The sequence below is a fragment of the Ammospiza nelsoni genome, chromosome 9 (genome assembly GCF_027579445.1).
Source record: "Ammospiza nelsoni isolate bAmmNel1 chromosome 9, bAmmNel1.pri, whole genome shotgun sequence".
NCBI classification, from domain to species: Eukaryota; Metazoa; Chordata; class Aves; order Passeriformes; family Passerellidae; genus Ammospiza; species Ammospiza nelsoni.
In genome coordinates this window covers 5860082-5998533 of record NC_080641.1, presented here as the reverse complement: position 1 = coordinate 5998533, position 138452 = coordinate 5860082, and the positions used below count along the sequence as shown (strand labels likewise).

The following is a 138452-nucleotide window of genomic DNA, read 5'->3' as shown; positions in this document are numbered from 1 at the left end:
TCTGCACAAGGAATTATGGCACTGGAATCATGGGTGCATTAAACACAGCATTTAACCTTAGTGAGTGATTTTTTGACATTCATAGAGGTCTTGAACATTGTAGGATTTCATCCCGTTATGTTAATTTTCTTGGTTTTGATTAATATTGAATCAGCATCCCCAAAAAAAGGAATCAACACGTCCTCTCCTTCCTCTTGTTTACACATGAGCTTAATTTCTTCCTCTCTACGCTGCTTGGAAGGGCAGTGCTGAGAAATGCCACGAGGAGCAGAGCTGCTCCTGCTGCATCTTCCCAAGGGGATTTGCAGCCTCTCTTCCTTCTTTCCTTCTCACTTGGCCATTTTCTCAAGGCAGAATGTAGCACCAGAGCAAAGAGCCCCTGTAGGGCTGGCACAAAGAGCCCCCTGCCCCTGCCACCCTCTGGGCTGGGCCAGCTGTGTCCCCATGTCAGGGACAGCAAGCTGCTGTCACACTGGGCTGGTGCCATGTGTGTGAGCAGAGCCTTTATAACCATGTACTCTGTGCACGCTAGGGATGTGAAATGCAGGAATTAGGAGGTAGACAGGGTTTTTCCATCAAGCATTTATAGCACCTTCCTTACCATGTGTCTAGACATAGCTATAAATGAGGGAGAGTGCTATTACCTGGGAATAAAACTACTGAAACCAGCCCTGGAGAGCTTGATGCTGTATTTCCAAGGAACTGGGAGATTCCTTATGATGAATGTAACAGTATCAAAGGCTATAAACTCACCACAGCTGGGTACTGAGTCAGGGGACACACTTAAAATGTACCTGCCACCTGCAGCTTAGGCTCAGCATTAACTGCGGTCTCCTGCCAGTCCTTGGTCATTCCAGGGGCTGCCCTTGCTCACAGATCAAGGTTCAGCCCTGCTGGCTCCACCAGCTCCAGTGGCATCATAAAACATTCCAGTGGTCACCACAATCTGGTTTTTCATTGCAGTGTGGAGCAGTGGTGGTGTGGAGGAGAGGAGAGGTCATCGGTGGAGCCCAGGCTGTGCAGCTCACTGGGAAACTGCCTTCACACCTGAAAACTTGAGGCAGGAGCTCTGCTGAGTGCCTGGCAGTGCTTGTGTGGGTGGGAAATGCCTGGGAACTCATCCCAGAATGCCCAGTCTCCATCCCAGTCCTTTTGATAATGGTGGGAGAAGTTATACTGCAGAGATCCAATTTTTTTGGATGCAAATTCTGTTCTCTGATCATTCCTTCTGCCACGTCCAGCACAGCAGGGTCTAAGTCTGCCTAAGGCTTTGCCACACTGTGATAGCATCAGCAAAAGTAATAAAGAAGAGAATGGACTCCCTGGAAAAATACTGTGGAGCAAACCCCTGACACACTCCTGACAGTGTCCGCAGCGAAAGCCCAGGGAATGATTTCGTTCAGCTGAGAGTAACCAACCTACACTCGTCTGAGTGGCTGAGTGGAGTGCCAGGGGATGTCTCTTCTGATCCTTTGCTTGAATTAGAGGATGAAAAAGGGAAGCGAAAGGGTCACACTGGTGGCTGGGACCTTTTGGGACCTGCTGGCCCATGGCTGACCTGCCTTGTGAGGGAGGAGGGATGAGAAACAGCAGCATGGCAAGGGGTAGGGGCAGGATGCAGGCGGTGGGGAATTCGGGTCAGCACCTTTGTGGCTGCAGGAGGTGCTCCCCAAGCTGGGTTTCCTCCTCCAGATTAGCTTTCCTCTGCAGATGTGCACTGTGTCCAGGCCTTGTAAAACCCCTGCAGAGTTTTCTCAGGAGGGCTTTTCAGGATTAGGAGGCACTTGGGTAACATGGTCCTCTGAGTGCTTAAGACCTGTTAAAAATTGCTCTCATTTGACTCCACAAACAGTGCCACTGGGAATGCAGCAATGCTTCTGGGATGTGAGTAAATACTGGCCTTGAATGAAGTCGTGGATAATGGGAGATAAGTTATCAACAGCTGTTTAACTCAATATTACATCCATGCAAGATAACACCAAGCTTTTGCAAGAGGTTAATAACCAGATGCAGAATCCATCACTGCAAACACAGGCACCTGGCAAAGTGCATCCATAATTTTTCCACTGGAGTGTTATTACAGCTGAAGGAGTGTGGTGGCAAGGAAATGTGCCAGTGGGCCTGGCTCCAGTGGCACCCCAGGTGATGCTGTTGTGGCTCTGTGCAGTGACTGAGGGACAAGGGTGCTTCACTGTGGGTCCAGCTCCTCCAGACTGAAGGCATGGCATTATAGAGCTGTAATAACAAAGCTTTGCTGCTGCTAATCAGGCTGGAATGCCTGTGCTGGGCAGTGCCTGCACTGCACATCCAAGCACAGGGACCATGGAGCAAAGAGTGAAGGAGCACAGGGAGGCATTAATACAGATATTGAGAAGGTGGTGGTGAAACATGAAGCGTGCATCCGTTGTGGAGCACAGGATCACCACAAAAAGGAATGCAGCTGATGCTAATCAAGATTTTAACCCAGAGTTATGGGTCTGCATCACCTTAGGTGGCTCCTGCTCTCTGCTATGGCTGCTCCAGCCCGATGCTGGACCTGTAATTCCGTGGAATTGTAATTCCAAGAACGGGCTGGCAAAGGCCAGAAGCACTCAGGGAGATTGGAAAGGCTCTGCAATGGCTCTGCAGCCACCAGGCCTCTCTGCAGAAGGACTCCTCCCCAGGCCTGTCCCAAAACGTAGAGCTGGGGCAGAGGAGATATCTCAGCCACCTGCCTGTTGCCACAGTGTAGGCCTGCCCTGGCTGTTTTAATTCCATTCCTCTCACTTGATCCTGGCCATGGATGCTGTAGGCTTCCAGCATTGAGCCTCACCAGCCCAGGGAAGGGCTGGGGTGGGAGAATGGACCCTGCCTGCTCTCCTCTGCCTGCTGCATCCCCAGTGCTGTCCCTGGTGATCAGGACACAAGGTCACCGTGTCGGTGCCCGGCTGGCACAGGCCTGGCATGGCTCTGAGGACACTGATCAGCCTGACTGAGCCCTCAGTGGAGGCTCCTGGCACTGCTGGGCTGGCTCTCCGTGCCCCTGGCTGCCAGCCCCTGCTCTATCCAGCAGACCACAGTGCTGCTCAGCAGAGCTGGCTGCAGGTGCCAGGACAGCAGCTGCAGTCCTATTGATCCCTGTGGGCATGATAAGCCCAAATGGAGACCCTTGGGAAATCAGCACAGAATACAAAAATCTGGCTGCAGAGCAGAGTCTGAGACTGTGGCAGCTCTGCAGACAAACCCATGTGAGAGTCCAGCTGGGCAGACCATCCACAGAGAGCCTGCTTGGAATGTGGATTTGGTGCTTGGGATACATAAGGAAATCTTTGTTGGTTTGCATGAGCCCATCACACCTTTTCCTTCTCCCAGAGGAGGCATCTGGAAGCAGATCCAGGTCCTTGCAGACATGGAGGCAACAAATCCTCAGCTTCCCTGGGTTCCTCACGTGGGCTCCTCAGGTCATGAGGCTGGAGTGAACAAACAGATGAGCACACTGGAAGCATCCAGACTTCTCATGGTCTCAGGGCTAGAAGGGTCAGAGGAACACCCTGGCCTCCCAAAAGAAAGAAGCCCCTCCATGTGCCACTGCTGCTCTGGCTGTTGCACAGGTAGATGGGTGTAGCCATGATATTTTCTGAAAAATCCTTTCTTTAGGGTTTTTTCTCCTGAGAAGCTGAGAGGCCTCAGGAACAAAATGTAAACATTGATTATCTGCTGCTGTGGAATGCAACAGGTGCATCTGTGATTGGTCTCATGTGGTTGTTTCTAATTAATGGCCAATCACAGTGAACTGGCCGGACTGTCTCAGTCACAGGATTTTGTTATCATTATTTTTCTATTCTTAGCTAGCCTTCTGATGAAATAATTTCTTCTATTCTTTTAGTATAGTTGTAGTATAATATATATCATAAAATAATAAATCAAGCCCTCTGAAACATGGAGTCAGATCATCATCTCTTCCCTCACCCTGAGACCCCTGTGAACACCACCACAGATGGGGAGGTGTGTGTTTTCAGGCCATGCCACACTCCTGGTGTTCATTCCCTTCTGGAGCAGGGCTCAGTGTGCTGGGGCACTCTGGCCTCGCTCTCTGCCCACGTGTTACAGCCCCCAGAGCTGCTTTGGGCCAGCACCATTGAATGGCTCAGAGCATCCCCTGCTTAGGCAAGCACATCTCTGGAGCCTCCAGTAGCTGCAGTTAAGAAGAAAGCTGTTTTACTAATCCTCATATGTAGCTGCTTTTTTCCAGCTCAGGCATTCCAGCTGAACTTTTCCCCCTGTGCTGTTTGCAAACCAGGCAGAGTGCGAGCGTGCCCTCACCCTTCCCACACACACACACAGCAAATGGCAGGTCCCTGCTTGTCCTCAGCAATTAGCAAAGAGCTCCAGCTGCCACTGCTGCTGCCCTGGGATGACTTTTCTGTTTCCCATGGGCTCATGGCTGCAGCAGCAGCAGAGCCAGGCCGTGCGGGTTCGCTCCTTTACAACCGCGCCTTGCCCTCACCTGTCACTCCCAAAGTGAGGCCCAACTGTAGTCTGAAATGAACTTTGTCATTAAAGCTCCTGAGTTATTAGAGGTGGGACAGCATGGGCTGACCCTTGTGGGCGTGCATGCCCGCATTTAAAAGCAAAGGAAATTCCTGTAGACGTGTGTGCTGAGGCTGGTCACGGTCTGTGTCCGAGCAAGTGCTCCCTGCTGTGGGTTGGAACCTTGTGGTTCTCCTCTAGAGGTGGGGTTTCAGCTCCTGCTGAAGTTTGCCTCTGTGAGCAAGGTCCTGGCTGGCAGCAGCTTCCCTGTTCTTTCCAGGAGAGCCTGCTGCATGGTGGCTCTGGGAGCAGCACCTCCCCTTGCCCTCAGAATCCTGGCACGAGGGGTGCCACTGGAGTTTGTGCTGCTGCCACACATCCTTTTCCTGGGGGGCTTCCACATGATTCACTCACCTGTGCAGCTAGGAGCTCCTGTGTTAAAGCTTTCTTTTAATCCGTTTGCTAAACACCCAGCTTCTTGTTTACTCTTGTGTGAGTTCCCCTTATTTATCTTAAATTTCAGGAGCATGACTGCTGGTTTTCAGTGTGCAGCACAGCAGCAAACCACCCTGGGCTCCCTGGGAATGGGAGCCTCTTCCTTCCACTCCTCCCCATCCGTCTGCAAGGTACAGCAATAAAATCACTGGTTTGTTCACTTCTTATTTCCCTGACAGAAATCAATCTTGTGTTGTCTTTGCTTCCTCTTTGATTTCTTGGCTTTTTTGATCTTCCCACATTTTCTGCAGCCACACAACTCATCCAAACCAATAACCAGCGCACTTTTCCCCCTCAGGTAGTACTGTGTGCCCTCAGACCTCGGGCAATGCTTGTGCCTCCCTCGCTCAGGGGAGAGGTCATGGTGGGGCTCATAACCTCATAAATAATTCTGTCCTCTTGATAAACAGGCTTTGGCAATGAATCCTTGCAGTCCTACACAGATCTTGTGTCAAATTCAGGGGAGTTTCATGAGATTAGCATTGCTTTGAACTCCTTCTTCACGCCCAAGTCTGGCAGGGGGAGTATAGGAAATTTATAGTTGCAAAAGAACTTTGCAAAGTTGCACTACACTCCATTTCCTTGGCAAAGGCAAATAAAACTACGCAGGGAGAAGGGAATAAAGAGTGGAGAAAAATGCTGCAGACATGAAGGGAGAAAATGCTGAATGGGAGGGGAGAACTGACAGCCTTAATGTGGATTTGGGGGGAATTTATAAACCTGGAGCCAAGTAATCACAGAGCGTGGGTGGTTTAGGTGACTGTGGGGACTCATCGCTCTTCATTAACCTTGCAGCCACCTGGGTTCAGGTGTCAACTCAACACCAAACCACAGCTGATCAAAACTTCCTCTGTTTGAAAAATTGTGGGGAAATTGGGTTTTCAAGTGGCTGAATGGGATTTCATGAGGCCCCTGCCTTCCTCAATATTGCTAAATCATTTAATATCAAAAATCTAAAAATGGATGTTTGGGCTCCAGCCAATAAGAGCTGAAAAATGCTGCTGTGTTTGTTTGTGAGTGAGGAACCTGCATTTTCCTGTATTTTCCCCCTTGTGCCATGGGGGTTTTGTTGCCCCTGCCTCACAGAGGGCTCAGGCAGGATCCAGAGAGCAACACAGAAAGCAACTTCAGTAATTCCTACAGTGAATAACCCCTTTTTTCCACCTGTATCTGTGGGAATGCTGTCCCCTGACCCAGAAGTACAGTGGTGTACATGAGAAAGATGCTATCATGGGAAAATGGTCAGGCTGGGGTAGCTCTGGGATGAGGGCTGTTTATTTGTTTGGGCCAGAAAATGGAAGCGGGTCTGGAGAGTGAAAGAGGCTTTCCCAGGATAGCTGTGACTTGTCAGGGGCTGGGAGAGATGTGCCATGCAAGCCCTGGCTCTTCTGTTTTATATCTGGAATACAGAAATTACTGGAATCTGGATCTGGAATATAGATCTGGAATACAGGAATTACTGCTGGGATGGCAGAGTGTCAGGTGAAGGGGCCAAGTGAAACATTGCTTTTGGTGGTTGCTGGGTTGTCGGTTTCTTCGGCTGTTTAGGTGACCTGGAAAGGCCCGGGGTGGCCTTGGACAGCCCACGCTTCAAAGGACGAGAAGAGGCTTCAGATCTTTTCTCTTTCTCGGTGTTTATTAATTGTTTATCTAAAAGATTTTCTCTTGGCCCGACAGAGGTCTGCTCAGCAGCCAGCCATGAGCACACTGCGAGCCCCCGGGGCGGTCACCTATCTTTATACTCAAAGTTACGTATACAATATTTATCATTTTTCCCCAATGCCTTTTACCCTTATTAACCAGTGCACTTTTAGTAATAACCAATCCCAAAGTGCCAACATCACCACAGAAGATGGAGGCCAAAAAGAAGAAGAAGGACAGGACATGCCCCAATTCCTCCATCTTACTTCTTTAGACCCCCCTGTACAGAAATCCTAAACCCTGTGTCTTACATTCTAATTAACTTATCCCTTCACCATTTACCCCAGTGAAATCCTCCTATCCTCATACAGGTGTCGTCTCCTGTGCAGGATCAAAGTCCAGCCACCAGACACTTCTGGCAACATTCCAGGACTCCCGAGCCCCCCAAGGGTGGTCTCGGTCACTCTGCACATCAGTCCTGAGGTGCTGAGATCCCACACTGGGTGAGGAGTGCCCATGCTGAAGAAGTGGTGGAAGCCTGGATGAGCAGCCTGGCTGCAGGGGAAATGCCTGAGTTTGGTGCACAGTGTGTGCAGATGCCACCAAAGCACCCCTGAGTGAGGGCTTTTGGTTCCATTCACACAAAATTCATGGCTGCTGTCCTGCACAGGGGAGCCCAGCACATTTTGCATTCCATTGGCAGCACAGTGACCTGCTCAGGTCGAGCTGCAGACCAAACTGGGAGCAGCCAGGCTGCAGGGTTCTTATAGCACCCTAGAAACTCAGCGGGACCCTTGCCCTGAGCTAAAGAACCCTCCTGAACTTCCAGCCTGGTGAGCTCTGCCCATCTCCTCCCCTGGGGTATTCTCCAGTGTAGAGCTTGTAGGGTAATACAAAATCACACCAGTAGCTTCCACTGGTCTCCTGCATCCTTTTATTTGGTTTAGAACCAAGTGTTTGCGAGTCGTCACTGGGAATTCATCGTCAGCCGTCTGTCACGCTTAATTGGGTTGTCCTGTAAAATATCTTGCATATAAGTAAATCAAAAAGAGTGGGGCTCATAAAAGGGCCAGTGTGTGGCACACTGATGTTATTTATAGGCTCCTCTGTGGTGCTCATTGCCATGGCAGCTGTGAAGGTCGATGCTGACACTTGGGAGGGAACGCCAGGGATGTTTTTAAACAGCCACGTGTATGGAATGGAGCGGTGCTGGTGTGTCCCAGGGCAGTGGGAGCAGGGCTGCAGTGTCCTGCAGGGAGCCCCCGGCCCCAGGACAGTAGCAGGAGGGCAGGGAGCCATGGCAGGGGACAGCAGCTCTGTGGGCTGAGGCTGCTGGGGTTGTAGAGCCCACAGCTCCTGTGCCCCGGGTGCTGCAGCCTGGCATCTCCTTGGAAAAGGGGCAGCAAGGCAAAGGGGAGAAAAGTGCTCACATGGAAGAGGCTGGAGATCCCTTCATCGCTTTTCTCCTCTTTAGGATGAAGCCCTCACTACCAGCCTGTTTTTCATACCTTTCTGTTGAATTACACTGAAGCCCGTGGTGATTGCTCCATGAGCATCCAACAGAAGCTTATTCTCTACAGCTGGCTTTTTTGGATAACATTCTTTCTTCTTAAAAAGCAAACAAAAGCAGCATGTCCTCATGTCAGTTCTGTAACTGGCACATGAAAAGCCTTCTTCAGCCACATCCAGGCAGAGCTGGTTTGAGCATCTGCACCTCAGCTTCCACCTGGAAAGAAGCCTCCTGCAAACCCTTCACTGTCCCAGCAGCATTGCTGTCTCTAGCAGCAGTGCTCCAAAATGACTCTCAGGGGGATGCATAGCAAACCCTCAGTGTGTCCTTTTATGACAAAACTGGAAGGCCCCAGTTCCTGCAAAGCCCTGGCCAGGCTCTCTCAGTGAGTTCACCTTCATCTTTTCACTTGCATCAGGCTGTCACAGCTCAGCTCTGACCTGAGGAACCCAGGGCTTAGCCAGTCCTCTGTGAATCTCTCTGCCCATCTGAGAAAGGCTTTCTATAAACCTACACCATCCTCCTACTGCACTAACTGTGACTCTCCCACCTGCAGGCGGGCATTTTTTCTCTGCAGGATGAGCAGGGGTCTCTGGAAGGGACCTGGTGCCTTTCCTGTCACCCTGCTCCTCTGCAGCACAAACCAAACTGTGCCTGTTTCCCCTTCTGTGCAGATAAGCAGGTGCTTCTTCCCACCTTGTTCTCATCCCCTCTCCTTGCTCCCCAGGGCAGCCTCAGTTCCCTGGCTGCTGTTAGTGATGGATTTTTTTTGTTCCCATGAGATAAACGCTGTGTCCCCACCACCCCTGCTCCCCCACAGCAAGGGGAGGTTCCTCAGAAAAGCCCCAGGGGCCATAAAAGTCATTATTTAACGTTATTTACCTGTTGATGGGAGCTATTTCTATGGCTGTGGGAGCACAGGGCCCTCATGCCCACGTCTGTAAGCATTCAATTCATGCTTTCTTCACAACAGCAAACTGCCAAAGCCACTTGGTTAAACAGTTGAAGTAAACAAAACTACTGGATTTTTTTTTCTGGGGCTGTCCTGGAGTTTATGCAAGCACTGCACTAACATTTGCTGTCCTGGCATCCACTGTTAGTCCCACAGACACCTGCTTGGGAAATGAGTCCACATGGGCAGTGGGAGTGAGGGAGTTGGTGTGATGCTTTCCCTGCCTCCTACAACTCCATTCAAGAGCTCTTCTTGCAGAGCAAATACATGGGGTCTCTTTTTGCTCTGAGACTGATACGGTTATTGAGCTTTCTGCAGTGGAAAAAAGATTGCAAGGCAATTCAGCTGGCTGGGTCATGAATCCACGTAGATGTTGTGAATGGAAACGATATGCATGTGCCCTGGGCTTTGCCCAATCATACCAAGCAGTAATGTAAGTCAGGATGAAAATAAATCTTAATACCAACATGCCCTACATGAAGCAAATACTTATTTTACATAAAACCTAATTTTAGCACGTCAAGACTGTAGCCAATCCACTTTGTCTCACCATGATTTAGCATAATGGCATACATATAGGTATGAATATATAGATTTGTAAACACGCTCTTTCCCCTTCCCTATTTTTTGCTGAATTGAGTGCCCCAAGAGGCAGAAGTTGCTATCTCAGTGAGGAATCTCTGCACACTCCCAGCCCTTCTCTCCCTTGCCTGGGCATGGGGAAGGCAGCACGGGCACCCGTGTTATGCACAGAGTGATTTCTTTGAGCAGCAGCAGCTAAGAAATGCCAAAGCACGGCTGTAATGCTGACTGGGATCAGCTGGGTAGAAGGAAATGCTGATGGGTGTCAGGCCCTGGGGATGCTGGCAGGGGATGGATGCTGCCTGCAGCCCTGCCTCCCACAGCTGGCCCCACTGTAGTGATCTCAGTGCTGGCAAAAGAGCAGCATCAAAATGCTCTTCAGCATGGGATTCATCAGTGTGCATGCCCTTTGTCTAGTACCCGTGGAGAGAATGCCAGAGGTCGTGAGGGAATGCCCTGAGGGAGTCATGATATGCTCAGGTTTTCCAAGAGCTTTGGAAAAAGGAGTGGTGAGCTTTGCTTTTCAGAAAAAGCCCAGAAGTCCTTTCTGGCATTACGCTTTCCTGCGTCCTCCCCGTGCGGTGTCAGAGCTGGTTTATGCAGCTGTATTAACTTTCACTTCACCTTTCTGTGCTGCTTCCCTCCCCTGCACACTTTGTCCTAGGAAGAGCCCAGACTGCTCCAGCAGGGCTGGTTCCTCACAAGAGTTTGGATGTGCAGCAGCAGGGCAGTGCCAGGGGGGGCCTGTCCTTCCCTCCCCACCACGCAGTGATTGCCAGAGCTCTGTGCCAGCCTGAGGGCACACACAGCTGTGCTGGGGCTCACTCAGCTGCTCCCCGTGGTGCTGCTGCCTGCCCAGCTGCTGTGGGACGTGGGGCTGCAGCAGGAGCCCTGTGATCCCTTCTCCTGGGGAGGCACAGGCTGCAGCGGCCGCGGGAGGATTTTGGCTTGCGCTGGCAGCCAGCGAGGAGTGTCTGGCACTGGTGGCTGGAGACAGGCTCTGCCTGTGAGCCAAGCCAGGCTGGCAGCTGGGGAGCCAAAAGCAGAGTGATAGACATGGCTTTGGATCCCTTTGTAGACTCCTGCCTTGATGGTGAAGCCGCTCATGGCACGCCTGTCGTGGGGAGCACAGAGTTTGGTTGGTTTGGAAGGGATCTTAAAGACCATCTGCTTCCAGCTCCCTGCCATGGTTTCTCTCTTTTTCTCCTTTCTTGCTCCCCTGTTCCCCCTGCCCCAGGAACAGGGATGTTTCTGGTCAGCTGCAGCCCAGGGGATGCAGGGAATAGCCAGAGAAATCCAGCTGAGTCACAAAAAGAAGCGCTGCTGCTGCTGATTTAGCCCATTTCTGATCTTTTGGACAAATTTCACAGCATTTCATCAAGGAATAGGAATCTGCAGGGACAGCCCCACACAGACTATCAGGGCTTTTCCACATTTTGCTTACACTTCCTGCCTAGAGCACAAAAGAACACATCCACATCTCCATTGCCCACAGCATTCCCTACAGACACTTAAGAGTTATTTTACCCTCTTTCTTAAATTTAATTTTTAACAACCCCTCCTTAGCTGTACCTTGTAGGGAACAGTGATGTTTTCCTGCTTGGGAGCAGCCACTGGTGCTTTTGGGGGGCCGTGGTGGTGAAGAGCAGCTCTGGAGAAGCAAACACCCCCAGGAATGGGTAGGGGGCTGTGGATCCTCACAAGCTGCAGGGCTGGGATGCTGCTGCCTTCCTGGTGAGGGGAAAGGGAGTCCCAGCCACCCTGAAAGGAGAAGAGAGGTGCTGGTGGGGGAAGGTGCAGCCCTGCCTCCCCAGAAGAGGAGCAGAGCAGGTACAGCAGATGAAATGACCTGCTGCTCTCTCCTTATTAAAAGAAAATAGTGTTTGCTGGCAGCACTACAGATCTGACACCTTGATCCATTGAAATGTTCTCAAAATATACATCAGGAAGTGATCCAAGCCCCCTGTGCAGGGAGGGTTTCTCCTCCTGCTGCTGCTCTCTCCCAGGGCAGGAGAGCCCTGGCACCCCATGGCAGGTGGGTGTGGATGGGGGCTCCCACCACAGCGCCAGTTTGTGGGCAGGTTTGACTGGGTGATGCATCACCGAGCCCATCCCTTCTGGCTCAGCCCCAGCAGTTCTGGAAGCAGAAACTGATTGTGATTTAAAGGTGTCGGAATCAGGAAATCCATCATGTCCTCGCTAATCTGCTGCTGTGATTGATTACCCTCACCATTAACTGCCCGTTACAGACACACACCTTATTTCCAGCCTGAATTGGTCCCTGGGCAGGGCAGGATGGCACAGTCATGCATGGAGGAGTGTGCAGGGGCTGAGTGGCCCTGGGCCAGCCCAGGCTGAAGGCACAGACACCTACTGCCAGCACCCAGAGGAACAGGTGAAAAGGAGTCCCCATGATGGATCCCCCAGAGCAGCTGGGGTCAGGATCCCTGCCCAAGGGCTTGGGGACATTGCAGAGGGGGTGGCATGAGGGCTGGCACCCTGCCCTGGCATCCCCAGGACCAGATCACAGCACAGTACATGGTGTACTGGTCCCCTTCCCCTGCAGAAGGATCGTCCAGCAAAGGAGTGGGAAGAGTCTCACTTTGCTCTGAGCTAAATTGTGCAGTAAATTAAGCCTGATCTGCATGAAATTTCCTCTGCATGTATGTTCCAGGGTGAGCCTTGGAAGAGGTTTTATCCAAATTCTCCTGCCTTTTGTCTTTAATTTAAAAAGTTAGAATCTGCTGTAATTGCCTCTGTGCTCGTGGAGAATTGGGTAATACTAAGAAACCCTCTGGTGGCTAATTGAATGCCTTATAAATGTTCTGACTGTAAGCAAAGTTCTCTGTCTTACATTATAAAGATATTTAGGTCCCATTCTGTAGTAGGGTGATAATTTTATGAGGGATTTTCATATCTTTTGGATGCAATATGGGATGGATCATTACCTTTTTTTACACTTAATTGCTTTTATCATCCAGAAATATTCAGTGCTTAATGATAATAAAGAGCCTCTGCTAAGGAGGCCAAACACCAAGTGTGTTATTGCCAGAGCACAACTCCTCAGTGTGGCATCTCATGTGCCACCCACCCTTGGGGAGAGAGGGCTGCTCACCCAAACCCCCCAGCAGGGAAGAGCAAGGCCAGAGCCCTGTGAACCAGGAATTGTCTTGTTTTCCATGCATCCATGTCCCCTGCCTTTCTGGTACCTTACCCATGGCAGCCAGAGCACGGAGGATGCTCCTGCAGCAGGTGGGGATGGGGAGGCTGAGCTCCCTGCTGCAGGCTCCAGGCTCCAAGAGGGCACTGGGAACAGGCCCTGCTTCTCTGGAATCTGCCTGAGAGAGGGAAATGTGCTGCTCCTCAGGCAGCCAGGCTGCCTGCTGGGCCAGGCTGGCACCTCACTGCCAGCTTTGCTCCTCAGAGGTAGGGTTACAAAACCAGGCCCAGATGTTTGCTTGCTGTGTTGCCTGTGGCTCTTCCAGGAATGCATTTTTCAATGGCCTTCTACAGCTCTTAATTAAAAGAGCACTCACATAATTTATTAATTACTTATTAACCCTTTATAGCCACTACAAGCCCATCACAGATGTCGGTGGTGTCCTACTGATGCTCATAAGCTCATCAGCAGCTGTTGTAATTGATGGATTTAAGCAATCTGCTGACCTGTTGGGCCCGGCAACAATTGATTAACTATTCATTAAAACATCTAGAAATTATTTATGAACCTTTTATAAACTATTTATAAGTGAGCAGGGACAGATTTATTCATTACTTTGCTTGCAGCAAAGGCATGGAAGGAGCTCCAAGCTGAGATTCCTGCAGCGCAGCTCCAGGCAGCAGGGAACATGCCCAATGCCACAGGAAAGCCTTTGTCACTCCACATATTTCTCCAAATTATACTGGCTTCCTGCAGGCCCCATGGGGGGTCAAGTTCCCTGATGGATGTGGGTCATTCTCCCAAGGATCAGAAATAACACAGAATGGAGAATTTTCTGCTTTTCTGCAGAGTCAGGTAGTTTAGCTAAGTAGGGGCTGGCGAGAATCCAGTAGCAGCTTTTTAATACACTGTTGGGCTAAACTTAGAGGAGAGGATGAGCAGGCTTGTGTGATGCTTTGCTTCTAGTGGCATAGGATTAAATTACCATCCCATTTTACTTCATATTAGTATGCAGGGATAGAGAGAGAGAAAGGCAGCAGCTGCCAGCAAAACCCTGCTGGCTGCTGGGTGCTCTCAGGCAATGAGCTGGTTCCTGGCTAAATTGGGGATGCAGTGTAAGAGTCAGGTTCAGAGCCCACAGCTGATTGTTTCATTTTTGGGTTTTTTTCCAGCTTGATAATGAAAAACCAAAAATCTGTTTTCTGTTACTTTCGGTGCAGTAGAGGAAGGGAAGGTGGAGCGGCCTTGCTCAGCTTAGACTTCATGAATCATTCCCATGTTCCTGATCCGTAGTGTTTGTACCAAAAATGGAGACTTTTCCAAGGACTGCCCAAAATGAGTAATGCTGCTCCTTGCTGCAGGATCCCAAAACAGTCCCTGCTGCTGGGGGTTGCTGCAGCCCACAGAAACGTGCATGGCTTGGCACCAAGGAGCCTCCCTGCCTCTGGAGCTCACCATCACAAAGAGAAGCTGCAGGGGTCAGCTCTGCACGTGCTGACACAAGCAATGACACCTGTGCTGGGATCTCACTGGGGTATTTTCAGTGTCCCTGGATGGAGGAGGAAGGGATGGATCTGACTCCATGTTCTAGGAAGGGTAATTTATTATTTTGTGATGTTATATTAAATAATGCTATGCTAAAACTGTACTAAAGAATAGAGAAAGGATACAGACAGAAGGCTTAACAAGACACTAATTAAAAACCCCTGACTCTCCAGAGTCCTGATGCAGCTGGACCATGATTGGTCATTAAGCAAAAACAATTCACATGTTGGATAAACAATGTCCAACCACATTCCAGAGCAGCAAAACACAGGAGAAGCAATCAGATAATTACTGTTTTCCTTTTTCTCTGAGGCTTCTCAGCTTCCCAGGAGAGGAATCCTGGCAAAGGGATTTTTCAGAAAATACGATGGTGACATGTCACCATGTAGGATCCCTTCCTACAGGCTGTCCCCAACCCTGCCTGCAGCAGATGCTGTCCAGCAGGACACAGGGATGACTGATGGCTCATTCCCAGGAGCTGGGGTTGGTGTTGCAGGTCTGGCACTGGCAGGGAGGGACAGATATGCCCCGTGTTTCCTGCACAAGGTTCCTTCTCTCCCTCCTGCTTCTCTGCATTGTCCTCCTTGGTGGTGCTCAGCTGGCTGCTGAAGGCCAGGCTGTGTAGGAGCCACAGGAGGGGAATCCCAGCACCAGCAGCCATCTCCAGTGGCAGATTTGTGTGGTGATGAATGGTTAGCTGTGTTTCAAGCCCTTGTTTGGATTTACAGAAGGGGTGTGTTTACACACGTGTAATTCATTCAAAAAAGCTGTATCGAGTTATTATTTAAGCATAAACTGGAGTCAATCAGCATTGCACTGTGTGTATCCTAATCAGTTTAAAGCTGAGCTGAGATCAAATCAGTGCAAGGCTGACTCTGGCTGTGCTCTCACCATCCTGCCATAGCCCAGGCCCCGAGGCTTACAGGGGTCCTGCAGGGCACAGCTCACACAAACATCATGCAGAATTTCCCTTGTGTTCCCCCTCAGAGGAGAGAAAAGCCAGCTCTCTGTGGTCTCTCCTGCAAGTGTACTCGAGCTGTGTTGGAGTGCAGCACAAAGAAATAGGCTTTCCGTGGGAAGAGAATACAAAGGTGTGCCCAAAGAGCCATAGGTGGCTCAGTATTCTCATAGGAACGCTCACACCAGTGTGCTCCTCATTCCCCCAGGACCAGGGAGCTCTGGAGGCTCAGGGGACCCCCTGCCCCAGGCACAAGGCAGGGCTGAGCACTGCAGAGGGGCTGTACCCCCCAGCTCTCACTGCAAGCTGCAGCTGGCCTCACTTCTTGTGGGCAAGCCAGTCCAGGAGGTGGAAAGGATGTCCTGCCTGGGCCAGCTCACCTGGCTCACCTGTGCCTCTGGCAGGACATCAGGGGTTGCTGATGTGCTTACAAACCCCCAGGTGGCCCCACAGGCAAGGGGCCCATCCCACAGGAGCAGGGGGATACTGTGACACACAATGGGGCCAGCAAGAGGTGTTTGGCTAGAAGGGATTCAGGGGGCTCTGCAGGACACAGCACAAGGTGAAAGCAGGGTCCCACCACCCCTACAGGGCTTTGTTTGGCTGGGGAGTGGAGCAGCTCCATCCCAAAAGCAGAGCTTCCCCTGGCAGGGCTTCCCCTGCACAGCATCCCAGCCATGCTGAGGAGCCCCACAAGAGGAGCACTGTCCCCCCCAGACTGGGGCACCCCCAGACAAGCCAGGAACAAACCACCCAGCTTGCATTCTCCATCCACTTGGTTCAGCAAAGCTGAAATAACAGAAATCACACTGGGACCAGTCCTTGGGGGCCCAGAGATGCGCTGGGTCTGGAGAGAGCAGAGAGCTGCTGGTGCTTGCCCTGGAAGAGCTGTTCCAGCTGCACAGCCCTCAGCTCTGTTTCCAAGGTGGGAACACCTGGCACTGGGTTTGTGGGGAGCTCAGTCCTTGGCCAGTGCCTGCCCCAGCCCCAGGCAGCCCAGGGGGGTCAGCCAGGCGCTGGGGCAGGACCAGGGCTGGAGGATTCCCCTCTCAGCTGCACAATTCCCGCTGCACCCCACAGACCACAGAAATGCATGATTTTCTGTCCCTCATTTGGCCTCTGTGCTCATTCCCAGCCCCTCTGGGCTCGCAGAGGACATGGGGATGCCCCTGCAGGGAGGAGCTGAGCCTGCTGGTGGTGCAGGCATGATGTGGCACTGTGACAGACCTTGGCTAGCTAATTACAGAGCAATTAACCACCCAGAGCGGGGCCATCCTTAATGAGGCAGATCTGTAAATACAGGGAAGAGCTGCAATGCACAGGGACACTGCAGAGCCCCCCTGGAGGAGTGGTGGTGAGGATCCCCCGGGTCTCACCTCTTCCAGGGGCACCTGGGCTTCCAGGAACCCTGAGCAGAAATGGTTGTTGCCTCATGAGGCCACGGGGATCCACGGGAGGGATCCCAGCCAGAGGGTGGGAAAGGCTGGGGCTGAGCAGGGCTGGGAGAGGGAAATGATGGTGCAAAAATCAGTGCAAGATGTTGGCGTGGTGTTTGGGGAGGGCTGCCAGAAGCAGCTTCAGAATGCAAATTGAAATAGCAGCTAATGGCAGCTGCACTCACTGTGCCTCTGCAGCCAGGTGAGGTTTTGCCAGCCCAGCAGTGGCCCTGGTGTCCCCCTGGTCCCCCCAGCCTCCCCAAATCTCACCACATCCTTAGCTGGGATTCAGCACTGCCTGTTTTGTACACGAGGGATGCTCTGCAAACATCAGCTCTCCTCTACCTCATGCAGTTGAAAATTCAGTGAGAAACACCTGCCATTTACCACATTTCATGTTTGCCACCATCATATTTTCTGAAAAATCCTCTTTGCCCAGGATTCTTCTCCTGGGAAGCTGAGAAGCCTCAGAGGAAAAGGAAACAACAATTTTCTGATTTGCTTCTCCTGTGTTTTGCTGCTTTGGAATGTGGTTTGGACATTGGGTGTCCATCAGGTGGTTGTTTGATTGGTTTCATGTGAATTATTTTTACTTAATGACCAATCATAGCCAGCTGTGTTGGACTCTGGAGAGTCACAGGTTTTTCATTATTATCTTGTTTAGCCTTCTGTCTGTATCCTTTCTGTATAATATAATATAATATAATATAATATAATATAATATAATATAATATAATATAATATAATATAATATAATATAATATAATATAATATAATATAATATAATATAATATAATATAATATAATATAATATAATATAATATAATATAATATAATATAATATAATATAATATAATATAATATAATCAGCCTTCTAAGAACATGGAGTCGGATTCATCATTTCCTTCCCTCATCTGGAGACCCCAAAAATCCCACACATGTTCTCTCTGGAAAACTGGGAAATGTCTCCACTCCACACTTCATCCCCCTTTCCCAGGCAAGAGATTCCCTCCCAGTGAGGGAGAATATGTGTGATGACTTTGTGGCCATTAGTGGATAGAAAGGAGTTTTATAGCTCTTGCCTTTGTTTGGCATCAGTTGGGAGTGAGGTTTGAATCCTCTCCCCCTGGATCTGTGTTTTCTAGCAAACCACCTTCATTGTTCCTGAAAAGTCCAAGCCATCTGCTATTTCAAATGCAATCTAAAGTTATCAGCAGAGGGGAGGGAAGGAGGAGGGTAAAATGACCCCAGAGAGAAAGGAAATATTTCTGAGGCTGAACAAAGCATCCCAGGATTGCTCCTAGCCACTCTTTCTAGTTGTTTTATTTTGCTCCAAACCCCAAGTGCAAATAATTAAATGAGTGCCAAACAGAAATAATTTATATTGGATTTTCAGCCTCTCTGCCAGACCAAAACTAACTTGTCATTCTGACACCCCCAAGCAGTGCCAGGGAGGGGAGATGCTCCCTGTGCTGCCCTGGGGACACCCCAAACCCCACCTGTGATGCACTCACAGCCCCGTGGCTGTCCCCTGGAGCTGGGGGTGCCCTCACTGCCATGGCCTGACTGCCTGGCTGGGATCAGCAGCAGGACAGCTTCCCATGCACATTTTGATTTCAGATGCTGGAAAAGAGAATGAAAAATTAGTCCATTCTGAGCATGTTAGAAAGGAATGACTTCAAAAATTAACAGTTCAGGGCAAGTCTCATTTTTAAAAGATGCTTCTAAATTAGCCATTTTGGGTCAGTCTCCATCTCTCATCCTCTGAATATCCCTTGTCCCTCCCATTTCATGGAGAGGAGGAAAACAGCAGCTCCTCACTCTCAAACAGCATCTTTCAGCAGCTGGCTAAGCTGCAAAATGGATTAGCTTTGCCTTACAGCTCTGTACACAGAAATTTCAGGCTTGCACAGGAGCTGCATAGCCTTTCCAAGCAAAACATTCCCTGTGAAGCCCCTTCTGGGGATGCCAGGAGATGGAAATGAGCCTGTGGGGCAGCAGCATGCTGGGGAGCAAAGATGGAGGTGGGAGATCTGCTCCCACATACAGAGCCAGCACTGCATGGGCGCAGGGAACATCTTCCTGCCATCAGGAATGAGGAGGGAAGGAGCCAGCCCTGAGCCTGGTGGGGGCCCTGCAGCTGGAGCCTGGATCTGGGGCTGAGGAGAAGGGCAGAGCCCTTGGGTCAGCATCTCCTCAGCCCCAGGCAGCTGTGGGGACAGGGGTGTTGGAGGGCTGGTGGCAGGTCCCCACAGCTGTGACACTGGCACAGGGCTGTTCCAGCCCTGCAGAGGGTGAGGGCTGCTGTGCCTGATCACCTCATCCTGCTTCCTCCCTTGTCCAAGCACCAGCTTTGAGCTTGCCAGCCCCCCCTTGTGCAGGGGACCTCACCCAGCCACGTCCTTCTGGCAGGAGCTAAATTGCTCTTTTTGTGGCAGGAATGAGGTCCTGCTCTGGCTGCACTGCCCCACGCACAGCCTGGCTGCAGTGGGAGCCCTGGGGCTGTGCTGGCCAGGAGAAAGCTTGGAGACACTGGGAGGCAGCCTGTGCCCTCCAGGGCCAGCCAGGGAGCCCCTGTGTGAGCAGCAGAGATAACCCCAGCCCGGGGCCTCGGTGCCAGTGCACATGGCAGCCAGAGACTCCATGGGCAAAGCACATTCATCGTGCCAGAGACTCCATGGGCAAAGCACATTCATCGTGCCACAGACTCCATGGGCAAAGCACATTTATTTTGCCAAAGATTCCATGGGCAAAGCACATTTATCGTGCCAGAGATTCCATGGGCAAAGCACATTTATTGTGCCAGAGACTCCATGGGCAAAGCACATTCATCGTGCCAGAGACTCCATGGGCAAAGCACATTTATTGTGCCACAGACTCCATGGGCAAAGCACATTTATTTTGCCAAAGATTCCATGGGCAAAGCACATTTATCGTGCCAGAGATTCCATGGGCAAAGCACATTTATTGTGCCAGAGACTCCATGGGCAAAGCACATTTATTTTGCCAAAGATTCCATGGGCAAAGCACATTTATCGTGCCAGAGATTCCATGGGCAAAGCACATTTATTGTGTTAGAGACTCCATGGGCAAAGCACATTTATTGTGCCAGAGATTCCATGGGCAAAGCACATTCATCGTGAGCCCTCTCCCCACCTCCCCTCCTCCCTCCCTCCCTCCACAGAGAGACCCGAATAGCAAGAGCCTGCTTTTGAGGTTGGAAGTCAGGTTTAGAATTTTAATGATATCCTGTATCCCACAGCCTTTTATTTGGGGAGAAACCGCTGTAAATGACCCATTTTTCTTCATATAATGATAATCATTACCAAGAGGAAAATGAGCACTGAAGCTGGGCACAAACGCAGTCACATACTGGATGGGGTGGCTGATTCTGACTGGCAAAATGCTACATGGAGAAATATACCTTTTATACTTAGGAGGAACATAAAGATGTCTTTAAGCATGCATGTAAATTTGTAACAAATAAGTCACTGTGGCTTGAAATGGGAAGCTGGAGAGAGCAGCTGTAAATATTTGATCTGTTTGGCAGAAAGCTCCAGCACAGCAAAGTGTCACATCCTCCTGCCACATCCTCCTGGGGACAGGACCTGCCTGTGCTGTCAGGTGGGGAGCCCATCTCCCATCATCTCCCATCTCCCATCTGAGCTCCTCCTCACCCAGGACCTGGCAAGGAGCAATCTGGGAGCTTCCCACACCTCGGGCATGGCCCCTGCTCCTGGGTTGTTTAAAGGAGGGAAAGAGTTTCATTAGCAAGGAAAGCCTGAACAGCCAAGTTTGTGCAAACAAAAGCCTTAGTCCCAAAAGCAGCACTCCCCTCTGGGGTGCTGTCTGACCCACAGCTCACACCCCTGCAGGGGCACTTGTGCAGGTCTGAGCTGCTCTGGTGGAATCGTCCCCACCTGGCTGGGGATGGATGTCATTGAGAGGGAATACTGGAATACACAAGTTATTGCTTCAAATCCCCCAGGCCATGCTTGTCTCAGCCCCCCAGCCCCTTCCTGCTGCATGCTGCTGGCTGGCACATGTTCAAGGGGCTGTGGCAGCTCCCAGCACTGCTCCTGCCTGGCTCCCAGGGATGGGCAAGATGTGCTGGGGTGGCTTTCCTTTCAGGTGGCACTCAAGGCACCTCATTTAGTTCCCAGATTTCAGCCTAGAAGTCACCAGCTGCCTCTGAGCACAGTGTTCAAGCAGCGAAAAGTTCAATTAGGTGTGACCCAAGGAAAACCTGTAAACGTGTAATTGTTTGGGAGAGTGAGTCCTGAGCCCAGGTGATTGCTCTCTTCTGGAGTGGCCTGCAGCAGCCCCTTGGCCTGGCTCATATGCCAGGGAGGGAGCTGGTTAGGTCTGTGAGTGATAGAAGGGGCCTGGTCTCTGGCTGCTGGAATTGAATTAGACATCAACAAGACAGATTTTATTAGATTTATTAGATGGCTGGTAGAGAGAAGGCTAGAAACCAGAGGAAGAGAAGTGTCTTCCCAGTGACCCCAGGGCTGTCATTATTTTTTCTTGCACTGTGTCAGATGGGTGCAGTGTCATCTCCCAGGTGATGGCAGAGCAGCAGATGCCAGCACTGCCCCATCCCAGAGGCTGAGGCAGGGTGAGGAGCATGACCTTGAGCTTAGTGCCAGAGAGCCTGTTCCAGAGGGAGCTGGCACTGGCATGGACTTCATGATGAAGAACAAGCGCAGAGCAGAGCACCCTGAGGCCCATGTGCAGCCTGTGGCACCAGCAGCCCCAGCTGTGATTTCACACAGGTTCCCAGCTGTCTGCTGGGGGTGCACCACCAGCAGTTCTCAAGCTGCTCAGGCTTCCTGACAACCAGCGTCGAGCTGCTCACATCAATAATTAACATTGCACCAGCCTTGCCAAAATAAATTCAGCAGCTGTATGGCAAGGCAAAGGTCCTTTGATTTCACAAGCTGCCCATCACTTCTGTCTTGTGTGCTGTCCCTGTATTACAAAGGTTTGAGGTGAGCTTTCCACTCAGAAAAATGCCATGATGTTAATGGTGGAGCTTTTACTGGGATACACCCTGCTTCTGCTCAAGAGTCAGTGCCCTGGGGAGCAGAAGAAGCTGAGATGCCTTCTCATCTCCTGGGGAGCTGGCTCAGCTGTCAGCGTGGCAGGCTGAGCAGCAGCATGGCTGCTCCCAGGGCAGATGGCTGCCTTAGGCCTGGGGGAGCAGCAGGATGCCACATGTCACCAGAGGACGAGAGCTGCTGTCACAAGAGGGTCTCTGAGGGGCAGACTGGGAAACAAACCCTGTGGAACCAGGCAGGCATCACCAGCAGTTCCACCTCAGGGTGGCCTGGGAGCACAGAGAGCAGCAAAATCACCCCAAGGATCATCTGGCTGCCCACATCTGCTGCTCCTGCAGAGGCTGAGCCCTGGCAGTGCTGAGTCCCTGCCAGGGACATGTCCCACAGCCCAGGTGTGTGGCTGGGCAGAGGATGGCCATGCCAGGCTCAGTGGGAGCCAGCAGACACAATCTCCTTTCATCACAGCCCCTGCTCTGCTTCTCCATTCCACCAGAACAGCCAGCAGCTGCCTCCTGTTAATTAGGAGCAGAACAATCACTCTTAATCAAAGGCCAGACTGGTGGCAGCAGCAGCAGCCTGCCAAGCTCATCCCACCTCCACTAACCCTGTGCTGGGGGCAGAGGCAATTACAGGGGCACAGTTGTTTCTGTGCCACCACAGCAGGGACAAGCTGGATGCCACTCCCAGGGCAGAGGGCAGAGGTGCCACCTGCTTTGTATAGCAGCTGCTGGAGAGGAGAGGAGAGGGAGAGGGAGAGGGAGAGGGAGAGGGAGAGGGAGAGGGAGAGGATCCTTCCAGCCTGTCCTGCAGAGTCATCCTGGCTGAGCACCCTCTCACACAGGCAGGAGGTGCCAGCAGAGCTCAGATGCATCTTCCCTGGTAGATCTCCAGAGTTCTGCCCTAGAGCTTCCAGCATCTCCTTCCCCACAAGCATGTTTTTAGCACCAGGAAACTCCCAGTGCTCTCCTATTTATAGCTTCACACTCCAGTTTTCATTTTATTTTAATTAGCTGATTCCCTCTCCCACCTGCTCTCAGGCACCCAGTGCATTGGGTGAGGGTGCTGGGAGCAGCACTCAGCAAAGTTTGTACCTCTCTGCCAGCACCCAGGAGAGTGAGGACAAGATGAGCAAGAGCAGGAAGCTTTCCATCCTCCATCTGCAGGGATTTCCAGCAGGCAGTGGGGGAAGGCATCTGTGTGAGGACTCTGCTCTGGCTCCATGATTTCCTTTCCCCCAGCACTGACAGTGGGAGGTTATCTGAGGACATGGCTGTGAGTCACACACCAAAGTACATCCTCAGGCTACTGAAATCGGATCCAAGCTTTGTGCTCCGCTCCTGGTGTTTGCATTCATGCCTACTGATGGCACAGGAAAAATCCAAGCTGTGGTCTTTGTGTGCAGGTGACACTTGTTGACCACTTGAGGAGGGCCTGGACAGAAAGAGACAGAGACCTTTGTATCCAGCAGGGGTCAGAGCTGGGGGTGTGCTGCTGGGTTTTAGTGAGGTGATTTGTCCAACTGCGAGTTGCAGGTGCACTCTCAGCCCTGCCACGCCTGGGGCAGGAAGTCCTTTTGTTCCTTTTTGATAGCACAGCTCCTTCAGAGTAAAGCCAAACAGTTTCCTGGGCAGGGACAGGAGCAGTGAGAGTGTTGGTTTGAGCTGCAGACAGCTCCCTCTGGGGTGAGCTGGGAGTGTGCTGGAGGAAACACGTAAAATCCAACAGCATCTCCCAAAAAAGGGGGAGAAGCCTGGAAAACAGAAAACCCCAAACCAAGGAAACAAAAAGAGAGTTTAGTTGGGTCAAATTCCCCCAGCAAGGGCAAATCCTGCATTTGCAGGAGCACTGGCACTGGAGGGCAGCGGTACAGGGAGATGCTGATGATCTGGCAGAGGAGCAGCAAGGCCAGGAGGATTCCCGAGGTAGCAGAGAGGGAAATGCCCCAGGACCAGTGGGCAAAGCTCTGCTGGAGAGGGATAAAGGAGCCTGCAGGAGGGTGGGGATAACTCAGTGAGCATAATCTGCACTCCCTGAACTCCACGTGCATCTCTCACTCTGGCAAACACGCATTCAGACAGATGTTTGCCAAATGTGCCCTTTTTGGCAACAAAACAATGAACTGTGGGGGATTTAGATACTTTTATATCTGGGGTTTGGTCCAGATTAGATCAAAATCTTGAAAATGCACCCAACTTGGAAATGCCAAGAAATTCCTCTGCAGAAGCATTTTTGCTGGGAAAATGGTAAATTGTGTTGGTAAAACCAAAATGTAGTGTTACAATTTCACAATTTATGTACAAGTCAAAATGAATCATTTACCTTTAACTATTTTTAAACACCCAGAACATGTAAAAAGGCACTTTTTTTTTGACATGTCTGTCAAATATCATCAAACTCAGCATGGTTGTGAATGGGGAGATGTTCCCAGCAGCTGCAGCTGCCTGTGTCAGCAGAAGAGCCAGGATGGCTGTGAGGGACAAAACTGGGAACAAAAAGACCATCTGTCCATCCATCATCTGTCCATACAGCTAGCCTGTGCAAGGGCAAGCTTTGGGCAAGCAGCATTTCCCACCCTGTCACCAAAGCAATGTGATTGAGAGGGTAGTTTTATTTTTTTCCTATTCAGGCAACAGTTGTGGTACCTTCTGCTTGTGTTTGTTTTTGGGAAAGGGGGCTGAAATGAAGCCCAAGGGGACTGAGGGTGTTTGCAGCGGGAGAGCACAGTTGATGCACTCACTGCTATAAGCAGGAGCTGGCTTTGTCTGACATGGCATTGTTGATTTTGAGCAGGTTCTAGGAACAGTTTGCAGCTCTCTCTCCATCTCTTGATGGGCCTACACAGTAAATTATCTGCAGTCATTAGCAAGTGGGCTGCTTCCTCCTTCAGACACAATTAGTGGGCAGGGTCCGGAAAAATCTTCCTCAATCTCATTTCCTTCACAGGATGCGCTGGAGAGCCCGGTGCTGCCTTGGAGGAGGCGGGGCACAGCCGCTGCCCACAGCGACCTTCCCTTGCAATATTTAGTGCAATACCACATTCCCTGTTCCTCAGGGTAGCAGCATCCTCCCTCCCTGCCTCTGATGGTCCCCAGGGACTGCCCGGGGTGGCCGAGGTGGAACCTCAGCTCCAGGTCAGTGAGGCTGAACCGAAGAGGCTCGAGGAAAAGCTGGTTTAGAGTTTCATCTTGGTCAACACAGAGCTTGCCCTGCCTGCAAGCGCCATCCTTACGTGGTGCACGGTCACAGGAGGTTCAGGGGGTCACAAATGGTGGAAGCAATGAGCAGCAGCTCCCTGTGCCCAGCCCCTGCCAAGAGCAGGGCCCTGGCTGCAGCTCCCTGAGGCACAGCCCGCTGCCAGGGAGCGGTGCCATCGCTTGGTGCCCCTGCCACAGCTGCCAGGGAGCAGTGCCATTGCTTGGTGCCTCTGCCACAGCTGCCCTGGAGTCCTGAGCAGAGGTTTTTGTGCCCATCACCTCCTCTCGGCCCATGCTGCCAGGTGGGAGAAGGCCCTAGTGGAGCAGCAGCTCTCCAGAGGGCTGAAGGGCCAAGTGAGGGGGAGCTGTGCATTTACACTCGGGAAAAGTGGAATAAATCAAAGCAATTAAAGTGCAAATGAAGCTTTAAGCAATGCGGCATCCTAATTACCTGGGAAGCGCGTTGTGTATACTTCTGTCTCACTCCCTTTTTTAAAATAGACAGGATCCAAATTACATAAATAATTTAAATTAATTTGCCAGGTAGAGCTGGGCTTTGGGAAGTGCTGTTAATGACGATGTTTTGCAGGGGCTCCAGGAGCCCTGCAGGCTGTCTGCAGCCATGGCTCCCGAGCTGGGATTTGGGGTTTTGTGTGCGGATCCTGCATCCCACAGCTCCCGGCTGCTGTGCCGGGAGGGGCTGGGCAGAGGCGGGAGAGGAGGGCTCGGTGATGGGCGGCCTGAAAGGGCAGAGCCAGCGGTAATTAATCACCGCAATTAGCCACCGGCATCGCAGGCAAAAGCACAGTTTGGTTTTCTTCCAGGCTGCCTGGGCTGGTGCTGGAGCAAGGCTGTGACCACACGTCCTTGGGTAACCACCAGTGCTTTGTAGCGTCCGGGAGAGCCGGGAAAAAGAAGTGCAAGACCAAGAAATAACTTCTGAGACAGAGTAGAGGTGCCAGGGGAATAGGGCAAGGTCTGGCTGCACCAATGCTGCTGCTGTCCCTCGGTGCCAGAGGAAGCAGGGCAGCGGTGAGAGTGCAAACCTTGCCCTTCAGCCGGGTTTGGACTCATCTGCAGGACCCCTGAGTCTCTCCAGGAAACGAGCAGCCCCCTCCCTTCCCACTGAAACCTCTCCCATCCTGCAGGGCAGCTGGGCTGGGAAACGGGGTGTCCCCAAGCACACCCCAGAGATGGAGAGGGGACAGGCTGCTGCTCCCATTCCCCTTCCCTGGGGGGCTGGATGCGGGCCTTGGGCTCTGCCTTCTCAGCTGGTGACACACTGAGTGTCACTGAGGTCATTTGCTCACCCCAGTGCAATGGGGCTGTTTGGGTAGGGTAGAAGTAGAGGAGAAGAAGCAATTAGGGATTGAATTTTGTCCTGGTAAGGAGGCCTGTAGTTAACCAAGACTGAAGCATCGCTTCATCACCTGCCTGTGGGAGTCCTGGCACCAAGAGGGATGCCAAAGCTGTCAGATCCCTTCTCTAGGAAGCTGCCAGCCTGGCTCACTGACATCCATAGCACTCCAAGCCCATTATGTTCAGGTGGGCTGCCTTTTATTTACAAGAATTCCTGCAGGAAGGAAGTTTTGTGAATACTCGTCTGAACAAATATTGGCCTCAGATGTGCTCTGTGGCTGTCTGACGTGGTTATTGTCTTGCTTACTCAGCACAGTTCTCAGGCAGTTTCCTGAATGTACTGTCCAATGTGGTCATTTAGAGGTTACCAGGTAATGGTTGTTTAAAAACGACCTGCTTTTGTCTAACAGTCCTCCCAGGAGAGTTTTATGTGTCCCCTCCCGACAGGCTGGTCAGGCATCGCTCACATTGGCGAACTCAGCTCCATGGATCTGCAAAGGACACCAGGGAGTGAGGGGTGGGGGAATCACCAGCTCCTGGGAAATCAGGAGAAGGGCTCGCACTGCAGCAAGCGCTTGGAAACGATTTGGACAAGGCAAGAGAGGTGCTCACGCTGGGCAGTGCGTGGTGTGACGGGGGAGGAAGCAGTCCCCGAGCCCTGTGACTCAGTCCCTTCCTCCCCTCTCAAAGGGCACCAGCAGAAATGTTTGTCAGACCCAGCCCGGGCTGCCGTGAGCCCTTCAGGAGCAGACAGCGGGGAAGGATCTGCCATCTGAGCCTGTTTTCTTTGCTGCAAACGATCTGCTCAGCAGCGGTGGTTAAAGACCTGTTGGCCTCTGCTGTAAACACTGAATTAACACCTTTCCGTGCCCTGGGTGTTCTCCAGGAGGCACCAAAGGGTTTCCTGTCTGGTTTCATGTAGACATGAGGAGAGAGCTGTGCCTTCCCCCAGCTCCCCAGAGCACACCAGGAACTCCAGGGCACAGGGGCAGGATTTACAAGCAAGCTGCTTCTGTACCTTGCTGTGCTGTGATGCAACCCACTGCCCTTTAAATAACCGCTGTCTTTTGAAGGCATAAATACTTACAGGGTGAAAGAAAAAAAAAAGCCACCATTCCCTCCTGAAAGAGCTAATTTATCTGGAATTATCTATTCTTGGCTATAAATCCTCTGTAAAACTTGGCATGAGTTTTGAGGCAGTTGCAGCAGTGACCGTATATTTTTATCCAAAACCTCGAGAAAGAACAAACTGAAGCCCCAAACGGCAGCTCTGAGTTGTTGCAGAGCCACGCTGGCAAGTGGGGCTGCAGGGACTGCCTTGCCTGGGAAGCACCATGCAGCATTTCTCATGAATTCCCACCACATCTTTTCGGTTTCTTTCTGAGCAATTTCTGCTTGAGAAATTATTTTAACGTGCCAGTTTTCCTTGCTGGCAGACTCAGAAGAGCATCCCGAGGGTCCTGGCTGGAGCAGCAGCCTTAAGTCCCTTGCTAACGTTTGCTGAGCACCACATCCTTTGTAAACCAGGGCACAGGTACGTGCATCCCTCCTGTCCACCTACTCAGGCACAAGGCAGGGCTGGCTCTGACTCATCTGGCTTCCCACTTTCTCTTCTTTGTTCTTCTTGTCTCCCTGAAGCAGGAAAGGATCCAGCTCTTATTTAAATGAGGCCCTATAAACATAAGCAGCTGCAAAGTAGGGCAGGTTTTTAATGGCTTACACCTCCTTGAGCTTGGCTTCTTCCCTTCAGCCTCTGTGGCTGTGATCAGGGTCTGTCTCCACGTGAGCAGTTCGGTGACATTTTTGCATGCACTGGGACCTACCTGTTCATTTCTGGGAGTGCATTCCCTGCACAGAAAAGATTAACAAATCAATTAGGCAAGCACAGCATGACGAGGAGGAGCTGTGTGCACGAGCAGCTGAACGAGTTCAGAAAGGTGCTGGGACATCATGACAGCCTGGGGACAGCTTTGCCCTGCCCCCCATGTGCCAGCCCTGACCTCACCCCTGCTCGAGGAAGGATATGCCCCACTAAATTCCTGAGAGCTTCTCAGGAACTGGTAGAATCTTATGGCTGTAGTTAAGCAGAACTGTCCAGGCTGGGACCTGTGCAGCAACTTGTGGGTCTGTGTTCCTGCCGGAGCAGGGATGCCTGGAGCTGGGAATGCTGTGAACCTGTGGGTCCCCACCAGGTGTGTGGTTTTGTGCTGGTGCTGCTGGAACAGCAGAAGCACACAGGGCGTGAGCTTGCTAAGGAATTCTGGATAGGCAGTGCCCGTGGAAGGGCAGCAGGCTGTGATCCCTGCAGGACAGCCTGTGCTGTGTGTGCTCAGTGAAAAGCTGTTCTGCACCCTCACACACAGGCCGGCATGTGTGTGTGCTCAGTGAAAAGCTGTTCTGCACCCTCACACACAGCCCATGCTCTGTTAGTGCCCAGTGAAAAGCTGTTCTGCACCCTCACACACAGGCCGGGGTGTGTTTGTGCCCAGTGAAAAGCTGTTCTGCACCCTCACACACAGCTGGTGCTGTGTCTGGGCTCAGTGAAAAGCTGTTCTGCACCCTCACACACAGGCTGGGGTGTGGTGGGTGCCTCATGGTGGGATGGCGCCTGGCGGGAGCCGGCTCACACCGTGGTGTGCTGGAGCTGTGGGGGGTGTCACTGCCACCATCCATGGTCAGCTCTCAGAGGGAGCCTAACGCTCGCTCTTTGCTGTCTTTTGCAGGAATGGAGGGATGCGGGTACAGCTGGGAGCAGCAGGACACCAGCACAGCCCTGCGGTGATAGGCCTGGAGGTGATTGCCTGTGAGGACACAGCAGGAGGCCCCCAGAGCCCGGAGGAAGGTGGGATCTCACTGGGAGCAGGGAGAGCTCCCCCTCTGCCCCGTCACCTGCCGTGTTTCCAGGGATCTACACCAGGATTTGGAGCCTGGAGGCGTCTTAGTGCCATAGGACTGCTGGAGAGCCTGACAGCGATGGGGGACCCGCCAGCGAGGAGGGCCATTCCTCCAGGAGGCCCCGCACAGCCGTGAGCCCTGGCTGCTGGCGGCGGAGGGTGCCTGGGGCTGGGCTGCTCAGCCAGCCCTGGGCTGGGGGCAGAGGCACGGTGCCTGCAGGGCACGGCCCCTGAGGGGCGAAGGGCTGCCGTGGGCGCTGCAGGGGCAGCCCCGAGCCCCGGGACGGTGGGGCTGCCAGCCGAGCCTCTGCTCCTGCAGGCGCCTCTCCCGGGGGCGGCGGCGGGGGACAGGGCGGCGCTGGGCCCCTGGGCCGGCCGCGGATGCGCCCCCGCGCCGCGCCGGCGGGAGCGCTCCCCTAGCGCCGAGGGCCGCAGGGCCGCCCGCCTCGCCATGGTGCTGCCGCCGCCCGACCGGCGCCACGTCTGCCTCACCACCATCGTCATCATGACCAGCATGGCCTTCATGGACGCCTACCTGGTGGAGCAGAACCAGGGGCCCCGCAAGATCGGCGTCTGCATCATCGTGCTGGTGGGGGACATCTGCTTCCTCATTGTGCTGCGCTACGTGGCCGTGTGGGTGGGCGCAGAGGTGAAGACGGCCAAGCGGGGCTACGCCATGATCCTGTGGTTCCTCTACATCTTCGTGCTGGAGATCAAGCTCTATTTCATCTTTCAGAATTACAAAGCGGACAAGAAGAACCTGGAGACGGTGGCCAGGAAAGCTCTGACCCTGCTGCTCTCCATCTGTGTGCCGGGGCTCTACCTGGTGCTGGTGGCCTTGGACAGCATGGAGTACATACGGACCTTTCGGAAGAAAGAGGACCTGCGGGGACGCCTCTTCTGGGTGGCCCTCGACCTGCTGGATATCTTGGACATCCAGGCCAACCTGTGGGAGCCACACAGGACCGGCCTGCCCATCTGGGCAGAGGGGCTCATGTTCTTCTACTGCTACATACTCCTCCTGATCCTGCCTTGCGTGTCCCTCAGTGAGATCAGCATGCAAGGGGAGCACATTGCCCCGCAAAAAATGATGCTCTACCCCGTCCTCAGCCTGGTCACCATCAACATCGTCACCATCTTCATCCGGGCCATCAACATGATCTTGTTCCAGGACAGCAGGGTCTCCACCATCTTTATCGGCAAGAACATCATCGCCATCGCCACCAAGGCGTGCACCTTCCTGGAGTACAAGCGGCAGGTGAAGGAGTTCCCGCAGAACGCCATCGCCCTGGAGCTCCAGCAGAACTCCCTCTCGCACAACCAGACCCTGCACAGCGCACAGGGCATCCCCCACGAGCCGTCGCCCACCAGCGAGATCCTGGACACATGAGGGTGCCCCGGGCCGGCGGTGGTTCAGACGGCCCCGTGCCGAGCGGAAGGGGGATGCCGCTGCTTTCCTGCTGCCCGCTGCAAGCACGACAGACAAATCCCAGCAGTGAGGGTTCTTCTGGGCACAGGAACACCAACAGCGTTCCAATTGAGCTATGGAGTGTCCTCTAGACGTCTTCATCTCAGGTACAACCCTAGGAGTCCTCCAGACAAACCAAATGGACTTGCGAAGGACCTGAACCAGCTGACCCTCTCTCCCCCTCCTGCCACCGTCTCCCCTCCCGAGCAAAGACTGCTAAGGTTGCAATGTCCCTTTTTACTCCCCGAGCACCTCACCTTTACTCCAAGCCTGGATCGAAGATTTTGTTACTGGAGACCTTTTTACGGGGTGGGGACAAGGGCATAGGGGTGTGGACTGGGGGGAGGGTGGGGCGTTTCAAGCAGTAAACCCTGTGATCGTAGATGTCTCTTATCTCCGATGGTTGTGTTTACAGTTTCCTATTTATGCCGGCTCCGGGGGCTCTCAGGCTGCCCTGGGGGCAGTGTCCTCCAGGTGGGTGAGCAGGGAGCCCTGCCGTGGGGAGCGGGGCTGGGGCTGGCGTGGCTGCCCTGGCCCGGGCTGAGGAGGGCTGAGCCTCCACCAGCACCCTGCACCAGATCTGCCAGGAGCAATATCTGACGGGCTAGAGCTAATCTAATGCTGGTGTTTTATGTATTTCATTCACTCCAAACGTCTCAGCACAATATTTCTCTTTTTAGAAGGGTCCCTCTCTCTCTCTCTCTCTCCCTGCCATGGAGAGCCTCCCTGCCTGCAGCAGCCCGAGCAGCCTCCCCAGCCCCAGCACTGCTGCTGGCAGGCAGGGTCACCCAGGAGGGATGTGGAACAAGGATGGCGAGGATGCATTTCACTCTGCCAGCAAGCATTTATAAAGAAGGCTGCTTTCCACAGCTACTATATTTTTAAAATAAATATTAAAAAAGGAAAAAAAAAAAAAAAAAAAAAAAAGAAGAACAAAAAACCCAACCAAACCCCAGAACAGAGCTGGGAAGAATGTGCTGTCCCAGGCAGGTGGCTGGGCTGGGGGATGAGCTGGGCTGGGGTCTCCTCTGCAGGTGGGTGGTGCTGAGGGGCTCAGCCAGGGGCAGCAGGGTGGGAGGTGAGGGCCAGCCAAACAATAAAAGCCCCATGAGAGCAATGGCTTCTGGTGGTCTCTTTTGTGCCAGCATGGGGAGGGTGGGGCTCAGCTCTCACACAGCCCAGATCACTTGTCTCTGCTTCTGTCCACCTCCCCTGGACTGCCAAGTGCTGTCCTGAGGTTCTGTGCCCTGCACTCACTGAGCAGTGGTCCCAGAAAGGAAAGGAATCATTTCTCCAGCTGCAGTGCTGCTTCAGGGCTAGGGGCATCTCAGCTGCCTGACCCTGGGGGAGGCACAAGGAGACAAGCAGAAAACCTGCATCTCAAACACGTTGAAATGGGATATTTTTGCTTTTTCTAAACAAAATGTTGCATTTTGAGGAGATGGAATAAAATGCCTGGTGCTGTTTACATTTCTCTCCCACATTTTCCCCTGGCTCTGCTTACTGAGTTTGACCTAAATCCACAAATCATTTCAGTTTCCATCTTCTCAGCCCATCACAATCTGTCCAAAACACTTCAACCATCCCTGATCCAGACTTCCAATTTTAGGACCAGGCAATTGCAGTCTTGCTTGGCCACCCTGTCACCCAGGGATAACTCTAATGTTAATTAAATCCACTGAGAAATAAAACAGTGTCTTTGCCAACAAAAGTGAGTTTGCAACAGATTCAGCCAATTGGAAAAGTTTCTTCCCCCTTTCCCTCAGGAAACATGAGAGGAAGTGGGCAGGTGATTTAAAAGGTATTAGCAGAAATTAATGAAATTGCTAAATTATTGTGGAATACCTGTGGAATTACATATTACATCTCTGCTGGTTCCTTTAAAATACATGTGATTAGCATCAGTGCAATTAACTCCCAAGTATCTAATAACATTCTGCTGCTCTTTTAGGTAATTAATTTATGAGCCTTTGTTTTATAGTTCTTCCCCAGAACTGAGCAGAGGAAAACCTTCAGGGAAATCTCTGGCATGGTGCTGCGAACCCTGGAGGCTGGGACGTGCCAGCTGAGGCAGTGCTGGCGCCAGACTGAGCCCTGATGCAGAGATCTTTTATCAGGGGATAAAATCAGTGCTGTGATGGGTTACTCTGATGGGTTGGGTGTATTTTTGTTCTGTTTCTCCCCTACAGCTAGCCCTGCATCCTTGCCCTATACTGAAATACATTCATATTCCCTTGAGCCTGAGCTGTTGCTAAGATTGCTTGGGGATGTCTGGCTGTGCTCCCTGAAGGCAGCCTGCATGGGAATGGAATATTGCTTTATCCTCCTGCTCCCATAACTGCCAAGAAGGTTTAGGAGTCCCCACAAATTTTTTTTGAGGTTGCAAGACCCTGCTTTCTACTGCTGACATGAGGTTTTTTTTTGTGGGGTGTCCATGTGGAAGGGCTGCATTAGGAGCAGAGGTCCTAGAGGTGATGGTCGCCTGGGATGCACCACATCATTCCCAAAAAGTCACAGGTGCTCGAAGCCCACTCTGGTGAAGGGAGAGAGAAGAGGCTTTTCCCATTTTCTGCTGGTCAACATCCCCAAGGCTCAGCAGCACAGCAACACCTTTCTCTTCAGAGCCATCTTGAAGCAGGAATGACAAGCTGGCCCCTCCTCAGCAGCTGCCAGAGGGGAGCAGGGAGGGCTGAGCTGGCTGTAAAGCAGAGAGCCAGGGCAGCCAGCAGAGCCCCTGGGGCATGGAGACAGCCCAGGAATGGCAGCACTGCAGCTGCTCTGCCTGCTCAGGGTGCCTGTTCCCCAAATCCAGCCCTGCCAGCACAGACAGGACTCCCAGGAGCTACAGAACCAGCAGGAGGGTTGGCACAGTGGCTGGGCAGGGTGGCTGGTTCCCAGCCTGGCTGGTTGTTAGAGGAAGGTGATATTTTGCTGTGGGCAATGAGAACTAAAGGAAACAATTAACACTAAATAGGCTGGAACCGAGCAATTTTTCAGCTTTCCACTGAGAAGAAAAAGAGCTCCTTTGTGAACAGTGAAATCCTCCTGGCAAGCTGTAGGATCCCACCTGATGAAGCAAAAGCTGCATCATTACACTGCAGAAGGGATCCCAGTGGAAAACCCACAGGGGTGGTGTCCCTTGCTGCCCTCAGAACCAGGCCACCAGCACAAGGCAGCCATGCCCTTGGCAGGGGAGGCTGGGGGTGCTTTGGGGACAAGGCTGGTGCTGTCCTACCTATTACCAACCCACTGGTCAGTGCTGAGGCTACTCCTCCTTCCAAGTGACAACCTCTAGAGGAGTCATGTCCACCCTGTAGCTTGCATCAGTCATGGCACCCTCTGGAAATACAAAACCTGAGCCCCTGCACCTTTCTGTCAGGCTGGTCCCAAGGGTCAGCAAACTGGCCAGTCCTGCACAGGCACAGAGGAGCTGATATCACTGCTGGCCAGTGGCAAAGGGCTGGGCCAAACCCACTCACGTCCCAGGCATTGTGGCACTGCAAAGCAGGAGCCCCAAGTGGAGCAAAGCAGTCCATGCAGGCTGTTAGAATGCATCTAGCCCAGACAAGCCCAGCTGGGTCCTGTCCCCCTGTGCCAAACTTGGGCAGAGTGACAGCAAAGGGCTTGGACTGCTGCATGCCTGACCCTGCCTGTGGGAAGAGCCCAGAGCCAGCTCCTGTGGTACCCGCAGTTCCTGATTGCTGCCCTGGCTGCCCCACAGGTTTGTACCCTCCTGGAGCTCACGTGCAGCCCATGGCAGCCCAAGCCTTTGCTGCTGCACTCACCTGTGTGCTGGGGGGTGCTGAGAGGGGCTCCAGCTTGTAGCTTTTCTTTGCCAAGGTCCTGGCAGCTCTCACACGTCCTGCTTGTCCTCACCTCCTTTTGCCAGGTGAAGATCTCTGCTGCTGCAGCCTCTGTGCAAGGCTGGTGGAGGGTTCAGTCACTGAGCTGAAAGTGCCCCATGGTTCTGCTGCAGATTCTCCATGTGAGCACGGCTCTGGTGACTTTGCAGGGCCCAAAAGGGCTTGGGAGGATTTGGGAGAAGAAATCCACCCACCAGGGCCATGCAGCATGAGGATGGACTCTCTGCAGTGCCACCCGGTGCAGCTCCATGCGCTGTCACCTGGAACCATACATAAATAAGGATTTTTTTTTCCTTTGGATCAGTCTGGATTAATTTGATGAGCAGAGACAGACTGAACTTTCATGCAATAACTGTTTTCTTCCCTCCTGCCCCAGATTTGCTTCCCTTTTTTAGCTCAGGCCAATGCTGCAATAGAAAACATAGGGCAGGTGTCGAGAGCACCTTGACAGCAATCCCCTAAATTCTCCTAAACTCCTCCTGCCCAGGAGCTGTGGCAAAAGTTTGAGTTTCACACCAATTCAATCCTAACTGAATGCCCTGAATTCTTCAGTTGTGTCTGGTTTTTAGGTCTGGCATCCTTGAAGAACAATATCCATTTAAATTGCTGATTTGGGCTTGCTCATTTAATTTCATCTTAATAAAGATTTTATGTGGTTTTGACATATTCAGTGTCTCGAGTGTATTGACACGGCAGCCTGAAGAAGCATTATGACCATAATGGCTCAAAAAGCATTAAAAAGACCCTGGCAAGGTTTATTGATTGCCTTCTTTTACAGCTGCTTGAAGACAAAGACCAGTCATAGGGAAGAGCGAGTACTGTGCTCTGATTTTTTGTGTGCTTCCCGATGTTACAACAAAAGGCAGTTGCAAACAAATGTTTGCAAGCTCTTCATCAGGACATGGGAAAGCAGCAGTCCTGTTGCTGGGATGTTGTCAGGAGGGCAATTTTAAAGGAAAAATCCTGCAGATAGCAGGAAGGTCACCTCCAAGGAAGGGAAGTCAAAGTGTAAATAAATAAGTAAGTGATGAAGATGCTGTTAGGAAAATTAACCCACAAACACCAGAGGTTTATGTCCAAAAATGAAACAGAGGAGAGTCCTTTTACTTTATTCCAATAAAGGGAGAGGCCATGGGGCATCCCTTGGGATCTGTCAGATTTTTGGAGGACACAGCCTCCTTTTTATCCCAATTTCCCAGCCACATTTCCCTTCTCTCTTTCCCTATTTCTGGGGTACATGAGAGGTTCAGACTCCCCAGAACACCTGATACCAGAGATTTCCCTCTAATGTATAACCCTCCCTTTTAACTGTTAATTCTTACAGAATTCAGGGGTTTTTCTTCCCCATTCTTTTTTTCATCTTTCAATGTCTAATTTCATTTATCAGCAAACCTAAATTTTTTTTGTAAAAGCAAATATCTTTTTCCATTCATCAATCAGTGGAATCCTTCCCATTGTTTCTTTTATCTCCCAGTGCTGTTTTTATCTACCAGCAGACCCACAGCTTGTCTGTAAAGACAAATCCACCATTCCTCTCAATGCCAGGTCCTCCCCACTGGTGTATCCTAGAGGAAAAGCCCTCATGCCTCACTGGGGACTTGCTGGAGCATGTTGATGGAAAGGATAAATCATCTGCCAAAATCTGTCCTCAGAGCTGAGGATTTCCACATGGGCCCTTCCCAGTTGATGTGTGAAAACACAAATGCATCGTGGACATTTTATGCTGAGTGCAACAGAGATAAAAATTAGTACAGTGATCCATTGGCAAGGTAGGAATGTGCTGGAGATGGGAGAGCAGAATAATTATCTCCTCTTGGCTGACATCTGCATACTGAGATGCACCCAAGAGGCCTTTGCACAGCTGCATGCCCAACTGCTGATGGGAGGATTTTTATAAAGACAGTTCAGTAATTGCAGGGCTGCCCTCTGTTCAGTGGAGCCATGCACCGAGGGGGAAAGCCAGCAGCACCAGCCTGGCAGTGTCTGTGTGCCCAGGAGATGTGCTGGGGATGGTGCCAGCCTGGCTGTGCCCAGGAGATGTGCTGGGGATGGTGGTGCCAGCCTGGCTGTGCCCAGGAGATGTGCTGGGGGTGCTGGTGCCAGCCTGGCTGTGTCTGTGTGCCCAGGAGATGTGCTGGGGATGGTGCCAGCCTGGCTGTGCCCAGGAGATGTGCTTGGGGTGCTGCTGGGGGTGCCAGCCTGGCTGTGCCCTCTGAGCAGCCCAGTGTGCAGATGCATGAGCCAGAACTTGACTTCTGGGTAGGGGACAGGGAAGGAGCAAGAAGCTTCCTGGTGTCCCAAAAAGCAGGTGAACAAAACCCATCCAGTGGTGGCTGGTGCAGACTGAGGTCCAAGGAAGGACCTTCCTTCTCCGCCCTCGAGGAGATATTGCTACGACATCCAATCAATTTTGTGCCATAAAGCCAGCAGCCACGAGGCCTGCAGGGTTCTGCAGCCACAAATACATTTCCTAGTGCCTTTCCATGGCTGTAGGTGGGTCATCACCCTTGCCTTGCTCTCCAGGGTTCCCCTGCTTCTCCAGATCTGCCATGAAATAGCAACTTATGAGGCTGAGGATGCTGAGAAGCAGAGCCCAGCACCCTGAGCATGCCAGGCACATCCTCCTGCAGCCAGGTGGGCCAGGCCAGCAGGCAGCTCAAACCCCAGCGTGGCAGCTCCAGGGCTGCTCACACGGAGCTGGCTCTGACCAGCAGAATAAAAGGCACTGTTTCCTTTCCTGTGCTGGTGCCAGGCAGAACTTAGTATGCAGCAACTGTTTTCGGATGTTTCACTTCACAGCTGGTGAATGAACTCAGAGAACTCAATAAACCTCTTTGTGAGACATTATCTCTGATTAATCTCTCAAATGAGGCTGGCACCTGGAATTGCATAAATCTTTACCTGCACATTGTAGGAAACAGGGGAAGGGGCCACCATCAGAAAGTGGGTTAGAATGGGAGAGTCCCAAACAGCAAATAAAGAAGAAATCCTTGTAAAATTTCCCTCTTGATCTCCTCCTGGCAAGAGGACATCAACTTTTGGAGGAGATGAAGCCTGGGAGGATTTTAGAAGGAGATAGGGCAGCACCAGGGCCTTCAGATGTTCCAGAGGCACTGCCTTTCCATCGACATCTCAGGAAATGTCCAAAACTTTAAATGGTGCTGCCAGCTCAGGAGCAAACTGCTTCACAAGAGCTGCCAGCTTGCCTGATCCCAGCTGGCTGCTCTGGACACAGTGTGGTTTCTGTCTCATCCTTCTCCTGGCTAGACTGGCTGTGCTGGAGCACCATGAACCTGCAGCATGTGCCATCAACATCCTACAAGTGGGACACAGCCACCAAAGCCACCTCCCTGAGGCAAGACAGCTCTGAGAAATGGTTGGAAAGGAGAGAGATGATTTAGCAAGTCTTGAACAGCTTGATGTAGAAATAGCATCCAGAGTGTTCTCCCTTGCAGGGGATTTTGAAATTTATTTGGCCATCCTTTGCTTTGGTGCAACAGATGGTGGCGAGGCATGGTGGCCTGGAATATTAATGCTTCCTCCAGCATCCATGTCCTCAGAGCAACTGGCAGCTCCATGCTTTTGCTGAACCTCATGCAGCACCATCTCTCTCAGGGCTGGGCTCTTCCCACATCAGCTAGGAATTACAATTTGTGGCTCTGTCAACAGTGACCCCTCAGGGGTGGGGCATTTTGCATCAGGAAAGCTTCAGGGCAAAGGCTGGGGCTGGGAAGCAGGGATGTGGTTATGGCAGGGATACCACCCACTTTGCCCAAATGGGAAAGTTAGGAAAAAATAAAAATGCAGTGAAGCAAATCTGTTCTGTGACTGTAACCACCACCATTGCTGGAAAGGGTATTCAGCCTGGATTTTAAGAGTTGTCTTTTATTGATGCCTAATGTTCCATAACCAGTGTCCAAGGAGGAGCAATTAAGCATTCCCTTAGATAAAATGTATGTCTTCAGGCAATAACCAGGCAAAGGATCTTCTACTACGATGTCAAGAAGTGGCTTTGTACCATGGAACGGAGTGTGTCATAAAAATCCCTCTGCTGCCCTGCAATGGCTGCTTTCTCCCTGTCCCTGCATGCTGGAGCTGGGGAGCATTGCCTGACTGAGCTCCCAGCTGCTGGGTGACCAGTGCTGAGCCCACCTGCCCCGGTGCCTCACACCTGAGCCCTTCAGGACAGGCACAATGACACAGTTTAATACACCAGCAATCTCACAGATCCATTTCATGGTGCCCACTCAGAGATCTGCAGCCTGAGCTGCAGCACGCTGGGATGCTGAGCAGCACACCAGTCTATCTCAGCCCCAGGGAGGCCTATAAAGGCCAGCAGGATGTGGAGCAGCATTTCAGCCCCCTCCAGGACTGTGCAGGGAGGAGCTGGCATGATCTGCCGTGAATCTGAGCCCTCCCAAGCACAGTGCTGTCAGCAGGCCAGGTGTGTTCTGCTGGGAGGACAATGCCATCAGCCTGGTGGCTCGTGCCATCCCTGCTTTGGTCTGCTGGGACTTCTGAGCATTGCTCCCCTGGCTGGCTCTGTCTGGCACGCTCATCTCTCATACCTCACACCTCTGTCAGGCCCTTCCCAGGGGCTCTGCCTGATGGAGCTCTTCCTTTATTTTTCTTACAAGTAGAAAATTACACCCGTGCTATTAAGTGCAAAGAACACGAGTGCTGTGGGGCTCAGGGTTTGAAAGGTAGTGTGTACTGATGGCTGCTGTGCCTGTGCCATGCTAACACTCACTCCTTGGCTCTTTTGTGTTAAGAAGGGCAGCACCAGGCTCAGGGCATGTGGACTATGTCCTTCAATGCTGGCTCTGCTCTTCTTCCTGGGCTCACATGGGATCCTGGAAATGCTGCCAATGCCCACAGTCAGCTGAAATCTGGAGCCTTGTGGAGACAGCAGCAGCAGTGCTGGGAATGCCCTGGCTGCAGCAGGTCTCCTTGCTTCCAAACCCAGCCTTCCCAAGGGACATACTGGGGATTTGCTTCTGTCAGGATCAACCTTAACACAGGTTTCTGCTGCTTTTTTCTGTTTCCCCAACATCCCACTGAACACCACCCAGTGGCCCTTATCACATTTCCAGTCTGGAAGAAATCCTGCCCTTCTCCTGCTTAAGCCTTGCCATGATGACCCTTTAATCCCTCCTTTCCTGGGCTGAGCAGCTTGCCATACCCATCTCCTTCAGCATGCCCAGGAGGGGTGCGACCAACCCAGCCCAGTTTCCAGGAGCGCAGGAATAAACTTGGCATTTAATCTGCTGTAGCCCCAAGTAGGATTTAGCAAAGGATCTACCTGTAATTGTCAGTGCCAAAAGGACTATTAAATATGTCCTTTAACTGGTTTCTGAAGGACTTACACTATTTTAATAAGCATCTCAGGAAAGAAAAGCTCTCTGTGAAGCATTAGCTCTGAGATCCAAAAGCAATCTCGCTAACATACAATAGCAAGTGTGATTGACAAGGCCAATACCCATAAACCATGCTGATTGACACTAATTAGCCTGCCAGCCTTTAATTGCCTCTGATCATGTTCTACATCACTCTGATTAAAAAAATTAGTCCTATGCAAAAAAATCAATGCAGCAGGGGGTGGTTTGAGATCTTGGCTGGGCCCTGAGCCTTCCCGCTGCCTCTGTTCACAGAGCATGGACACATCTTTTCAAAGGGACATCAAGGAGCAGGCAGGGAAGAAGGCTGTTAGGACAAACCCCTCCTGCTCAGGGTAGGTTTTCTTTGGAGGATTCCAGGTGCTGGGAGAGGGGACAGCAGCTCAGCAGGCAGGGTGAGGCCAAGGCAGCAGTGTGAGCTGCAACGTTATGGGCAGCAGGAGCAGGGGCAGGGCTGAGCTGAGGAGCTGATGGGACGAGGGCCAGGCTTGTCCCCTTGGTCACTCACAGCCTTGACTCCCCACAAGCCCTGCTCTGAGACTGGGCCTGGATCTCTTGAAGACAGCACCACACTTGGCAGAGGAGCCTTCATCTCACCGAGGCCCCTGATCCCCATGGATCCCATGTCCCTGCAGCTGCCCCCCGTGCCCATGAGGGTGCACACCCACCCACTGTGCTCTCCTCAGAGGGCCTGCAACCTCCCAGCAGGCTTGGAACACCAGCCATGGCCAGGACCAAGTCCCGTTTTTCTCTCCTGTCTCTGATTCCCTCCCTGTGACTGCCTTGGAAGTGCCTCCTGCCCTGCTCCCTCTGCTGCTCCCAGGGTGGCTGTGGGGACAGGCTCCAGCCCCGCTGTCCCCTGTGCTGCTGCTGCCCACCTCCCCCTGGCAGTTCAGCTGTGGCAGCTGCAGGACCCAGGAAAGTCTCCCCTGTGCTGCTGCTCTCCCTCCCCGGGTCACTCTCCCTCTGTTTGTCACGTACCCAGAGGGGCAGGGCAGCAGGGTGAGCTCCTGTGGGCGGCTCAGCTGGGGACAGTGCAAGGGACAGCCCAGTGTGGGGCACATGCTGCTCCATCCCACACTCTCGTGCAGGTCCTCCCTTTGCTTTTCTGCTTTCCTTCTCTGCCACTCTCAGTTTTGCCCAGCCTGGATGCAGTGAGGGTGTTGATGAGCAGCAAGACTCAAGGGTGGAGGGCAGCAGGAGAGGGACACCAATGCTGAAGTGCAGCCTCAACCAGGAAAGAGGGGCTGAAAACATCCCAGTGCATGAGTGTCTGAGGGGAGCTCCTTTCCTGTTCTTTGTGAGGCCAAGGACATCCCAGGGGTTCATCACCTCTCCCCTGACCTCCTTTTGATGCCTACAAGGCAGAGCTGAGGAGCTTTGTGGAAAACACTGTTCCCATGGCAGCCAGCAGCAGCTCCCAGACCAATAACAGCTAAGATATGATCACACTCTATTAGTTTGATAATATCATTTATAGTTGACTTAGAACTGCATCCTATCTAATTAAAAGGGAGCTGCTTGTGAAAAGCACAAGAGCAGAAAAAGGCAGAGAGGATCCTTGCCCTGAGCTCTGTGCCTGTGCAGATGTCTTGTTGGTGAATGGCTTTTTATTTCCCCTTCCACACTGGAGCTAATTTCATCCCTCACCAGAACCAATGTGACTCATGCCCCCAGCAAGAGACAGATGCAGAAAGTGAGCACCAAGAGGGAGGGGAAGCTCTGCTCTCCAGAGCCAGTGTCATCTGGAGCTCCTCTCTCCCTTAATTACACTTCTCTGTCTCCTGGGCCTTTCAGGGCCTCGTGTTTCTGCAAAGTCAGGAAAAAGCAGTAGCAAAACCACAAAATGCAGCCCAAATCCTCCTCCTCCTCTTCCTCACTGCAAGCAGGCAAGCAGAGGGAGGATGGTACAGGGCTGGCTCAGCACTCTGCTTGGAAGTGTTCAGCTGGAGGCACAGGAGAGGGCATGGATTCCTCACAGAGATATGTCTTGGCAAACCACCAATTTCTGTGGAAAACAAAATGCTGCATTTTCTCTTACAGCCATTATGTCAGAATTCCCCAGAATGCCCCCAAATTAGGAGAGGAAAAGGAGAGCTTGCATGCTCAAAGGAGGAAGGTTGGAACAGGACTGTGTCCTATTTTCCACCTGTGGGCTGCATGTTCGAGGCAGTTCTCAGGGGCTGGAGCAGCCTGCATGCTTTGTTTGCTCCCTGGACCTGTGATGAACAGAGCCCAGATCAGAGTGTGGGCTGGTAAAGAACCACCCACCCCCACCCAGGTCATGGCTGTCTCCTCTGCTGCAGCTGGCAAGGAGCTCAGGCACATCTGGGAGCCACCTGGCGCTCACCTGAGCTGGGAAGAGAGATGAGGAGCTCCTGAGCTTCACAGCAGGGCTCTGCACATCTCTGCCAGTGTGCAGCAGCCCAGCTGCCCTGCTGCAGAAGCCATCCTGGGCATGAGCACTGCTGCTTTCACAGGCAGACTGCCAGAGCTGGAGAGAGGCTGGAAAAGGTTTGGAGGATGCAGGTGATGCTGATGAGGGAAATGCAGAGAGGGAGGTCCCTGGCAGGTCATGGCCCCACGGAGCCACTGCTGCCACTGTGGCCTTGTGAGGGGAAGGAGGGACAGCAGGATCTGGAGCCTGCTCGGGTCCCACCACCTCTCACTGGTGCTGGGGGGTGCTTGTGACACTGGGGACATCACAAACTTCTGAGCTGTTTAGGTGCTCTTGGGAGATTTGCCCTCTGTCCCTGGCAAAGGCACTGAAGGATCTTCCAGCCTGAAGGACCCAGAGCTGCTGTGGCTGAGCTCCCTTTGCATCCCAAAGCATCCCCAGGGAATTCCTGGTGCTGTGCAGCCCCAGCAAGGAGCTCCCGCCCCTGCTCCCCCTGCCAGTCCAGGACAAGCCCTCTGGCCACAGCACTCCCAGCCCAAGCTGCTGTCCCTGCCTGCCCCTGAGGGCTGCCAAAGCCCTGGCAGCACTAAGCACAGCTAGCTGACAATTCCAGGGGAATACGAGCTGCTGCTTTTCCTTAAGATGTGTTTGCTGGAGCACTTTGCAAGGGGAAAGCTGTGCAGAATGCTGAGGGCAGAGGGGCAGCTTGCACATGGCTCAGGGACTCAGGGGAGAGGGGAAACAGCAAATCCCTCCTCCAGTGCCCACCCTGTGCAGGGAGCTGTGCACTCCCTGCAGCCTGGGCACCAGCTGTTCCCTGCTCACCCCAGGCTGCCTCCCAGGGCAGGGGGATTTCCTCTGAGCAGGGCTTTCCCCAGATACATCAGGGAGGGCAGCATCCTGCTGCCTGTCCTTCACCAGTGTCTCACAGCATCATGGCCCGGCTGCTCCTGCTGCACCTGCCCTGACAGGTGAGATTTTCGGGCCTTCAAAGCACACAGGGCTGGCCAGGAGTCCTCATTTGGAGAGCAGAGACCTGCTTGCCTTTCAGAGAGTGATAATAGAGCTGTGAAATTTCATCTGCTTCATCCTGCAGGCAGCCTCCAGCACGCTGGTGCTCCCACAGGCTGCCAAGCTGTCTGTTCTCACTCCACACTAGCTGTGCTCACTGCAGGCTCTCACCTCTCCCTGTGAGCACCAGCATCTCCCTCACGGCTGCAGGATCTGCTCCTCAAAAGTCAAGCTGCCAGCCCGCAGTTCTCACACAAAATGCAGTTTTCTAGGTGCTAAATCCTACTCTTGCAGGCTTTGCACTGCCTGAAATTCAGGTCCCAAAGAGCCTTTCCCTGTCAGAAGGATGCTAGTGGCAGCCTCTGGCCTGTCCCCCACTGAGGAGCTTGGGACCAGCTCCCAGCAGAGCTGCACAGCCCCTGGCACAGGGACATTGCCTCAGGACCCTCCCCTGTTTGCCTGGGCTGCTGCTTCTCACCCTAAACTCAGCTTTTATATTTTCCAGATTCTGTACTGCATTAGTATAATGTATAGTTAGTATGATCTGAACTCCATATAAAGTGTTGGCAGGTTCTCCTCACAGCTCAGTTACAGAACAATCCTTTTCCAGCCCTAGAATCAAGGGCACCACTGCAGCTTCAGGCCCAGAAAGTGCCAACAACAGGGAATGGAGGAGAGCAAACTGGGAGGGTGGGACTGCATCACCTGGAGCTGGAATTGGACAATGAACCTGTGATGGTGTTCACAGGGGTCCAAGAATGAGGGAAGAGATGAGGATCTGACTCCATGTTTCAGAAGGCTTGATTTATTATTTTATGATATATATTATATTAAAACGATACTAAAAGAATAGAAGAAAGGATTTCATCAGAAGGCGAGCTAAGAATAGAAAAAGAATGATAACACAAAAGCTTGTGTGTCAGACAGAGAGTCCGAGCCAGCTGGGCTGTGATTGGCCATTAATTAGAAACAACCACATGAGACCAATCACAGATGCACCTGTTGCATTCCACAGCAGCAGATAATCAATGTTTACATTTTGTTCCTGAGGCCTCTCAGCTTCTCAGGAGGAAAAAATCCTAAGGAAAGGATTTTTCATAAAAGATGTCTGTGACAATTAACCCCAAGATGGAAATGGACTGAAACTTATAAAAGTGTGAGAACTCGTGACACACCATCCATCTTGGGTCCATCTCAGGCACAGCCACGGCCAGGCTCTTGTGCTGCCCAAGGTGCACCCTTTGAAGGCCTTTTTAATAAATCCCTACTTTATTCCCTCGACACTGTCTAGCCTCTGTTCTAGTAGCCTCTTTAGGCATCACTGCACGTGGGATTTTGCAGCTTGTGGCTGGTCTCTGCTTCTCCTGTCAAACACTGACACGAGGAGCACAGTCAATAACTGGAGCTGATGAACTGCTTAAAGCAGAGACTCTTACCCCATGTTAACACACACCACCAGGATGCAGGGAAATTAGGCAAACTCATGAAGCAGAAGCCAAATTATCTCCAAATGGGTTTTCTTTCCAGAGGTGTCAGTCACTTTTCAAAGCATTTTCCCTGGCTGGGGATGATGAGGGAAGATGTCTGGGATGGAGGTGCTCTCTGCTGCCGTCACGCAGAGCGGCTGTGTGACAGCCTCTCCACCTGACAGGCCTGGAGAATCAGATCATTTCTCTGTAAAATCAGCTTTCACAGCGATGTCCCCGGGAGCTGGGGATGACAGGCTGGCAAGGAGCAAGCAGCCATGGCAGGGTGAAAGCCAGCAAGGGGCAGAGCAGCTGGAAAAGCACATGAGAGCAGCCTGGCCAGTGGCCCACGAGCTTTAATGGAAAATGAATTCCAGTCCATACATTTAAACAAAAATGAATCCTGTCAAACTGTGCATGTTTTTTCCACCTAGTTACAAGGCTGATGGTTAAAAGTGAATGTGGTGATGTTACACATAGGCACCTGTCATGGCATCACCCAGCAGCCTGATTAATACACAAAGGTGTGCATGTGTGCAGTTTATAGTCTGAAGATTGGCTCACAGAGGGGATACCAAAGTACCTGGGAATGGAAAACCTTCACCCAATGGTGGCAATTCTGTGGCACCCCTCAGACAGCAGTCTTCTGTTGCATTATTTTCTTATTGAGATGATTTAAAGTGAGCAGGAATGGGTTCATTTAAATAATAAGCAGGCAGGGATGGGAGCTGCTGTGCAAAGCTCCACGTTTATCCCCTCCTTGAGCTGGCGCCTGCAGCACCCATTGCTCAGCCAGCAGGATGCTGCAGGTCAGGCCCTGCTGCAGGGCAGTGCTCTTCCCCTGAAGCCCCCCTGGCCTGGAGGGCTCTGATGCAGCCTCTGAAGTGCAAATCAAAGCAGCAGCATCAAAGGAGACAACAGGGGGGGAGAAGGGAGCCTTTAAAGGCCACTGGGCATGGGGCCAAAAATAATCTATTTTTCATTGCTTCCTCCTGGCCCCTGCACTGGGCTCTCCCTGCCGAGGGAGGGCAATGTGTGCTGCCACTGCAGCCAGGCTGGGGAGCAGGAGGTGCTACCCAGGGCCAAGGACCATAAAAATGAGGGATCCCTGAGCTTCCCTGACAGAGCAGGGGCAGCAGAGCTTTTCACCAGTCACATCAGGAGGCGTTTTCCCTTGGGAATTACTCCTGACAGGCAGCTTGCTTCCTTCAGATGCTCATGTGCTGCTGCTGTTCTTCCTCCTGCCACCCTGACTGTGGTCTGCACCTTTTCAGGATTTGCTCACATTTATGGGCTGCCTCTGAAACTGGTCACCCTCTACCACATAATTCCTCCAAAAATCCCACTCAGGACCAAACTCAGGTGTGAGACCAAAAGCATCCAAGCCAGAAGTCAAGATGCTCTTGAGCAAACCCATCCCAAGGAGCCTTCATCCTCATCAAAAAGGATGAATAAAATGGCTGCATCTGCAACGTCTTTGCAGAAGAACCCAGCTGCTTTGCCTTTTCAGTATCTATGACCCTTTTTATTTGTGAATGCTCAAAAATATCAGCTTATGCTCATGTTGGTGGGAAGGAAACGCATCACGTCCGTTTAAGAGCAGAAAATAAGGAGGGAATCTTCCTGCCATATGGAAAAGCTCCTTTTATTATCTGTATAATAATTGCACAGACTTGCAGTCTGCAGATAATTTGCAGAGGACAAGGTGCTCTCACTAAGGATAAAAACTCATCAAAAATAAACCTCTTTTGCCGGAAAAATATTTAATTTGGATTTGAGTTCAGGGTTTCAAGCTCATGCAAAGTGCCTTTGCAAATCGCCCCCCACGCACATGGTACCACCTTTCTGATGAGCACAATGAATGTCTGTATCTCCAGGGTTCAAAGGAATTCACTGTTTCCCACATCAAGACATTTCCTGACAATTTTTCAGCTGAAGCACACAGGTTCTTTGTAAAGGCTTGATCTCTCAGAGCACAAGGGCATTTTGCTGAGCCCCGTGATTTCTTTCTGGATGTGCGCCCTGCATCCATGGGCCAGCACCTGAGAGCACACCTGGGTGTGAGAACTGGCAGTGCATTTAAGGAGAAGGCAGCTTCAAGTGCTCCAGAAGATGGAGACCATGCAGTCTAGCCACGTCTAGGGCCAAAGGCAGCTGGGAGCTGGTCTGTGTGCCAGGACCCTGCTGGGCCAGCCTGGGCAATCCCACACCCGCTGTCCTGCCTTGTTTCATATATAGATTTGTTTCATATATAGATTTGTTTCATGTATTGATTTCTTTAAGGAATGAGCAGGCATTCATGCTGTATCCTGGCACCAGAACATGCAGCATGCAGGGTGGGCAGGGAAGGGGTCCTGCTGTGGGCAGCCTGTTCCTCGAGTGTGCTGCTGGCCCTGCATCCTGCTCTGCTCAGCTTCCACCCACCAGCACCAGCCCTGATTTCCCCAAGCCCTTACCAGCCAGGGGCTCTTTCCTTCCTCTTGTGCTTCCAAATCAGTGTGAAGCGGAAAGCAGCAGGAAAGATTTCCATTTGAACGCTTCGAGGCTGATTACACTGCAAAAGCAACTGGGAATAGGGCAAACATAATCACAGGTAGCAGTGTGAGCATCATTAAATCAGGCACTGAAAAAGCAGCCTCTTCCAAAAAACTTAATTTCCTCTAATTCCTGCCTTTTGCCAGGCTGGTGAGGTATTTATAGCACCTTGTTTGGTATTAAAATCACGGCAGATGCTGTCCACGGAGCACACCCGCACTTGGCACCTGATTAATGGCAGCCTGTCACAGGTGTCACCCTCCAGTCCTGGCAGACAGGGTGAGCCCCGCTGCTCTGCAGAGGGGATGGCACCTCAGAGCTTTTCCCCAGAGCTGGGAGTTTGTTTATGTGTTCCCTGGGAAGGGAAAGTCTGGGGAGGCAGCAAGCCTTCAGGAGAACAAAGCAGAGACTTTCTTCATCATGGCAAGGAAAAGCCCTTACACATGGAAGTTGTCAAAAGGACGGCCTGAATTATTTAGGGGGAGCTCTGTGACGCCTTCACAGAGTGCAGCAAAGTGCTGTATCTACAAGGTGTGTGGGAAGCAGCTGCTCTGGCATCTGACACTGAACATCAGGAGAAGGCCCAGACTGGAAATGTTGTTTTTACAGCATTAATTATGGATGCTGCTCCAAGCATCCCCCAGCAGATACCCTCTGCTTGGAGCTTTGCTTCTCTGTCAGCTACACTGTGGTTATGTTCACAAAGGACGAGTGAAGAGATGAGAATTTTGACTCTATGTTTCAGAAGGTTGATTTATTATTTTATGATATATATTATACTAAAAGAAAATTATATACTAAAACTATACTAAAAGAAAGAGAAAAGAGACATCAGAAGGCTAGCAAAGGAAAGGAATGAAACGATAATAAAATCTTGTGACTGACCAGAGCCCCAACACAACCTGTGATTGGTCATCAAGTTGAAACAATTTCACATGCTGGGTAAACAATTCTCTAAATCACATTTCAGAGCAGCAAAACATGGAGAAGCTGAAGTTTCCCAGCTTCTCAGGAGAAAAGATTTTAACGAAAGGATTTCTCAGAAAATATGTCTGTGACACTACACCACAACATCAGCCTGCTCCTGGGAAAGACAAGCCCCACGAGCAGGTAGAAGGGTGCAGGGGCAGCACAAGGACTCCTTGGATGAGGCTGGTGGACTCAGGAGTTCCATGGATTTATTTTCCATGTGTCCTTTTGCAGGGATGCACCAGCACAGCCAGGTTACAGGAATGCCTCTGCTCCTGGGTTTGGGTGGGTTCAGTTCACTTGAGTATTTCAGACCTTCCTTTTCTCTTCTAAATGTATGCTAAGCCCTCAGCAGATAGGATCTCTCCTACTTCAGCATTTTCATGTAAGCTTAATTCTTGATGTTACTAGAAGCTGGTGTTCTCTCAGAGTTGCCATAGTTACTGATGCATGCGTTTCTGATTTCACACGCTAATGACTGTCCCAGCCTCTTGTTCGTGGAATAAACTATGTAACCCTGAAAGCAACAGAAAATGAAATATTAAAGCACTTACGGTTCAGAAAGCAGACATCGTGAATCAGCAATTGGAATTAATTGCATTATCAAGCCTGGATTAAAATAATCCAAGACTCTAGGCCAGCCAAGAGATCAGGACAGCCCCCAGACCAGATTTTCTGGGGATGCTCCAAGTCTGAGAGGCAGTGTGGTGTTGTGGGAGTGTCAGCCCGTCCCTGCACACCAAGATTAGCCAGGCAGTGTTCCAGCTTTGCTGCTGCATGAAATGATGGAGAGATTTGGCAGCCTGGCACCAGAGGGACAGGTGCAGAAGCCGTGCCCTGGAGCAGCCCATCCTGAAGAGCAGCATCCCTGTGTGAGGGACCAGCCCCACTTCCAATGCTTTTCTCCTGCCCCAAGGAAAGAGGAGCAGCAGATGTTCAGGGCAGCACTGGGTAGCACCCAGAGTGGCGTGGGGATGGGTGAAGCAATGGCCATGCAGCAGAGCCCAGCCCTGCAGCCTGGCTCCTGAGTGTCCTGGTGGCCTCTGTAGCTCTGACTCCCACCTGGAAGGCCGATGAGGGCCTCCTACCACCCCAAAGCTGCCATCTCTGCCTGCTCCCACAGCACAGCCATGCCCTGGGGACTGCCAGAACTTCTCATCCATCCCTGTGTAGCCCTGCTAGCCCCAGGCCTGAGAGTGGCTCTGTCCTCAGAGAGGTCCCAGGTCAGGAAGGCGGCCCTGTCAGAGGCATTTTCTTCACCTGGAGACACCTGGGGTAGGTGAGCAGTGGTGACAGGCCAGAACTGCCTTTCCATATGCCTGTGCTGATACAACTCATTACACACTTGACTGGTTTGAGACTAAATTATAATAAATGCATAATAAAATATTTCCTTTTCCAGCGATGGGGTGGAAGTGCAGCATTCCCCTGCCAATGCCAAGCTCTGCTAACAGTGTCCCTTTCCCCTGGCACTGAGGGGCCATTGCCTTGTCCTGCAGCACCCCCGTGTCCCTGGCAGCTCCTAGGGCTCCCATTCTCCCACTGTGGTGTGCTGACCTTGGCTGGCTGGCAATTAGAATAGATTTGGATAGTCCCAACTAAAACAAACACCCATGAAAGCCGAGGCAGGCCGGGCAGCAGCAGCAGTGTCCTGCCCTTGACCCTCCTGCTGGCTCTGTGTGCTCGTGCCACGCAGGGAGCTGGGCCAGCACTGCCTGCCTGTGCGCTGGACACGCACCCAGCCCACGGCAGGGAGAGCCTGCCAGCCCTGGGATGGGATCCTGAGCCAGAGCCCAAACCCGAGTGACCCTTCCAGAGGCTGGCCTGTCCTCTGGCACACCTCCTGTCCCTTCCCAGCTCCGAGCACGGCCAAGCTCTGCCCGGGGGGAGTTTCATTCTCAGTGTCATGGATGCAGGGCTATTTTTAACCCCTCTGGGCTCTGGCAGATGGCAGCTTTGGCAGGAGATGTTTGTCCCAGTGCCAGGCTGAGCTGGGGTCCCTCCCTCTGGGGGATGCTGGGGGCTGGGATACCCACTGGGGCTCTCTCTGCAGTGTGCGGTGCCAGGCACAGGGAGCTCCCTCAGGGCCCAGCCAGGCCTCTCCTCTCGCCACCCTGGCCCTGTGGGCTGGGAGCAGCAGGGACAGCAGCAGGGAGCCTCCTTCCAGAGCCTTCCCCCCGGAGGACCAGGCCAGGCAGCACAGGGAGGTGACACTGCAGGCGGGCACTTCACCCTGAGGGCTCGGGCAGCCAGGCCAAGGGAGGTGCCCACACCCTGGGGACGCTGCTAAGGCTGAGCCCTCAGCCTGCCCTGGGCCAGGGCAGCAGGGAGGGCTGGGGTCCTTCTGCTGGGGCTGAGACCCTGCTGGGTGCAGGGAGGTGCCGAGGGGAGGAGGCTCATCCTGCAGCCATTCCCTGCTGCTCCTGCAGTGGGCAATCCCAGGGGAATCTGAGGCGGCTCCTTTCTGTCAGGAGCTGTCCACAGCCGGGCCAGCAGCTCCTCACATTCCCCCGTGTGCTCAGCCCAGGCTGGCAGCTGCCAGCACCCAGCCCCAGCTCCCTCTGAGGGCTGTCAGCACCCATGGCTGACCTGGGCACAAGGGCCCCCCACTACACCTGGGGAGTACAAGTGCCAGGTCCCTGCACCCTGGAGGCTCCAGTTTGCTTTTCCTTGGTACTGAGCCCCTCAGACAAATAGAGCTGCAATAGGTTGAGATGAGGAGGAGTGGATAGCATGGGAATCACTGACAGACAGACAGACAGACAAGCAATAGGCATGCAGTGCACTGAGTGCTGTTTTCCATAGGAAGCCAGGATAAAATCACTTCTACCAAGCTGTGATCACATTGCTCTGTGATCCAAATCCTGAGTCCAAGGTAATAAACCCTTCAACCACCTTTACACCAAAGAGTGACTAAAGCAGCTCAATCTGTCTTGCTTATTAAAGAGCTGGGTGAAGAATAAACATGCCCACACTCCTTAAGCACCTGTCCATGGAGAAGATGTCTGATATTTAATAGTGTCACCATCATATTTTCTGGAAAATCCCAGGATTCTTCTCCTGGGAAGCTGAGAGGCCTCAGAGAAAAAGGAAAAACAATATTATCTCATTTGCTTCTCCTGTGTTTTGCTGCTTTGGAATGTGGTTTGGACATTGTTTACCAACAGGTGCTTGTTTGATTGGTTTCATGTGAATTGTTTTTACTTAATGACCAATCACAGCCAGCTGTGTCAGGGCTCTGGAGAGAGTCACAGGTTTTTCATTAGTATCTTGTTAAGCCTTCTGTAAGTATCCTTTCTCTATTCTTTAGTATAGTATAGCATTCTATAATATTCTATAATATAATGTTCTATGATATATAATGTAATATAATATAATGTAATGTGATATGATATGATATGATATGATATGATATTATATGATATAATATAATATAATATAATATAATATAATATAATATAATATAATATAATATAATATAATATAATATAATATAATATAATATAATATAATATAATATAATATAATATAATATAATATAATATAATATAATATAATATAATATAATATAATATAATATAATATAATATAATATAATATAATATAATATAATATAATATAATATATATCAGCCTTCTATGAACATGGAGCCAGATTCATAATTTCCTTCCTGCCATGGGGGACCTTGAAAATACAAAAATAGGTTTTTGCAGTAGATGATCAGGACAGTACAGTGTCCAGCACAGAAAACACACCAAATTTCAAGCAGAAAATGCAGTCACAGCTTTGCTCAGAAAAGTGACATCATGTGCTCAGAAAAGACAAGAGCAAGGACGTGGAAATATGTGATGGCCACATCAGCCTCATGTGATGCCATGGGGCTGGCCATGTCTCACAGGTCCTGGCTCCTGCCTCCTATCTTTGTGGAAACCCAGAGGTCCACAACACCAAGGACCCTGAAGGAGATGGAAAGCAGCATACAGAATCACAGAAAGGCTTGGCTTGAGAGGGAACTTAAAGATTATCCAGTTCAAACTCCTCTGCCATTTGCAGGGACACCTTCCACTGTCCCAGGTTGCTCCAAGCCCCTTCCAGCCTGGCCTTGGAGACTGCCAGCGATCCAGGGGCATCCACAGCTTCCCTGGGGAACCTGTGCCTGGGCCTCCCCACCTCCACAGGGAAGAATTCCCTCCTAACATCTGAGCTGAATCTCTGCTCTCTTGGAGGTGAAGCATTTGTGAGGCAGCTCAAGCACCAGGCACTCGATGGTCCTGCCAGCCACAGCTGTGGGGCTTTGCAGATCACGGGGGGTCTTCAGGTCTCTGAGCTGGTCTCACGGGGCCCTGGGGATGGTGGTGAGCAACAAAAGCATTCAGACGCCTTTTCTGTTCCATACCCTGGGAGCCTGCACTCCTGGCTATCTCCCCTGAGCAGCAACTCAGTCCAGAGATTCCTCAGTAATTCTGGGAGGTGTTTACTTTACTGTTTCATATTATGTATTTGCATACATCCAATTTACAGTTCCCATCATTGAGCTGCCTCACTAATTGGGCAGCTGGTCTCAGAAATGCTGATTTACTGCTCTGCTGATGACATAATATGTGTTTGTGCTTGCAAGAGGCAGCCACAAAATCCCTCTCCCCTGAACTGAATCCCACTATTGATCGCTCCTATTGGATTAATACCACCATGAGCTGCTGGTTTAGTCAGCACATTTGATCCACTGGCAAGGATGTGCCTGTGTCTTTTGCCACAAACTGAGTTTCCTGCATGGGACACGTGCATCTCCCCTCTCTTGGCACTGATGCAGGGGAATAACAATCCCTGACCACTGGGAACAGGAACAAGACTGCAGAGAGTGCAAACAGTGAGTATCACCTTGAGATGTTTATGGTTGCGTTGGGTTTTGCTCTGCCAACACCTCCTGGGCTGGGAACAAATTCCTGCTGCCTCTGCAAAACTCACAGAATGCTTTGGGTTGGAAGGGACCTTAAAGATCATCTTGTTCCAACCCTGCTGCTGTGGGCAGGGACACCTTCCATTAGGTCAGGTTGCTCTGAGCTCCATCCAGCCTGGCCTTGAACAATTCCGCACTTCCAGGCATGGCTCATCTCCCCTGTCCATCACCAGATCTGGCTTGAAGACATGCAGAGGGTTTTGTGTGGCTGCTGAACTCTGGGCAGCAGGGCTCACCAGCCCTGGCAGCAGCAGAGATGCCCAAGTGCCCACCCCACAGCAGCACAGCTGACCCAAGGAGGGCGATGTGCAGGACAAATGGAAATGGCGACAAAGTGTTCCCATTGCAGAGCAAGAGTGCTGCAAGCCAGCTTCCCACACGGCCAACTGTCTCCTGTGCTTTTTCCGTTTGGTTTCTGTCCAACCTGGAATAAGAGCAGTCTCCAAAGGGAGGCATTTGTCACTGCCCAAGAGGACTTGCAAGCAAGGTCAGTCTGGATTGCTGCTGCAGCTTGGCTTGATGCTGCCTTGCTCTGGAGAAGGGCATGAACACCCCGTCCCCAACCTTCATCCACATTCCCTTCCAGCCCCCTGATGCACAGCAAAGCAATCTGCTGCAGTGCAGACTCGACACAAGTAAAAAGAGCAAGAAAAGAATTTTGCTTGTAGACGTCCTTATTCTTACAGACTGACTGATTTTTTTTTCCTGTAGCTGGTAATTCCTGTAATTTCTTATTTCCTAAAGGAAAGCTTTCTCTTCGAAAGCAGAAAAGACAGGTGCTGGTGTGGGTTCACGCCATGCTTCAGAGGCTTGCACATCCCTGGCACAGCAGAGAGCTCCTAGCAGGGGACACGGTGTCACTTTGCATCACCCACCAGCCCGGCACATCCAGCAGCACAGGCCAAGGAGCTTTGAAAATTTCTGTGCAGTCCTTTTGTACTGTGACTTACGAGACCCTGTTTTTCCAGCACTACACACCACAGTGGATTCAGACATTCCCCCTCACATGTGGTTTTGGGTAGCAGAAACAGGTGCCAGGAGGATAAATGCGAGTGAATGAACAACAAGGAGAACATCCCAAAAAATGAAAAGCGCTGGAAGAGAACACTTGCAAACAGCAAGCTGAGGCTGCCTGGAGGGGACTGGGGAGCACATCTCCACCTCTCTGATGGGAGCAGCCCCTCACCAGTGAGTCCCAATCCCCAGCTCCCCACAGCAGGTGGGCTCAGCCAGATTGAAATGCCCGTCTCCCCACTTCGCCCATGCTCATTTTCTCCTGTCTCTTAGTAACTGGTTGGTACAGGTTATGTTAATATGGATTGAAATTCTCCAAAGAGCAGAAAATTAAAGGAAATTGTGAATCAATTTACATTTCATCTGATTCATAAACCTACACACTCTACAAAATGAGTTGATTTGAAATAATTAAGGTTAAGAATGTCCTCATCACCTCTTCAATACTCCTACTAGATGAACTGCATCTTCCTCGTCTGCTCCTGCTCTCTTTAGCATTTCAAATTACACGTCCTCTGTTGTTTTTTTCCAAGATACTGCAAATTTACCAGGCAATTAAATAGTGATATGTAATAATAATAACAACAGCAAAACCAATAACGATGGCAGCAGGCTGTGTTTGCAGCAGGAGGAGCAGAATGCCGAAGGGAGGGAGACGGGTGGGGAATTCCTGCTTAGATACAGCCCTGGCAGAGCAATCCCAGCACGTGCAGTTTGGGAATCAGGGTATTTATCAGCCCTCTCACGTGTGAGAGCGGGGCATAGTGGTGGGACTGCTCCCCAGCCAGCAGCCCCTGAGTCCAGCAAACATCTTCCCCAGAGAGCTGCTGGAGCCCCATCCTAGGAACGTTCAAGATCAGGCTGGACAGAGCTCTGAGCAACCTGCTGTAGTTGAATATGTCTTTCCTCATTGCAAAGGGATTAGACTAGATGGCTTTTTAAGGTCCCTTCCAGCCCAAACCATCCTGGAATTCTGTGATCTGCCTTTCCCCAGCAGACAGCCATGCTCTGCTGTCAGAATTCCTTCTGCAGAGCTGCGAGGACAGTCGCTCCAACCTTCTTAAGCATTTCTCATTAAGGTAATTTTTTCCCCAGCAGGTTTTACTGTCAGGATGATACATTTAAATCAGCTCCACCACAGCTGACTCACATGTGAATAGCCCCCAGTGAGAAGCAGAACCCACTCACCACGCAGAAATTCTAAGGGGAAATAGAGAATGGACTTTTCCATTACCTCAGAACTGCCAGGCCATCTGTATGGGAAGGTGACCCAGCTGAGTCTCAGGCCCCACAGAGCAAATGTGTGGCAATTTTCTTCACCTATTGAAGGTAAAAGAGGGAGAATGGCAGTTCTTGTGGGTGTATTATTTGGCAATGGGATGACGTGCTCTGGCATGTGCTTGCTGCCATTGCTGCTTTTTATTGGCAATTATAGATTTGTCAGTGATTTCAGTAATTCTCCTCATTGGGAAATAAACATCAGCTACATGCAGCTCTGTGGTGGCAGCAGTATTTCTCTCCAACATCCAAGTCCTTTCTGCCCATATTGTTCCAGCCATAAAGCAGAAGGAAAATGTCATGTACCTCCAGTACTGCTTCCAAGGGTCTCCAGGGAGTGACGACGTGTGCTTTCTCCACCTGACCTCAGGAAAGCACTAGGGCAGGGATTTGCAGGCAGGAAATTGCCCAGTTCCCAGCCTGGAGCAGAATGCAGCAGGCAGAAGGGCTCCTGAGAAGCAGGGCCCGTTGGCACAAGGAGGCAGTGCCTGCTGCCAGCTGAAAGGCTCTGCAGGGAGCAGAAGGGCTCTGTGACATTAAACAGAAGTGAATCGTGTCTTTCCTTGCCTTGCCTTGGCCTGCTGAACCCTTCAGTGCTGTGCAAGGGGCAGGGGCTGGATCTGGCTGGAGTGACACAGAAGCTCAGCTTCCTCCTCTGTGCATGGGCCCAGCTTCACCCAGTGCCAGCCAGAGCCTCCTTTGCCCCATGGTGGATGGCCCTGAGGCTGGTGGGCAGCTCTCTGCCACCTCTGGGAGGACAAGGGTGTGTGTCTTCCTCCTCAGAAACACACCAGGGGCATGCCAGCCTGCACAGGCATGGCAGGGCAAGGCAGCCACATCCTGGCTCCTTTGGGAGGAACAAGGCCAGGAGATGAAGGGGACTTGCTGCCCTCTGCTTGGGAGGCTGCATCTGAAACAGAGCTGGTTGGGGTCCCTGCCCCCAGGTCAGGAGAAACCTGGAGAAATCAAAGGCAGCTAAAACAGTCAGGGCCAGATGCAGGGCTGGTGATAGCCCTTTCCTGAGCTGGGGGCTGGACTGGGGCCAAACAGGCAACTTTGGTGATTCTGGCGTTCAGCACACAAAGCCTTCCCTGGGAGGGAGGGACTGTGATGTCTTTGGGGAGACAAGCACATCACCTCTGCATGCTGCAGAGACAAGCTGAAGGTACTGAACCCCTGTGAGCAGCAGTCTGAATTTCAGCCCTGCCAAACTGACTCAGCTGTATTGAACGGTGAGACAAATGTCCAGGAGCGTGTCAGACCCTGGGAAATGCAGAGCAATTACAGCAGCCCTGCTGACCAGGCAAGCCTGTGGCTGGGGAGAGCAGCTGTGCTCTTCTCTTCCAGCCTTCCAGTCCATGCTGTGCCTTGGGAGCTATTGCTGCTCTTCCTCCTCTTCCTCCCTGCAGTGTGGAGCAGCAGCCTGGATCCCACTTGTTGACACAGCTGTAAATCACTCTTGACAGGTTTAACAGTGACTCAAGGGCAGCAAGGAATCAGCAGAGAATGGATGTGGCTCCTGCCAAAGCTGAGTGCGTGGCCAGGTGCTTCCCCAGCTGTGCCCGGAACACGTGCCCACCCCAGCCAGAAAGGTCACTCACCCACTCACAGATAAAATGCCAAATCACAGCTGACATTTAACTTAGACTGCTCTTATTGAGAGTGCTGCAAGAGGCACCTGAGCCTGCTGCAGGCTGTGCCAGCCCGGGCACGGGGAGCCCTGGCACTGCTTCAGCTGGGCTCTGCTCCGGGGTTGTGGGACGCGGGAGTGCTGCCGTCCCCAGAGCCAATGGAGCCAATGGAGCCGATGGAGCCAGTGGAGCCAGTGGAGCCAATGGAGCCAGTGGAGCCAATGGACCAATGGAGCCAATGGAGCCGATGGAGCCAATGGAGCCAGTGGAGCCGATGGATCAATGGAGCCAATGGAGCCAATGGAGCCAATGGACCAATGGAGCTCTATTGGAGCTGTGGGACACGGGAGTGCTGCCATCCCCAGAGCCAATGGAGTCAATGGAGCCGATGGAGCTGATGGACCAGTGGAGCCAATGGAGCCAGTGGAGCCAATGGAGACGATGGAGCCGATGGACCAATGGAGCCAATGGAGCCAGTGGAGCCAATGGAGCCGATGGAGCCGATGGAGCCAATGGAGCCGATGGACCAATGGAGCCAATGGACCAATGGAGCCAATGGAGCCAATGGAGCCAGTGGAGCCGATGGAGCCAGTGAAGCCAATGGAGACAATGGAGCCGATGGAGCTGATGGAGCCAGTGGAGCCGATGGAGCCAGTGGAGCTGATGGAGCCAGTGGAGCCAATGGAGCCAATGGAGCCAATGGAGCCAATGGAGCCAGTGGAGCCGATGGAGCCAGTGGAGCCAATGGAGCCGATGGAGCCAGTGGAGCCGATGGAGCCAGTGGAGCCGATGGAGCCGATGGAGCCGATGGAGCTGATGGAGCTGATGGAGCCGATGGAGCCAGTGGAGCCAATGGAGCCAATGGCCACAGGCAGCACAAGGCCTGCTCGACCCCCCCCCGCAAGCTGCAGCCCCCACAGTGAGAGCTCAGCCCCTGTGCTGCTGGAGGCAGGGGGTCCCAACCAGGCACCCTGAGCACAGCTCAGGTCATGCTGCCAGCACAGCCAGGGCTGAGCCTTCTCCTGGCAAAGGGGCTGGAAGTGGAGCCACAGCTGGCTGTGCCAGCAGTTCCCCTGGGGGGCTGCAGGTCACTTCTCTCCCAAATAAAGCCATGGGGCACTGTCATGAGACCAGCCCCACAGCCCAGTGGCCAGGATGGCACATGCCCTGCTGCTCCCTGCTCCAGGGCTCAGTGGCACATCCAGAGCACACAGTGAGCAGCCCAGAGTGGGTCCTGTCTCTGACATCCCCCTCCAGCAGCACCAAAAATGGCACTTGGCTGCCAGGCTGCCTGGCTCTGACTGCCCATGCCCTGAAGCCACCCAGCCCCCTGAACTCAGGCAGGGCTTTTCATCAGTGCAGAGGCTCTGGAGGGGCTCCTGTGCCTTGGTTTGCATGTCCTGCTCTGCAGACCCCTGGGGCCTGGGTGCTCGTGTGCTCTGACAGGCTGACAGGCTGTTTGCACGGGCAGCAGGAGATGTGGTGGCAGGGATATCGAGATGTCATCCCCTCATCTCGCGGCCAAGGTAACGGGTGGGAAGCGGGTTTGCCTCGTTGAATCCCTCTTCAGATGCAAACCAGCGAGCATCAAGCTGCTCTTGTTCACAGATTCCTCCTGTTGGGTTTCTAATACAAGGATCCAATTTGCTCAACACAGCTGCAGGCTTTGGGCTCCTTCCAGCTCTGTGTGTGGCACAGAAAGGCTGCCTGCTGCAAAAACGAGCTGTGCCCCTTGCCTTGCACTGCTCCCTGAGCACGCTGTCCCCCTGCCCCAGCAACAGGTACACACAGGAACCTCCCCTTTGCTTGTAAGGATCTGTGGCCCATGGCCCACGGCTGGAAGAGAGGGAGGGGATGCCCAAAGTGCCACTGTGCAGTCTCATCATCCCCTTTTTTACCCACAGCTCTTTCCCAAGGCACTGGGACCTCTCCCTTTAACAGAGGTGGTTCACTCCCTGAACTCTTTTGCTGCAAGACTGGGGTCTGTGGCAGAGAAGCAGGGCTGTGCAGATGGAGTGGCTCTGGGACCTGCTTGCCCAGGTGCAGCAGAATTCCCTGTTTCTCAGCTGGAGGGGGGCAGCAAACACTCCCAGGCCTCTCCACTCCTCTGAATCATCCCAGTGCTGCAGGAGAGGAGGCCCCATCCTCCCTGCAGAGAGGGGACAGGCAAGGGGGCACTGCGCTCATGCAGCTCCAGGCAGCTTCTTGAAAATGTTGTCCTACTTATTTAATCTTTGGGACAGATGCCTGATGGGTCTTATAAAGTGTCTGAGTGTGGTTTATGCTCTTGGGTTGCAGGAAATTAAATGCCTTTTGGTTGTCTCTGAGGGTAGTAAAGAAAGAGTTCAGGAGCCTTATTAGGCTTCATTTCCATTTCTCTCCATGTTGAAGGAATGCTAAATAACTTCATCTTGGTGGACTTGAAGTGTCTGTCATTTGCTTATCTGCAGGACAAGCCACAGTATAGAGTATTACAAGTTCAAAATGGAAAAATAATCTTACTCATTTTCCCATTTACTTTATTTTTCACTTTTTTTCCTACACCCATCATCCTGCAATTGTAAACAACTTGGGCAGCTGAAATACTGCTTTTCTCCAGTTTCACTGCCCTGACTCCAGCCCTGAGACTCCCTCTAGGAATCCAGACATGCAAAGGCTCCCACAAATTCTTATGCTGGGCTCACATTTCTCAATTAGAAGTCTCCAGGAAAAAGTGCATGGTATTTCATCTTCATTCTGGGCTCAGAAGAGTTTTTCTCCTGTGAGTTTTGGATCTTTTCCTCTGAACAGAGCAGCCTGAGGGGGGCAGGCACAAAGCAAGTGCAGGATGAAGCCCCCAGTGACTGACCCTGCCTTTAAATTGGCCCCTGAGCTGCTGCACCCAGGAAGGCTCCGAGGCCCCAGGACTGCAGGAATTGGACAGAAAGGGAATAATTGAGCTCCAGGGAGGAAAGGCAGCTTTGCCTTGGGCTGCTGTGTGACTCTACAGCCCTACCTGTGCCATGACTGCCCAGGGCTGCTGGGCAGTTGGTCGGGGTTAGGGAGAGGTGGGTGGAACTCCTTTTCCAAAAACAGCACAAAAGGCCACCTGCTGACTCTCTGCAAGAGATGGAATGTATGGTTTTTAGACATTTTTGTTTCCATGGGACATCCTCTTTCATATTCTGAAATGATTGTTTTGTCACAGGCAAGTGGCATAGCTATTTTCATACTGATCTGATTTACAGATTCATAAGCTTTAGGGCCAGAAGGGGCTGTTATGATCTGCAGAGCTGTGGCCAGAGTCACTTGCCTGATGATTCCCTGCTTCAAGCCCAGTGTTTCTGGCCAAGTGACAATCCATCTCTGCAGAGAGAAACCCTGTCAGAGCCAGAAAGCACCAAATGCTTGAGAATTCACATCACCTGCAGACACCCCATAGCTGTGTGGGGTGTGTGTCAGTTGTCCCCAGCTGTCCCCAAAGCTCCAGCATGGCCAGCTCCCAGCTCACTCTCCTTTACCACCGAGCTCTGTTCATGGCAGGACAGAAACCCTGCTGCAGCTGTCTCCTTGCAGAGATCTGGAGCAGTTTCAGAGCTGGCCCGGGGCTTGGCTGTGGCTCTGGTTCAGCTGGCAGCTCCTTTGGGGCCAGGAGCATGGCCAGGCTCCCTGCTCACCCTGTGTCACCTTGCCTTGTCCCCACAGGCCTGAGCCCATCACTGTCAGACACCACAGACTCTGCCAGAGCCCCCAAGCATTCATTTATTTTCCTTTCCTCAGTGCAGAAGGGCCTGGGGGTGGGACCTGGGGTCTCTGCAGAGGTTGCTGCTCCAAGCCCAGGGCTTGTGAGGACATTGAGGGATTGCTCTGATGTCAGTTGTCCATCTGCCACCTCCAATCCTCTCCAGGGAGTTTTACAAGTGAGGTGGGCAAAGACCAGCTCATTCCCCACACCCTGGGTCTGCACAGGAGCCCCAGTGCCCTGCAGCAGCTGTGGCACCAGGAGCTGCTTCACCTGCACACACAGCGGGGCACCAGGGATTAATGGACTCCAATTCTATCGTCAGGGTTCATTAGGTTAATTAACACTGTGGACGCACTCTGTAATCAGCTTTGCAATGGGAGAGTGGTTTCAGCAGGAGTCCGGGAGCTGCTCAGAAGCTGCTCTGCTAATGGTGCTAAATCCAATTTGATGCAATGGCACGGTGCAGGGAGATGATGAATGGGTTTGGTGTCTCCCCAGCTGTGGGCACTGTCCCAGCTCCCCTCAGGTCACAGGGACCAGGTCACTGCTGGCTGCCAGCTCCTTTGCTCCTTGAAACATCTCAGCATATGGGCAAGGGAGAGAAGAAGGTTTCAGTGCTGGTGTGAGCATCCCAGTGCCAGGCAGGGCCAGCTGGCTGAGCTGAGCCCAGCCCGGCCAGGCCCGTTCCCACCAGGAGGTGCTGATGCTGACAGCACAGAGCACTCCAGCACAGCACTGAGGCAGGGCCTCAGGGACTGATAACAAATTTGCCACACAAATATATCGCTGGATTCAAGGGTCTGATGCCATTTGGAAAGGATTTGCATTTTCATGTGTCTGAGAGGAAGATTAGAGACATCACCTTCAAACGAGTTCTCATGGGCTATTCCCTCCTCCTCAGAACACCAAAAGTGACTTTGAAATATGGAACAGCATTGACTGCAAATAAGTTGAAATAAAAGTACTCTTGTGTGGCCCAAAGGATTTCCTGGTGGGGAAAGCTATCACCTGAACAAGGAGGAGGAGGAGGATGTGATGGTGCTGGCGTGGAGCCTGGGCTGCCTGCAGAGCAGTGACACTGCTGTCCCTGTGCCAGGGCACAGCCCCGGGCTGCTGAGCTCAAGCACGAGGAGGGAGGGAGGTGGGAAATGAGGATCTTTTCCCAATGAGAAGGAGGAGAGGTGAGCATTAGTGTGTGCTGCAGCTGGGCACACTGACTGAAGGGCTGGTGCTGGGGATAGCAACCCTCGAAACTTCCTCCCAGTAAATAAGGGGCATCTTTACTGGGATACAGAGGGTTTAGAGTGGGCAATGGGGAGAAAACTCATCCCCATCCTCTGACTTTGCAGGGACTGTGCACATCAGATAATTGCGATGCTGCTCTTTGATGAGATCATGTCTTTGGCTGTAAAGGTAACAGCACAGAAACAGTGAAACACTTTGGCTCTGCTGGCATTTGAGTCGGGACAGCCCGGCAGTCTGATTTGAAAAGTTATCAGGAAAAGACACATGCTGTGAATGACAGTGTGTCTGACAGGCTCACCTTTAGAAGGCAGCTGAGCCAGAAGCCCTCAGCTGACAGCACTGGTGGGTCAGGGCTCAGCATTTCTGTCAGTACCATCCCTGCTGGCAGCACCCATCCCGGGATAAGGACGGGCAGGGCTGGGCTGGGCAGGCTGTGCCAGGCCCAGGGGCTCTGGGGGTGCTGCCCTTGCCTGGGCTCAGCCAGTGTCACTCTCATCTGTCCCTGCACACCCGTGCTGCTGGGCTGGCCGGCGTGCTGGCACCAGAGGCTCCTCTGGGCTGTAGCTGTCCTTGTGCCAGGGAGCCCCAGCAGCTGCACACTGGCATTTCCCCCATCCCCACAGAGACCCAGGGCTGGTTTAGGGGCACAAACACATTCCCCTCTTTTCTTACAGGCAGTGATTTCAGCCTCTGCTCAGGCTGCGGGAGCACCTTGTGTCACTGGAATCGTGTGCTCTGATATTTGTTAGAGTGCAGGATTATTTTCCATTGATTTCAGGCTAATCACACAAAGAAAAGCAACATCTGCTGAGTGAATGGGCTCCCAAGGAGAATTAACCGCTCTCACACACAGAAGAATGGGAAAGAGTTGAACCAGCAAGATTCTCTTTAGCAAGAACATTTATTTTTAGCGCCTCGTGTGGCCCAATCCCTCCCTCCCTCCCTCCTTTCAGCCAGAACCAGTTGGAGGCGGGAAAATACCACTGGCACTGGCTTTTCTCCTTCCTCCCCATCATCCCCATCCTCACATCTTGACCCCTCACTTGACTGAGGCACTCAGGAAAAATGCAGTTCCTAGCAGGCCATCCATCTGCAGAGCACATAAACTTATTTGCCAGTAAAATGAGAGCAACTGAGATGATTTGAATCCATGTCAGGGCTCCCCATAGCACACAAGCCAGCTGCACAAAGGTGGAGTGGGGAGCCCGGGTAACAAGATGGGAGCAGTGGAGAAAAGTATCCTAACAAGAGTGTGGTAATTAGGATTGGGCTGTTTGTTTCCCTTCCCGGGAAGAGGCAAGCCATAAATCAGGGAGGCATCTGCCGTGCATGATCCAAGGGCTCTCAAAGCAGTAGGAAAAAGCCATCCATCACTGTTAGCAGGAGGGGGATTCGAGTTTCAATTACAGATACTCAAACTATGCATTTGTAATTGTTTGGAAACAAAGTTTTCCTTAATTTCTTCCCTTGCTCTGGGAGGGGGCTGAGCCAGCTACAGCAGGGGCCCCTGCACCCACTCTCACCCTCCTTGCCTTCCTCTCTCTGGGGGCATTTTTCCACAGTACGTTTCCAAAATAACCTGGTCCTTGAAACCAAGGGAGGGACAATGTCAAGAGCTTTCTTCCTGCTGAACACTCCCCTCTGGCACGAGTCCCATGGCACTGACCTCTCTGTGCTTCCCCAAGCCGCCTGCAGGGCAGCAGCTCCTGTGCCCGAGGAAAGCAGGCTCCCTCCCTCGCTGGGCACCTGCTCACAGCCCAGGGCAAATCCCAGCCCCTGCTTTTGGACAGGTGCCATTCCCTGCGTGCTACCTTCAGCTAAGCCTGTGAAAATGGTCCCAGCTGTATCCCAGCTCCCACCTCCTCGTGTGAGGCTCGGTTATCCCCCCGTGACCACCTGCAGCCTGCTGCCACATCCCTGTTCCTGCTCTCACCCCACTGGCACGCCCAGCACATTGCCACATCCCTTCCCAAACCTCCTTCTGTCCATGTGTCCATCTGTCCTGGCAGCAGCAAGCATCTGAGCCCCCAGGCACTCACCTGAGCCACTCATCCCTCCTTGCCCCGGTGTCCAGGTGTAATGGAATTATGTAAATTCCGCAGGACTATTAACTGTGCTGCTTTAATTCTCCCCTGGTATTTACAGTCACTGGGATTTGGGAGCTGATATATATTATTGTGTTGTCTGAATATATCTCCAGGCAAGAAAGTTGAGCTGCAAGCACAGAAACGTTCATTGCCCAGCTACGAGAGGTCCCTTAGGAGGATATACCAGAGCTACAGCGTTACCATGTAAAACATGGGGGAGTGGAGTGAAATATTGCCTTTGCTGGCCAGCTCCCATCAGCGGGCTGTGGGAAGGGCTGTGGGAGACAGGCAGAGTGAGGGAGGTGTCCCAGCCGGGGGTGGGGACTGGCACAGGTGCCCAGTGAGTGCCAGGCCCGGGGTTTGTGTGCGCGGACTCTGCCCCGGCAGGGCTGGGCACGGGCGGTGCCCTGGCAGTGCTGCACCCACGGGCAGCCCCTGCTCTGTGCCCCGGGCATTCCACATGCCCTTGCCCTGGAAAGGAGCAACACAACAATTCCCACCGAGCCAGAGGGACCCTGCCCAGCCCTCGCTCGCCTCCCTCCTCAGTGACCCCGTGTCAATCCCGGATAAATGCAGGCTTGGGGCAGAATTAATCACTGCGGCAGTTTACAAGGCAGTTAAAGGAAGGGCCGTGTGTCTCATTATACAGCAAATAAGCCTTGGCGAATTACAAACGTATCAAAGGTGGTTCCAATTAACTGCAGTGATCCACGGGACAGAGCACCCAGGATAATGCCACCTCCTCTGCTTGGTGTCCTGCACTTGGGAACTGAGCAGTAAGACGAGTGAAGGTCATCAGCTGCAGTCCCACATGAAGAATGCCAAGTATTGTATTTATTTATCAGCCAAAAGTGAGGGATTGCTACCAGGAACCTGAACAGCTAGACACTGCAATTAACATATTGTTTGAATATGGCTACACGCTTGCCACACAAATGAAGAAGATGTTCTTCTGGCTCCTTAGAAGCTGAGAAAAAACATATTCCTTCTTGTGTCTGCTGCAACATAAAAGCCATGGCCAACATCACATCCTCAGGATTGGGATCATAGGGACAAGATTAGCCTGGAGCCCCCCGTGCCTTGAGCACTTCCTGCAGAGATGGGAAGTCATGCTGTACAAATTCCTCCGCCTAGAGACAAAAACAACCTCAACACCTTTCTTTCTGCAGTGATTCCACCTTCAGAACAGCATCGTGACAAACTGGGAATGAATTTCAGATGATGTCGTGCCCCTGGAGTGGCCGCAGGTGGCTGCACGTGCCAGCCCATGGCACAGGCTTTCACTGCAAGGAGCATCTGTTCATGCAGATACTGATTGGTTCACTGACCATTACTGCAGCTGATAAAGCTGAGAACGGTCAAGAGTGATGTTTGTGCAGAGTGTGTTTCCCATAACACCATCTGAGGGTGTTTAATGGGGATAAGAGCAAGAGGAACATTGTGTGGGGTGGCTCCTGCAAAGCTGTGAGATGCCCAGGGGATGTGGACACTGCCCCAGCCTGCTGTGGGAATAGTCCTGCTCCATATGTGGAAGTTCCCAGGGGTGGGCTCCCACTGCCACCAGCTCCCTGCCATGGCAATGGGGCTCTGGGTGCCCCAAACCTTGCAGGCTCTCACTGCTGCCCTGCAGGCTGTGCTGGGGCTGGCAGGGAGCAGTGTTAATTTTAGCCAGCACCTGCTCTGCTGCAGGGAGTATATTTATTTCAGCACCATAAACAAGTGCTTGTTTTTCTGAAACAAAAATGTTTCAAGACAGGGGGTTTGTGGAGAACTTCCAAAAACTTGGGATAATTTCAAATGGAAAGGAAACCTCAGTGTAAAGATTTGTCTATGAAGACAAAATCTGAGTTTTCAGGTGGTTTGATTAAGCAGTCTGCTTGAATCCCACTGGATATTAAAGATGTGTCTGTGTTTTCAAAACCAGCTCTGAAGCTGTTTCTAGGCCCACCTCTAAAATAAATAAATGCATACATAAGTGTGTGCCTGATGAGAATGAGCTCTGCCAGCTCATCAGAATAAAATGTCAGCAAATGCCAGCAAGTTCCTGACCTTAATTCCAACAAGCTTGCCTTCCTCCCCTTTCTGAAGTTATTTGCTTCCTTCCCAGACCCTGCTATTTAGATGTTGATCTCCATGTTTTATTGGGCAGAAAAAGCATGTCCTGGTGGTGCACACCTCACCTGGTGCTTCTGCCAGTTGGGGCTGTGCAGGTGACTGCAGGGACAAGGTGACAGCCAGCCGAGCCCACCAGGGCCTCACAGGCTTGGGGATGCCCTGATGCCTCACGGGTGCCTCTACTGCACTCCCCAAATGTAGGGCCATGACCCTAAAACTATTTGCTGCTGTAGGATTCTGTGGAAGGACATCAAAGCAATGGGGAGCACCGAGCTGTGAGCTGGATCCCCACTCTGCTGTGTGACTGCCTGCCCAAGGGCCAATTTGCTTTACCAATTACTGTGCAGAGCTGCAAACTCTGATATCTGCTCTCTTCTTCTCACAGCCATGCCCTGTGATGGTTCCCATTCCCACCTGCATCCAGCACAGCAAAAAACATTTGCATTCCTGGCCAAAAGCCCTTCCATTATTCCTCTGGGAGGAGGAGCCTCCTGGGCACAAGCATTGTGTGGGGTGTGTTCCCCAGACCCACTGCGCTGTGCTGCATAAAATGAGAGTTCATTGAGCCCTTTTTGGGGAACACAGGCAGCAAGGGAAGGGGTACCAGCCTCCTGGGGCTGGGCTCCGTGCTCACCATTGCCACCTTTGAGGGCAGCTTTCTTCTTCTCCCACAGTGCTGTGGCACAGGAGCTGTGGGGCAAGTTTTGGGTCAGGCTGCGGCTTCGTTGTGCTGGCCCCAACAGTGTGGGAGGTACAAAGTGCTCTGCAAACATTGCATTTCAGGTTAGATAAAAGAGGTTCCTGCTATAGACTGTGGATATTACAGTAACATATAGGACTTTCTGGTAGGAAAATGTGGTATTTTCACCGTGGTTTATTATAAGGGTGAGACTAGGTGGTGCAGGCTGACACTCACAGGGCAGCTCGCATTTATAACATATTTGTACAATATGATCTCTTTTCGAGCTCTGACATCTGCCAAGACTTTGGGATGCTTTTGGACAAACTCACACCACCCTGACCAGCTCTCCTGTGTCCTTTGCTGCTGGGGCATGGGGCTCACTGCACAGCCAGGCACAGGCGTGTTCCCAGGCGGGTGAGGATCCTCTCTCCCCGCTGCACCCCCTGACACCCCGGATGATGCTGGGGGGCTCAGGGCTGGTGGCGGCCCCTCAGTGGGCGCACAGCCACACGGGCTTCATCTTCTGATGGCATCAGCTTCACCAGAACGTCCTCTCGACTTCACAGGATGCCAGAGCAGTGTGTGAACGGCAGCCGGGGCTGTTTCCCCGGGGCGCTGGTGCACAGCAAGGGGGAGCAGCCTACACACGCCCGCACCCCGAGAGCTGGGGAGAGCCTGAGGAAGGCGATCGCGGACTCTCCGTCCAGTCTGGGTTTTCCGTGCCGCATTTCTCGGCTTTCCCAGGAGATGGCAGGCCAGCCTTACAAATCCACGACCCGCAGATCCCGGCACCGGCCCCGACCCCGAGCCGTCCCCGAGCTGCCCGGAGGGGTCCCGGGCGAGCCCCAGCCGTGGCTCAGGGGACAGAGCCGTGTCCCCGCCACCCGAAGCCCTGGCGGGGTCCCCTCGGGCTCGGGGGACACTTCAGCCCCCGACCCGCGGGCACAGCCGGGCCAGCCCGGGTCCCGCCAGCGCCTGGGGACGGACGGGGATGTGACAACGAGCAAACCGGTTACACAACCTCGACGGGTTATCCCAGGGCTCCTAATTATTGATTTTCAGTGGGAGGAGACAGGTTCTGGACTTGCAGGCCAAACACGGGCGTGAGGGGTAATTTCCTTCCCGGATCTCCGGTGCCTCGCGGTGCCGGGGAGCTCAGCTCAGCTCAGCCTGGCAGCCCGAAAGGCGCTCCCGGCAAGAGGCCGTAGCTGGGCAGGGAGCTGCAAGGGCAGGGGGGTCAGGTCACTGATGGCAGGGGGGAAATGAAAAACCAGGAGAGACCCCGGTGATTTTCGTAACGCAGCGAGAAGGTGGAACCGCTGAAGTGCCGCCTCTGCCGGTGGGAATGGCTGGAGCGCTGCCCGAGGCACTGAGTGTCCCCGGTCACACCGGGCCGGTGGCTTTGGGACAAGCCGGTCACAGCACAGCTCCTGCCCCCCACGCTGCTGCTGCCCGTGCCCGTGGTGCAAAACACCCACGAGAAACTGCAGAGGGAGGCTTGTCCTTTGGTCCAACCCCGGTATTTAAAGAGCTGGCTCCAGGCACTGCAGCAGGCAGTGGGAACAGCCGCCACACTGCGGGAGAAGCCAGAGGAGCAGGCTGTGGACTGCCCAGGGCATCTGTCAGGAACCCCAGCGCTGCCAGGCAAACCCGCTGGGACTGCCTGGAAGGAGCTGGTTTATTCCCCAGGCTCTGAAGGCTTCCCATCAAATGCCCATGCCTGCACCTGGGGGAACACCTCCCCGAGGGCACCATGCACTGGAGAGATGCTTGCAAGCCCTCCCACACGGAATTCAGTTCTTCCCCAAATCCACAGGGCTTTGCAGGCAGTGGAAATTCTACAGTCTGCAAGAATGTGTGTCTGTAATCAAATTTAGCACAGGAACAGGGCTCCAGAGAGGCTGTGAGATCTCTGTCCCTGGGGATGCTTGCAATGTGCCTAGACACAGCCCTGAGCTGCTGCTCCGGTCTCAGAGCAGAAACTTACCCTGCTTGGAGCTTTGGACGAGAGACTCTCAGGGGATTTATGTGTTGTCTGTATCATTCCCAGCACCTGGGACTCCCATGCTGCCAGCCAAACCTTTGCTAAACAGAAACCTTCAGCAAGAACCATGGAGTCGATCCAGGCTCAAGAATGTTCTACCACCAGCTTCTGCCTGTCCCAGGCTGAAGTGAGTCCAAGCAGGTGCTCAGTTCTCTGCACCGTTTTTCCCCATGGATTCCTGCAGGTGCAGTCAAAACTGCGACACACAGCACTGATCCCCTGCCCTCCCCCAAAACCAAGAGTAAAAGGTTTCAAGAGCCCAGGGCTTGCTCGTTTCCTGCTTTCAGTGGGAAATCATCCCTTGATTCACTTGTCCAAGCGCTGGCAGCTCTGTGAAATCCCACCCTGGGCGTGGCACAGGGAAACTGGCAGCACAAGAGCTGCTCACGTACACCTCCCGTGGCACGATGGAGCACAGGGATTTCTCAGCTTGTCATACACTTGTCTGTGCCCAGACTGTCAGCAGAGCCCCTGGGGGTGGTGGGGAGTCCACCCAGTGGAACAATACATTTTTCAGATGTGGCTGAAGTGCTGCGGCTGGCACTGAACTGTCGTATAAACTCAAGTTTCAGCACATCGATTCGGGCTGAAAAATCAATGGCCCTGGGTCTGTTCTGCCCGGGGAAGGATCAACAATCAGTGCTGCTCTTTGCACTGCAGTCATTTGGAACCCTGAGGGAAGTGGGCTCTGGCTGTAGGAACATGCAAGCATGGCAGGGCAAGGACTTTGGGAATTGTGGTTCTCTTGTGGAGAAGAGTGCCCCTGAGGCCCGTGTTGGCTCTTCAGGCACACGTGGGGAGATGATCTCTGCAGCATCCGTGGGTATCCAAGCACAGAAGGATGGAGCCCGACCTTAGAGTGCTCTGTGTGTATGGGGGTAAGGGATGCAACAGCCTGGACTTGAGGTCAGATCTATGTGAGTTGCTCCCCGAACATCTGGAGAACAGCTCTGGGCTGCTTTTGGTGGGTGGGAAGCATATTCACAGCTTTCGGGACATTGGTAAGGGAGGGCCCAGTAGGGCTGGGGATCTGGTCTCAAGAGCTGCTCTTTCTTTAAGCGCAAGACGGAGATTTTCCACTTCCAGCGTGCTTGGTTTCCACCGTGTCCGGCGCTGAGACAAAGATTCGCGTGCGGAGCTCCCTGGCGCGGCTCCCCGGCCCGGAGGAATGGGCGCCATGTGCGGCCGGGGGGCGGCCGGCGCTGCCCACCCTCCGAGCCGCTCCCGAGGCACCGTTCCCCGTTATCCCTTCCTCGGTTTCCCATGCATTTGAAGTTTGGCGGCGGGGCGCAAGCCCGGCCCCGCGCACCGGGTGTCAGCGGTGCCGGTGCCGGGGAGGGGCACGGAGCCCCCGCCGCCCGCTCCGGGGCCGGTGCCGGTGCCCGTGAGGGGGGCGCAGCCTCGCCCCCGCCCCGCTCGCCCCGGTGCCGGTGCCCGTGAGGGGGGCGCAGCCTCGCCCCCGCCCCGCTCGCTCCGCTGCCGGTGCCGGTGCCGGTGAGGGGAGCGCAGCCTCGCCCCCGCCCCGCTCGCTCCGCTGCCGGTGCCGGTGCCGGTGCCGGTGCCCGTGAGGGGGGCGCAGCCTCGCCCCCGCCCCGCTCGCTCCGCGCGGGCGCGTCCCCGCCCCGGGGCCGGGCGGGGCGGGCCGGGCCGGCGGCAGGGCCGGGCGCGCTGCAGGGCTGCCCGGCCGCGGGGCCGCCATGCCCGCCAAGTCCAAGTACAACCTGGTGGACGACCGGCACGACCTGCGCATCCCCCTGCACAACGAGGACGCCTTCCAGCACGGCATCTGCTTCGAGGCCAAGGTGGGCGGCGGGCGCGGGAGAGCCGCGGGGGTCGCTGCCCGGCGCTGTGCCCCGGCGCTCCGGGATGCCCGGGTTCCCAGCTCTCTTTTGACATAGCTGCGGGGGTTTTCTGCTTTCCCCGGAGCCCTTCCCCTTGGCGTTACCTGGTCTCCCCTAAACTCCGCCGCGGAGTCGGGCGAGGCTTCCCGCCTGTACGGCAGGGATGCCCGGACTGGTGGGACGGGTCAGGCTGGAGTGGGGTCACCCTCCTGCTTCCCCCCGGCATCCCTCCCCGGCCCTCATCCCTCCGGGGCTCCGCGTGGTGTTGCCCGGGGACGCCGCTCCCCAAAGCGGGTCCGTGTGCCTCTTGCCCGGCAGGGAGGAGCGGAGGGCTCGGGCTGTGCTCTGCGGCTCCAGCGCTGCGGGCAGTGCGCCGGGATGGGCACGGCTGTGGGGTCTGCAGGGTGCCCCGGAGCCTGGTGCTGCCGTGCTGTGAGCAGCCCCATGGACTGTGTGCCATGGGCGGTGCAAGCGGTCAGGGGCACGCACCCGAAATAAACGCTTGCCATTCCTCTTTACACACATAAACCGTCCTCGCTGGTGGATTTGGCACGGAACTCTTGGCTTTTTATCTTTTCTTTTCCGTTGGGACTTTTCATTCTCTCGCTCCACGTCGGCTGTGGCTCCCCGCAGGCTGGCGCTTGCCATCTCGCAGCAGGCTGGCAAAAGCCAAGCTACCGAGCAAGGCACGCTGGCCATCAGGAAACTGGGAAGGAGCTGGCCAGGAGAGTTGGAAAGGAAAAACACAAAATTCTGTCCCGTTTTTTCTTCTCTTGGGGAATACGGTTATCATGCTGACGGGGGTACTCAAGTGAGGTTGACTTAGGAGGAAAGCCTGGTGTAAAACGAGCGGCAGGAAGGCAGGCAGGCGTCTGTCACACGCTGTTGTCTTCGGAGAACATGTGCTGTCAGGGGAAGAAAATTTGGCATATAATTGTGTGCCATGCCCTCGGGGCAAAGGCTGCGCTCGTAGGAAGGTGTCGAAGTGTTATTTTCCGCCTTTTCTCGGGGCGGGAGGGTTCCTCTGCAGAGGCCATCACCTGCCCGATGGCAGGCACTGTGCTGCACAGAGCAAAACAGTTGTTTGTGGAGCAAACTTAAACCTGCCTTGCAACTCTGGGAAAGGCTGTTCGAGCTCAACTTCGCAGCCTTTTGCTCCTGAGTGATTGGAGCCTTGCTGCTTTTCTGCCAGCACCTGCTCACCCCTCACTGCCGGTGGCTGCAGAGCATCTCCCCTTCTACATCCCGTGTGCCTGTGCCGTGCTAGCTTCGGGGACCCGGCTGGGAGGCTGGGCAGTGGGGCAGGGCATCAGCAGCCCCTGGGTGTGCTCATGGCTCGTCTCTGCTCCACGCTGCTGGTCTGACTGCGTTAGTGCACTGCAATATTAGCCTTTGTTAGCTCCTCTTGCTCTTATTTGGTATCTGGTGGCACGCGCTATTGCCAAGCGCAATCCGTACCAAACCCGGCTTCCCAATTCCCGGGTTTCACCAGCAGCCCTCGATGTCAGATACAGAATGCAGATGGCTGAGGCAATTACTCTATCCTTTTATTAGATTGCTCAAGATTAATTAAATGCTTACATTCCTTTACTTCCTTTTATCCCCAAGAATCCCAGGCTCTTACACCCGCACAGCTCTTGTTGCAGTCAGGCACCCAGCACGAGTCACAAAAATGTGGAGCTCTGATTTAGAGCAGAACTTTGGGGGAAGATTGAACGAGAAAAATGCTTGTCTGGGATGTCAGGACTTGAGTGGCTGTCTCCTCAAATCCTCCTGGGGTAGCTGATAGTGCGGGCAGCGGGGATCCCGGTGTTCCAGCTCAGCACTGGAGCAGTGCTCTTTGCTCCAGCAGCCTGACATTCCTGATGAACTTGCTTGGGGCTCCCTGCAGGGGGGTAGTGTGGGCCTGAAGCAGTGTGCACTGATTTATTGCTTTAATTTTTTATTGTATTTTTACACTTGGACCTACTGCTGTCTCTAAGTGGCACGTGTGGTGGGTGCAATGCATGCTTTGGTCCTTCAGCAGCAGCTGGCATCAGTGCTGTTGTCCCCTTTGTCCCTCTCCCGAGGGAGTCTTGCCATCCCGGGTGACTGGGTGGCCACAGTCAGGCAGAATCTGAACCTTTGTCAGGCAAAGGGTGGTGGACGTGATGTGAGGCGAGTGGTGCTGTCCCTTGAGCTGTGATGCCATCGCAAGGCTCGTGCCTCTTGTCCCCGCTGGAGCCACTTGCAGCCACATGTGCTGGCACAGGGTCACCGAGGCAGAGCAGAGTGTCCCTAAGGATTATGTTAATCCATTTTCTGGAGGTAAACCCAAGAGATGGAAAATCCCACTCCATCTTTTTAGGAACAGTAATGCATTTCACACTTTTGGATCTGTTTTCATTGGCCACTTCTCTTGGCACCAAACCTGGCTGTATCCCTGAAATGCCTTGGTCAGGCTGCAGGGAATCAGAGGAGCTGGCTCCAACGGGAGGCAGGATGTTTGTTTTCTTCTGTGTCTTGCCATCTGAATTGTTGATTAAAATCAAAAGCCTGGCCTCTTGGGTTAGCTGAAACATTTGGATGAAAGAACTGGGAGCTGCAGCGTGGTGCAAGGGGAATGGACAGAAATTCCCACTTGTGCAATGGTTTTCTGGTTAAATAAACAGAGATGTAGAGAGGAAAGATATCTCTTGTTCTCCTCCACCTCCATGAGAAGGAGCGGGATGTGAGCTTACTCCTTATCTTCCCAAAGCCCTGGTGCTGCAGGACAAAACCCAAGGGCCGCCTTGTGCAACACCAGCAATTCTGTGTGTTCGGAAATTGTGACTCAGGCTCCCCCAAGGGCTCCAGAGAGAGCAGCAGGCAGAGGGAATGGAGTGGGGCAGTGCAGCCTGGCACTGCACTCCTGGTCTCTGGGAGTGCTGGGTGCTGCTGGCTTTGCTCAGGGAAGTTGTTACTGTCCCTCTCCTGGGGGCTGCTGCTGGCCTGGGCTTTCCCTCCTGCCCCAGGGGTCTTGTGTCCTGAGCCAGGTCCCACCTGCCCCAGGGGTCTTGTGTCCAGAGCCAGGTCCCACCTGCCAAATGCCCATTATTTGGAAAGAGCTGTTACTCCCTCAGCCCCATGAATCCCTTTGCAGTGCCTTGGTGTGCATGGTTTCCAGAGAAGGGGCAGGTGGCTGTGAGGACCCTCTGTGCAGGCACGGGGAGCAGTGACTGCCCAAACACATCTCAGCCCTTGGTGGACCAGTGCTTGTGGTCTGGGACTGCCTGGGCATCCCACGTGCTGGAACCTGCTGTTCCTGGCACCAGACCTGCTTGCAGGTAAAGGTTGGACTGGAGGTTCAGGAGCATTGCTGTTCTGTGCAGCAGGTGGGGTTTTGGTGTTTGGCTGGTGGGGTGGATTTTTTTTCCCTTAAGCGGTCTTGGCAACCAGGCACTTTCTCTCATTTTTGTCAGTGCTTTTCTCTGCTTCCGTGCGTGGGAAACTGGAGTTGAACTGAGCATCTGCTGCTGTCTATGTTTGGAGATGGGACATGGAGGAGACTTTAGTCTGATCCATGATGTCCCTTCCTCTGAACCTCTGCAGCCCACCTGCCTGCCACCTCCCAGGGGCTGCGAGCACCAGCAGGCACTGCCAGTTGCTCCAAAGCAAAATCCTGTGTCAGGGAAACGATTATAGCCTCAGGTGGGCACTGAGCAGGGAGTACATGTGTGTTTCCACCCGTGTGTATATTTTTATGTACGTTGGGGCTGCAAATAACAGCATTGGAAGTGAACTGAATTGCAGGCAGCCCTGATCGAGGTGTTCACTTCTCCTCCACTGCTCCAGGCTCCCTTGCCAGCAAGGGTCGCTTTCCTGGAGGGCTGGGAACCAAGAGACAGGTTGTGTGGTGCTGTGCAGCAGGCTGGCTGGCTGGGAGGGAGCTGGCAGCTCTCTCTGGGGGCTGTTTGTCCTGGCAGCTCTGTGTGCTCTGTCGGGCTGCTCAGCCCAGAGCTGAGCTGCAGTGAGCCTGAGCCCGGGATTGCTGGCCCCAGGCTATAAATAACCTTCCCAATTCTGCAAAGGTTCTCCTCTGAAACAGTGGCACGTTTCTGCCGTACTTGTGGAGTCGCTTCCTGGGCTGCTTAGTGGAGCTCTTAGCAAGGAAAACTCCGCCTGGCTGTGCCAAAGCCCTGTGTGCCAGGCTGTGGGGCCGGGCCGTGGGCTCTGCAGGTGCCCAGGGGTGCCGTGGGATGCTGCCAGCCCAGCTTTCTGCAGCGCTCTGGGCTGGCACAGCCTGCTGGGGCTGGGTGCAGGAGCAGGAGGCTCAGGCCCAATGTGGGACAGCCTGCCTGGGCAGGATGGAAACACAGCAATGGACAGTCCTGCTGCACTGCCTGGAAAAGCTTCATCCCTCAGCTCCTGCTGGCCCTGCTGCACCATCACAGGTGTCTCCCCTGTTCAGGTGAGCCCTGGTTTGGCTGCTGGGAGGGCAGAGTGGCTGTGGTGAGTGTCCTGGGGCCCCCAGAGCTCGGTGTCTCTGGCACTTGAGCCTGGGGCAGCTCCTAAGCAGGGCAAGTGCTGCTGGGACCAGCAAGCTCATGGGCACAAAACGGAGTGAAATCCACCTGAAACCACCCAAAACTGAATGAAAACAACCCAAAATGGAGTGAAAATACCTGAAATTGAGTGAAACCCACCCCAAATTTAGTGAAACTGACCCAAAACCAGGTGAAATCCACCCTAAACTGACTGAAACCAACCCAAAATTGAGTGAAACCGCCCAAAACTGACTGTCCTTGGGGGCTCTGCCTGCCTGCTGTGAGGTCCCTGCTGTGTCCATGCCCAGTGTCCAGCTGCATGGCTCTGACACATGGCCTCAGGCTGCCCAGGCTGGATCTGTTGTCCTTGGGGTGCAGAGCTCTGCTCAGGGAGGAACTGGGCAAGGCTGAGGTGCCCAGCTTGGAATGGAAGCCAGGGCCTTTTTCCATTAAAGTCGGCTGGCATTGTGAATTTTCCATCCCTTTTGGCCTCTGCACCAGCACAGTGTGAGTAAGCTTCCCCCTGTGCACCAGGCAGGCGGGGAGTTCCTGAGGGGCAGGGCAGTGCCAGCCCAGAGCCTTGGCTCCCCGGGCAGCTGGAGAGCAGGAGCAGTGGCACAGCCAGAACCCTGGGAATGGGCTTCTGCCTGCTTTCCCTGACAGCACAGCCTGGGGAGAAACCCTTATCAGACACACTGCAGGCAGACTGGGTGTTCCCCATGCTGGGGAAATGGGGAGCTTTCACACTGGTGCCTGAGCACTTTGTCCCTCACTTTGTGGCACATGTGGCAGGGTCAATGTCCCTGTACCTGGTGCAGCCTCACACCACCCTGGGCTCCGTAGGAACCTGGGGACCCTTGTGCCCTGCATCTGGCACTCCCTGCTGGCTGCTGGTGCCTCTGGTAACCCCTCCTGGCCCTGAGGGCTGGTGCCAGTGTGTCCCCTCCCACTGCCCGCCTGCAGAGAGAGAAGGAGTGGCTCCCATCTGTGCCTCTGTGGGAGCTGGGAACCAGCAGCAGCCAGGGCAGGCTCCCTGTGAGCCGGGGATGATTCAGCCCTGACCTTTGCACGCAGAGCTGGGCTGGCAGCAGCAGGAAGGAGGCATCTCCTCCCCAGGAGGCTTTGGCTGCCCACCTCTGCCTCCAGTGAGCCCATCAACGCCCCTTGCAAGGTGTTCCCCGGCAGCGATGCGGTTGGCCTTCGGTTTCCCAAAATATCTGCCACCTGCTGCCGCAGAAAAAGCAACTTCTCAAGAAAATTCGTTTCTGACAGAGCAGAAAATGAGCAGTATTCAACAGCCTCGAGGAAAAACGAGAAACTGAGTGACTTGTGCAAACAGTGCTTTGGCAAAGTGCTCCCCTTTGTTTTCTGTTTAAAAAACAAATTTTTTTTTTCCCTGGCATTTCCCAGAACTGGGCAGATCTTTTGTGAGCCGTGGGCAGAGGGTGCAGCGGTGCAGGCTGTGTGTCTCTGCCCACTGAGAGCCTGTTTGCATGGGGAGGGGAGAGCAGGCAGAGTCCCTGTGGCTGCTGAGAGGCCTGAGGGTGCTGCCACCTCCCACAGCATGGGACGGATGCCCTTTTGGGGCCCTGCAAGGATGGATGGATGGAAGGCTGGATCCCAACACAGAGGGAGACATGTGAAGGACCAGAGGCTCTCTACAAAAGAGGTGGCACCACAGGCTCGAGCAGCGCTGGCCTTGGCAGAGTGAGGGCTGGGCCTGCCTTTGTGGGGCTGCCCATTCACCCAGGGGTGGCCTTTCTTCCCCTAATTGAGCAGGGGAGGAGGGGGCTGCCCAGGACAGCCCGAGGGGATTTGTGACCCCCTGGTCCCCCTTGGCTCTTGGGTGTGGGTGGGGGACTCCGGTTCTGTCCCTCCATCCCTTGGCAGGGCGGTGGGGCCGTGGATCTGGAGGGGATTATTTGGAAAAGCCACATCCTTTACTTACATGTGTTCTTCCCCTTGGCTTGTGGGGCTTGGGGAGGGTGGGTTCTTTCACGGGTTTATTTTCTTTGTCAGCTCTTTTGCACAGCTTTAATTTGTTCCCTTTTGTCTCGGGCACCTTCCTTTGTCCTTCCTGCCTCCCTATGCCTTGGGGTGAGCTGGCTGGCACGGATGCTGGCCTGACCATGGCCCTGCAGGGCTGGGACCCCCTCTGTGTGCCTGGCACCTCGCTGGGGGCTCCTGTGTGTTAAAGGAGGGCAGGAATCTGTGCCTGGCAGTGCCCATGCTCGGGGGTCTCTGAGCTCCTGCTCTGGCAGAGAGGGAGCTCAGTCTCAGGGCTGGGGTGGGTGGGAAGTATTGCACTGTGCAGGCTCTGGCTGCCTTGCTTATCCTTGTCTTTGCCTCACCTGCTTGTTCCCACACCTATTCCTATAATTAAAAGTGGTGCTGTGAGTAGGAGGGCTGGAGGAGAGTGGAGCAGGAGCAGCCCTCATTGCCTGCACATCCCTGCTGAATATGGGTGGTTTCTCAGGCCATTCCCTAGCTCACCTGGGAAGTTGTTCAGCTGAAAGACCAACCCCCAAGTCCACATTTTGGGGGGATATTCACCACATTGTGAAGGGTTACTCTTCTGCAGCACACTTGTCACATGTGATTTCTGCCCTGAAGGCAAAAATAATCTGGAGAGACTTTGTCTATCTGCTGAGTTGTGTGAAATGTGTAAAAAACACCTTCCTGCAGAGTGGAGGGAGAGGGGGGTGTTTTTGGAGCTGTGAGCATGGTCATTGTGAGCAGTGAGCCCACGCTGGGGTGGATGTGGGCTCTGGTGGGAGCACCAGGGGCTGTGGGATACAGCAGGATGCAGCTCTGCACACCAGGCTGGGGAGCAGTGGTGAATCCTGCAGCCTCTGTGACCCGTGCCCCTCAGTTTGGGTGCATGTGGGCATGAGCTGGAGCACAGAAAGGACAGCATCAACACAACCCTGCTGCTGATGCTGTTTCTCAGGAGGCCAGTGCAGAGGTGGTGCCTGGCCCAGGGTGGTACTGGTTGTGCTTGCAGGGCACCCCAGCCCTGCTGGGCTCACACACTCACTCCGTTGTGGCCATGGGGCTGTGGTGAGCAGCCAGGGAGCTTGGCATGGCTGGAATTCCTGTGGCCACGGCAGCCAGCTCTGCTGCCCAGCTGGCACTGCCTGCCCTGGCCTTGGCCATGCTGTGTTCTGCACCTGCCTGGGCAAGGAGAGCCCAGGGGAAGGAAAGGGATTTCCAGGCAGTGATCTCATGCAGCTGGGAATAGCTGGAGGAAGACAGGCTTCCTTTGGGTGCAGAAGTCTGTCCTTCTCATATAGGATGAGAATCCTGCTTCCCCAGGTGGTCCCTGGCAGAAAAGTGACGTGGGAAGGCTTAGTGAGGAGGTGCCATAGGGATGTGTGCCTGGCAGAGCAGGATGGGGCAGGGCTTCTTCCTTCGGTCCTGCCTGGTGGCTGCAGGTCCAGGGCTCCAGCTGCCTCTGCCCTCCTCCTCAGCTCCTGCTTTTTCCTGATGGTTTCCAGGCCTCACCTCAGAGAAGGGGATGTGCTGATGTCTGAGATGCCTCTCTCAGATGAGCTGCCCCTTTGAAGGGGTGGCAGACTCCGTGCAGGGGCTGTGACAGGGAACTGCTGGGAGCTGTGTGCTCTCAGCAGGGCCCCGAGGGGCTGGCTGGCCTGGGCTGCAATTCCCAGTTATGTAAGGCTGCCCTGCACCGTGCAGCCTGCATGGCACGTGATGGACACGCCAGCTGTTTGGGGTTATTTTTATATCCTCTCTCTGCTCATCTCCTCTCAGCACTGACTGGCCTGTGGGTCACTGGGCACTGCCTGTGTGACCCCCAGGCAGGGGCTGTGTGCTGGGGATGGCCTGGCTGAGCTGCCTTAGCAAGGAGGGCTCTCAGGAACATGGGGCTCCCCGAGCTTCTGTCCCACAGGGCCCTCGGGGGCAGCTCACACACAAAGCCCAGCTTTGGTCATGCATCCCCTGCACCGTGCCACCCCTCCTCGGAGGTGGCAGTCCCGGTGCGGGGAGCTGGGAGGGAAATGACCCCTCTGAGCAGCCTCTGCCTGTGTTCAGGCCCTTGGGCACCCATGTCGGTGTGCTGCTGGGAAGCAGCCCCTGGGCTTGCACGGTGCCAGCAGAGGTTGTGGCCATGCCCCAGGAGCAGGAGCCCCGCTGGCTGTGGTGCCCGTGCCGCGCTGCCGAGGTTACGTCAGCCCTTGTGTGGAGATGGAGCGTGGGAGCACACAGGGCCAGTAAATGGGCTCAAAACGCTTTTCTTCTAACGACACGTTTTTAGCGCTCAGCATTGACTTTTCATCGCTTGTCTGTTTTCTGATCCTTCTTCAGAATCTGCCCTCTTCCATTTTATTTTTAAAAAGGTTTTTGTTCCGCGTCTCTCCGTGCTGGGTCGCAGTGGCGCTGCCTTTGGTCCCCTTTGAATAGCAAAGCGGCTCCTTTATTCTGGAGGCTTGGCCTGGAGGCTCAGCATTCCTGCAGAAACAGCCAGGCTTTGGCAGGGCTGCAGTTAAATAATGGAGGGCCTGTCACAGGACAGGTTGGGCCGGCTATTTTAGGGATATTCCAATACCCAGGTCTGTAATGGATGACTCACGGCAACCGAGGGGATACTTGCTTATACCTGTGTGCTTTGATCATGGCCTACAGGAGTGAGTCCTGCTGGCCTGACGGCTGAAGGGATTTTATTGCTAGAAAAAGGGTTTTTGACTGCTTGCAGTGGTGTGGTGAGGGAACAGCTTCATGGCTGGAGGCATGCAGGCATTCAGGTGCAGCAGGCAAAATGCTGCTCATTCCCCAGAAGTGACCCTGGGTTCCCCCTGTGGATACCACTGGGGCCCTGCTGGGCCCATGGGGTTTCCAGGGCTGTAGGAGCTGGACTAATCTCCTTCCTTTCCTTGCAGTACATCGGGAGCCTGGATGTGCCACGGCCGAACAGCCGCGTGGAGATCGTGACGGCCATGCGGCGCATCAGGGTGAGTGTGCCCAGGCTGCTCCTTCCCCTTCCCTTCCCATCCCGGGCCTGCCCTTCTCCTCCACCTGCACCTGCAGCTTTGTCTTGCATCAACCCTGTCCCACAGTGTATTGATACCTCTGTGTTTCACTGTCCCCCTCTCTGTGTCAGCTGGGCCTGGTGCTGGCAGGCTGAGTGTGGCACAGGGCACTGTTGCAGCACAGTTGTCCCCAGACACCCCCTGTGCTGGGGCTGTGTGTGTGCTCACAGTGCTGCATCCTGGGCTGTGGGGCAGGGATGGGCTGGAAGGTGCATGTGGGATGTGGCAGCCGATGGGAACTGTAGCGTGCAGTGGCTGGGAGCAATTCCTCATTGGTCAATCCCAATAACAAAGTAACAATAGGCTACTTGTGCAAGAGGTTCCTCAGGGTTTTACTGCTTGTGTAAGAGTTTCAGCAGCATGAAAATTCAGGTGCTGCCTGGATATGGCAGGAGGTCAGTGCTAAACGGCAGCGTGCAAGGTGAGGTGCAGAGTAGCAAGCTCTGGGGCTGGCCAGCAGTGAGCTTGTTTCAGGGTGAGTAGGTCAGGGGCTATGATCTGCTAATGAAATCACCTGGCTTCCCTTGCAGCCAGGATATGGGACACCCTTGCTGTTTAATGCTTGGCCCATGACCAAGAGAGGAGCTTTTCTTCTGCTCCCCAGCCTCTGGGCAGCACGAGTGTTCACAGGGAAGGAGGGGAGCAAACAAACCATGCACCCCAGAACTCGCTGCCCCCAGGCTGATAAAAGCAGGAGCTTGGCTGCTCTTCAGCAGGGGACAGCCCCTGGGGCCCAGCTGGCCCTGGGTGTGCTGGCTGCAGGTTTGGTCTGTCCTGGGGCCAGACCTTGGCCTGTCCTCCAGAGACGGCTCTCTCCTGGGAACAGCACCCTGAACCTGAAGGGCCTGAAGGCACTTGCAGGGACATTGGGTAAGGGATGAGCTGTCTTTTTGCTGGTCTGATGGGATCCCATAAGCACCAAAGCTGCTCCTGTGGCTGAGCAACTGCACCAGAGCTCTGCTCCTCTCAGCCCTTCATGCAGACTCTTGCTTTAATCTCAGTTTCTCTTTCACCAGAGGAGGAGAGCAGGATCATATCCCCATATAAGGAGTATCACCTTCAAAGGACAGACATTTTGAGGCTCTTCTGTTTCAGACTTTCAGGGTGTAAATAGTTTGTGGCCTTTCCTCACAGCTTTCCTACCTGTTCTCCTGTCCTCTTCGTGGGGGTTAGTGTTGTGACTGGGGCATGACATGGGAAGGCCTTTATGGCATTAGGTTTGCTCACCTTGTGTCCAGACAGTTTGGGACAGCACGACTGTTATGTCATCAAGAGCTCTCATAAACAGCAGTTTCCTTCATTGCCTTCCAAGATGAGACTTTTGAACAAATGCACTTCCAGCCCCAAAATCACAGAACTGCACCTCAGTGTGGAAGGACTGGCACAACTTTGAGGGTTTAAGTAAACCCTTGAAGGGGGGAAAAATAAGAACACCAGAATGTCCTTGTTGCCCAGTATGAATAAACTCAAACACAGTCTGGAAAATTCATAGGTACAGCTCTGAGTGGCAGTGAGAGGACACAGAATTGGGTACAATAATGGTTTCTCATGGTGAATGATGTGTTTGAGGCATGTGCTCAGGCTTTCTTCACCTGGTGTAAGACAGGAGAGATGCAAGTCATGAAAGGCCATGGAGATCAGATCTGCCAGAGAGACTTTGAGTGTCTGTTTATTTGTGAGGGGGTGCCAGGATGGTTGGATGGATGGCTGTCCACGTGCAAAGCCCTCCCCTGGTGTGCTGTGCTTTGCCGTGGAAGTTCTTGGCAGCAGGAGGGGCCACAGCATTGCTGTGGGCATTTCTGGCCAGGCTGGGTGCTGGGGGCTCCTTTCAGCCTGGCTGGAGCTGAAGTGATGCACGTCCTCCTTACAGAGCACAGCCACCCTCCTGCCTGAGGGCATAAAATAGTCCCAGAATACTGGCACGGGGAAACCAGAAAACAAAAATGTTTATTTGGGCACAGAAAGCAACAGTGAGGGATCATCAGGTGCAAGCAGCAGCAGTTTTGTGTGTAGGGTGTGAAGCAGCTGCTGACCCTGAGGTTTGTACAGTTTTAATGCAATCCCTGGTTTAGGGGCAAGGTGCTCTGTCTCAGTTTGCTCCAAGTTAGTCACTGCTGCTGAAGGTGGGGGACCCTCACCATCCCCTCTGCTGCCTCAACTCCCCTTTCTCAGTGCTGCCTTTGCCATAGCTGCTCTCTGGGCTTTGCCTCTGTTTCCCAAGTGATTTGAAAATGACCCTGCAAAGCAGTGAGGATGCTGCCTGCCCGAGAGTGGGGATCCCAGTGGGGAGAATGCCCTGGAAGCCCCCTGTGCCTGCCTGTGCTGGGCTGGGACAGCAGCAGCATCACCCCTGCAGCCCTGCCTCCCTTGTGCTCCCCCACACTCGCTGGGGCCAGGGGAGTGCTGCTTCCTGTTTGGTTGCAGGGCTGACCCTTGGGGCACAGAGCAGGACACAGCATAGCTGACATTGCTGGGATGCCTGCCCCACGCACCCCCCTGCACAGCAGAGCCTTGCTGTGGGCAGCACAGCTCCACCTGAGCCCAAAGCTGGTCCCTCTTGTGGGCCAGGGCTGAGAGGAACTTTAAAAAGGGGATGGCATGGATGCCATCCCCTTCTCCCCATTGCTGAAGGGCTGGTGATGCCGTAGCCATCCTCATGGTCCTGGCCAGAGGGAGTTTCTGTCCAGAAGCAGAGAATGTGGAGAATTCCTGGGATTCTCACAGCTCGGGATGAGGAGGGAAGGGGAGGTGCTCAGCTGAGTGTCTGCTTTTCCTTCCTGCATGGGCTGGGCTTGCAGGGCACACAGCCCTCTCTGCACTGCACCTTGGTGTGAATCCCTGGCCCTGAAATTACTCTGGAATGGGACATTTGCCATGCTAAAGATGCACTTGGAGAGCAATTTTGTGAGCGTCTGCTGCAGCTTTCCTCCAAACCCTACAGTCTCCTGCAGACCACTGATGGCCACATACACAACAAACGCAGTAGAACCAGGGTTTGTTTCCTGGGCAGGCAGGGGGGCTTCTCTTAGTACAGCTGGCTCCTGGCTGCTGCTCACCCCAAACAGGCTGACCCTGTCCACGTTGCTTCATGCCCTGAACTGCTGCATTTGGCTTCCCAAATGCTCCTGGGCTCCTCTGGATGCGAGATACAAGGAACTGATCCATAAATCCAGGAAGTCACCTGAGCATCCAAAAGCCCCAAACTAAGAGTGCTGTGTCTTCCCTAAGGATTATGAGCTGTTGCAAATTTTGGTTGAAAGTGTCTGAGCAGGTGGTAAGGTGTCTTTTTCCTTCCCCTCCTTTCCCAGTGAGCTCATGGGCCCTCAATGACAATGACAACTGTATATTTCTTGCGTTGTGATGATGTAAATTCATGCAAGTGCTTTCCAATGCATGTCCCTGGCATGTCTCCAGGGCAGCCAGTGCTGCCTGGCTGGGGCTTGGTGCCATGGTGCTGGAGAATTTGGATTCAGCCCTTTGGGATGGCTGAGTGCAGCTTTGATCCAGGTTTTCTCTGGAGCCAGGAAGGATGAAAGCCTATATAGGCGCTTGGTAAAAGCTGTGGAAGTCTTCTGCAAGGCTGTTTCTGGGAAGTGTCCAGCTGAGTTTTGCAGGCTCAAAACAGGGAGGCTTTCCAAGCACTTGAAAATCTTGCTCCTCTACACCTCCTACTCTGCCAGGTACATCTGATTTTGTGGGACTTCTGCTGCTTTGCATAGCTGAGCTCTATTTTAGCAAATTGGCAGAATTGCTGAATTTCTACAGGCTTGTGTAAAGCAAGATTTCACATCCTCTGCAGGCCACAGGTGCAGTTGGACTGGTGTGAAAATTGATGTGTGTGACCAGTTACTGGTGTAGAGCTCCTGGTGCAACTCTGAGCTCGTTTAATTGGAATATTTCTCAGCTATCCCTGCTCCTGCCACGGTGAGTTTTTAAAAGCATGAGGCCATTTACAGTGATGCCTTCTTTTTTTTTCTTCTTTTCTCTCACCGTGCACAGGTGTCTCTTCTGTAGAATGGAGCAGGATTTGGGAGCAAGCTGGCTCTGCATGCCTGGGGCAGCCCACCCCTGTGTGTCTGTGAGGAGCAGCACAGTGGAAATGGGCTGGCCAGGAGATGCTCAGGTTTTGGCCACAGGAAGAGCACAGCCTGCTTCGTGCCAAGTCATGGCACTTGGTGCAAGGTGAATTATTGACAAGCTAATGACTTGATGTGGTTATCCAAGATGAACAAGTTTGTGTTGTATTAGATCTGGGAGGAACTGAAAGGATGTCTGTGATAATTTCAGTTGCTCCCTCAGTGCTCTGACAGACACAATAAAGGAGTGAATCCTTCTGGGCGTGCTTGCATTTCTCCTGGCATCACCAGTGCCACTTGTGATAATGGCACATAAATAATATAATGGCTGGTCTGGTACTGCTGCCAGCATGGCATGAGATAGGCCAGGATCTCATCCTGTGGTTAGTATTTAATCAATAACCTGGTTAAATTAGTACCCAGTTGCTCCTTCAGTGCTCTGACAGACACAATAAAGGCGTGAACCCTTCTGGGCGTGCTTGCATTTCTCCTGGCATCACCAGTGCCACTTAATGTCATAATAAAATAATGGCTGGTCTGGTACTGCTGCCAGCGTGGCATGAGACAGGCCAGGATCTCATCCTGTGGTTAGTATTTAATCAATAAATAATGGCTGGTCTGGTACTGCTGCCAGCGTGGCATGAGACAGGCCAGGATCTCATCCTGTGGTTAGTATTTAATCAATAAATAATGGCTGGTCTGGTACTGCTGCCAGCATGGCATGAGACAGGCCAGGATCTCATCCTGTGGTTAGTATTTAATCGACAACCCGGTTAAAGCAGTACCCAGATTGATTGGAGCACCCTTTTGCCCAAGGCTGCCCACGTTTCCAGGAGAGCTGGCCAAAGTGTGGTGACCCTGCCTCTGCACCACGGCCAGGATGGGGTGAGGGCTCTGCAGGGGAGCTCTGGGCTCCAGTGGACCAGTGAGTGGTGCGAGATGCAATGCACACACGGTGCAATGAGGAGCTCAGGGGGGGAAATCACTCTGTGTGGCAGAGGACGGGCATCTGGCCTGTTGGAGAGGTGGAAGTGTGAGCCATTAATGCTGGAGAGCAAGGGCTGAGCCTGGGGGAGGGCAGTGAGGCCTGGAGCCTTCAGAAAGCACTGAGAGGGGAGCCAGGCCTGCCTGTGCTGGCCGTGTCTGAGCCTGCTGGCCCATGCAGAGTGACTGGGCTCAGGCTCACCTGTGACCCCATGGAGCTGGGAGATGAGGAACGGGCACGCTCCCAGCCCTGCTCCTGCCCAGTAAATGACTCGTGACAAGCTCATTGCCTTTCAGCTTCCAGCCATGCCCTGTCCCAGAGCTCTCTGCCAAACCCGGGACAGCGGCGTGTCCCTCGTGGCCAGGCTCCAAAACAGGCTGGGGTGGCCAGGCTGGGGCAGGAGAGAGCAGGGGTTCCCAGCTGGATGGGCAGCACGGTGCTGGAGCCAGTGAGGATGAGGGAAACCGTAAGCAGGTGGGGGAGCATGGTTTGGGAGGGCTCCTGAGCCAGGAGTGCAGCCACGTGTGGCCTTCCTGCCCCTGCTGTGTCCCACAGCAGCTCAGCCCTTTGCTCTGGACAGGGCTGTGACAGGGCTGTGGCAGGGCAGGGCAGGGCTGTGGCAGGGCTGTGGCAGGACAGAGCTGTGGCAGGGCAGGGCAGGACAGGGCTCTGGCAGGGCATGACAACGCTCTGGCAGGACACTCGGCTGGCACTGGGTGTGCCAGCACAGGCAGCAGCTCCTGGTGGGTGAAGCTGGCCTGGAGCCAGCCCAGTGCCTTGCAGAGGGCTGGAAGCCAAACAGGCACCAGGCCCAGGGCAGGAGTGGAGCTGCTGGCAGAAGCTGGGAGGCTGCAGTGCCTTCTGTCCCCTCCAGCCTGTCACACAGCCCTGCCCTCCCGTGCCTGGGCTGGACTCTGCTCTGCTCTGGGAGCCCTGGGTGTCTCCCTGTGATTCATGTCCCTCCCTGGCCGGGGCTTTCCCCCCTGCTCCCCCTGAGTCACCTCATGCCTTGCCTTGCCCCTGTCTGGGCTATCAGCAGGTGTCTGCAGGGGCTCAGGGCAGAGCTGGGCAGTGCCAGGCTGCCTGAGCATGCCAGGGGGGTGGAGATGGCTGTCAGTCCTTCCCAGCCAGGGAATGCTCTGCTGCCTCCCACCCCTCACCGAGTTCATGGCCAGCATGGAAAGCCATCACACCAGTGTCCATCCTCTGTGTGTCCTTGTGCTTCCTCCTCTTCCTCCTGCTTCCCACTCGTTCTTCCCCAGAAAGGGTCCTTCAAGCATCTCTGAAGGGCTGCCCTGGTGGGCTGCCCTGGCTCTGGGGCACAGCATGCTGGCCAGGTGACCCTGCCTTTCCTAGCTCCCTCCTGTGCTGCACAGCTGGCTCTGGCAGGGCAGCAGGTGAGCCCAGTGCCACGCTCAGCTGCATGAGGAGCAGGGCAATGTGGAGCTGCAAGCCTGGAGCCCAGGCACACGAGGAGTCTGTGGGACTGCAGGTGCCACGGGAGCTGCCCATGGGGCTCTCCTGCTCTGGCTTTTCCTCTTGCCTAGAAAGAAAGGATTTGTTGCACACTGCCTCCCAGGCATGAATGGATTCAGCCTGGCTGTCAAGGAGAGGAGGTCTGCAGCTTGTTCTGGGAGACCAGGGTCATGTTAGCACTGGTGATTGCTGTTTGTGAGGGTTCAGAGTTCCTACAGAAGCCATCATCCTCTGAAAGCCTTCTGCAAGGTGACAGAGCTTCCTTTGAGGGCCTGAGCCTCAGGCTTGCATAAACCTCTGCTGAAGGTGTTACTGTGGGAGGGGTCTGTGCTCAGTGTCACCAGCTCAGAGCACAGCAGCCCCACCACTGTCACCAAGAGAGGACAGTCTCTGCTGCTGCAAGGTTGCTGATGAAGATAACCATCTGCACTTCCCTTTGCATTTTGGAGTAAATTTCTAACTGTGCCTAGGAATAAGCTCCTGGCTACCTGAGAGGTTGTTGATAAGGAAAAATAGGTTTGAGAGAGGTGTGCTGAGGTTTGGCTGGTTTCAGGCTCTGTGACTCATTTCAGCATCTCTCAGTAGCATCTGGGCAGTGCACTGAAGAACTGGATCTTCTCCCTGGGTTTGTGTTTCCTCTCACCCTTGGCATTGCTTCTATTTGGAGGTTTTCCCCTTCTTATTTACTACAACATGGAATTTTCTTGTGGTTTTTAACAAATCAGTGCTTTCATCAATTTTCTGCCATCATGGCAGCATTTTACTCTTGGGATGGAGTGGGACCAAATGCTCCCTGATGCTGAGTGCTGATGCTGCATGGGCCTGAGCAGGAGAGATGCAGGCAGCCTTATCTGGGCAGCCATATCTTCCAGCTGGGCTCCAGTGTGTCCAGAGACAATATCTCACTCCTGCTCCGTGGTTAAAGGGAGAAATAACCTCCAAAAAGGAGACCAAAGAGTTACTAAAGCTCCCAAGCAGGGATGGAGCAACATTTGGTATCCATTTTATGGGTGACAACCTAAGGCACAGGGAGGCTGTGACTTGTCAGACTCCTTCTGAGGGAGACATCCCTGAACTGAAGTCAACCCAAACTGAAGTCAGCTTTGAATGCTGCTCTTGTGTATGGTCCTTTCTGCTCTTGTGCTTCCCTGCTGGGCCTCAGAGGCCAAGGACCCTTTAATTTAATCTGTTGTGGTGTTCTCTGCTGCCTCACCTCAGAAGAGAGACAAAAGCCTGGGGCTGCAGCCTTCCACAGAAACGCCACGTGCCCCAGTTTCTTCCCTTCTAAAATTAATTCCTGGTGGTTTTGGCTCAGTGCAGCAGGAAGATGTTCCAAGGGATGCTGTGCCCTGGGGAGGCACAGAGTCAGAGCCTGCCCTGCCTCCTGCAGCAGGGTGAGGGGGTCTGTGGTGTCACTGCAGCAGGGTCACAGGGTCTGGGGTGTCACTGCAGCAGGGTGACAGGGTTTGGGTGTCACTGCAGCAGGGTCACAGGGTCTGGGGTGTCACTGCAGCAGGGTGAGGGGGTCTGGGGTATCACTGCAGCAGGGTCACAGGGTCTGGGGTGTCACTGCAGCAGGGTGAGGGGGTCTGGGGTGTCACTGCAGCAGGGTGAGGGGGTCTGGGTGTCACTGCAGCACAGTGAGAGCGTTTGGGGTGTCACTGCAGCAGGGTGAGGGGGTTTGGGTGTCACTGCAGCACGGTGACAGCGTTTGGGGTGTCATTGCAGCAGGGTGAGGGGGTCTGGGGTGTCACTGCAGCAGGGTGACAGGGTTTGGGGTGTCACTGCAGCACGGTGACAGCGTTTGGGGTGTCACTGCAGCAGGGTGACAGGGTTTGGGGTGTCACTGCAGCAGGGTGACAGGGTTTGGGGTGTCACTGCAGCACGGTGACAACGTTTGGGGTGTCACTGCAGCAGGGTGACAGGGTTTGGGGTGTCACTGCAGCAGGGTGTCACGGGTGTTCCTGCCCTGTGCAGGGGCAGAGGAAGGCAGCACAGCTGGTTAAGAGGAGAGGTTGCAACATCTATTGTGTGAGCTGCTCTGTGGAATGGGAGTTTAATTAGGCGGTGGGAGGAAAGGATGTATCTATTGTGGAGCAGCAGAAGGAGCAGGCACTGCCCAGAACCAGGGAAAGGAGCCAAGCCCTGTTCCCATCCCAGCAGAGGAGGCTGGAGCCCGCAGTGTGCTGAAATCCCTGGAGGCTCCCTGCTCCTCCTGCCTGCTCCGTGTCCCCTCACAGGGAAGCTGCCAGGGCCACACGGGGCTGGGCTCCTGCTCGTGGCACTGTGGCCGTGGCTGCTCTGTGGCTCTGCAGACAGTGGTTGGTAGCTGATCTGCTTCAGTGGGAGTTTTGGAAGGCACGGGCTTCCCCACCTGGAGTAAAGTCTACCCAGGGCAAAGGCTCCAGACAAAGAATTTTCAGAGTAGAAAATGTTTCCTTCCCTGGTGGAGCACGAGGAGCCCAGTGATTCTTAATCTGTCACTTGGTTTTCAGCAGTGGGAAGAGTAACGTGATAGAGAAAAATCCCCAACCAAACCAGTTCCCCATGCAATGGGCTTGCATATGGAACTGCTGATGTGTTCCAGCAGAAGCTGCAAAAGCCAGCCTGAAGTGTGTATTTGCCACAGGAAACTTCAGCAGAGATGGTTAAATTTCAGCTTAATTCTTCAAGAGGGAGCAGCCAGACCTGTGATGTTGTGGTGTTGTTGTTGGAATGCAGTAGTGATATGCATCTGGGAGAGCCATCCCTTTCTTTTTCTCTCCAAGGCCTCCAGTTTTGTTTCAGCATTTTGCTCCAATGACATTTTCTTATTCCCTCTTAACGTGATGGATGGGGCTGGTCTGGACTCCTTCAAACATTCCCTGATCCTTGGGAACTTGGGGGATTTGTGTTTATTCCCAACACAAAGAGCACATCTGTGCCGACCTCTGCTTACATGCTAAGAAATCCACATTATCCAAAAGAAGAGAAACCCAGAATAATTGGCCAGAGCAGTTGGTGAGTGTGACTTGGGGTGCAGGTCCCTTTGAGGTTTCTGTGACAAAGACCTGTCTTTCTGTGGTTTGAGTGGATGCAGCTTCAACTCCTAGCTAGCTGATTTGTGCATTTGCCTGAAGTCAGAGCCTTTGATGTCAGGAAGCTCTTCCCAAGACCCAGGTCTGGGCTGTGCACAAGTGCCCACCAAGCCTGCTCTGTGGATGGGCCAAATACAGAGAGTTTGTTTTAACCTCTGGGATGTAGGAGTCTGGGGAAGCTGCCTCTTGTTCTTGTTGAACTGTTTTCTGTTTCTTCTTTGCAGTGTGTGATAGAGCAGGAGTTGTTCTGTAGGAGTGGATTGTGTTGGTAGTGCTGTCAGTGGTGCCATGGTTTGAGATAATGTCACCTTTCTGTTCTGCTGCACGTGTCCCAGGACCACGCTGGCTTCATGGTGCCCTTTGCACTGGGATGAACCTTGCAATGCCTCCAGGGTCTTTTTAGGATACGTTTCTGCATCTTGGCAGATGCAGCTTCTGTTCCTTTTCCTGTGAGAGGCTGCTTGGCCAATGCCATATAAAATCATCCTGAAATGAGTGGATGCCAGATTCCTGTGCACTTGGCCTGGATAGCAAATACTCTTTTTTCTCTTTTTTCTCTTTTTTTTTTTTTTTTTTTTTTTTTTTTTTTTTTTTTTTTTTTTTTTTTTTTTTTTTTTTTTTGCAGCCCTGCATTGCTGTGAGCATTGCTGTGCTCTCCTCACTGGGGTTTCTGCAAGCACAGTGGCATTCTGTCCTATGTCTCTCCTTGCTTCATCTGGGGCTCTGCTGCTGACATGGATTTCAACCTCTTTTTTCTAATTCCACCTAAAATCTTGATGCTTTTTTTACTTGGAAATTTTTTCTGTGATTCTGTCTAAGCCTCTCTAAAGGACATTATTCTTGTTGCCTTTAACATGCAGAATTTAGTGAATGAGTTTTAATACCTGCATTAGTTGTTGTTGAAATAGGACCTGTGAAGCAAGAGTGATATGAATAATTACCTCTTTTCTCCAGTTACAGCCCAGAAACATTGTTGAGCACTGCCAGCATCTTAAGAGCCCCACAGGGCTGCCTTGTTTCTGATGCACCAAGCGTTTAATGCTGCTGCTCATTCATTCTTTATTAATTGTCTGAATTTCATAATTGCTGATTTAGTTACAGTGTTACCAGCCTGCCTTCCTTGGCGTGTCACTGCTTCTCTTCCTGGCTATTCTCATTTGCCTTCTCAACTGATCTTACTCAAGCTTTTTATGCAACAGTGGGAGAGCAGCTCTGTGGTGAGCAGTAAAACAAAATACCAAAATAAATCCTGTATTTCACAACTTGGGGCATAAATATCACCGTGCTGCGATTCGGCTCGCTTTGCTGAGCTGACACCTTTCTGAAGTGCTGTGTGGGCGTCTTCTTAGGCTGCCCCTTGCTCTGTCACCTGCCCTCAGGGTAGATTTGGGGTGACTTTGTGCTCCTCTGCACTATCAGCCCTGCCTTCCACCCGTCCATGTGGGCAAGGATTACCTCAGCTGCCTTGAGGCAGGGTCTGTCTTTGAGAGGATGCATTTGGGGGAGAAAGCTGATTTTAAACAGAGGAATTTTGTTTTGCTTCTCAGCTGGAGGGAGGTGCTGGGCTGGACATTGCCTGTGCTGCTCAGTCCTGGGGTCCCTGAGGCATCAGGACTGGCTGGGGCCAGAGAGGGGCAGGAGTTTATCAGGGGTCACTGTAAAGGGGCATGACTGAGCTGCTGCTCTTTAAACCAAGCTTGTTCCAGCACAGGGGCTCTAACCTGCTCTGGGCTGGAAGAACAGAAGCCATTTCCAGGCTCCTGTAGTTCCTCACCTTCTTCAAAGGGTGGTTACACCAAGCAGCTTATGCTGCCTCTGCCTGCATAGGTCAAACCAATGCATGTCTAATTAAAAATACCACAAATTCCAGTCAGATGTGGGCTTTCCAAGGAATGCACTTCTGCTTATTCTAGCAGCAGGTGGTAAACATTAAAACATGTACAGCTCATTTCTGGTGTTCTCCTATGGGCTGTGAGAGCAGAGCAGAGCGGAGCGGAGCGGTGCCTGCAGATGCACACAGAGCCTGTCCTTGTTTTCCTTGGCTGCAGGAAGCACTCCGAGCCCGGCTGTGATTCCTGTAACCAGTCTGACCAGTATCCCACACGCACCCACACACCAGTTCATTCACACCCTGCTGTGGTCACCAGAGGTGCAGCATGTGAAGGAGGGGGGAGCTTGCCTTGCCACCTCCCACGCGGGTCCAGCCCGTGCTGTTGGCACTTCCTTGGATTTCTGGAAGGAGTTTGGAGATGTTTCTGAGGCTGGGGATGGCGTGTCGCAGGGTGTCCCCTGACCCATGCCTGGCTGAGAGGTGCAGTTTTTCCCAGCCTGTAAGCACTGCTCCCACTCAGAGCTGTCACTGAACATGCCCGGGCTGGAGGAGAAATGAGAACATGGCTAGGCTGGAGTGCCCAGCTTTCTTTCATGAGCTTGGTGTTAGTCAAGCCCCCATGGAATGAACAGTAAGGCTTGCACAGGGACCTGGTGGCTTTGGTGAGCTGCTGGTGGCACTGAGGTGTGCTTGCTCCTGCTCCAGCACCTGCATCCCCCATGACACAGTGCTGCTGCTGCGTCCCCCGTGGCCTTCCGTGACACTCAGCAAGCTGCTGCTGTGCCTCAGGCATCCTTTCAACCTCTGATTTAAGGGTGTTTAAAAAAAAAAACCTCACGGAGAGGTATGGAATGCCTAAGGATTTCTTGTAAGGGAGGTAAATCACCTTGCAAATGGAAGTCTTCAAAAGAAAGGGTTAGCATAAGTTGTTGCCTGTTAGCTTTCTCCATTTAACCCTGTGGCTGATACTGATTTCATTCTTACCAGTTCTGATTTCTCTGAGCTTCCTGTGAAGCTGCTTCTCCTGCAGATGGCTCGTGAGTGTGTCCCAGTTTGCCACCTCAACTTGTGAAACTCGGAGGTAGTGAGGGGAGGCTGGAGGAAGCGGATGGAGGCAGCTCTCCGGGAGGAAATAGCAAACCGAGCAGAAGGCATTTATTGTGAAGCATTTGATGTTATTGGAAAACATATCTTGTGTGATGGATGGGTATGCTGCAATCCTGGGGTGGTTTTGAAGCAGCAACCTTAACTTTGCTCTGCTGCTCTCACAAGATGGGTATTTTTAGCCTGATTCCCATTTTTACCAGCGGTACGCACAACCATCACAGACGCTTACCAAAATTAAACCTGAAGTTGGATGGGAAAATAGGCACTGACCTTGTCAGTGTAAACCAAAATCACATCTATTTCAGACAAACACATGTACCTCAGAGCTGCATTTCCCATATGTGCAAATGCAAACTCCAAGGAACTGCGGAAGAGTTTTAAAAAGCATCATTAAGCCCAAGAACAAGCATCCTGTACTTCATTATTTTTCCTCTCTTCAAAATGACTGTGGCCTTAAATTTAAGTCCAGCTCATGCTAAAACCACCAGCAGTGGGGTGTAGGCAGGAGGACAGGGGAAATTTAATCCTGAGGAATAGTTTAAACCCGATCTATCAGGGTAGCAGAGGTGTCCAGCATATTTGGCCATGCCGTGCTGGCAGCCTGTCAATGGAGTGGCTGAGAACCTTCATCCTGGCCCCAGATATCTCCATGTTTCTGTGCCCCACAATGGGACCCATCCCTGCTCCAAGTGTCAGTGCCAGGGGCTGATTTTGTCCTCAGGTTTGGTGGCAGGAGCAGGGAGCCCAAGCAAAATGACCACACTGAGAAGATAATGTCCCTGCTTTTCTCCTCTTTGTATCCCAGCTCCTGGAGGGAGCAGAGAGGTGCTGCTGGCATCCCTTGGCAAGTGCCCTGCTTGTGTGTGGAGCCTGGGCATAGTCACGGTCAGATTTACAGATGCACAGAGGAATTGGGGTGCAGTGGGATCCCTCAGTGAAGGGCATGGGAGTCCTCAGACACAGGCAGCAGCATAGCACTTTGGTAGGATGGCTTTTAGCAGTGTTTTAAAAATGGCTTTCAGTCCATTTATTGCTGATCACATTAGTAGGCTAAGCAGGTATTTCAGTGTGCTCCCCTTCAGCAAGTCTGAGTCCCCTGAGGGCATCAAGTGCAGCCCAGAGCAGTGGGCTGTCAGATACTCTGAAGCCTTGTTCAGAAATGCCTTTTGGATGGAGCTGGCTGCCCTCCTGGGAGGTGCCCTGCTTTCCATCCCTGCTGCTGCTGCCCTGGCAGGGCTGGGGGAGCCGAGGGCCAGGCTGGCAGGCAGGTGCCTTTCTGTTCTGGGCAGCAGGGAGTGATGGAAGGGGGCAGCAGGGATGATGGATGGATGGGGGCAGCAGGGATGATGGATGGATGGGGGCAGCAGGGAGTGATGGATGCTGCACGGCTGGGGACGCCCTGGCAGGGCTCTGGCTCTCTGCTGCCCTGCCCTCTGAGGGGAGAGCCAGTGCTGCCTGTGCTCCCTGCCCCACGGCTGCTGGCCACCACACAGTGCCACAGCTCGCGTGGCTGCCCCTCTTCTGACGGGCAAAGCTGCTTGGGGCCAGGTTATATCTGTCTGCTGCTTTTTTAACCCAGAGCTGTACCTAAAATCATTCCCCTCTCTCCAATGCTCTTTTCTTTCAGTTAACTGAAAGGCACACTTCTCCTCCAGTTAAGCAGAAGGGAAAAGGAAGGCAGGAGGTGTTCTGGCTGCAGTCTGCTCCTGGTGCTTCGTCAGGACCCCGGCGCTGAGCTCAGGGTGTTGGTTACCCCACAAAAGGCTCGAGGGGAGCTGATGCTGCTTTCCCTGCCCAGCCCCAGGGTGGCTTGGCACCCCTGGCCAGGGAAAAAAGGCCTTTTCCTCGCAGGTTCCCGTTCCTGCACAGCCCACAGGTGGCTTTGAGTCATTCCGGGGCACTGGGGCCGCTGCCATTTCTTTGTGTGGTTCAGTAAAGCGAAATCCTCCTGCCCTGTACAGAGCTGCGTTTGCCATTCCTCCCAATTATGGCCATTAGGATCCCAGCAAGGTTTCTCAGGCTTCCCTCCTGGGGAGCTCCTGGAAGGTTCTGAGCTTTGCTGTCATTGCCCGTGTTCTCAGCAGCAGGAATTGTGAGGTATGTGCCTCCCCCCGGCCGTTCATTGCTGGCCATGGGACTGGATCCCGGCTGTCACTTTGGAATGAGTTAATTCCCGAGCAGAGCACAGCCCGCTCCTCCCCCGGGCGCTGCTCTGCCATTAGCCCGGGCTCTCCCGGGGTTAAAATCCAACCCGGCAGGGATGTTATTAGCGATTAATGAGCTGCTGTGCCAGCCAGCTGCAGGGGAGCTGGGGGCACGGCCAGGGGCAGGAGCTCAGAGCTGAGGGTGCTCCAGCTCCAGCAGCTCCTGCCCAGCCAGCCCTGTGCCCCAGGGGGACCCGGCTCTGCTCACAGTTCCATGTCCTTTCCATAAACACACAGAAATACACCTTTCTGCCAGAAACTGCATCCTCTTCTGTGCTTTTTCTTAGGGCAGATTTTCGTCTCCTGCCTCCCGAGGTAGCAGAGCAGCATTGAGTTTAGTGAGAATTGCTTTTTCCCTGTTAATTGAATTCTCAAAACACCGCTCTTTCTCCAATACAAGGTACAAGCTTGTAACCTTTTTCCTCTTTTTGTTTTGTTTTGAAGAGGGGGACAGAGGGTGTATGGGAACAGGGGCAACTCCATGCACTTAGAGCAACTTCCTTTAAAAAATATTCTGTTTATTTGTATTCTGCTGCCACAATGCCACCATAAAGCATTCCTGGTACCTTCCCTTACTTACAGACAGTGCTAGTGGGCAGAGTTAAATTGTACCTAAGGCACTTGAGATGGGCTGGAACGAAATGAGGGCATTTTAATTCAGGTTAACATTTTTCAGATGCTTGTGAATGTGGGGGGATGATAGATCTAGAAAAACATCATCTCTCCTCCTCAGAGCCTGATCTGCCTGACCTTGCATGCAGCGTGTGGTTACAAGTTTTCTCACATTTCTGCTGTGTGGAAACAGCCTGATAGGGATGGGTAGCATCTTTCTAGGGATGCTGAGTTTTCCCTGCTTTTCACACGTAGCCGTCGCTCTCGGATTCATACATAATTTTACTCCAAGCTGACAGGGTTACATGCGCTCTCTATTAAGCAACATATGTTAGCTCAGTTCTCCAGAAAGGGCAATTTTAATGCTCTGCCAGTAGGAGTGCGTTGCACAATGATGCATACACCAGCTGGCTTCTTTTCCTTCCAAAGTTATTTAAATACTGAACTCTGCACAAAAGACAGATGTTGAAAATAGACTCCCACTAACCTGAGGTTGATGGGAAGGCTCCTGTGCTCTGATGGAATAGATGTTTCTCTTCCATTTGAAAAGATGAATGTGGTTTTTTGTAGGCAGGGTAAAATTAAGGGATAGTCTTTTTTCACTTAGCTGGTTGGATTTTATGAGTGATCTTGTACTTCTTTTGCATTACTGAGACCACCTTTGATTTTCTTCTCAAATAGTTGCAGGGCTTTTTAACTGATGTGTCTCAGATGTCCGTTTTCAGTCTTTCCTCAAAAATTTTAATGCAGCTCTTAGAGCTTCGGTGGGAGACCAACTGGGGAGCTGTGCAAGTCCAGGAACAGATTATTTTGTTGTTTCCTTTCCCATTTTCTGTGTATTTTCCTGAAATTAATACTTTTCTTTCTTCTGGCATTGCTACATAGCTATAAAAAAGGATTAATATAAATAACCCAAGCTTGTAATATTATTACAGATATTTAAAGGTCCAGAAACATACCCAAGATGGGCAAAATGGCTGGGTTGAAAGCTCAGAAAGCTCTTCTGTTACGGCATTTAATTGGTTATAAGTAGTACAGTGAAATCCTGCATGGTGTGAAACCAAAGGGGATCATGGGAATGCTGTGCAAATCCTCTTTCCTTTCTTGATTTCAAGCTGGATAATTATTTCTGTATCTGTTCTTTATTGAGCTGGAGGCTAGGATTCAGCTCTCCAAGAGGGAGCCATGGGTGGCTGAGCTTAATCACATATGAAATGTGGTTTTTCTCCTGAGGCAGTCACCAAATCCCAGTGCAGTGCCCAGCGAGTGTGGGGAGAATTGCTGCCACCCAGCTCCCTGCACCCAAACACACAGATGTTCCTCCTGCACATCTCTGGGAATGCAGGATTGGGAGGCAGTGGAAACATGGGGGTTTCCTTTTCCTGTGGCTCAGCCAGTGCCTGCTTGTTTTGGGTGCAGCGGCTGTGGCTGTGCACACCATCTCAGAGACCCTTTGGTGGCATTTCCAACCCTGTCATCATCACCTCTGCTCTCCTCCCGCAGCAAGAACAGCTAAATCCCTCAGCCCTCTCAAGCTTTCTCTCTTTGTTTTGCAGCAGAAGGAGGAACACTGGCAAACAGGGGCAGGCACAGCAGATCTCTGTGCTGGGCAGAGCAGTCGTCAAGAACAGCTCCAAGCCAGGGAGGTCCTGATCAGTTGTACAGATGTTCTTCCATGGCCCATTAAGGGTGTTGGTTCACCCCTTGCAGTCTCTGTGGCTCAGATCTCACTCAGAGGAGCTGCACAAAGCTGACACTTCCTTACACCAAGTTAGGAAGCCCCTCAAAATTAGCAATGGCATCTCCTGGCCCGTGGGAGCCAGCATACTTTCCCTGCAGAGCCCCGGAATGTGAGAGGCAGCTGGGCAGAGTTGCTGTCCTGTGGCATGCTCCTCCTGGCTGATCTGTTCCTGAGCCAGGGTCAGTGTTGCATGGGAGCCCCCTGGGCTGGAGTTCATTAGTGCTGCTGCCTGATTGCTCTAATGAGGGCTGGGGTGGGCAGCAGCTCCCTGAGCACATGGCTCAGGCTTGCAGAGGCGCTTGGCTCTCCAATCGGTGTCAGGATAAAGGCCAGGATTTATGGAAGGGCTTAACAAATCTGTCTGCTCGGTCCTTCTGAGAATTTGACTTCTTTGCTTCCAGTGGGTTTTGCTGGAGTTCTGCCATGACCCAGGCACAAGGGGGCTTTGGCTTCAGCGTGGCAGAGGCTCAGCAGCTCTTCCCATGGCACTCCCAGAGCCAAGCTTGGGGTGAGCCTGGGCAGAATCCCTTGCCCGCAGCCAGGGATTGTGGAAGGCTCTCCAAGGAGCTCTGTATGATTCTATCCCTGAAACGTGCCAGAGCTGGGTAGCATCTGTGCTGAAACCTCCTGGCCAGTCTGCATCGCTGTCCAGGGGCTGTTTTTCACTCATAAAACATACTAAAAATAGTCTGTTTTACCCTGAGATATTTTTCTCTCTTCCAAGCCTACATCAGTTGCACTTGGGGTAGTACAGAATGGAAGCCCCGCAGCACCAGGAGCTCCAAAATGCAACTGGATGTTGCAAATGAGTGATTTGTTAGGACCAATAAATCAGGCATCAGCACCAAGGTGCCATGCAGTCACCCTGGATGCTGCAGAGAGCTTCCAGGTCGGCCTGCAGCTCCTGGAAAATCACATGCAGAGCCTCAGAAAGGACTGGGATAATTACTGCAAGGCTGTCAGGCCAAAGCTCACCTTTTCAGGGCTAAATCAAGACATTTCTTTAGTGTTAGGTACCAGGCACTGGTCTAGTGTCCTGACAAGACACAAAGAAAGGGGTCTTGAGTGCAGTTTCATCTCTGCTGGTAATGATGGGGATGGCACTTGGTGGGTTCTTTGGTGAGACCCTTCTCCATGAGGAATAAGCCATGCAAGCAGCATGTGGGGATGTGCTGGGGGCTTTGAGGCTGACCAAAGCCACGGTGGGAGCCTGACCTCTGCTTTCTCCAGCCCATCACCATGGCTTCAGCCCCAGTGTGGGTGGGCTTGCCCAGTCAGTGCTTGGGGGAGGGCAGAGCTGTGTTCCCTGCACTGTTTCCCAAGCCTTCTGAATCTGCAGTCCCCTTCAGCCACTTTAAATGGCTTTGAGGAATTGTGCTTTCAGGTCTTTTATCATTGCTCACAGGTCAGGGCCAGCAGCTTTGCTGCCTGCTGGCTGTGGCTGCCAGAGCTGATGCATCACGCCGTGCTGGAGCTGTCACAGGAGGCTGGTGTGGGCAGGGCGCCGCTCCCTCTGCAGAGACACTGCCCAAATGGGAGAGCATAAAGCAAATCCCCTGCCTCAGGCAGGCCAGGGCAGCGTGCAGGGCTTTTTCTGGGCACAGAGGGTCTGTCCCCATGGCTGTGCACAGCTCCCTGCAAGTGGGACCAGTATATCAGGTGCCTGATGTGGCTGCACTGATGTGGCAAACCAGTCGTGGGACTCCTCAAAAGTCCCACAGCAGGATCATGCTTATTGAGCCTACTCCTCTGCCAGCCTTCTCCCCACTTGTAACACACTAAAGGCCAAAGTGGGTGGATTTGGGGGAATCTAATTCTCTCCCCAGGCCAGAGCAGAGCTTTGTGTTTAGTCACTGATCTTTGGAAGTTCCTGTTGGGATTTTTTCCTGTCCGGTGACTTCTAATTGAGATGGGTAATTGCATTATCCCATCTCCCATGGAGGGGTCCTCAGAATCCTCAGCAGTCATCTTCAGTTTTATACTGAGCCCAAAAATACCCAGCTCAGAATGGCATTTCACTTTCCAGAGCTCAGCAATGGCCACCAGCCAGGGGGGCAAGTGCAGCCAGGCTGCGGATCCTTGGGGGTATGGTGGTCCCTCTCTGGGGAGGCACAGCCCTTCAGAGGGGCAGGCCAAGGGCCTTTGAAACACAAGCTAACATGCCCAGCAGCATCCTGAACTGGGTAGAGCATTATCCACATCCAGGGGCTGGATTGCTTTGGTGTGTGCTCCTCGAGATGCTGGGCACTGCAGAGCAAAAAGACCCCTTGTCCTGTCCTAGCATGGGTGTACAAGGTTGATGTGGGAGACAGGAGAACCTGCCCCTGTCCCTCTTGCCCCTCCCTGGGGCTGTCCTGGCACAGGAAGGCTAACTCAGGTGTTTCCTTCCACCTCCTGCAGTATGAGTTTAAAGCCAAGAATATCAAGAAGAAGAAGGTGAATCTCATCGTGTCGGTGGATGGCGTGAAGGTCATTCTGAAGAAGAAGAAGAAGGTAGGCAGCACTGGTCCCTGGGGCAGCAGTGCCTCAGCAGCAGAGCCCCTCTCCTCCTGGTGCAGGGCCCTTGCAGCATCCTTGAACTTCTGGGAAGCTCTGGTGGGCTGGGAGAGGGAGGCACAGGCTGGGTCAGCCTGGTGTGGGTCACGTTCCTGCAGGGTGGCTGAGCCAGTCCTGCTGTGGTGCACAAGGGGCTCAGGGGGCCCTGGGGGAGGTGATGTGGGATGTGACTGGTCCCCAGAAGGACCCGACCCTCAGCAAAGGGTTGCAGGGGAGCAGCAGCAGAGCTGTGACAGGAGCTTCCCAAGTATGTCCCCAGACTGTCTCTGTGCCCTGTCCTTGTTCTCAAGGACAGCATCTGACGTACTCATTTTCAGCTTCTTTCATTGCAGAAAAAAGAATGGGCCTGGGACGAGAACAAAATGCTCGTCATGCATGATCCCATCTACAGGTAAGGCTGCTGGGCGAGGGGACAGGCTTGTGTGGCTCTGCTGTCCCCCTTACCCACACCACACCAGCACTGTGCTGGGCACTGGAGAGCCACCACCATGCTGTGGAGGGCAGCTCATGGAGCTTCCTGAAGCCTCCAGCTCTCCTCCTTCTTCTTCCCAAAAGTCAAGAGCAGGGGGTGTCTGTTCCAGGGAGGCCAAACTGGAGCAAGAGAGGCCCCCAGCCATGCTGGGGAGGGGGTGGCAGGCACCTGGGCAAGGCATCCAGCTCTGTGGGGTGGGGTTTGCTTCCAGCTGGCCAGGAGTGGGGTTTGCTCTTCTCAATCCCTGGAGGGCTCCTGGGCTGCTGATGCTGTCCCTGGGGGCTGAGCAAAGAAGTCCTGTGCTGCCTTTGCAAAATGTTTGCTGCTGCTGAATCAGCCAGCAAATTTTCCCAGCTGAGGTAAAACCACTGCCAAAATATTCTGATGGGCTTTAGCAGGGATGTGCAGAGGTTGGGCATCTGCAGCACCCTGTGCCTTGGGAAGCATTGGTTGTGGCCTTGGCCTTGTCCCATGGGAATGTGGGTAATGTGTATGCTTATATCCTTTCCATTCCGTCCTTGCAGGATATTCTATGTATCTCATGACTCCCAGGACCTAAAGATCTTCAGCTACATTGCCAGGGATGGGTCTAGCAATGTCTTCAGGTGCAACGTCTTCAAGTCCAAGAAGAAGGTAAGATGCCAGGATGCACATCTTGCCCTGCTGTACTCTGGCTGGAGCAGCTGGGCAGGACCCCTTGGATGTGAGAGCCCTGAGGGCTGTGCCAGCCTGGGGGGCGCAGGGGCAGCCCAGCTGCAGTTCCCTGTGCCCTCCTGTCCCCGGCAGAGCCAAGCCATGCGCATTGTGCGGACGGTGGGGCAGGCGTTCGAGGTGTGCCACAAGCTGAGCCTGCAGCACACCCAGCAGAACGCTGACGGCCAGGAGGACGCAGACAGCGACAGGAACGGAGACGACCTGGACGTCCCAGGTATTCTTCAGGGGTGCAGGTGTAGGGGTGGCGTGGGGCCCCAGAGCCTGGCAGGTGTGGGTCACAGAGGCACTGCCTTCCCATACTGCCCCTGGATGGCTGACACCTCTGGGCAATGGATTTGCACAGCAATCTGGCCTGCTGTGCTCCAGGCTCAAGCTGGGATCTTGCCCAGCAAGAAACCTTCTCTAGGTGTTAGCCATGATCCTCTCAGACATCCCCCTTGCTGAGAGCCCATTAGCAGAGCCCGGGGCTCTGCTCTGTGCTTGGCTGCACACGCTGCAAACATTCCCTCGCTGCTACCGTACAAGGGGGCCCAAGCACGTACCTTCCTCGTGTCCTCTCTGCAATTCCCAGAATGGACACAGCCATGTTTGTGCTCTCCCATCAAGCTGTCAGGGCTGCAAGCAGGCTGCAGACCCTGCTCCCTCTCAGCCCTGTGGGTAGAGGGTGCAGGGATGCCTGGCTGGGGGGCTGCTGGTCCAGCCCCATCACCCTGAGCGGGGTCCCAGGGAGCAGCCTTGCTCCTTGGCACCGGTGCCTGTGTTGGAGGGGAGGCAGAAGTTCTACGAGAGCTTAGTCAAACCCTTTCAGTGCCAGGTGGGACACTGGCAGGTCCTGCTGCCTGTCTGTGTGTGAATTCCCTGCCCTGCCCTGCCATGCTGTGGGCTGGATCCCCCACATCCTAACAGGAGCAGCCTGGGCTGGGCTGCAGTTTCCTGCTCGCCTCTGTAACCAGTGCTGTCCTGATGACCTAATCATCGGGCTGCCCTGGACCGGTCATTGTTTGCTTTTCCTCCACACAATGTCCCGGCCACAATATGCAGCTCCCTGGGGAATTCAGAGCATCTGTTTTTTGTTTTTCTTTCCCGTAATCTCTTGTTTACCTTTCTTCAGCTTTATCTGTGTTTTCTGTTCTTGGTGGCCCGTTTGTCTCACATCAGGGCTTTTGGCTGCCCTTCCCCGGGTTTGGTGTGCTGGGGCTGGGTGTGTTTTTAGCTGCAAGCCTCTTCCTGAGCAGCAGCAGGAAGAGCAGCCCCGTCTCTGTGTACCTGCTTCCCGGAGGGTGGCTGGGTGGCACGGGGGCGGTGGGACCCGCGCTGGGCATCGCTGCCCACGCCACGGGTGAGCTCAGTGGGCTCCTGGGGCCGTGCCCTGCCCTGCTCCCGCAGCCTGTCGCCTCTCCGGCGTGGAGAGAGCGGCCGCCTCGGCCGAGGAGACCGACATCGACGCCGTGGAGCTGCCGCTGCCCGGAGCCGACATCCTGGACTTCAGCCGCGGCGTCACCGACCTCGATGCTGTGGGCAAGGAGGTGGGTGCCATGCCGGGCCCAGGGTGCTGCCCTGCCCTCTCCTCTCAGGGGGTGGCACGGCCCCACCCCACGACTCTGAGGGCCCAGGGGTCAGCAGGGATTGTGCAGCATTCCCCAGCTCCAGGATCAAAGCCATCGGCCGCTGCAGGGCTGCCCTTTGGCTGGGGCCCAGGGGAGAGAGCCGTCCCGAGGCTCAGCTATGTGCAGCCACACGGAAAGGGTTTGGGGCTGAGCTGATAGGGACTTTTTTCCACCAAAAACACAAAAATAAAAGACTTTTTTGATACAGTGGAAATTCCCACGGGAAGCGTCAGCCTTTTCGGGAATTTTCTACAAAAGTATGTGGGTTGTTGTTGAAACTGAAAAAGTACTGTTTTCAAAGGTTGTAAGCACCCTCAGCAAAGTGTGCATTAGCTGTGAATGCAGCTGCTTCTTTTCTGGGTATTTAGCATGGCTGCTCTGTGCCAAAGCTCATGTGTGCCTTTCTGAGGTGAGTGCCAGGGGATCACACCTTCAACACTGGTGTTTTGCAGAGCTGCCTCCACCCTGAAGATATCCTGACAGCATCGCCCAAGATGCTGCTGCCCTCGTCTGCCCAGCTGCCCGACCTGGGAACACCCCTCTCTGCCCACCACCAGATGCAGCTTCTCCAGCAACTCCTGCAGCAGCAGCAGCAGCAGACACAAGTGGCCGTGGCACAGGTTCTCCCCTCCCTTCTTTCCCAGGGGCAGTGGCAGGGCTGGGACACACTGCTGAACTCCTTGGGGCTGCTGGAGTCTCCTGCCTGGAGGCAGCGTTGAAGGCAGGAGCTCCATGGGGAGGGAGCTCCATGGGGTGCTTGCTTTCCACCAGGTGTCTGGGGCCTTTGGCTCTGTCTGCTCCCCAGAGCCCTGCCTCAGTGACTGGTGTGCCTGGACTGTGCAGCTGGCAGCTCATTCTCCATGCAGCTATTTCTCATTGAAGCAGCTCTGGCTGCTTTATCCAGCTCATTACCTGAGCTTTACTTGTTCCCTGACCTGCACTGAGCTAGCTGCAATTCATCAACTTTTTTCATGGCCCAAGCGATGGACTCCAGCAGCCTTTCCGTGCTGCCCCATGGCTTTGCTCCTCTCACATCAGTAAATCAGTATTTGTTGATCAGTTCTGGCTGAGCTGCTGCCTCCAGAGCCCACATGCCTTTTGGGGTCACAGACTCCCTCTGGAAGTGGGATCTGCATTATTGGGGAGTCCTTTGTGTCTGTCCAAGTATAGTGTTGCTCACAATCCAAAATGCTCCATGATCCTGCTTGAAGTGTAAAATATTGCACCCCTTGCTCTTGCTCTGCCTTTGCAGCATGTTGTAAATCCCAGTCCTTTGCCTGGTCTCCTGTCACTCCCAGGCTCGCTGTGTTCGAGCTCGGCTCTGCCAAGGACACTGCTGTGGCACCTTGCTGGCCACATTTGGGCAGCAGCTGCCTGCTGGCACAGCTGGCACTGCCTCCTGATACCCATCTGTGGGGGCAGGTTCCCCCAGCTGGGCAGCTTCAGGGGCCCTGCAGCTGCAGCTCACAGCTTGGCAGGTACAGAGAGCTTCCTCTTCTTCCTCAAGGTCACTTTCTAGGGCACAGTAAAATAGCCTTTTGTATTTGGTGGGGATATTTTTAGTTTTGGGTTATTTTTGTTTTGGAAATTTTTTTGTTTGATTTTTTTGGGGTTTTTTGTGTTTTTTTTTTTTTTTTTTTTTTTTTTTTTTTTTTGTTTGTTTGGTTGATTTTTTGTTTGTTTTTTGGTTTGGGGGTTTTTTTTGTTTGTTTGTTTAGTTGTGAATCTGTGCTTTCCTGGTTCCAGTCCTTGCTGGAACAGTTGTAGGAGCTGTGAGTGAGTGCCAGGAAGGGGTGCTGAGCCCAAGTGGCCCCCAGGTCACTGCTGTTCCCTTGTGTTAATTTCTGGAGTTCTCCCTGCTGGAATGCAGATCAGAGAGCTGCCCTGGGCAGGAGCTCTGGGCTGTCTGCCCTCAGGGCATGGTTCTGGGGACACAGATGTTTGCACAGAGGTGCCTGTGCTGAAATCAGGGTGGTATTGCCCGTGGGCTGCCCACAGGCATTGCTTCCCAGAGCCAGGCTGAGCAGCCAGCTCGCACCTGAGAGGCAGCACCCCTCAGCAGCAGCCTGCCATCTGTGGTGCTCCAGCCCCTCCTTGTGACAGAGGCCACTGGCTGGGCCCTGTTTCTGGGAAAGCTTCCCAAAGAGACAGCTTTTCCAGGGCCAGCTCTGCTGCACGGCTGTGCCCTCGTGCACCCGCTGCACCATCCAGTCGAGTGTGTCTCCTCTGCTGCATCCATCCGGCTCCTCCTGGGCTGCCCTTTCCATGCACATCTGCAGCTCACGTGCACCCCTGACAGTTCAGCCAGTGCTGCCTGCCTGGCCTTGGGCTTTCCATCAGGGAGGCCGGGGGTAAAATGTGCTGAGTCCTGGTGTGACACCACCCACACACTCCCCATCACATCTGCAGTACGTGCAGGGAATGGCTGCTTCATCACATCATGGGTTGGGATGCTGGTGAGCCCTGGGAGATGGGCAGGGATGGCCAGAGTTGAAGCCCTCAACCCCCGAGCAGCATCTGCCCGTGCTCACCCGCTGTATCCTGTCCAGGTCCACCTGCTGAAGGATCAGCTGGCAGCAGAGGCAGCGGCACGGCTGGAGGCCCAGGCTCGTGTGCACCAGCTCCTGCTCCAGAACAAGGACTTGCTGCAGCACATCTCACTGCTGGTCAAACAGGTGCAGGAGCTGGAGCTGAAGCTGGCGGGGAACACGACCAGTAAGCGCTGCCGCCCATTCCTCTCCCCTCGCAGCTAGCCAGGGCTGTGGGGGACATGCATGCAGGTGTTTTTCTTGGGGTTCTGTGTGCATTTCCAGTTATTTTGTTCAGAGGGATATTTGTGCCCTTCTGGCCTGGCTTGTGTGTGTGCATGCATGCAGCATGGGAAGGGGCTTGGGGAGGGCTGTATGGACAGGTAGTCACCTACCTCCATCAGCTGTATGTTCGCTTTCCCCAGTGGCTGCATGCTCCAGGCCAGCTCCATACCTGCCCAAGAGCCCCTATTTGACCTTCCATCTCCAACAGATGTGGCCATCAGCTCTCTGCAGGAGCTGGGCTGGAAGAGAGTTAACTTCTTGTCCTGGAGAACTGGCCCTTCGTTGGCCAGCAGCAGCTCCTGGCATTAGTGACACCAAATAAGCCCCTCAAAACAGCAAGAGTGGAGAGGTTGATACTCAAACGACCCCAGACTGTCCTCCTCTGGCCAGTGTGCAGCCAGCTGCGGTGGCCAGGGGATGCCCAGGCAAGCTGGGCCTCTTAGCCGTGCCCTTCTCTTGCAGCAGGCTCCCAGGACAGTCTGCTGGAGATCACCTTTCGCTCCAACGCCCTCCCCGTCCTGTGCGACCCGACCACCCCGCAGCCCGAGGACGCGCACCCGCCGTCGCTGGGCCCCAGCCCGGCCTTCCCCAGCAGCATGGGCAGCCCCATAGGTAGGAACGACTGTCTGGTGAAGCTGGAGTGCTACCGCTTCCTGCCGGACTCGGGGCCGCCCGCCCCGGAGCCAGCCCTGGGCAGCCTGGAGCTCATCAAGTTCCGCGAGTCAGGCATCGCCTCCGAGTACGAGTCCAACACGGACGAGAGCGAGGAGCGCGACTCCTGGTCCCAGGAGGAGCCGCCGCGCCTGCTCCACGTGCAGCCCAGGCAGGACCTGGGCGACAGCCTGGAGGACGAGATCGCGGTGTAGGGGTCAGCAGGAGGTGGTGCAGAGCAGCCAGGGCCTGCTGGAGCTGGGGGGGACCCCGGCCGCAGCACCGTGGCCCTGGCAGGGATGGCACAGCCCAGAGGGAGGGGGGCAGAGGAGGGAGCAGGAGGATTCCGGCGCCCGGTCGCGAGTGTCTGGAGGTGAGGACGGAGCCGTGCCCAGGGCGTGCCGTGCTCCGGCACGTGTGGGCTTGTGTGCTGAGCTGCAGCATCCCTGCTTTGCAGCAGACAGAGCTGACAGCTCCTAGTGCTCCCCCCCGGCCCCGTCTCCCTTCAAACTGTGTGTCAAGGTCAGGCAGAGGTAAGGGACTTCTCCTGGATTAGCCTCTGCTGCTGCTGGGGAAGCAGTGAAGCAGAGGAGGGGTTTTACTGGGGGAATGGGCGAGCAGTCTAGGGCAGTGAGCAGAGACAAGAGGCACTGAGGGGGCAGCTCCAAGGTGGTAAGCAAGGACAGAGCAGCTGGTCTGGCTCTCTGCATGGTGGGCAGGGTGGGGGACAAGTACAGGGCCATGCTAAATGAGGGTTGGTGATGGTGCACTGTCAGAGTGGGTCTGTGAGTGAGAAGTGAGCATTGAGGGACAGTGGGGATGAGCCTGGAAAGGATTTGAAGAGGTGAGATGAGGTTGCACAGGCTGGCCAGGTGCAGGTAGGTGTTGGCAGGGGGATGTGTCACTCTCAGGACAGGGTTTATCTATGCCAAGGCAGGTGGAGGGCATGCAGGCTGTGCAGCAGAGAGGAAGGCACAGCGCAGTGTGGAGCAGGGAGCCAGGGCATGCAGCATCAAGCTGTGGAGTGTCCTCCCCCTAATCCTTTGGCTCCTTGGCGCAGCTGCCAGGTTTCAAAGCCTTTTTCATGCTCTCAAGTCACATTTTCAAGCGCTTCAAATCACTACAAACTGCCTGCTTTGCTTTGTAGACAAACCCTCCCATTTCCAAGCAGTTGTTTTGCCCCAGACCAAGGCTGGGAGCTGCAGTGCTGGCACTGGCATCTTCAGGGCTGAGCACACTTCCAGCCTCAATGGGGAGTGAACTGCTGGTGGTGCTTCATCACACCTCTGGTTTGCACCCTCTGGAAAAGTGAATCCAGGATCTCAGGGGTCCCCCACCAGCCCTCGAGACACTTATGGCTGAAAGCCATCTGTGGGGGCCTCCAAGGGACCCAGAGCTTGTTCCTTTTCTGCAAACACTTTTATCACCTGCCTGGTGCTGAGCCTCTAAGAGGCCAAGATTGGAAGGGGTATGAACCAAAGTCCTGATGTCCACCCTGCTTCATGTGGAAGCACTCGATGAGGTGGGGATTTGGCACAGTTGTCTTCCTCCCCATCCTCCCTCCTATCCTGCTTCTGCTTTGCTTTGTTGCTTCCTTGCTGCTCTCACCTTTGCCAGCTCTGTCTCTGCTCAATCTGCCTGCAACTAACCCCTGGCTGACACCACCTCTTGCTCTCCTCCAGGGCTTAGCCTGGCTGCTGAGCAAAGTCCATCACTTCTCTCTGCCCTGGTCCCCTGGGGACTGAGAGCTGCTGAGAAGTGTGTGTGTGAGACCCCTGGGGTCAGCACAAGCTGTGCTGTGCACCCTCCACCACACGACAGCACTGGGTGGACTCCAAGGTGCTAGAGTGGGAAGGAGAGAAGGACATGTTTCAGTGTCCCCGGCAGTGCCCTGGTGTCCAGGGGAGCTCTGCACCAGCCACAGAGCAGGCAGGGTGGGAGAGGGTGCTGTTTGGCACATGGTGCTCCTGTCCCCCAGGCACCACTGCCTCCCTATGCCCTGTGCCACACGGCTGTGGGCACGGCTGTGTGCCAGCCCCTGTGCCAGGGACCCGACGTGCCACTGCCAGCTCGCAGCAGTTGGAGCTGAAAGCAAGGGTGAGAGGTTGGTCCAGCTAGGAGGAGGAAGGGAGCATGGCAGCATGCACAAGGCATGGTGCTTACAGGGTAGGGAGGGTTGAGCTTGGACAGGGATTTCCATATGGGCAGAGAGATCGTTCAGGGGAAGAAGCAGCAGGAGCTCAGCTGTACCCACGGGGCAGGTGAAGGGAGAGCCCAAGAGGAGCAATAACAGGCCAGAGGTCTCTTCCAGGCTGGGTTGCCTCAGGAAGCAGGTGGAGGAGCCATCTCCTGAGCCCCTGCTGCAGTCCATCCCTGCTGCACACACAGAGCTCAGGTCCTGTGAGGGGCTGTCAGGACCAGATGTGGCCCCAGGCTGCTGCCCCACGCTCTGCCCACGGGGGACAGGGGCAGGTGCCCCACAGGCCGAGGGGGTGCTGCCGGGGCCGGGTGGGATCCTGCCAGCCTCGTGCTGCACCATGGCTGTACACATGTAAATGACCCCTCCTAAGTCAGTGCTGCCTCCAAGACTCCTCTCTAGCCTCTCACTTTTGTTATGGACCTTGACAGGGGTTTTATAGCTATATTTTTTGTCCTTTCTTTTCCTACAACTGTCATATTACTAACTGTTGAATCTATCTGGGAAGCCAATCTGTCATTGTAAGTGCACTTAACCCTTGGATGTTGTCATCAGTCAACTGGCTTTTGCTAAATAAATCTTTCTATTTCTCAAGGCTTTCTGTTGTCACTTTCTTCTCACTGACTCTCTCTTTCTGTACTTCCTTCCCTCTCCATGCTGGGTGCCAGCACCAGCAGTGCATCCTCTGGCCTTGCAGAGACCCCCTCCAACCTAAGCTTCCTCTCCTGTGGGACCCCTGCTTGTGCTAGCCACAGGATGCCCACGAGAGCAAGATGCCCAGAATGTTGCTGGGAGTAGAGGTGTTTCAGTCGTGCCCTTCAGCCACTGCACAGCACAGGGCTTGTCTCAGGGCTTGTCTCAGGGCTGATCCAACAGCTGGAGGGTGCCAGGGACTTCCTGGCATCTGCAGAGCTCCCCACAGAGATGCAGAGATGCTAATCGGCACTTCCAGGGGCTCGGGAAATTCTTGGCAGCTGAAAAAGGAAAAATAGGGAAGAGCCACTCTTAAAGGATGGCAGAAGTGTTGTGTAGGCAAAAGCAGCTCGCCGGCAGGAGCTGACTGCTCCTGAACAATTCATTGTGCTTCTGGCAGGAGTGATGGAGCAGTGCCCTCCCGTGGCTGCTGGGGCTGCACGGACACCGCGGGGGCTGCAGCCTCCTGTGCCTTGAGCTCCTGCTCCCCCAGCACCTCGGGCCTGCAGCAGAACCCCTGGAAGGTGTAGCCCTCCTGGGAGCTGTGCTGGGTCTGAGTGTTGAGCAGCCATGGTGTGGGGAAGGTGGGGCAGCACAGCGTGCACTGGTGGCCACGCTGGAGCAAGCTGGCCCTTAGAAGCAGTGAGTTTGTCCTGGACCATGATGCTGGCTCTGCTGCTGGCCAGCCTGTCCCTCTCAGAGGCTGGAAGTCATCTGAGGAGCCAGAAGAGAGCTCTTCAAGAAGTTGTCAGGCTGCTCACACTCCCGAGAGCTGGTGTCCAGGCTGGAGGAGAAGCTGCCCACGCACTGCTGGGTGGCTCTCTTGGTGCAGATGGAGAGCTGTAGGATGAACCCCAGGGCTGGCAGATGCTGCAGGTGCAGGCAGGCAGCTCGCTGTTCAGCAGGACTGTGGGGCCACAGAATGCAGAGGAAAGGGCCTGCAGTGAGTCGGGGGTCCCTGTAAGAGTCCAGCCCACCACGAGGCTGGAGCAGTGCTGGGAACGCTTCCTCTCTGGCTGTGCCATGGGATGGGGAGGTGGTTGTCTCTGTCTCATATGTGCCCCCAGATGCAGAGGTAGAGCTGGGCAGAGGATGCTGATGGGCAGCGAGGCCCCAGAACAGCACCAGGCTGACCCAGGAACTACCTGGGGCCATCACACAGACCCACTCTGACATGGAGGCAGCCATGGGGGTTTGAGCTGGCGCTCCTGGGGGCAGCCCCCACAGCTTCAGGGACTCTTGCTGGGAAGACATGGTGGAGGAATCCAGTGTAGCTCAGAGGTGGGGTTTGATTGCAGAGCCCTTTCCTCTGCAAGCACCTGCTGCCACCCACCACAGAGACCCAGCCTGGGCTGAGCTGAGGGAGCCATGGTGGGGTGGGCAGTGCAGAGCCCACGCCATGGGTGTCCCAAGAGAAGGTGCTGTGACTTCACCAGGGTGTGGCTGGCAAGGGACTCACCCCATGTGAGTCCCATCTCTTCAGGTAGCATGACATACCTGAGCAGGGGGTTGGCAGCACGCCTCAGCTGGCAGTGTGCAAGGGACAGGCCTCGGCCCTTGCCATTCCCCTGGTAAATGCTTTCTCGCTCTCTCTTTTTCCACAACCTGTTTCCCAAGTCGCTTGGTGTCAGGTAAGAGAAGCTCTCTGTGTTGGCAGTGCCAGCGTGGGGCCCTGGGCCCACTCCTACCCTCTCTTGCCCCACGCTGGTCCCCTGTGCATGCACTGCCCCGTGCAGCCCTGGCATCGCCTGGCTGCCCACAGCCTCTGCAGGGCTCTAGGCACATCCTCCCCGTCCCCAAAGCTGTGTTCCCACAGTGCTGCTGGGCCGGCCCTGCTGGGATCCCCCTGCAGCCTGACTCACATCCTCTCTGTTCCCTTGCCCCCTCCAGTGGACCAGAGCATGTTTGAGAACGCCAGCGCCGGCACGGCACCCGCGCCGCGGGCACAGCACGTCCCTGCCGCGGCGGGCGCCGTGCCCCAGCCCTGCCGGCCTGCCGGCAGCCAGCACCTGCGCAACCTGGGCAAGGCCGTGGGCGCCAAGGTGAACGACCTGCTGCGGCGCCGGGAGCCGGCCGGCCTGCCCGCCGTGGGAGCCATGGAGGTGAACGCCAGCGCGGGCGCCGTGCTGGCCACGGGACAGCCACCCGCTGAGCACGGGTGAGTGTCCCCGCAGCGAGCGCCCCGTGCCAGCGCCATGGGCACAGGCTGGAGGGGCTCAGAGTGGGGCTGTATGCAGCTGTCCCTCTGTGCTTGCAGGGCTGTGGCACTGGAGGCCTTTCCCCGGCTGGAGCCCCCGCCCCCCATCACCAAGAAGCGGACACCGCGCGCCCTGAAGACCCCCCAGGACATGCTCATTGCTCCGCAGCCGGAGGGGACCGGCACCAGGGGTGGCACCGAGGAGCCTCCTGAACCACCCCCGGCTCACCCTGAGCCCACAGAGGAGCAGCCGGGGATGGGGGACCCGTCCCCTCCAGCATGCCCTGGTGACCTCGGTGTGACAGGTGCCCTAGAGCCCAGCAGGGACCAGCCTACCAGTGCCCTACCCGTGCCCGACCTCATCCATAAGGGCAGCCAGGAGAGCCAGTGGCAAGTGGGTGAGAGGGCCACTGAGATGTCAGCCAGCACAGAGAAGCCCTCACGGAGACAGGGGCTGGAGCACGAGCCAGCAGCGAGCACAGGGCGGCCAGAACCACGTGCCTCTGGCTGGGAGGTGGAGGGGGCCCATCCTGACCTACTGTCCTTTGAGTAGCAGTGGGTAGCTGTGACAGGGTTGCCATGGGGGCTGGCTCTCCCAGACTTGTCTCTCACTGCCACTTGCCTTTTTTGGGGTGATTATTTTGGAAAGGAGGAAGTCCTGGACTGGAACGACCCATTTGCTGCCCAGTGTGGGCTCTGGGGAGCCATGAAAACCTGCTTCTCCCCAGATTTCCGGGAGGGGCACAGCCTGTCCTGCCATGGTTTCTGTAGCCCCATTCTGGCCCCCTATTCACCCTAGTCATGCCAAGCTCCTGTCCTGCCACAGTGCCACTGCCACCCTGTCTGCAGCCAGGAGCCTTGCTGAACTGGGAACCAAGGGGGTGCGTGGGGGTAGAAGTGCCAGCCTGCCCCAAACCCCATTGGCTCTGCTGGAGCGAGCATCCTGTGAGCATCCCACATGCACCACACACTTCCTCGTGTCTGCACTGGCTGCCTTGGTCCAGAGGATTTCCCAGCTCACACCATGTGCTTGCTGAGATGCCCCGTCCTGGGTACCAGCGGGCTCACCCAGCCCTGGTGCCAGGAGCCAGGACAGCAGATGTGTCCAGGGCCTTCTCCAGGTGCTGACCTCGTGGTGTTACTCTGCTGAGTGCCATCTCCTTGCACTGGAGCCCCAGATGCACTGGGCTCTGGCAGGATGCACAATTGCTGGCCAGTGGGCTCTGGCAGGGAGCTGAGCTCTCTGTGAGACTCCCTTCCAGCTCCTGCTTGTTTCCTGGTCTCATCCCAGCCACCATGGACAGAGATGTCCAGGCAGGCAGCCCTCTCCATAAAGGGGAGTCACTGCTCCCCTTTATTTCCTGGGACAGTGGTCTCTGCAAGACTGGGACACACAAAGCCACGTGGTCCTCTGAAACTGCTGTATGAGTGTTTTGCCATGGATTACAGGAGGAGTTAGCCAGCCTGGGGACATCTCTGTCAACGCAAGGCAGCAGCTGTGAGATGGAACTTTTTACTTAGAGCTTTTATGTACATCCTCACCACAAAGGTGTTTTTCAGAGGAAAAGCTCCAAAGCCCCAGGCTGGGTTGGAGGAACCCAGGAGCTCATGGGTGAGGCTGCTCACAGCTCCTTCTGGGCCATACAGGATGGTTGGGCTGAAGAAATGTCTTCCACCACCCAAAGCCATGCTATCCCGCTGGAGGAAGGAAGCTGTGAGCAGGGATCCCCTCGCCCTGGGAGCAGCCCCCCATGTCCTTGTTGTTGGTGTGGGGATGCCACAGTGGCACTGGGGCCCTGCAGCTCTGTGCTCTGGGAAAGCCCTGCTCAAGAGTGAAGGGACGCAGAGTTGCACAGAGACCATGTTCAGTGCTGAGGTGTCACACACCCTGACAATGTGATCACGCTGTGCATGGCCACCTGCACCCTCAGCTCCAGGGGTGTGTGTGTGCTGCCAGGTCTGCACTGCGGTGTAGGTGTTGATGGAAACCAGGACGTGCAGGCCCTGTCTGAAGAACCACTATCTTCAATCGCTGTGATCCCAAGGGAACCTTCCCCTTGAGGGTTGTCACTCACAGCCGGTTAGAGTCCACTCCCTCTATTTATGTTGTCAGGGTGCGTGTGTGTGGTTTGAGACAAGAGATGCAGATTGCACAATAAATTTTTTTGGCTTTTGTACCTACTGATGTGTGGCATTTCCTTGATGGGAGAGGACACCCTGCACGACCCTGGCGCCATCCTGGTGGGGAGCCAGGGGGCGGAGGGGGAGTTTGGTGGTGCCCAGACTGGGGTGGAGAACGTGGCTGCCTTGCTGCGCTTGGCACCACCGGGTGATGGCTGGGCTCGGGCACAGGGGACCAGATCCCGGGGTGCTGCGGTAATGGGAGCCCGCCGGTGCCTGGGCCGAGTGGACGGAACTCTGAGTCTGTTGAGGGTACTGGAGCCCGAGCTGAGGGGACTGAACTCCGAGGCTGTTGAGGGTACCGGAGCCCGGGCTGAGGGGACGGAACTCTGAGGCTGTTGAGGGTACTGGAGGCCGGGCTGAGGGGACCGGACCTCGGGGCACTGGGGAGACGGGACCCCAGCGGAAGCCCTGGTTGGTGTCTGGGCTGAGGGCGGTGACCCCCGCGAGTGCTGAGGGCGCTGGACTCCGCCCGTACCGGGGCAGAGGGCACCGGGCCCGGCTGCCGGGGGAGCCGCTGGCTCCCGGGCCGAGGGCCCCTCCCCGCCGAGGGCGGCGCCGCCGCCGTGCCGCCCCGCTTCCGGTGTCATGGCGGCCGGAGCGCGGCGGCGGCCGGGGCTGGGGCCGGTGCCGGTGCCGGGGCAGCGGTGGGGCCGCGGCGGGACGGCGATGTGAGGCGGGACGGCGCCATGTCGGGGTGCGCGTGGGGCGCGGCGCCGCCGCTGCTGGAGGCGCTGGGCCGGCTGTGGGAGGTGCAGGCGCCGCTGGGCAGCGGCTCCTCGGCCTCGGTGTACCGGGTGCGCTGCTGCGGGGATCCCCGGGCCCCCCCCGGCGCCGTCAAGGAGTTCGTGCCGCCCCCGGGGCCGCGGCCCGGGCCCGCTCGCCGCCCCGGCGCCCGCCCGCCCGCCGCCGACTGCGCCGAGTACGGGTTCCGCAAGGAGCGCGCCGCGCTCGAGCAGCTCCGCGGGCACCGCAACATCGGTAACGGCACCCCCGTACCCCTGCCCCCCGATCCCCCACACCCTGCTCGGGCACCTCTGTCCCTAGAGCACCCCCAGGGCAGGCTCCCCCTGCCAGACTGGTGTCTCCAGACCGCCCTCGCAGCCAGGGGAGGGAGCTCCCGACTGCTTTGGGAATACAGGATGCCCCCAGACGCATCCCCAGGCCAGTGTGCCCCTCGGATTGGCACCCCTGGGTGGGCAGATTCCAGGGCCCCTCGCCTGGACACCCCAAAGCAGCTTCCCTGCAGTGAGTGCTCCTGGGTACCCCACCTCTTCCCCGGCTGGGGGTTCTGCAGTGACATCTCCAGGGTGGGCAGGAGAGATGGGCAGAGGGGTCCCTGCAGGCGGGGCACCCTGGAGCCCTCCTTTGGGCAGGGTGCCAGAGCCCCAGCAAGGACTGGGATCCCTGCAGGACGGCTGTGGGACGGTGTGTTCCCACTGTGCTACAGCTCCAGGGCTGCCTTGCTGGGTGGGAATGGGCCAGGGAAGGGAGGAAGCTGTGTGTCAGAGGTGATTGCTGGAAGTGCCTAAGTTCACCCACCACTGATATTTTTTGTTGGCATGAAATGCTTTTTAATGCCTGGACACACAGACAGCACATGGGTTCCCACTCTGCAAAGTTTGTCTGTCACTGGGTGACAGTGACAGGTCTCTAAAGAGTGGCACAGTGTCCAGTTTGCCCATTGGGATGTGCTCATCCATGTCCCAGAGACTGTCCTTCTGAACAGGAGTGCTCAGCCCTGTCACTGTAGCAGTGTTGTGGGACCAGCCTGTCCTCTGAAGCTCGGAGGGGTGAAATGCTTTTCCCTTGCTTCTTCCTCCCTGGTTCTCCATCTCTCTGAGCATCACCCGTTACAAACCATCCGAGCTGCTGTTGCGGTGAGGAACAGTGGCAGGTGCTGGCTGCTGTCCTTACCCACGCCTGTCCCCGTGTCTCGTTGTAGTGACACTCTATGGCGTGTTCACCAACCACTACTCTGCCAACGGCCCGTCCCGCTGTCTGCTCCTGGAGCTGCTGGACATCAGCGTGTCCGAGCTGCTGCTGCACTCCAGCAACCAGGGCTGCTCCATGTGGATGATCCAGCACTGTGCCCGAGATGTCCTGGAAGCCCTGGCTTTCCTGCACCACAAAGGCTATGTGCACGCAGACCTCAAGCCACGCAACATCCTGTGGAGTGCAGAGGAGGAGTGCTTTAAGCTCATTGACTTTGGACTTAGCTTCAAAGAGGGGAATCAGGTTTGGAATGTGCTACTCTTGAGGCAAGATGGCTCTGTGTTGAGTTGTGTGGCTCTGTGGTGTTTTCCAAGTGACCTGATCAGAGTAGGAGCTGAGCTGGTGCTGAGGGTTAACTGGAAAGGCTGAAGTTATGTCTGCCCCAGAGACTGAAGCTGTGTTTCCATTCTGCTTGCATGTCTCTGGTTTCTGTTGATGTCTTAGCCTTTGTGCTACAAATTCCAATGTTAGTGATGCACTGAGAAAAGTGGTGTCTCAGCTTCCTGGAAGGTTTGCTAGTTTTTATGTGGTCAGACGAGTGGGAGCACTCAGAAGTGTAGAATTCCCCTTTATCATCCCTTACCATGTGTCGTAGTAATCCAGGCTTTGCCATCAGCCTCCCTGGCCAAGTGTGTTATCTCTGGCAGTGTCCTTGTGCTTGCCTTTACTTTCACCCTATCTTGAGCAGCCTCCCTTCCTCAGGAAGTCTGGATGTTTCTTTCCCACACGAATCAAAAGTCCGTGGTCTGGTCCTGGGTGGGCAGTGTCTGTTGTACTCTTTGTCCCGTTTGCTGATCTCCTGCTCCGTCTCCTTGCTGTCACTTTTGTTTTGGTGCTACTGAGTTGTTTGTCCTTGCCCATTTTCCTCTCTTCCATGGCTTCTGATGGAAGCAAAGAGCCTCAGGATATTCTGCTGTTGGCTTGATAGATCTTCCTTTCACTCCTCCCTCTCTCAGTAGCGGCCTGTGAGGAGTCTCAGTAAAGCTTTTCCATCAGGTAACCTTGCAGCACACTAGCCTTTAATCATTGGGTGATAGATGGCAAATTTTTCTGTGCCTTCCTACAGTGTCCTGGTTTGTCCCTATTCCATGCACTTTACCCACTTAGCAGTTTTAAATTGATATACTTTTTTACTGGTTTACCTGGTATTGACAGCACAGCCCACTGATTGTGAATATCAGGGGGTTGTGTGGGTGACTTATCTCTGAATTCTTTGGTACAGGAGTTGTTTTTAATGTTTGGACTTCTTAACTCCCCCGTGTTGTCTTCAGTTGTCCCACATTCTTGGCTGAGTTTCTGGTGGTAATCTGTTGCTGTCTGTCAGCAAAATACACACTCCTGGTGTCCTGTGTCTAATGCAGGTATTTTTATTTAATTCAGGCCTGTGTTTTGCTGCTTGCTGTGTGAGTTGCCTCATAATAGTTGATGGCGTGTTTTATTTGCTTCCTTGGTTTCTTCCAGTCTGCTTTCTTTGGGCTGAGTTTCCTTTGCCCTTTCTCAAAACCATGCTGGTTGTATGTGTGAACCTTCTGACCTTGCTTTGAATGTGCACCAGGTACCAGAGTCCTGTCCCCACCCCTGCCTTGGGCCACAGCCTGCATGCATAATTTCCTTATCTGAGTCAAAGACCATGCTTTTATTTATGCCAAGCTTATCCTTACACAAAATTTCCTGCCATTGGTGTTTAACAGGGAATGGTTGTACACAGAGCAAAGTTCCAACCTCTTAGAGCTCTCAAAATGCTTTAGGTGGTAGGAGTGAAATTCCCTCTGTCTTTTTGCTGGTGCCATTGATCACAGTGTTTTCTCTATCTCTAAATGTTGTTTGGGGGCCTGCCAAGTTGCTGCTATTGCCATGCTGGAGGTTCTGCTCCCTACTGATAGGAGGAGGGACAAGGATGAGCAATTTGTGTATCATTTTTAAGTTCATAAAGCACTTTTGAGCTCTGTTGCTGGAAGATGTCTTCAGTAAACTTTCAGTCAGAGAACCACATAATCTTGGTCTGAATATATTCTCATGGTAAGAATTCCTAATCCTATGCCTTATCCAGGAGGAAGTAGACTTGCATGTTCTTCTGTCATTCCTTGTGTTGCATCAGCGTGTCTAAAATGAGCCCCCACATGTTGAAAAGACCCAGCAGTTTGTCTTTGGACACATAGAAGACTTGGCTGGACAAAGCCACAGCTGACTGAGCAGGTACTGCCTGTTAGCAGGACACTGGACTGGAGCCTTCAGAGCAGCCCCTCAGCCAGCACCTCTGTGATTCTATAATTCTTCTGTGATTCCCTCCTTTCCTTGGAGCAGGCAGCTCCAGCGTGGGCATTTCCTCTCACTGTGCCAGCCACAGCAGCTGGGCAGGTGCTGATTGTGCAGCACCTGAGGCTTCAAGGGCAGATGGAAGAGGGGCATGGGAAGTGCCATTGATGATTTCCTTCTCTGAGCATTCCAGCTGCTTGCCTCCAGAGAACATCAGCACTTGAGCAATGGCAGCAGCTCCTGGTGCTCCCTGCTCAGACAGGGCTGTGTGTGCTCTCAGGCAGCCCATGTGGGAGCACATTGTGGGTGTTCAACCCTTATTCCAAAATTTCTAGCATTATCTGCGTGTAGGAGAGGTTAAAAGGCCAGTCCACAGGGACACCCAGCCCCTTCCTCCCAGCAGTGCTGTGTGTCCCAGCACTAACCACATGTTAGTGCTGCTTTGCTGGGAGATGTTTTTCTTCCAGACAGTCCTGCTTTTCCCTCAGCACAGCAGTATAGGGAGCTGAACTGCCTGCCTTGCACAACTGGCTCTACAGTGCTTTCTGTCAATTTAGCAATAGTGTTTTGGAGACCCCTTTGGAAGGATATCAGAACTGATTTAAGGATAGAGTGGAGAACCTGAGTGTGGAAAATCAACTTTTCCCCTGTGTTTTGTCTCCTGTAGGATGTGAAATACATTCAAACAGACGGGTATCGGGCTCCAGAGGCAGAGCTGCAGAACTGCCTGGCACAGGCAGGGCTCCAGAGTGAGACAGAGTGTACCTCTGCTGTGGATCTGTGGAGCCTGGGAATCGTTTTACTGGAAATGTTCTCAGGAATGAAACTGAAACATACAGTCCAATCTCAGGAATGGAAGGTGAGACACTTCTTGCTTGCCCCAAATGAATCCTTCTGCCTCTTGTTCATAATCTGGATTTGTGAGGTAGCACCTGGCAACTAGGTAGTGTTTCCAGGATGTTTATCTAATCCTATTGTCTTGCGAATTAAGATTCCTGAGCCTTAAAGACCCACCTGCTCCGTGGGACTGGCTTGTCTGAATGCTGCTTGTGTTCAGGTTATGAAATAGGGGTGTTCCAGGAGTCTCTGTTTGGAGCCTGGGTCTTGCCCAGATTTGGTAGGCAAGCTGTGCTGGCTGTAGTTGTGGCATAGGAGGAAGAACAAAACCAATGCCTGATGACTGTCAGCTAGTTCAGCAGCATGATGGCAGAGGAATTATTTGCTGGCTTTAGTTTAATGTTAGCTCTAATTTGGGGATCTTCTTGTAAGTCTGTATCCTGAGAAAACAAGAGGAAAGCTCTGTATTGTGAGCCTGGAACCTGCCTGTCCTCTGTTCTGAGTGAAATAACTTTTTGTGCTCCTCTTCCCAAAAGGAGTATCCTTTCACCATCAAAATCTCCACTGCAACAGAAAAGTTTCTTGCATGTGGAAATTTCCAGCTTTTGCTGGCAAATGGGAAAAGGTTGATTTGATGTGAGCCTGCTAGTTTAATGTGTGAGGCTTGGGCATTGGGGATCTCTCACAAAACCCCAGGGGCATTGGGGATCTCTCACAAAACCCCAGAGAGCCACAGCCCTCTGCATCCACTCTGCAAAACGATGGGATATGGCAGGCTTTGCACAGTCTGGTCTTACCTCCCTAATCACTGTTTCTTTTTCTTCCCAGACAAACAGTTCTGCCATCATTGATAGCATATTTGCCAGTGAGGGGGTGGTTAATTCAGCCATTCCAGCTTATCACCTCAGAGACCTTATCAAAAGGTACCACAGCATATTTGATAACTGTTCTTTAAGGATGTGCTCTTTAAAGTCAAGCCTTACTCTTAGCAACTTTGAGCCCACATCTAACACTCCTTTTCCTTTTCCTTTTCCTTTTCCTTTTCCTTTTCCTTTTCCTTTTCCTTTTCCTTTTCCTTTTCCTTTTCCTTTTCCTTTTCCTTTTCCTTTTCCTTTTCCTTTTCCTTTTCCTTTTCCTTTTCCTTTTCCTCCCTTCCCTTCCCTTCCCTTCCCTTCCCTTCCCTTCCCTTCCCTTCCCTTCCCTTCCCTTCCCTTCCCTTCCCTTCCCTTCCCTTCCCTTCCCTTCCCTTCCCTTCCCTTCCCTTCCCTTCCCTTCCCTTCCCTTCCCTTCCCTTCCCTTCCCTTCCCTTCCCCTCCCCTCCCCTTCCCTCCCCTTTCCCCTTTCCTTTTTTTTTCCTCCCCTTTTCCTTTCCTTTTTTTTCCCTCCCCTTTCCCTTTTTTCCTCCCCTCCCCTTTTTCTCTCCCCCTGTGCTGGTAACAAGTGCAAGCATTAGCGGAGATGTTTCAGTTCCTCAGATTTTGGCACCATTTGGAGTGAGCACATAGAGAGTGTCAGTCATGATGTTGATCATTTGCTGTTTCAGTGCTTTGCACTTGCAGCTGAGAGATTGTATTTGGAGAAAACTGCAGACTTTGCTGCTTTTGGGGATTGTTATCATAAAAATGAGAGAGGGGGCAGAAAGTGCTGCTCTCCACTGCTGCCAAGATTCAAAGGCACTTTTGCAACTCTCCTGAGGAGTCTGCCAGGGGTGTTGTTTTCACTGTCTTGTAACTGTGCTCTGAGGCTACAGAGGGAAGAAGACACAACTTGGCACAAATAGCATTAGGAGCCCCTGGTAAAGCCAAGTTAGGGATATTGTCAGGCAAGCTCTGGGTTATTATTAGCTGCTTTGAACCCCATTTGAGAAAAGATGTGGGAGCACCTTGGAGTGTGATCACTCTCATGAGACTGCATGTATGCCTGAGATGTGGGATGAATGGCCTGAGGATGTGGAGCTGGAACATGCTGTGCTCCTTGTGGACTTGTAAGTGAGCAGTTCTCAGTATTTGGTGCTGAGGGACATCAGGAAGGAAAGCCTGCTCCTCCATCTACCCAAAATGCTTTCAGGGGATCCTTCTGGTGTGCTTCAGCTGCAAATTGCAAGATGTGCTCCCCACTCTTCTCCTTGTACCATAACCACCCCAAAGATGGGGTGTTCCTCTATGCTGGCTTCCAGCCTGAGGGGAATGTGTCAGTGCAGGAATGTCACATGCATGAACATAAAGGTGTCTTCTCTTACAGCATGCTTCATTGTGACCAAGGAAAACGAGCCTCTGCTGAGAAGGCTTTATGCAGCCCATTCTTCAGCATTCCCTTTGGTAAGCTGTGCCTATGGCCCCTGCTCAGGACTTTCTCAGCTTGTGCTGGAAGCAGCACAGAGGGCAATTACCTGTTGTTTTTTGGCCTGGCCTCGTTGCTGCTCCTCTGTGGCACTTGCCAGCTCTCCATGGTGCCACAGGAGGGAGGTCAGATGATGCCTGTGCTCTCAGTGCTGCCTTACTCCTGTAGCCCCACAGGCTGTCACTTTTTCCTAGCTGGACTCTGATCCAAGAGTGTATTGGCAGCACATTCATCTGAGGCACAGAAATAACCAGGATATTTACCTAACATTCTGACTGTTGAGGTGCATTTGAAGAATGCAGTGCTGTTTATGGTGAGTGGATGGCTTTTCTTACACCAACTGTTTCCCAGTTCAGAAATCTCCAGGAATGTGAGCACCTTGGGCATGGGCTGGTGGTGGCATCTGCTGCTGCCCCTGCACAGGTGGTTTTTGGTGGCAGCCAGGTTCTGCAGTGACTGCCTGCAGTAACCTGTGTGGCACATCATGGACAGATGTCACTGTGGCTTTCATCTAATGCTGTCCCTTTGAATTAATAAAATAGTGGTGTTTCCTCAAGACCTCCCCATGTGTGTTGCAGGCAGTCAGCAAAGGTGGGCTGACACCTCCCTGTTCAGGCTTGTGTCCTTCCCTGTTTTCTGGTCCAGGTGCAACTGAGTAGCATTCTCCAGAGCTTGTCTGCCTTCCAGAGCACCAGTGAGGAGCTGTGCATCCAGCTTTTCTGAAGCCTGAATTAATGCTGCAGCCTGAGCTAGCATTTCCCCTTGAATCTTAGCCCTGCTTTTCTAAAGCCCCTTGGTGCACCTTGCAGCCAAAATTATTAAGTATTGCTCCTTATAGATACTGGTATTTCTGTATATCAGGCAAAGGTGACAAACTCATTCCTGTTTCCAGACTTCACATGTGTCTCAGAAGCTGGAGCTGTTCTACTCAGAGCTGTCTTCCATGGCTGAACCTCACAGCCAGCACTGCTTTGGAGCAGAGGGAATTGTGTGTTGGCAGTGCCCTCTGGGCTGGTTTTAAACACACAGAGCTCTGACTGTACTGAGGAAGGTGCTTCTGTGGTTAGTGCTTGGAGTTTATATAACAGCTTCCATTTTGCTTAGTTCTCTTTGCTGCTTCTTTTCTTTGACAGACTTGCACATATGCTTGTCTGCACAAAGAAGCATTTACTGCTGCTTTCCTAGCAAGTCAGAAAATGACCTGTCATTGCCTTTTACTTGAACACAGCTTTTCTGTTTAGAGCAAAGACAGCTGAGAATAGCTTTCCTTGTCATATACAGCTAAGTCTTGACTTTCCAGTTCATCAAGTTCTTTCCTGTGTTGTCAGTGTGGTTGGTGTCACCTGTCATTTGCAGAGGAGCTGGGCAGAAAGCACCTCCTAGGGCAGAGGATTGCCAGAAATGGATTTGTCACTTGGGTACAAGAAGACCAGGTGTCTCAGTTCTAGGGGCTGGTTTGTCTCCCTCTCTGGAAAAACTCTCATGAAATGAAGGACAGATTTACTTTAGTGTCTGTCTTTTCTCCCAGGTGGCAAGTGACAGGACAAGAAGAAACAGCCTCAGGTTGTCCTGGAGGAGATTTAGATTGCTTGTTAGGAAAAATTTCTTCAAGGAAAGGGTTGTCAAACATTGGAACAGGCTGCCCATAGAAGTGGTGGAGTCACCATGCCCATTAAAAGATGTGTAGATGTGGTACATCTGGGGACATGTTTAGTGGGGAGCTTGGCCATGCCAGGTTGGAGTTCATAATTTAAAAGGTCTTTTCCAACCTAAACGATTCTATGATTCTGCAAATAAAGGGTCACACTTAAATGTTCTTTCAGTCTTCAGTTCATCTGATGTGTCTTGGTTGCAAATAATCCTAGAGGTGCACTAGTAGCTGGAATGTGCCTGGTTGTGTGAAGACAGCACCTTCCTTCAGAGGGCTGCCCCTGGGAGCTGTCTGGGCATCATCTGCACTGATAAGGCCTTTAATACTCTGTAATTTAATTTAATACTCTGTAATTTAATACTCTGAGCTTTTCCTGAGGGCTCTTCCATGACAGGCAGGGGATTTACAGCTTCTGTGCTTGCCTTGCATCTCTTCCTGCACTGTGAGATCAACATCTGACTGTGCCTGGCAGAGATGTCAGCTTCCTCACAGGCATTGTGTGCTTAGCTGGGGAAAGTATTTCCTAGAAAATAACAGCTCACTTTGCAGCCATGGTCAGAAGGCTCAGGCTGGAGAGATGAAACCGTTTTCCTTTTCTCTCCCCTCTCACTGTAAAGTGGCAGAGCTGTGAGGTCCTGCTGTTATGTTCAGCTGCAGTAGCTCCCAAAACAAATAAACACATCAACATTCTCCAAGTACTGCAAGTTGGGTGCCCAGATCTTAAATTCATTAATGGCCTGTCACTATTGTACAGGAACATGAAATCAAGCTTTTTTTTTCTGCAGAAGTGACACTGTCCCTGTGGCTTTGGGTTTCTAGAGGGATGATTATCCTCAGAATGTGATTGTCATTAGCCTTTTCTCCTTGACTGTTGCCTTCTCCCACAGTGGCATCTGTGCTGCCCTGTTCCAGGCCATCCTGGAGCTGCTTGTTTTCTAGAGCCAAGTGCCCCATGTCCAGCACCCAGAGGGTTTTATTTCTGCTCCTGTGAAGTCCTTCAAGGATCACTGCTCACACACCTTGTGGCCATGCCCAATTCTACACCATTGCATTGTTTAAGCAGCTGAAGTATGGTGCTCTTCAAAACAGTGGATTGCAGTTGGATTTTGAGGGGAGGGAGGTTTATGTGGTGTTCAGAGAAGAACTAAAAGATATTCTAAGGAGATATGAGGCCTGTGCCTTAGTTCAGCTGAGGAATTGGAATTAGGGAAGCTGGCCAGCCTGCTTTCAGCTCATCTGGGAGCAGTGACAGGAGAGGCAGTTGCAGAGTATTCCTTTGATCTTCTCACATCTCCATACATATATGGGGTAGTTTGTTCAACTAGCACAGTTCTTGAGGTCACATCAGTTTCTGAGACTGGGCTAAGTAGACATAATTTTAGCTTTCATTTGAAAAGCAATTTCAGATGCTAGCATCAGAATAATTGCAGAGTGCACTGAACCCGTTGGAAGAGTCTCTCAGTGCACAGGTAAAGATAAGATGGAAATGGAGAATTCAGACTATAAATGCAGTTAATAGTGGAGACAAGCAAAACTGTTCTGCAGAGAGCAGTAAGTGCTTGAGTATCACAATGTGTATTGAGTCATCTTCCTCTTTGCTTGCCCCTTTGACAGTGATTTTGTTTCTTTAATTCTGTGGGTGTCAAACAGCTCCCCATATTGAAGACTTGGTGATGCTCCCCACACCTGTGCTGAGGCTGCTAAATGTTCTAAGTGATGCTTCTCTGCAGTGTGAAGAAGAATATGAAGGTTGGTGCAATTCTCATATAGCAGTGTTGTTTTACAGACTTTGTTTTCTGTGGCTCTGGGGATGTGAGAGCAAGCAGGTGACCAATTCATAGGCACAAGAACAGCAAACAGAGCTGCCCAGCTGAGCAGCTTCGGTTGCAAGGGGTCAACTGCACCAACAGAGAATAGACTGAGATTGAGAGAGAAAGCAGAGTTTGTAGGGAATTCTTGAAGAATCCCAGATTAAAAAAAAAAAAATTATTTTCTTCTTTGGTTAGATGCCCACCGAATTCCCAATGTGTTTGTGGCTCTGAGCTTCTGCTGGATATGTACAGGACTCAGAAGCCCAATAGCAGAGATCCTTAAAAATCTGCTAATGAACTTAGCCAAGATCTTAGCAGAGAGCTAAAATTTCTCACTGGAGTTCCCAAAGCGTGGTGGGTGGCAGGCAGGGTGCTGACCCCATGGTGTGGGATTTGTGTTTCTGTGTGCTGTCAGATCCCCGTGAGCGGCACACACCAGAGGGGACACGAGCTGAAAGGCCCAGTTCTGCTCACACAAAGGGGGATTGTGCCAGCTCCTTCAGTCCCCTCCTCCAAGTGCCATAGCAGGCACTCCTAAATCCCCAGTGCTTTGGCTGCTGGAACCTGCTGCTGGAGGTTCATGTCTGTGGGTCTGTGTTCCTGAGCCTCACTTCACACACTTCGTCTCATTACATGTCCATTAATCAGTGTCAGCTTCTGCTGTCACCTGGTGCTTGTTTATTTTAAATTGAGAGGGAAGGAATATTTGTTGTCCAGGTGTTGTTGATGTGTTCATCTCGCCTTTGCTTGTTTCTTGGCTCGCCCTGGTTTGCAAAGTGAAAGACAACAGCTCTTTCCTTTCCCAGATATCCTGGAGGACATAAGGGAGGAGTGTCAGAAATACGGACCAGTGGTTTCCTTGCTTATTCCAAAGGAGAATCCTGGTAAAGGCCAAGTAAGTGAATGGGGGGAAGAAGCTGTGTGTTCTATGTACACTCCATGTGCTGCAGGACTGCTGCTCAGGGCCTGGAAATCTCCTGGCTGATGGCAGTGCTAAAAATAAATGGCTGTTTTGAGGGACAGCACAGCTTCCTTCCTGGTTATGTAAGGTTAGCTAACCTGGGAGGTGGCCAGTCAGCTTTAGCATGAATGGAAGGAATGAAGAGGAGAAGCCAATGGCTGGGAGAGGAATTGTTGAGGGTATAGATCACCAGCATACTTTCTCCCACCTTACTAAATGGAGGAGCAGGAGATGAAATCCCAGTTTGGAGATTCAGCTCTTAGCTTCTGTGCTCTCTGCTCAACCAAGGATGGAGGGGAAAAATTGTTTAGGAATGGTTTCCCCCATTGCAGAGGTGGGAGGGGGCAGGTGGCATGGTGCACTGGAAGTCCTACTTCTCCTCTCTCTTTTTCAGGTCTTTGTTGAATATGCAAATGCTGGTGATTCCAAAGCTGCCCAAAAAATGCTGACTGGAAGGATTTTTGATGGCAAGTTTGTTGTGGCTACGTTTTACCCACTGAGTGCCTATAAGAGAGGATATCTGTACCAAAACTTGCTGTAGGCAGTAGCAACAATCAGGAGAGTTGTCTTGCTCCTCTTCCTCACGTGTTTTACAGTTGAATGTGTAAAAGAGCTTCCTAGCCCTGCTTCCGAGTCATCTGTGAAGGAGAGGTGCAAAGGACTTGAATGGGCTTTGAAACTTTACTGCTGCTTTGTGATGTGCTGAGGAGGCCGGGCGCTTTCGGCTGCTTGTGTGTGTGCTGTGCTTGCTCATTTACAGGGGTGTGGCTCTGCCCGGGGGCAGGAGGGGGACAGGGGCAGATCCTGGCCACGGCTTCTCAGTGATTAGAAGTGACACCCAAGTCTTGGCCTTAGCGCTGGCCTTGGCTCCGGGGAGAGCATTTCTTTGTTAAGCTCTCCTGTAACCAAATCCTCTTCTCTGGTGTTGGAGGAGGAGGAAGGCTTGCCTGCTTTTTGTTGATACTGTTAGAAATAAAGCAGCAGAAACACCATCCTCTCTAAACCAGACCAGAAGGACTTTTGGTCTGAGAGAGCAGAGAGAGGCACTGAAATTGGATCTGCTGAGCCTCTGGGGTTGCCCTGTCCTTGTGACTGAGCAGAGCCATGCTGGGCTGGGCAGTGACGTGTGGGTGATGCCTGTGGGGAGCTGAGCTTGCTTGTATGCCTGGGGTGGGCTGGGACTGATGGTGGAGACCTGGTCAGAGCAGTGCCAGCCCCAGTCCCAACACAACCTGTAAGCACTTTGTAGCCTGAGTAGATGTGAAAACCCCGCCGTGTGGATTCATCTTTGTAGCACAGACCCTGTGCTGGCACTGATGCTCCCTAGCTCTGATGCCAAATCATCTGTGATATGTAAGCTCTTTTGGTGATATTTTTGGAAAGGAGTGCTACAGCACACAGTATTCTTTGTGTCACAGCAGGACTCCTGCCTTGGGAGTCTTATAAGAACAAATATTTGTCCGTTGTAGGTCCCACGCTTGGCTTTTCTGTGTTGTGCATTTTGGTTTTGCATTAACCCATTAAGACTTGTAGATTAGAAGCACTGACACTTTTGGTCCTTCCAAGGTTACAAAAAGGGCTTGAGGCAATCTGAGATCCTGTATGGAAAGGGCTTAAGCAGTCACTAGACTGGACTGGCCAGGAGAAGGTCTTTCACAGTGCCAGGGACAGCAGCCACATGCCTTTGGGGAAGACACTGTGGTGAGCAGCATCACTCCCCCAGAGCACACTCTGCTCAGTCAGCTGCTGCCACGGGGCAGGCAGAGGCTGTTTGCCACGGATTCCCAAACCCATGCACCCAGCAGAGCCTCTCCTTCAGGGTGGGCAGTCTGCTCCTGATGGGCACAGTGTGAAACAGCCCTGTTTGAGAGTCACCAGTGTATTCTGGCTTGTGGTCTTGGTCCCAGTTTTAGTGAGGAGGAAAGCCCTCCTGAATTCTTTTCTTCAGACAAAATACTTGCAACAGCTGCCTGAACCATCCCTGACCTTCCCTGGAATAATACCTGAATTACCTTGCAGTTTACTGTTCGCATCTTGCTGATGCTGGACTTGATGGAATCCTACACTTTAAAAGTTCCTCTTGATTTTTGCCCTGTGCGTGGTGTGTCAGGAGATGCAATGTCTGTAGCATTTCATGAGTCTGAGTTGCTCTCTGTGCTGGTGTATAGTGCTGTCTACTGTGGCCCTTACCAAACTCCCTCAGAAAGGACCAATCTCTGAATTCTTCTGTTGCCTTTGGGATAGTGGGCTTGCCAGGGAAAAGAAAAAAAAATAAAATCCCACAATGAGTTTTAAGGTGTGATTTGCTGATCAGATTTTTCTGGGAATGATGCTGCTTTGGTGTACATAGCTGTTCAGCAGCCTTTGCATAGGTGGGGTGTGTGATTCATTGCTTTTAATTTAATTGTGCTTTGAGTGAAGCACCTTTTAGTGTCTGGGAGGAATTGAGTGGTAACTGGGTGAGGGTTTTTCCTGTGTGGAGAGCAGTGTTTAAAGTCTGGCTGGGTCTTGGCTGCCCTCCTCAGCTCTGCAGTGCTGCTGTCCCTGCGGGTTGAGCCGGGGGTCAGAGCGCTTTGGTGCAGACATGCACATGTTGAATGCCACCCTGGCAGCAGCACTGAGCTGGCAGGAGCAGACCCCAGAGCTCCTGCCCTGCTGAGTGCCAGCCCAGTGGGGCCCCAGGGAGCTCCCCTGGGTGCAGGGTGTGAGCGCTGTCACGGATAGCAGCGCTGGGACAGGGAGATGCTGGGATGCGGGTATGGAGCTTGAATGTGTTCAGAGTTCTCACAGCATTTGTCTAGGACTGTGAGCTGCTCTGTCATCTTTCAAGCATGACTTTTTCAGTCAGAATTCTTTCAATTAGAGATAGAGCTGGGCCAGGATTCATCTTCAGAGAGGAGCTACAGCCTATTCCTGCAGCATGGCAGCTCTTCCACCAGAGTTTGGCTGGGGTTTTGTACAGCTTCTTTAACAGGAGCTAAATAAATCCTCCTGATGCAAACTCCTGCTACCAGACATTTTTCTCCAGATGTTCATTGACCAGGCTTGAGCACTGAGCTGGGTAAAAAAGCCCAAAGCTGCTTTTCTTTTTATTCCTCCTGGCAAGAGCTGAAGATGTTGATCTCTGTGCTGTCACTGGATCCACCCTTCTGCAGGCTGTGGGGTACAGGGAGGTTTAGAAGCATTTAGAAGCATTGTTAACTCCTCATGCTCTGCCTTCAAAGACTTTGTCTATCAAGATGAAGCTCACTCTGGTGTCTCAGTGACTGTTGGTGTCTTGGCACAAGTTTTAGCCCTGCTAAAACCTTTGAGTTCCTTAACTCTAGATTGTATCTGAAGTGTGCATGGTGATCAGTCCAAGGCGCCTGTTGTGGTGTGTCTGGGATGGGCCTGGCTTTCCTCATCTCCAGATTACTGCTTGTTTGAGGTGCCCAAGTGTTGAGGCTTTCCCCTCAGATGCTCTCTGAGGTTCCAGGTCTGTGCTGCTGCCCCCAATAACCCTCAGTGTAGCACCGACCTACATAGTCCTACCCTAGTTGTAGGGTACCTGGTGTTTAAATCACTGGCCAAAGCACAAGTCAGCTCCAATCTTAGCTGTATTCCTAATTTTATTCTCACTGGTCTTCAGCCTCATAACAAGGTAGCCTGAGCTCGGTGTTGTAGCCAGGTTCTTTCTAGAGGGTTCAGTACACTTCCTGCTGCTGTGCCGGATCCTGTAACCACGTGCCTCCCTTCGGGTTAGATGTCAATTGTTGTATCCATCACACAGCATTGCTGAGCAGATGTGTGCTTGGTACAGGTGATTAATAAACCATGCTTCAGTACGAGCTGCTTGTCCAGCGTGCCCTTCTTCTGGGACACAGATGTGCGTGTGGCTGAGCAAGTTCTGTCACCGAGCAGCAGGGCCTCGGTGTGGGGGACAGGAGGGTGACCCAGCCATGGCAGCGCTGGTATTTGTGCTCGGAGACCATGGCTGTCAGAGCTCCTTCCAGTTCCAGTGAGGGGTGGTCGTAGCTGTGGGATGGAGGGGCTGTTAACATCATTATTGGGCTTTAACGAAGGAGGGGAATTTCACCACAGCTGCTGGCTCAGCAGGACATCTTTCCCGTTCTCCTGTGGTTGACAGAGGATATGCAAAGTATCACCTGCAAAGTACCATCGAGTTCCCCTTCCCTGCGAGGATTTCCACAGTCTGTCTCCACTCTGCTTCCCCACTGCACTCCATCCCCCTTAGCATGTGTCTGTATGGGAAATCAGCTTGGAATACGTTTCAGTTCATGCCAACTGCATTCCATCCAGGGAGCAGTAACTGTGATTGTAATTTCCTTACTGTTATAACTCCTGTTAGACACTAATAAAAATCTTCACCTTTCTTTAACTGTACTCCCAGTTAGCTGTCCACAGCGTCCCCGGGCAGCCTTCCCCAGCCCCACACGCGGGGGTGGCCTCTGCCTGGCCGGAGCCCGCCGTGGGGGCACTCGGGGCTCGGCGTCCTGCGGCAGCCCCGCTTCCCCACGCCCCACGCTGCCGCTGGCCTGAGGGTTCCCCGAACGCTGCTGCCCACAGGCAGTCACAGAGCCGCTGCTAACGCCGGCCGGCCCGGGGAGCTGCGGCTTGCACAAGGCCCGGGGCCGCTGCCGGGGCGCCGGGTGAGCAGTGCTTTGGCTGCAGCCCGCTCCGACGCTGGCCCGTCCCGGCACCGAGCCCGGCAGAGCTCCAGGGGCGTTTAGGGCAGGGTGTGGCTGCGGGGGCGCCCTGCTGTGCAGGCTCCGTGTCCCTGAGGTTCCCTTCCGGCTCAGCGCATGCTGTCATTCCGGGATAGCACGCGGCCCGATGACGGCAGGGGCGCGGTGTGTCATCGCTGCTGACGCCGGGAGGCTCCCGGCCCGGCTGACTCCTGCTTCGCAGGGTCCTCTCCGGCGCATTTGGGGCCGCGTTTGGGGCTTTTCCCTCCCCTCTCGCCGCCCCCGAGCCCGCCGGGGCCGCGCGCTGACGTGGCTCACGTTGCCATGGCAGCCAGCGGCGCGCGCCCCCGCCGGCGCCGCAGCGGCCGCTCCGATTGGCGGGGGCGCCGCGAAGGGGGTGGGCGGTGCCGCCCCTCCCCCGGTGCCGATTGGGCGAGCGGCGCGCACCACGTGGCGCGGGCCCCGGCCATTGGCCGTCGGGGAGCTATAAAGGGCGGCGGCGGGCGGCGGCGGCCCGGCGGCGGGCGGGATGGAGGCGGCCGGGGCTGTGGGGGATGTGGCGGCGGAGCTGCGGCAGCGGCTGGCGGCGGGCGGGCAGGACCATGTGTTGCGCTTCTGGCCCGAGCTGGACGGCGCGGCCCGGCGGGCGCTGGTGGCCGAGCTGTGCCGCATGGACGTGGCCGAGATCAACCGCTTCTTCCGCCGCGCCCGCGGGGACGGCGGCGGGGCGGCGGCGGCGGCGGCAGCAGGGCTGGATGCGCGCATGGAGCCGGTGCCGCGGGACGTGCTGGGCAGCGCCTCCCGAGACCGCGGGCTGGTGCCGCGCTGGGAGAGCCGCGGTAGGTGCGCGGGGCGGCGGGGCTCGGCGCGGCGCGGAGCCGGCGCGGAGGGCCCCACGCGTGTCTGCTCCCCCAGGGCTGGCGGAGATCGCGGCGAGCCGCGTGGCCGTACTGCTGCTGGCCGGCGGGCAGGGCACCCGCCTCGGTGTCCCTTACCCCAAGGGCATGTGCGACGTGGGGCTGCCCTCCCGCAAGACTCTCTTCCACCTCCAGGCCCAGCGCCTGCGGCGGCTGCAGCAGATGGCGGAGGAGCAGCACGGCACTCCCTGCCACATCCCCTGGTGAGCCCCGGCCTCGGGGGGACACGGCCCGCGGAGGGGTGTCGGAAGGGACCAGCCGGCTCTGCTGGGTCCGGGTCCTGTAGATTGGCGCAGCCTCTGGGTGTCAGCGGCCCGTGCTCCTCTGGGGTGCTGCAGTTCCCTTTGGCAGCTCGAGGTTAGCCTGGGGTGCTGCAGTTCCCTGTGCAGCCCGAGACTAGCCTGGGTGGGTGCAGTTCCCCTGTGCAGCCCGAGGTTAGCCTGGGGTGGTGCAGAGCCCCTTGGCAGCCCGAGGTTAGCCTGGGTTGGTGCAGTACCCTTTGGCAGCCCAAGGGCCATGGACTGGCATAGCCCCTCTTCGTGTCAACGCTTTGCAATGGGCATGGCCCCTTAGAGCAAGTGTTTCAAGGCTCAGGGTGGCACTGGCAGGTCCCACATTGTCAGACTCAGTCCCACGGCCCTTTGGGAAAGGTTTTCATGTCCCCATGCAGTACAGCAGCCATGGAGGGTGAGGAGATGAGCTGCTGAGGTGCTTTGTAGACAAGGCAAGAGTTGGCCACTGCAGCTGGATGTCCCATGCACGATGTTGTATGGTTTTGGAGATATGTGTGAAACCCTTCATTGTCTTGAGACCACAGCAGGTCAGATCCTCCTAAGTGTGGAAGGAGGGGGGAAAGCATGTCCTGGGTGTTCCCCACATTTGGGATGAGGGGTGTGAGATCCTGCCTCTCCTCCCTGCTCATTGGGTGTCTTCTACTCTGCAACAGGTACATTATGACAAGTGGCCGCACTATGGAGTCCACCAAGGAGTTCTTCCAGAAACATCGGTATTTTGGCTTGAAGAAGGAGAATGTCATCTTCTTCCAGCAGGGCATGCTGCCTGCCCTGGGATTCGATGGGAAAATCCTGCTGGAGGAGAAGGGCAAGATTGCCATGGCACCAGGTTGGTGGCCAGGGGTGAGACATGGTGCTGAGGAGCAGCTTTTGGAACTGCAGTCTTCCCTGTGGCCTGGCCCAGGGCTGACTCGGGCTGGGAGGTGTCCGTGTCTGCCCTGGCAGGGAGGAGCAGGGTGGGGTGTGCTGGGCTGAGGGCCTCCACATGGGCCCGTGGGGAAGGAGGGTGGGCGTGGGCGGCTGACGGACAGTGGGGCGTTCCCTCTGCAGACGGCAACGGGGGCCTGTACCGGGCACTGGGCTCCCACGGCATCGTGGACGACATGGAGCGGAGGGGCGTGCACAGTGTCCATGTCTACTGTGTGGACAACATCCTGGTGAAGGTGGCTGACCCCAGGTTCATTGGATTCTGCTTGGAGAAGGGAGCAGACTGTGGGGCCAAGGTATGGTTTTGGGAGTAGGCAGGCACTGCTTCTTCAGAGCTGGGTAGGGTCTGTCCTGCTCCTTGCCTGGCTTCCCTGACTTTTCACCCTTCATTTGCTGGCTTGCCACAACCAGGAGGGATAGCTAAGTACCTGGAGCTCACTGGTGAGGTAACATGTGCTGCCACAGTCCTGCCTGCCCCTGGCATCCTGGAGGATGCCTGGCACTGCTCTTCTGCCTTGCACAGGAATACAGCACCAACAGCCCCAGGGCTCGGAGGTCCCCCTGGGGTCAAGAGGCTGCTTGGGAGCCCTGTGTTGCTGCCTGGCACACACCCAGATGCTGGGCAGCTCTTCTCTGGGTGGCTGTGGCTAGCACAGGCAGACAGGATCCCTGCCATAAGCTGCCAGCTGTCCCCAGCCTGACATCCTGGACACCAGACCAGGATGCAGCTGGGTGCAGCTGACACTGAACCCAGCTCCATGTCTTGTGGACAGGACATTGCACACTTAGAGCTTTACTTAAAGATTGGCTTGACAGCCAAAGGTTCTGTTTGCATTTGGCTTGGCTCTGGCAAACAGGTGAAATGACTTACTGGTCTTGCAGCTTTCAGAGGGTGTGCTGAGAAAGGGAAGGCAGTTTTCTTCCCCTGGCCTGCATGAAAGAAACAGGAAATAAACCTCAGCATAATAAACCTCCTGCAGAAAGGAGAAAGCCCTGTGCCCCTGCATGCAGTGGTGGGTAGGGATTTGCTGGGGTATCTCATAACCCAGAGGGAGGTGTGTGAGGTGCAAGGAGGAGAGGAAGGTCAGAGGGATGTCTCTGCTGAGCCAGCAGCCTTCTGGTTGTGAGGAGCAAGCTGGCTAAAAATATCCGTGTGTGCTGCCAGCTGCACGTTCGCTCGGTGCCACATCCTGCTGTGCCCTCTGGGTGCGTCTGACACCTGTCACCAGCCCTGCCATCCTCTGATCCCCACTGCCAGAAGCACCTGGGAGGGGAGGGCTCCTGCATTGCCAGCCCTGCCCCGTCCCAGCAGAGGAGAAAGCCTTTCTAAGTAGGGTCTGCTCTTTCCAAGGGAGCGTTGGAAGCATGGGGCTTCGGGTGCTTTTCCCTGACAGCGCTTCCCTCGGCAGGTGGTGGAGAAGACGAACCCCACGGAGCCGGTGGGCGTGGTGTGCCGCGTGGACGGCGTGTACCAGGTGGTGGAGTACAGCGAGATCTCCCTGGGCACTGCCCAGCGGCGCGGCCCCGACGGGCGGCTGCTCTTCAACGCGGGCAACATCGCCAATCACTACTTCACCACTGCCTTCCTCAAAGATGTGGTCAAGTAAGCTGCTGCTGCTGCAGTGCCAGGACAGGAGTGCTGGTGCTGAAGTGCTGCTGCTGGGCAGAGCTGGCTGTGCCTTGCTTGCTGCTGGTTGAGCTCCAGGCGTGCTGGGATGAGGCCCCTGCAGAGCTGGTCTGACCCCCACCTGTCTGTACAGCCCCTTCCTTGAGATAAGGGTTCTCTGGGTCGTATCTGGATGCTGCTTCCAGAGTGCAGGCATGTGGGGCTGTCTCCTGGCTGCTGTGGGGTTGAGCAGCCCATGCCTTGGGGCAGCCAGGGTAAGAGCAGGGCAGCCATCCCGCTGCAGCCGTGTCTGAGCTGGGGACATGGCTTGCTCAGAAAGGTGACATCTCTGTCTTGGCCTGTTGCAGCACTTACGAACCACAGCTGCAGCACCATGTGGCTGAGAAGAAGATCCCATATGTGGACATCGCTACAGGGCAGCTAGTCCAACCTGAGAAGCCCAATGGGATTAAGATGGAGAAGTTTGTCTTTGACATCTTCCAGTTTTCCAAGTATGTCCTTTGCTCTCCGTGGGGTCCAGGCTGGCTGCTGGCTCTCCCTGGGGAAGCTCCGAGAGCCTCTGGGGTTGTGCCAGGGTGTGCCCACTGGCAATGCCCCGGGATCAGGATAGGATGGCAGCTGGAGGCTTGCTGGGCTGAGCCCTGCTCCTGTGCCAGAGGAACATCTGCTGACCCTACGAGCCAGGGCCTCCCCTCCCTCCTGCACAGCTGTGAAAACAGCCCGTGGGTGTGGGCCCAGCTCAGCCGCCCTGGCAGGGGAAGCAGCCACAGTTTCCAAAGCCCACCCTCCCGTGCTGTGTTCCCCCAGGAGGTTTGTGGTGTACGAGGTGCTGCGTGAGGATGAGTTCTCCCCCCTGAAGAACGCGGACAGCCAGAACGGCAAGGACAACCCCACCACAGCACGACATGCCTTGATGTCCCTGCACCACTGCTGGGTTCTCAATGCAGGGGGGCACTTCGTGGATGAAAATGGCACACGCATCCCTGCCATCCCTCGGTGAGTTGCTGCTCCTGTCACTTCTGCTCCTTTTTAGGCTGGATATTAAGCACAAGGCAATCCCAGTACTGATAACAGTGTCACAGAACCAGCCAGCTATGGGTGATCCATGGAGCAGAGCTGGCTGTAAGCTGTGTGGTGACAACAGGAGTGGTGCTCAGCTGGCAACAGCTTTCCCTCTCAATTCAGCCCCTATGAACTGAATCCTGCCAGCCTCCATTGCACAGCCAAGGTTGCCTCTGCTACAAGGAGGGAGGCGTCTCCCTAAAGACAGAGCACGGTAGCAGCTCCGTGCAGCAGCCAGGCTGGCATCCACGCATCCCTCGACCACGAGACCTCCCGCCAGCCTCTTTAGGGATCAGTGGACCCCAGACTCGTTTTGCTCTGTTTTTGCCCCCTTGCTAACCCTTGTTTCTTCCCGTGTAGCATCCCAAACGGAAGGTCAGCTGCCAGCCCAGCAGATGTCAATGACAAGTAACTATCCACGTGCCAGGTGCATGGTGGCGGGGCCGTGCTGAGGGACTAACAGGCTGCAGGCAGAGCCAGGCTAACGGGGCTGGGGGCGCATGTGGCTGCTGGGGCATGTCACCCCTGGGGACAGGGGGTGCTGCTTCTCATGGTGGCGGGGCAGGCAGCTCTGCTCCTGCTGGGCTCCTTTCCGCAGGGGATAACTGGATGGGGCTCATGCTGTTGGTACAGGTGCAGGATGGCAGCAGCCTGGTGCTGACTGCACACAGCCCCCAAAGGTCACCCCGCAGGCAGGGTGCTGTTGGCAAACACCCCGGCACGTCCTTTGATGCCACTCCCCTGTTTGTCACAGCACGGCAGGGACTGGTCCCGGCCGGTCCCAGAGCTGGGGATGGCTGCCATCTCCTGGTGTCCGCCAGGCGTCCAGGCAGACCAAAACGGGATTAAAAACATGAAGCAAACGTCAGGCAGGCTTTGATGTAGCAAGTGTGAATCTGAGCACAGCAGCCAGCTGGGCTTTGTGTGACTCCAGCTCTTGAGTTTGGAAGATCCAGAGCATGACACTAGGGAAAGCCCCTGGCTCAGTGCTTGACAGTTTACAGGAATACACAAGGGAAGTTTTAACTCTTCTGTTATGTTCTGTAGGCACAAATGTGCTGGGACTTGGAGCTGGTGAGTGTAAATGACTCACAGAGTCTACTACACATAAGCAATCTTGTTCCCTTCCACTCTTTGAGAAGCTTTATCTTCAGGTACTTCCTGGTGGAATACAGCTGTTTTATCTCTGTTTTAATTCCAGACTCCAGGTGTTTTCAGGCATATAACTAAGCCGTCACACTAGTTAACATGCAGGAGAAAGGCTGCACCTTGTCCCACATCTACCCTTCATTACCAGTTAATATCAACTGTTTTTTAAAACTACTATCTTGAATCTAACATTCAAGGTAAATAGCAGTGTGGGTTGGAATGGGTGAGTTTTATTTACTGACACCTGGGACAGGAGAGGGCTGAGTGAGTGCGTGGCAGAGGAAGGAGCTTTGACCTGGGTGAAGGGAGCGCTGTCACAGATGGCATTTTGCCGTGCCTGGCTGGGAAGGGGCACCCTGGGCTGCTGGCTGCTTGTTGGGTCCACACAGCTGCACCCCCAGATTTACACGCCAGCTGGATGCAGGGATCATCCAAGCACGTCCTACGAAGGCTGGTGGCAGCAGGAGCAGGGTCAGGGACCCCACACAGGCCCCTGCCCAGCAGTGCTGCTGCAGTGGGCAGCACTGATGTGGTTCTGGCATTTTGCTCACCAGCTCCATCTCACAAGCAGAAGAGAGGAGCCAAGATAGTTATCTAACAAAGGCAGGAGGAGCAGACAGTGCCGCAGGGAGTGATTCTGAGTGAGCAGAAGGGCTTACCCTGTGTCCTCAGGTTGTGCTTTAAGCGAGAGAGGGCTAAAAGCAAGACCTCTTGCTTTATGGGGAGGTGGTCTGTGAGTGCATCTCACATCACCCCAGGGCTGCAGGAGGAGAAGGAATGGGTGACTCGTTTCCATGTATTGAAAATAGCGGGGCTGGGGGCACAGGCTCTGTTGTAGTTGCACACATGGAAAGGCATCATGAAAGCTCCATCTAAAGCTCTCTTCCCTTTCAGTTGCTGGTGGTATCTAAACTTCAGCTGGCACCTCTGTGGAGAGCACGCAAGGCTTAACTAACCCAGGGCAGCTCTGTGCTGGTGGAGCCTGCGTGGGCCCAGACAGCCCTGACCCTCCGCCCGGCCTCGGCAGATGTTGGGCCTGTCTGTGTCCCCCTGGGCTGTACCTGACTGTCCTGACTGTGTATTGTTCTCTGCAGCCTGAAGGATGCAAACGACCTGCCAATCCAGTGTGAAATTTCTCCCCTTGTCTCTTATGGAGGAGAAGTGAGTACTGGCTCTGCAGAGGGTGGGGCCCTTGGGATGGGCCGGGCTGGCAGGGCACACGTATGTGGGATAAGCCACAGAAGCGTATCCCTCACTGGGGAGCTGTTTGGGGCTGCCAGCACACGAGGGGGGCAGAGGCAGCTTGGCAGCCAGGTGATGTGCAGGGTGTTCCTGACGAGCCACTCTCATCCCCCAGGGCCTGGAGCAGCTGGTGAAGGACCGAGAGTTCCGCACGCCTCTGATCATTGACGAGGATGGCATCCACGAGCTGGTGAAGAACGGGCTGTAGTGGTGCCCAGGCAGGGCTGCCCATCCCACCAGGAACTGGGGCACACCAAGTGGATAACTGGGCCTAGCAGGGACTGCTCCTGCTTGCTCTGGCCCTCTGCAGAGGAGGATTTGACCCACTCGGTTCTTGGCATGTTGTATGCTTCTATTTATATTTTAATTTAAAAACCAAACACTACAGATTCCCCTGCCACAAAGCACAGCTGTGGTGCTGCCCTTTGCACTCCAGGCTGTGGGCATTTATTTTTAAACATGTGTATAGTAATAGTCATTGTACATGCAGAGAGGGGATTTTTATGATATGGGGCTGGGTTTAATCTAGAATTTTTATTTTTCTGAAATCTACATGACTATTTTTTTTTTAATAGGGTCCTTGCCATTGCCCATGTCCTCCCTTTTGGTCATCCTTTGTATATTGCACAACTGGAAGCACCCAATTAAACTCTTGAGTTCCTCCTGTTTGTCTTCTGTGGTGTTTGAGTGACATGACTTTGCACCAAGAGGCTCGTGGAGTAGAGAGCTGACTGCATCATGCCAAGTGCTCTGCTCAGCGCAGCAAGGGTGGCTGTCTGGGGTGGCTGCAGACAGGGCCTCTAGCCTGCAGTGCTCATTTGGGGTGTTCCTGGAGGAAGCAGAGAGTTGTACTCTCCTCTTGTATTTCTGCAAACAGTGGCAAGCCTTGAGCAGGTAGGAACAGGCAGGTGTGTTGCACTGCTGGAGTGCTCAGGGT

The 138452-nt window shown here is 53.8% G+C and overlaps 4 protein-coding genes across 7 annotated transcripts; all 4 read left to right on the top strand.

Annotated features, from left to right (window-relative positions):
- The first annotated feature begins 29746 nt into the window (after positions 1 to 29746).
- On the top strand, positions 29747 to 31080 carry TMEM121 (transmembrane protein 121). Its single transcript, XM_059478460.1, has one exon. It carries the CDS (start codon positions 29747 to 29749, stop codon positions 30683 to 30685), a length of 939 nt encoding a protein of 312 aa, XP_059334443.1. The 3' UTR covers positions 30686 to 31080.
- Positions 31081 to 70826: 39746 nt separating this feature from the next.
- NOS1AP (nitric oxide synthase 1 adaptor protein) lies at positions 70827 to 113762 on the top strand. 3 transcript variants are annotated; one of them, XM_059478338.1, is made up of 12 exons: positions 70827 to 70980; positions 80423 to 80494; positions 100082 to 100174; positions 100570 to 100628; positions 101234 to 101342; positions 101496 to 101637; positions 102810 to 102949; positions 103483 to 103650; positions 105580 to 105745; positions 106306 to 106455; positions 111275 to 111542; positions 111642 to 113762. In XM_059478338.1, the coding sequence occupies exons 1-12, from the start codon at positions 70876 to 70878 to the stop codon at positions 112132 to 112134; spliced, it is 1965 nt and encodes a 654-aa protein (XP_059334321.1). In that variant the 5' UTR covers positions 70827 to 70875; the 3' UTR covers positions 112135 to 113762. The 3 variants fall into 3 exon arrangements, with proteins under 3 accessions (XP_059334321.1, XP_059334323.1, XP_059334322.1); XM_059478340.1 differs by lacking the exons at positions 111275 to 111542; positions 111642 to 113762 and having other exon boundaries at positions 106306 to 109285; XM_059478339.1 differs by lacking the exons at positions 111275 to 111542; positions 111642 to 113762 and having other exon boundaries at positions 100555 to 100628; positions 106306 to 109285.
- A 613-nt stretch (positions 113763 to 114375) lies between these two features.
- On the top strand, positions 114376 to 132583 carry UHMK1 (U2AF homology motif kinase 1). Of its 2 annotated transcripts, XM_059477736.1 has the most exons (10): positions 114376 to 114743; positions 115708 to 116000; positions 118681 to 118872; positions 119679 to 119773; positions 121092 to 121168; positions 124492 to 124590; positions 125459 to 125547; positions 126008 to 126080; positions 132162 to 132337; positions 132559 to 132583. In XM_059477736.1, the coding sequence occupies exons 1-9, from the start codon at positions 114452 to 114454 to the stop codon at positions 132170 to 132172; spliced, it is 1221 nt and encodes a 406-aa protein (XP_059333719.1). In that variant the 5' UTR covers positions 114376 to 114451; the 3' UTR covers positions 132173 to 132337; positions 132559 to 132583. The 2 variants fall into 2 exon arrangements, with proteins under 2 accessions (XP_059333719.1, XP_059333718.1); XM_059477735.1 differs by lacking the exons at positions 132162 to 132337; positions 132559 to 132583 and having other exon boundaries at positions 114381 to 114743; positions 126008 to 129440.
- On the top strand, positions 130828 to 138179 carry UAP1 (UDP-N-acetylglucosamine pyrophosphorylase 1). The gene is made up of 10 exons (XM_059477733.1): positions 130828 to 131137; positions 131214 to 131418; positions 132162 to 132337; positions 132559 to 132731; positions 133845 to 134038; positions 134410 to 134553; positions 134870 to 135058; positions 135485 to 135532; positions 137368 to 137434; positions 137631 to 138179. Exons 1-10 carry the CDS (start codon positions 130828 to 130830, stop codon positions 137721 to 137723), a joined length of 1599 nt encoding a protein of 532 aa, XP_059333716.1. The 3' UTR covers positions 137724 to 138179.
- The last annotated feature ends 273 nt before the right edge of the window (positions 138180 to 138452 follow it).

Bases quoted from the DNA above. Each gene is read 5' to 3' on its own strand.
- TMEM121 (XM_059478460.1), top strand. From the start codon at position 29,747: ATGGTGCTGCCGCCGCCCGACCGGCGCCACGTCTGCCTCACCACCATC.
- UHMK1 (XM_059477735.1), top strand. From the start codon at position 114,452: ATGTCGGGGTGCGCGTGGGGCGCGGCGCCGCCGCTGCTGGAGGCGCTG. The intron at 116,001-118,680 runs GTTTGGAATGTG...TGTCTCCTGTAG, and splicing joins GCTTCAAAGAGGGGAATCAG to GATGTGAAATACATTCAAAC. The intron at 125,548-126,007 runs GTAAGTGAATGG...TCTCTTTTTCAG, and splicing joins AGAATCCTGGTAAAGGCCAA to GTCTTTGTTGAATATGCAAA.
- NOS1AP (XM_059478338.1), top strand. From the start codon at position 70,876: ATGCCCGCCAAGTCCAAGTACAACCTGGTGGACGACCGGCACGACCTG. The intron at 70,981-80,422 runs GTGGGCGGCGGG...CTTTCCTTGCAG, and splicing joins GCATCTGCTTCGAGGCCAAG to TACATCGGGAGCCTGGATGT. The intron at 101,638-102,809 runs GTATTCTTCAGG...CTGCTCCCGCAG, and splicing joins AGACGACCTGGACGTCCCAG to CCTGTCGCCTCTCCGGCGTG.
- UAP1 (XM_059477733.1), top strand. From the start codon at position 130,828: ATGGAGGCGGCCGGGGCTGTGGGGGATGTGGCGGCGGAGCTGCGGCAG. The intron at 131,138-131,213 runs GTAGGTGCGCGG...CTGCTCCCCCAG, and splicing joins GCCGCGCTGGGAGAGCCGCG to GGCTGGCGGAGATCGCGGCG. The intron at 134,554-134,869 runs GTATGTCCTTTG...GTGTTCCCCCAG, and splicing joins GACATCTTCCAGTTTTCCAA to GAGGTTTGTGGTGTACGAGG.